Source organism: Pempheris klunzingeri, chromosome 19 (assembly GCF_042242105.1).
Source record: "Pempheris klunzingeri isolate RE-2024b chromosome 19, fPemKlu1.hap1, whole genome shotgun sequence".
Taxonomy (NCBI): Eukaryota; Metazoa; Chordata; class Actinopteri; order Acropomatiformes; family Pempheridae; genus Pempheris; species Pempheris klunzingeri.
The window spans coordinates 7865018-7995000 of record NC_092030.1 but is presented as its reverse complement, the minus strand read 5'-3'; the positions used below and the strand labels follow the sequence as shown (position 1 = coordinate 7995000).

The following is a 129983-nucleotide window of genomic DNA, read 5'->3' as shown; positions in this document are numbered from 1 at the left end:
TAGTGAGTCTGCGTGACACGCTGTGGGCATGAGAGCGAGTTTTTCACAAAATCTTCAGACGATTTTTCTGCTCCTCTCCACTCTAGCGATGACATCACCCACTCTAGCCCCGAACATTCCACCACACACACACTAATGTTAAATCTGAAAACGGAGTCAAAAACTTTTTTTTTTTGAGATACGACCGTGGAGAAACGGTGAATGGCACGACCGGCGTTGAATGATGTCCTGAGAGAGGTCGAGATGATGAACGTTTTACAGGTTGAATGGAGTTTCTGGCTGAACGTATGAGGGAGCTGTGAGGGCTTGAAGTTTGATGAAGAAATGTGGCTCTTGAAAATTTTTCCCATTCATTTTCTATGGCAAATTTGGCACACGTTTTGCCGCGTTGCGCCAAAACGTGCTTTTCGATTGCTTGGAAAAGTCATAGCAACTCGACCGCCACCGAGCCGCACGTTTTGGTGCGTTTTTTATGTGTGTGGTGCGAAAGCTCTGGGAGGAGTAGCGCCGTGAAATTTTGCTACGGAAGAAGAATAATAAGTCAAATAAACGAACAGAATAACTAGAGAATGCAATTTCTGAAGAAATTGCGGTGTGAATGCTTTCTGCTGAATGGCTAACGCCACGCTGAAAAGCTGCCTTTTGAATTGAAAAAGCATTGAATACCTGAATTAATGAATAAACTATTAATTGGCTTACGCCACACTGAATAACTGCATGTTGAATTGAAAAATCATTGAATACCTGAATGAATGAATAAACTACTAATCTCCATAGGTGAAAGGGTGAAGCTGAATGGCTTACACCACAATGAATAGCTGCCTTTTGAATTATAAAAACATTGAATACCTGAATGAATGAAGAAACTACTAATCTGAATAGGTGCAAAGTTGAAAGATGTACAGAATCCATGTAGGAATAGTTTGAGTGGTGAAAAATCAGCTGATTTCCTCTAAAGTGCACTAATGTACCATCTGAGGCATTTTATTTTGAAAATCTGGCTGGCTGTCATTGTGTGTGTGTGTGTGTGTGTGTGTGTGTGTCTCTGTGGGTCAAAGGTCACAAATCAGCTGATGTCCTCCAATTGAGCATCTTGCTGTGAGTCAACACGTGTAGTTGTGTGTTTGTCTGTATGCATGTCTCTGTGTGTGACAGTTGACTGATCAGCTGATTTCTGTCTGTGTGTGTGTGTGTGTGTGTGTGTGAGTGACAGTTGACTGATCAGCTGATTTCTGTCTGTGTGTGTGTGTGTGTGTGTGTGTGCTGATTTCCTCCAGCTGTCCGGTTGCCGTGATGACGTGCCAGCTGGTCCACACACAGCTGTTTTCATTGAGATTTCAGCTGTGACATGCCTCTGAAAGTGCAGGTTTTGCATGGGCACCGTAAGTGTCAGAGCTTTGGCGTGTGGACCAGTGGACAGAGGAGGGTCTGCTGAACACACACGTAGAGTTTGAGGTCTCTAACTTGTGAGATGAGAGCTCTGGAGCAGGTTACAAAAGTGGTTGCGTCTGCCTCCCTCCTCAGCTTTGTGCATCAGCTAACATGGCAGTTTTCATAGATGTCTCTGTGGGTCAAAGGTCACAAATCAGCTGATGTCCTCCAATTGAGCATCTTGCTGTGAGTCAACACGTGTAGTTGTGTGTTTGTCTGTATGCATGTCTCTGTGTGTGACAGTTGACTGATCAGCTGATTTCTGTCTGTGTGTGTGTGTGTGTGTGTGTGTGTGAGTGACAGTTGACTGATCAGCTGATTTCTGTCTGTGTGTGTGTGTGTGTGTGTGTGTGCTGATTTCCTCCAGCTGTCCGGTTGCCGTGATGACGTGCCAGCTGGTCCACACACAGCTGTTTTCATTGAGATTTCAGCTGTGACATGCCTCTGAAAGTGCAGGTTTTGCATGGGCACCGTAAGTGTCAGAGCTTTGGCGTGTGGACCAGTGGACAGAGGAGGGTCTGCTGAACACACACGTAGAGTTTGAGGTCTCTAACTTGTGAGATGAGAGCTCTGGAGCAGGTTACAAAAGTGGTTGCGTCTGCCTCCCTCCTCAGCTTTGTGCATCAGCTAACATGGCAGTTTTCATCGATGTCTCTGTGGGTCAAAGGTCACAAATCAGCTGATGTCCTCCAATTGAGCATCTTGCTGTGAGTCAACACGTGTAGTTGTGTGTTTGTCTGTATGCATGTCTCTGTGTGTGACAGTTGACTGATCAGCTGATTTCTGTCTGTGTGTGTGTGTGTGTGTGTGTGTGTGTGTGTGTGTGTGTGTGTGAGTGACAGTTGACTGATCAGCTGATTTCTGTCTGTGTGTGTGTGTGTGTGTGTGTGCTGATTTCCTCCAGCTGTCCGGTTGCCGTGATGACGTGCCAGCTGGTCCACACACAGCTGTTTTCATTGAGATTTCAGCTGTGACATGCCTCTGAAAGTGCAGGTTTTGCATGGGCACCGTAAGTGTCAGAGCTTTGGCGTGTGGACCAGTGGACAGAGGAGGGTCTGCTGAACACACACGTGTAGTTTGAGGTCTCTAACTTGTGAGATGAGAGCTCTGGAGCAGGTTACAAAAGTGGTTGCGTCTGCCTCCCTCCTCAGCTTTGTGCATCAGCTAACATGGCAGTTTTCATCGATGTCTCTGTGGGTCAAAGGTCACAAATCAGCTGATGTCCTCCAATTGAGCATTTTGCTGTGAGTCAACACGTGTAGTTGTGTGTTTGTCTGTATGCATGTCTCTGTGTGTGAGTGAGTGACAGTTGACTGATCAGCTGATTTCTGTGTGTGTGTGTGTGTGTGTGTGACAGTTCACTGATCAGCCGATTTCCTCCAAACTGCACCAATTTACCATCTGAGGCATTTTATTTTGAAAATCTGGCTGGCTGTCATTGTGTGTGTGTGTGTGTGTGTGTGTGTGTGTGTGTGTCTCTGTGGGTCAAAGGTCACAAATCAGCTGATGTCCTCCAATTGAGCATCTTGCTGAGTCAACACTTGTAGTTGTTTGTTTGTCTGTATGCATGTCTCTGTGTGTGAGTGAGTGACAGTTGACCGATCAGCTGATTTCTGTGTGTGTGTGTGTGTGTGTGTGTGTGTGTGAGTGTCTGTGTGTGTGTGTGTGTGTGTGTGTGTGTGTGTGTGTGTGTGTGTGTGTGTGTGAGTGAGTGAGTGACAGTTCACACTGATCAGTTGATTTTCCCCAAACTGCACCAATTTGCCATCTGAGGCATTTCACTTTGAAAATCTGTGTCTCTCTTTGGGTCAAAGGTCACAAAACAGCTGATTTCCTCCAGCTGTCCGGTTGCCGTGGTGACGGACCAACTGCCTCCCTCCTCAGCTTTGTGCATCAGTTAACATGGCAGTTTTTGCGGCAGTTGGTCTCACTTCCCGTCGCTTGGAGGCTCGTAGCGCGGGTTGCGTGCGTTTCTGTGTGCCCGAAGTCACATCGTTGCGACCGGGCTGAGCAGGCCTACGTTTTGATGTATGAATCGTGAGTCTGAGTGACACCCTGTGGGCGTGAGAGCGAGCTAAACACGATGTTTTCAGACGATTTTTCTGCTCCTCTCCACTCTAGCTATGCTGGCCCCGCACTCTAGGCCTGAACATTCCACCACACACACACTAATGTTAAATCTGAAAAAGGGGTGGAAAACTTTTTTTTTTTGAAAGGTGAATGTGGTGAAAGGGTGAATGGGATGAAGTGGGTTGAATGATGTGCTGAATGAGGAGAAGATGTTGAATTTTTTGAAGTTTGAATGGAGTTTGTGGCTGAATGTATGAGGAAGCTGTGAAGGCTTGAAGTTGGTTGAAGTTGGTTGAAGAAATGGGAATTTTTGAAATTTTTCCCATTCATTCCTATGGGGAAATTTCCGGGGAAAACGTTGAATATTTCGGAAGTTTTGAATGTCATGGACGTGAAAAGTCATACCCCTCGATTCCCGAATAGGTTGAATGTTTTGAAGTTTGAATGGTTTTGAAATTTTGAATGCTGTGGAAGAAGAAGCGCGGCGAAAAACGCGGCGGAAGAATAAGAATAAGAACTAGAGAATGCAATTTCTGAAGAAATTGCGGTGTGAATGCTTTCTGCTGAATGGCTAACGCCACGCTGAAAAGCTGCCTTTTGAATTGAAAAAGCATTGAATACCTGAATTAATGAATAAACTATTAATTGGCTTACGCCACACTGAATAACTGCATGTTGAATTGAAAAATCATTGAATACCTGAATGAATGAATAAACTACTAATCTCCATAGGTGAAAGGGTGAAGCTGAATGGCTTACACCACAATGAATAGCTGCCTTTTGAATTATAAAAACATTGAATACCTGAATGAATGAAGAAACTACTAATCTGAATAGGTGCAAAGTTGAAAGATGTACAGAATCCATGTAGGAATAGTTTGAGTGGTGAAAAATCAGCTGATTTCCTCTAAAGTGCACTAATGTACCATCTGAGGCATTTTATGTTGAAAATCTGGCTGGCTGTCATTGTGTGTGTGTGTGTGTGTGTGTGTGTGTGTGTGTGTGTGTGTGTGTGTGTGTGTCTCTGTGGGTCAAAGGTCACAAATCAGCTGATGTCCTCCAATTGAGCATCTTGCTGTGAGTCAACACGTGTAGTTGTGTGTTTATCTGTATGCATGTCTCTGTGTGTGACAGTTGACTGATCAGCTGATTTCTGTCTGTGTGTGTGTGTGTGTGTGTGTGTGAGTGACAGTTGACTGATCAGCTGATTTCTGTCTGTGTGTGTGTGTGTGTGTGTGTGTGTGTGTGTGTGTGTGTGTGTGTGTGTGTGAGTGACAGTTGACTGATCAGCTGATTTCTGTCTGTGTGTGTGTGTGTGTGTGTGTGTGTGTGCTGATTTCCTCCAGCTGTCCGGTTGCCGTGATGACGTGCCAGCTGGTCCACACACAGCTGTTTTCATTGAGATTTCAGCTGTGACATGCCTCTGAAAGTGCAGGTTTTGCATGGGCACCGTAAGTGTCAGAGCTTTGGCGTGTGGACCAGTGGACAGAGGAGGGTCTGCTGAACACACACGTGTAGTTTGAGGTCTCTAACTTGTGAGATGAGAGCTCTGGAGCAGGTTACAAAAGTGGTTGCGTCTGCCTCCCTCCTCAGCTTTGTGCATCAGCTAACATGGCAGTTTTCATCGATGTCTCTGTGGGTCAAAGGTCACAAATCAGCTGATGTCCTCCAATTGAGCATTTTGCTGTGAGTCAACACGTGTAGTTGTGTGTTTGTCTGTATGCATGTCTCTGTGTGTGAGTGAGTGACAGTTGACTGATCAGCTGATTTCTGTGTGTGTGTGTGTGTGTGTGTGTGACAGTTCACTGATCAGCCGATTTCCTCCAAACTGCACCAATTTACCATCTGAGGCATTTTATTTTGAAAATCTGGCTGGCTGTCATTGTGTGTGTGTGTGTGTGTGTGTGTGTGTGTGTGTGTCTCTGTGGGTCAAAGGTCACAAATCAGCTGATGTCCTCCAATTGAGCATCTTGCTGAGTCAACACTTGTAGTTGTTTGTTTGTCTGTATGCATGTCTCTGTGTGTGAGTGAGTGACAGTTGACCGATCAGCTGATTTCTGTGTGTGTGTGTGTGTGTGTGTGTGTGTGTGTGTGAGTGTGTGTGTGTGTGTGTGTGTGTGTGTGTGTGTGTGTGTGTGTGTGTGTGTGTGTGAGTGAGTGAGTGACAGTTCACACTGATCAGTTGATTTTCCCCAAACTGCACCAATTTGCCATCTGAGGCATTTCACTTTGAAAATCTGTGTCTCTCTTTGGGTCAAAGGTCACAAAACAGCTGATTTCCTCCAGCTGTCCGGTTGCCGTGGTGACGGACCAACTGCCTCCCTCCTCAGCTTTGTGCATCAGTTAACATGGCAGTTTTTGCGGCAGTTGGTCTCACTTCCCGTCGCTTGGAGGCTCGTAGCGCGGGTTGCGTGCGTTTCTGTGTGCCCGAAGTCACATCGTTGCGACCGGGCTGAGCAGGCCTACGTTTTGATGTATGAATCGTGAGTCTGAGTGACACCCTGTGGGCGTGAGAGCGAGCTAAACACGATGTTTTCAGACGATTTTTCTGCTCCTCTCCACTCTAGCTATGCTGGCCCCCACTCTAGGCCTGAACATTCCACCACACACACACTAATGTTAAATCTGAAAAAGGGGTGGAAAACTTTTTTTTTTTGAAAGGTGAATGTGGTGAAAGGGTGAATGGGATGAAGTGGGTTGAATGATGTGCTGAATGAGGAGAAGATGTTGAATTTTTTGAAGTTTGAATGGAGTTTGTGGCTGAATGTATGAGGAAGCTGTGAAGGCTTGAAGTTGGTTGAAGTTGGTTGAAGAAATGGGAATTTTTGAAATTTTTCCCATTCATTCCTATGGGGAAATTTCCGGGGAAAACGTTGAATATTTCGGAAGTTTTGAATGTCATGGACGTGAAAAGTCATACCCCTCGATTCCCGAATAGGTTGAATGTTTTGAAGTTTGAATGGTTTTGAAATTTTGAATGCTGTGGAAGAAGAAGCGCGGCGAAAAACGCGGCGGAAGAATAAGAATAAGAATAATAAAGTCGAAGAACATATGTTGTGAATGCTTTCAGCATTCACACCAATAATAAAGTCGAAGAACATATGTTGTGAATGCTTTCAGCATTCACACCAATAATAGTGGGCCTTGCTTCGCAAGGCCCACTATTGTGCCCTATGCTTTGCATAGCTGGCACAATAGTGGGCCTTGCTTGCAAGCGGCCCCCTAATAAACGAACAGAATAATAATAGTGGGCCTTGCTTCGCAAGGCCCACTATTGTGCCCTATGCTTTGCATAGCTGGCACAATAGTGGGCCTTGCTTGCAAGCGGCCCCCTAATAAAGTAGAAGAACATATAGTGTGAATGCTTGAGCATTCACACCAATAAAGTAGAAGAACATATGTTGTGAATGCTTGAGCATTCACACCAATAAGTATGGAGAATAATAATAGTGGGCCTTGCTTGCAAGCGGCCCCCTAATGAGTGGGACATTTTTTTTTGTCATATAGTATATTATTATTATTACTATACCAGTAGTTATGGTTGATGGTAGTACTGTACTTGCACATATTTATCCATTCCATATTATGCCATACTGCAACACATCATGCCTTCACATTTGCACTATTCTCATACCTGCTGCTAATTATATATGACGTCACTATCATAAATTGACACTTTCTTTTTAATTTTGTACTTTAATGTTGTACATTGGGCTGTTGCAACACTTGAATTTCCCCCATGGGGATCAATAAAGGATTATTATTATTATTATTAAAATGTAGCAGCCGTTCACACGTTAGCATGTTAACTAGCATTAGCCAATTAGCTAACTACCATGTGTTTGTTCGTGTATATGTGGCCATTCAGCCTCAGACTGACCTCATTAACCAAAGCCAACTCCGCGTCTTCATGATGTTTTCCTCTGGTAGTTTTCCAGTTTTCCTCTGGTCCTCCAAACATCTTTTTGAAGCAGAAAACGAGCCGCAGAAAACAGGAGGTGATATGTTCTATTTTCTGAGTGCACTGTCCGAAATACATGAAAATTCTGAGCTTGGCATGGAAGGGTCGGAGTCTGGCTACAGGATGAAGCCGCCGCCCTGCGTGCACGAAGGTGCGAGGGCCCTCCAACGCTGCTTGCAGCTTTAATTGAGGATATTTTCTGAATATCTTTCACTGTTTTAATCGTTCATATTTTCATACTTTCATTGTGCACCACCACCTTCAGGTTTCCAACCGATTCGCCCCACTCAGCGACACACCCGCTGAGAACCAGACTCTGGTCATTGGAAGCTCCATAGTCAGGAACGTGAAGCTAGCGGCATCAGCGACCATAGTTAAGTGCATCCCGGGGGCCAGAGCGGGCGACATAAAGTCAAACTTAAAACTGCTGGCGAAGGCTAATTGTAAATTTGGTAAGATTGTAATTCACGTCGGCGTTAATGACACCCGATTACGCCAATTGGAGGTCACTAAAATTAATGTGGAGTCAGTGTGTAACTTTGCTAAAACAATGTCGGACTCCGTAGTTTTCTCTGGTCCCCTGCCCAACCTGACCAGTGATGACATGTACAGCCGCATGTCATCATTTAACCACTGGCTGTCGAGGTGGTGCCCAGCTAACAATGTGGGCTTCATAGACAATTGGCAGTCTTTCTGGGGAAAACCTGGTCTCATTCGAAGAGACGGCATCCATCCCACTTTGGACGGAGCTGCTCTCTTATCTAGAAATATGGCGAAGTTTATTAGTCCTAAAACTTGACAATCCAGAGTCGAGACCAGGAAGCAGAGCTGCAGTCTTACACACTTCTCTGCTCCTCCATTAGAACAGTCACCCACCCAACATCCTACAGAGACCTCCTTTGAAAGCCTTGTTCTTAGTTTTTCACACCCAACCTGGAAAACTCTAAAACCAGTGTTGGTTGTCACAGTGTAAAGGCTTGGTCTGTCTTCGTCCAACGTCAGTTCAGTTCATTCATTCATCTTTGGCAACATCGTAACACTTCATGCCAATAAAGCGTATTATTTGATATGAGGCACACAGACACAGTAGAGTTATGTAACTGAACAGACACCACAGGTCTAACCAGCTTCTTCAGAATGTATGCAGTGGACCTGCCGAGCTTGTTCAAACAAATACTCCACACAAACTTGTACTTCTAAACGTGATCTCGATAACATAATTCACACAAGTACAAGAGCACACACACACACACACACACAGTCATGAGCAAACATGTCCTTCAGCCTGCAGTGTTTCTCCACACAGACTGAACATGTTGCTACCAGTCTGATACAGTGGTAGAACTGCTGGGTGGGTCCACAGAGCACAACTGTTAACTGAACTAATAAAACAATACTTCACTGAGGGGGTGTTCATGTGTTTGTATCTCCAGTACAGAAACCATTCCTGCACAGTCCCCAGATTTGTCTGTCAGGTTAAACACCATTTTATTTTGGAATATGCACCATAGTAGTACAGTATAACTTCAAATAATAAAACTCATCTTAAAACTAGATCTCGACATAAAACTACCTCTGTACAAGACAAGGTTCCAAGTTCTCAGGCACCGTGCCTGATTTCAGGAGCCGTTTTTAAATTCATATAATTGTATTATGAATTAAACTTTTCATTTGTTATAGGAAAATTTATTTCCCCTGTCAAGTGTCACATAGTCTCACTTTAAAAGAATTTCAGAATTATTTCCACTTCTATCATGACATTGTGAACACCACATCAGCAGATGGTTCAAGTGGACACTAATCCCAACCAGGGATGTATTAAAAACACCATAACAGATAAAAGTAGCCAATCCTCACTTTGGAAGAGCACATACCAAACATGGCATCGCCCACATAGAAACATCAAATAAAAATAAAACCTCAGTACTGATGGATGGTGAAGCTGTAAAGGCCCAGAATTGACAAAAAGGCAGTAAAATAATAAATAATACTGTTAAATAATCAAAATGAGGAGCAAAATAACAGTGACATGGATAACTTTATACTTCCTCGTTAACATCTAATTTTGTGGGGAAAAACAAGTTGAAAACATAATGTAGTAAGAGAGCAAAATAATTACAATTTTATTTACCAAGTGACCGGAGGTTCAAGGGAAATCTAAAGTTTTCTTTTTGCACTTAATTTCATCATTGAAGTTTTCAGATATATTTCAGTTGTGCTTTTTGCCGTTAATGGAGCCCAAAAAAAGAAAATAGTCTGATGAGAATCCTAGAAAAGAGACTACAGTGTTTAAAGATGTCAAATACGTTCCATAAATACCATTCTATAACAACAAGATGCCACCAACTGTGAAACATTTAATTCTCAGCATAAACATCAACCAGTGGTGTGGAAAATACTGTCAATTTCCATGTGGGCTTTTCCTGGTGGTGTGTGTTTAACACAATATTAGGATTTTTACATGTTTCATACTATACTCTACAAATCCTGTCTGATTCATTCCTGCTGATTTTCTAAATGCTCCATTAGACAGAAGACGGTAGATAACATCACAGTCAACATCATGTCTGCACATTCTACTAAACGACCACACGAATAAACCAATCTGATGGTCTGATATGTTCAAGTGTTGCTGAGACACTCCAGGGGCTGCTGCTGAAACGGGCTGCAAAGATAAGCCATGTTGAACAATTACACCCGGTGGACAAATACTCGAAGGAAACAGGAGAACTATGGGGTCCTTTTCTGCCTTTACTTTGCTGTTTAACCACAGAGTCTCAGACGTCCAAGCAGCGCTTGAATGCAACGCACTACCCTGTAGGGATAACGTAACTAAAGAAAAAGCCAAAGAAGAATGTGACAAACAATGTCTCTGTGCATAAAAGGGGAACGACAAAGTGCAGCCGAGCACAACAACATCACAAAGGGTCAGTCGTACTCACCAAGTTAAAGCAATAGTTTGACATTTTGGGACACACGCTTATTAACACTCTTACCGAGACTTAAATGAGAAGATTGACACTACTGTCCTATCAGTAGGAGACAGTGACAGACAGGAGACTGTTAGCTTAGCACAATGACTGGAAACAGCACTGCACCGCACTCTAATGATTATCGTTTGGTATAATTTTCTTACCTGGGGGGTTTGTTGACTGACTTTCTAAGTGATGTGACTGCTGTTCCCAGATCTCAGCTGGTGAGTTACACGTCATTACTGATAGAAGTGACGACTAAAATAAGAACCAAGTTGTAACAAGAATGACATTAAATTACACCACCAACTTAAAACACCTCTGATTCAGTGCCAGTAAAAACTGAAGCTTTACAAAAGTAGTGCCTTTTGCAAACTTTTGATTGATTTACTTTATAAGTATGTTTCTTGTCTTGTCTAATGATGACCTACACTCCAAAGCGCTACATGTTCATTAGACTAAATGTTCATGAGACTAAAGGCTGCCAGGAGGGACGAAGACCAGTCTACACACTGATGGGTCATTTAGGAGCAATATGAGGAATTAAAAGATAATCAGATGTGTTAAAAAGCTGCAGTATTATCTCAGTATTCTATCTGTCTATGAACACATCGCCTGTGAGTGAATCACAGCTTCAGACTGAAACTGGAGCTCATGTTGCCTTGCGGCTCAGAGACTTCAACTTCCTGCTTAAATTATTTCCCCTCATAACAATGACATCAGACAATCGCACTGACAACAGATCCACTCTGCCAAGTGCTTTCAATTGTCGCTTTAAGCCAACACATGATTCAATCCAGCATCATCCTCTGTGATAAAATATTTTCTTTGACATTCCAGTGAAACTGAAAGCTCAGGCACTGAAACTAGTGCTGCCTGTTGTTGGGCTAAATGGACTCAATCCCTTTTTTAGTCATTTCTACGTCAGAATGCCACACACTTGCAGTTTTAGAGGCTTTGAACAGTGTGGAGACTCTGCTGATCCACAGCAGGAACGAGCAACAGATCCTAACTGAAGCTGACAACCTACCAAGAGCTGAAGTTCATATGACTGCTGTCACAAAGTGTCTGTGAGAAACTCTTTAAACTCATGGCTGTAGCTCCTGAAATGTAATCTTTGGGTGTTTTGTTGGGTTCCTGTTGGGTTCATGCATCAAACAGAGCAGAAAGGACATGTTCAGGTCGAGTAAAAACTAGAAAATCCACAGTGAACTGTAGCTTTGAGAGAAGCTGCAGTGTGGAACAGGATTAACAGAATGATGAGCAAATAGTTCATCCTGCTCCACATGTTCATACCGACAGAAAGAATGGTTAATGGTAGACCACTATTGTTTAAGTAGCACATGATGATCCTTAATGGTATGCTGCACTAATAAACAGTACCTCGTATGCAGAATATTCCACCAGTGCCATATCATGAACCACTTTTTGATCTCGGCCATGCTGTGGTTAGGCCCAACTCAGGCTGTTTGTGCTTAAAACCAGCTGGCCAGCAAACAGTTGCTCAGTAGTCTAGTGGTCATTCACCACTAGATCAGGTTGCAGAACTGGCCAAACAAAATCTGACTTAATCCATCAGTTGAGGTTTTTAAACAGAAGAGTCAGACTGATGTCCATGAAATCGAAGCAGCGATTTGTGTTTGAGGAACGCAGCGATGGACGATGACCTTTTGACCCTAGTAGTGCCTGAAATGGTAAGCGGCCTCTCTCCTGAGGAAGCCGAAGAGAAGTAATGCCGCCGCCGCCGGCGCTGCTGCTGCTGCTGTTTCCCGCTGGGATCTACTCTCCCGACTCCCCCCTCTGCTCCTCCAGCAGCCCGCAATGGCGCTCCCAGCAGCTGGAAGACATCTGGTGGTGTGGTGCGGCTCAGGTACTGCCAGGGCTTCTTCCCCGTCGTGTCTCTCAGCTTCACATCAGCGTTGAACTTCTTAACCAGCAACCGCATGATGTTCCGGCTGCCATGGATGGCGGCGATGTGCAGAGGTGTGTGGCCACATGTTGACCTGGCGTTTATGTCAAAGGTCAAACCAGCCTTTTCAACTCCATACCTGAAAGAGAAGATCAGTGCCTGTATTAATTATCTTTCACTATATTTGATGTCCTCAGCTTAACAACTTCATTTGTGAAGCCCATTTATTTACGAGTTTTTGTTACACTGAACATTTTTAGCACTGAAAATGAGAAAACAAAGAACTTTTGGCAGAAATTCCCAGAAATTTTTTTAGCTACATTAGCCTGTTGATCTGAAGTTGAAATATCTCACCAGTCTGGATGGTTGGAATTTATCATGACATTAGGCACAGACATTCATGGTCCCCAGAGGATGAACCTGGTGACCTTCTGACTTTACCTCTGGAAAATGTCAGGGAAATTCACCCAGTAGCCTTGTAGCCATTTGCTGGAAAAACAGACTAAAGGGTCTGACACACCCCCGCATGTTAACTCACCGCCTCCACTGCAATGACGGGAAGCAGTCTTGATTTTTTTTTTTTAGTGTACCAGCTGGTGGTACACTGTTCACTTACCCACATTACACAGACTTGTTGAAACACTTAAAGTTTCAGCATCGTTTTGGGCCCAAAAACACAATTCCAAAATGAAAGCTCACCGTCTAGTCGTAGGTAGCCACTGTGGCACATCAGCTCCGCAGCAGGACTTATTTTATTTGGAATAAAACAGCCTACTTTTCCATAAAAACTCAAAAAATCTGCATGCCTTGATCGTGTGCATAGTTTGCTCATTCCCTAATTCTTGTCTACTTAAGTATCCCCATTGACTTTATATGTAATCACAACCACAACTAAAATTCAGTTCTGTCTGAACACAGCAGGTTCATCCTTTGGGGAGCAGGAATGTAATCAGAATACTGATTTTATTATTTGTGTACAAATGTAAATCTTGATCTACTGGTGATGCTAGAGGAGATATCAGGGGGTCAGAAAAGTCATTAGAGATCACACTCTGGGGACCATGAATATCCACAGCAGATCTCATGTAAATCTGACCGGCAGTGAAATGCAACAGACCTCATCATCCTCAGGATGCAGTTGGGCTGAAATCCCAGAATTCAGTTCTCCTTAAAACATCAGTAAACAATCACAAACATGATGGTGATCCATGGGCGGCTGTGGCTCAGTGGTAGAGTGGGTCGTCCCTCAATCAGAAGGTCGGGGGTTCGATCCCCAGCTCCTATGGGTCAACATGTCGAAGTGTCCTTGAGCAAGACACTGAACCCCAACTTGCTCCTGAAGCATGGCTTCAGAGTGTGAATGAGTATGAAAGAATAGTCTCCTCCAAATTACATTTCTCCTGTATGATTGATGTGTGAATGGGTGAATGAGGATGTCATGTAAAGCGCTTTGAGTAGTTGAAATAACTAGAAAGGCACTATACAAATACAGACCATTTACCATGTAAGCAGTTCAGATATCACTAATTACAGCCCACAAACTATTTAAACCATTTCTTTTTGGAATGAAACCAGTTTCAGGATGCAATGTAAACCAGACCTTCCAATTTAAACTAACTGACAAAGCTACTTGCTACCTACGTACCATAAGGTGTTGAGGACTCTGTGATCACCGTGTTTGGCAATCCAGTGCAGCACAGTGAAGCCGGAGATGAAGTCTCGTCTGTTGAGCAGGGACGAGTCCTCTCTGAACAGGGAGTAGATGTCAGGCCAGGCCCCCGCTGCACCCTTCACCAACCAGTCATGCTCTTTGGGCTCCAGAGGGACCAGTGACTAATGACAGAAACAAATACCAACTTAATCAGTCACCTTTCTTGGGAATCAAGTGTTACAATATTGCATAATTCATTTAAAAAAGTTGTTGTTTCAGGTTTGCTAGCAAGAAATGAGAGAAATGGTCAGAAATGGTCTCACCTGCCTACTGGGGCCTTCATGGTGAGCAGTGGAGGAGAAGGTGGCCGGGAGGCTCCTCCTCCCTCCTTTCCCCTCCCCTCCCTCGACTAGATCAGCAAGGCTGTGGCAGCGAGGCGGTGTGGAACAAGACGACATTGATGAGGATGACAGGTTGTAGCGAAGGCTGAGTGAGGAGGAGATGAGGTGGAGACGGTTTAGACGGGCAGCCTCACTTCCTCCTCCTCCTCCTCCTCCTCCTCCTCCCCTTGCCTTCTCCTGGAGGAGTTGGTCGAGGTCGGCTCCCAGGCTGCGGCACATCCTGCTCCTCAAATGGCTGCTGACCCGCCTGGCGACTGCCGGGCGCTGCCGCAGTGGCGATGAAGAAGTGGAGCCCTCGCTTGATTCTACATCCTCACGGTCGTCATGGAGATGACCTGTGTGTTGGAGTAAAGACTAGTTACAGAAGCTAAGGCCTAACACGTGTTACATCACCATGTGTTAAAACACAAGTGGTTCTAGCTGCTCCAAGTGGCCTAAAGCCCACTGTTCTAGGGACAGACTATACAGCTGCTGTACAACAGATGAAAATAACCGAATGGTTCTTTACTTTTCCCATGTACAATAGTAACTCACGTTCAGACATGCTAATGCTAACAAGATAACGCTATCATGTTTGCTGCATTTACAGCCATTACAATACAATGTAATGATAAGACGTTCAGATCACCTTGTTTAAAGCTCGTATTAATGTTATTGTGTCACGTTAACACGTTGGCAAACTATAGTGACACACTTGCACTTAGCCCATCATAACTCCACCATTCAAGTTAGCCATTCCAAACAAGATCATTTTAAGTGGGCAGGGAAGCTGTGGCAGTGGTTAATCCACCCTTGATGCCATAATTTCATCCATATATTGTATTAATGTGCCTCTGCAGAGACTTCAGCCATGCAGGGGAATCTCTTTAAATCCAGAGTTTATTACAGACTGAAGCACGCTGATACCACACAGAGATGTGACCTGGCAGATGTCATCTCTTCAACAAATAAAAGTGCATAGAATAACTCTCGGTTGACGGAATAACTTCAGTCCAACAAACTTTAGCTCTGACCTGTGGAGAGGTGCCATGGCAGCACACGGGCTGTGGAGCCCTGGTCGTCATGGAGATGGTCGGTGGAGTGATGGAATGGTGGCAAATGAGCTGTGGGCTCCAGGCCATCATTCAGACGGCCTGTAGAGTGATGCCAAGGCACCAGGGTTCTACTGTCGGCACGACTCGTCACAGACGGGCAATTGGCGTTTTGGTCTCGCTGGAGTACCTCCTGGATTTTAGACCCATCCACCATCTTACCTGTTGACAAGAAGGGTTAGAGACATTTTTTATACTGATTTTTGCTTTCTACAACTGTAACTCAGTGACTTGCCTACACAATTCATAGGAAATCATTAGACAATTCTCATGTAATTAATTTTTCCAAAACAAGTGAAGGTGATTTACTTATTTAATGAAAACAGAAATTAAAGGTGATTGCTTGTTTTCGAATATAAGAACGTTTGTGAGTTTATACTTTTAAGCACTTTAAGCATCTGCTATATAATGAAAACATACTAACTGTCCAGTCAGTCATAATCTTGTGTCCTTATTTTTTGATCAGATAGTTCTCAATTCCAATCTAAAAAAAAGTTCTTGTGTCATTGTTGGTCTTCAGACATGTATTACTTGAGATGTTTGAACAGCTGGGCACTGTGGTTTTTAAAGGAAAGTTACTCAAACAAGTGTAAATAGGTCATTTGTTTGGGACTATTTTCAGCAGCGGATTAATACACATTTAGTTCTCTAGGGAGTATTGGTGTTAGTGGAATGGTATATTGGGGATTAAGTCAAAATAAACTACAGTGTGTGTGTGCTGATAGTACTGACGGAACATGTCCCCCAGTTCTGTGGCACAGAGGAACAACATATATCAGGATACAGACACACACAGTACTTGTTGGAGGAGTCATTGTTTTTATCTTTGTTGACTATAACAAAAATATAGAATAACACCAAACTCATTCTTTACACTTAACACACAGAATGCTGCGGTACCTGTTCTGGCCCGAAGATCCTCATTGCTGCTGTTCCACCCCGATCCTCTGGGGGAGGCTGCGTCAGAGGAAGGGGAGAAGATGCTGCTCTGGCTAGACGACAGCCACGCCCTTTGGCTTCGATCCTGCCCTTTCCTGGGGTGCGGCTGGACACCCGCTGGCTGTGAGTATCGGTGGTCCTTGAGGTTATCACGGTGAGGCTCCACCCCTTCAGCTCGGTCTGGGGACTGCATGTGGCGCTCTGTCTCTAAAGGCAGGCTGCGTCTGGTGGACATCAGATCCCCCACACAAGACCCAGGTTCCAGACCTGGCCCCGCCCACTGCCCTCTCAGCCCCACCCCTGAATCCATGCTGCAACCTGGGCCAACGGGAGGCAGCCCTACCCCTTTGTGAATCTTGTGAATCTTCGGGAGCTTCTGTTCTGGTGGAGAGGAAGAGGAGGAGACAACAGAGAATGGTGCAGGTGGGTCGAGGATGCACGGTGAGGAGGCAGAGATGGCCCTCCCCGTGTCCCTAAGGGGAACGCTCAGGGGCCACGCTCCTCCTCCTGAACCTCGCCTCATCGGGAACTCCTTCTCCTCCTCATCATCATCATCATCATCATCATCATCATCATCATCATAAGAAACAGCAGACTTGTAGCTCTGCCTGTGTCTGACATGGCGTGGGGGAACCTGAGGATGAAGACTGACGTGATGAAGAGGAGGCTGCTGATGAAGGCCTCTTTCAGGCTGCAGACAGGCCTCCCTTCCTCTGAGGTTTTCAGGGACGGGGACCTGTTGGCTGGTTTCTCCATGATGTCTGACTGCTGCAACCACAGGTGTGATCCCTGGAGGTGGGCCAGCACCCACCCTAGTAAGCTGGTCCTGGGCAGGGGGGTCTGACAGACTGAGGGTCTTTGATCCTGTCTTCTCTGGGCTCTGACTCCCCACCGGTGCTGCTGCTGGTCTACCAGACCCTTCAGGTGTGCTCATCACTTGATGTTGTTTCTGTTTTAGATTCAAATTTGTCTCCATGTTGTTGTTGTTGTAGTTCAGCATGATCCCCGCCGCAGGCAGGACTGTTTTCCCGGTAGGTGCGGGTGTTGACACCTCCCTCAGCGGAAGTTTCTGCCGAGGTTTCTCTGAGCTCGCAGCCGCGTTCGGTTCGCTCCCCGCGGGGGGCTCGTCGCTCTTCCCGGCGGAGAGTCGCGGCGGCCCGCAGGATCCCCCGTCACGGCCCCCGGACACATGTCCTCTGAACTTCTTCCTGAGAACCACGTAAGAGACGCCGTCCACCTGTTGGACGGTGGCCACGGAGTTGACGAACTTCTTGAAGAGCTCCCGGTTCCGCTCCCGGTCCGCATGGTCCCGAATGAAGTCCCTGAAGTGCAGCAGCAGGTCGGAGTTTCTGACCGAGCCCCCGCTGCTCCGGAGGAAATGCAGCAGAGCGTCCTGAGTGAGATCTGCGGCCATCCTGCTCTCCACTTCCTCTGCTCTCCGCCTGTCTCTCCCTCCCTGCGGGGCTAAAGGTCGGAGAATTTGCTGTCAGGCAGATTAACGCTCCGCCCCCCCCCCCCCCCGCCCCCCCACAGGTATTTAAGGCCAGCCTCACCTGCTGCATTCCTGCAGGTAACCCGGATGTGTGCTGATCGATAGCATAGTGACACTTTGGCTGGTACTGGAAGTAAATGTGCAATATTCTAATTGGGTAAAGCTTCATAATAAGTATAAAAATCAAATATTTCAGTAGAGCTTCACTAATATATTACTCAGGTCACTATGACTTGAAGTGATAAAGTCACATTTAATAGATCATCAGTTATGGAATGTTAATTCAGAGTTACTTCATACTAAATTCATAAGTGACCAACTAGCTGGATTCTTCTATGATTTTGGTTTTATTGCATCTTTCTCTACCCTGCTACATCCCACTTCTCTAATGACAGCAGAGCAGTACCTCCTCGCATAGAAACATGAGCTGAGCAAATGTATTATGGTCATGATCAATTAATATATGAAATAAGTGTGATTTACCATTCTTTAACTGATGATCTATCGAAGGTCCCATAATATGCAGAGTACACTTATTCATGTTTACTCAACACAATATGTGTAGCCAGTACGCCTAGAGATCATGAATTGTACCCTTATTATAAAGTTATACCCATAATTATCCAATAATTAATTAATAAGAATACACCTACACAATAACAACCTGACAACGGCTTGTAACTGCTTGTTTATCCAACAGTATGAGTCGTAGTAGAAATAATATATTTGTGTGTGTGTGTGTGTGTGGGTGCAGGACAATTTGAAGAAGACACAAAGTAATTTACAAAATACATTTATTTAGCAAAAACTGGGAGCTGTTATTTATTGTTCTTCATTGAATTTCATTCAATGAAGAACCAAAACACATCAGAGATATTCTGTTGTGCCTTTGTGGATGACAACAATGAAGAAACAGGAACGAGCAGTAAAATCTGGGTTAAGGACGAGGACGTGAGGCGGATTGTGTGCTGTAATATTCAAAAGGTGCTCTAAAAACGAGTCAAATGAAACTTACGTAAAAACGTAAAAGCACCCACTGAGCAGTACTTGAACAATAAATATTGATTCCGTAGAAGTGATGCTCGTCGTGCCACTGGCAGTGTCCAGGTGCAGTGAACAGAAGGGAAGTAAATGGCACCTTCTGCATGTCAAAATGTATTAACATTTAAATATGTTTAAAACCACGTGACTCAGATATTAACCTGGTCCTTCACTGACTGATGGAAGAGTTGCTCCAAAGTGGAAGAATATGTTCTGTGGAAACTACGGGAGCCTAGAGAGGACAGTTATTATTTCAATGTTATTTTCTTGGCTGGCGAGTGTTAGTGTTAGTGATGTCATCAGGGTTATCTCTGATTGGCCTGGAGACTTCAACCTAGAACAGGAAGCCTATGTTATACACTGGGGGTGTGAAATTCAAAAGATGTGAGTATTTATGAGGCATTGTGGAAAATGTAGGATCCAACATTTTGGGGGCGAAACTCGCAAGAGGGACTAAAAAATGAAGAGATTTCAGCTTTGGATCATTCTTTTACAGTACTGCTCCTTTAAATCATGTTTTAGTGTTCATCTTCTGTAGGTTTCAAACATCACGCTGCCTTAGGAACTGCAAATGTGATGAGAAGTAAAGAAAACAGGCAGAGCTGACGAAGAGCCGACACTTTTACTGAACACAAATTCCAGGCAGAGATTAAATGGAAAATGTCAGCTTCTTCTTACATTTCTGAAACAGACAAGAGTTTTACAAAAGTAGTGCTGATTCAGTGTTACAGTGTGCTCCCTTCATCCCTCTGACTGCTGACAGTTTGAACAGAACTGGTGGGAAATTAGAAAACCAAACATTGTCTGATTTCACAGATGATCAATGACAGAACATTAGAATGTGTCTCCGTATCCTTGGATGGTTTCAGCAGTGGCTTGCAACGACCACAGTCTGAATATAATGAGAGTTTGAAATAGTTTGAGACAGCTTGTTACTGGGAACTGGGAAACCTGCGTCCACAACTGAGTGAAGCATTTAACCAGAACGAAAGAACATCTCAGTTTAACTGATTAGGTGATTGACACAACATTTATCAGCATTTTCTATGACTCATTTATTCATCAATTTTGTCTATATCATGATAAACAAACATCTTTAGGTAAATTGAGGCATGTGTTGTGATTCTTGACATTTTATGGACTTAATATCTGACAAATTCATTAAAAATTGACCTCTAAAGTTTAGGTAACAGCTGCAAATGAGACTTACTACAATAATTATCATTGTTTTGGAGCAACCAAATTTAATCCAAACTTAAATCAGGGTGATGTCTGCAAACATCTTATCCTGTAAAAATCTTTGGAATCTGGACTTTTCCATTTTTTGACATGAACTGTTTTGTCACATTGACTTTTACAGAGGTTTAAAATTGTCAGTGTAAATTCTGCTGCAAACAGTAGTCAAACTTCTAAAAAAGTGCTACAGCTTCAGACATACAGACAGCTGTGACAGTAGTAGTGTTACAGGATCATGTGACAGTGATCATAACAGTTATCCCTCAGGATCCGTGCGTTCTGTTTCTGATTATCTCAGAGTTTTAATTCTTTCTGTAGCAGTGAAATGACAAAATCCCTCAAATTTTGGTGTTAATTTTAAGCTGACTGTACATGTGCACAAGCAGAACAGGTCTTGTGAAAATCTCTGAAAAAAACTTCACATGATGGCAAAATTCTATTTGATTTTAAACACAATAGTATTCTTTTCTTTGGGAGATAACACACCTGCTCACCTGCTTTGTCTTGTCATTAGAAATAACGAGTTCCTGCAGGAACGTCAGAATATTAACGAGTTTCCTGAAAGCACCGTCAGGGTTGTTAAAGGACAATTTCAGTGTGGTTGGGACTTTTTTTCGCTCAATTAAACCGTCAGCTGAAGTGATCCCATGGTTTGGTGAATTCAGGGCCCCCACTGAGGGCATCAGTGGTAATATTTCTGGAAATGTGCGGGTGTCTAATTCATCTGGAAAATGTAAACATAACTGAACGCAAATGATTTACAGCTTTAAATCCCTGCTCTCATCTATATTGAGAGGAACATTGACGGACTGAAAGCAGACATATCGAGCCTTTAAAAGCTGGAAATTACCCAGAACACTGGAATTGTCCTTTGAAGTTTTGGACGATAAACTTCCAACCTGAAAAACACCTGCTTGGACGGTAAAAAATCAGCTTTCGGAGCAGAGAATATTTAGAGATGTTGGCAGCAGTCAGTTTAGTCCACACAGTGCACAGTAAAGGCTTTTCCTCGTCAGGCGTGAAGTCTGCATAGTTGTTTCAGTGTGAACAGAGCCTGGTTCAGGCCCACTCTTCCTTCATGTAAAGCTCCTTCAGTTTAGAGCATCACTTGAGCTCAGAGGGACTTTTTAGGAAGTCAATTGTCTCTCTTCATGTCTCTGTCCATGACATCACAGCGATGTCACAGTGGTGGACCTGACTGAGTGGGTGGAGCCTGGGACCACAGAGGGTGGAAGCAGCAGTTGAAAAGGGGAAGAGCATGTGGCCGGGCTTGATGACGAGAACAGACAGGCTCTCGACCAACCGTGAGCCTCCGCCAGGTCTTGCGGCATGCTCTCGGCCAATCGTGTCAGCTGCTCGTCCCCCTGCCGTATGAGATCATCCAGATGCCGCTGGCGAATCAGAAGGGAGGGTTTGGTGCTGACAAAGCGGCGGTAGTCCTGGAGCTGCAGATCTGTGAGGTAGCCGCACAGGATGGCGTGGACCACACGCTGCCGTCGGTCCAGGTTCTCCTTCAGCTCCCAGGCGTCTTCAGTTTGACGGAGGATCAGAGAGCGTTTGTGATGGAGCGAGTCCTGAAGAGGAGGCAGCAACAAAATATTCAGCTTACACAGAATCCTGTTTATTACTAAAAGTCAAGCTCTTCAATATCTAAATGGAAACCACACCTGGATTTTAGTGTTTGAAGTTACACCAGCAGTGTGGTTCTAAGATGGAGTGGCACAAAAACAGGCACTTTTCAGAGGAGACATTTAAAGACGGGGACAGGTGGAAGAGCACAGGTGAATAATAACAGTGAAGTCAGTGAAGGCTGAATACCATTTAGCTGCTTCAGGTTCAGAGTCCTGGCATTGGGGCTTAATGCCACACTGTCTGACATCTGAATAGAACAAAGCCATCGTTAATGTTATTATAACACCTGCTTTTCCAACTATTACAAGTCAGAATGTCTGCTGGGGACATTCGTGTTCCCCAGAGGATGAATCCTAACAATTTCTATAATTTAAATTTTTAATTGAGGGGCACCAATAGCTAAAAATGACACCTGTCAAAAATATGATTCAGTTCATGACAGGAAACCTAATGACTGAATTCCTGAGCATAATGCTGACAACAGGTGAAGGCAATGAGTTCAACATCTGTCACAGCTGAGCCTCTTCACATCTCACCCACCGCTCAGGGTTTATGTTTCATATGATGCTGGAACTCAACTGAGATGTTTATTTGTTAGACTGAGCGGTTGTACAGAAAGAGATGCTGGATCCTACTGGTTCTGAACACGCTGTATGTACAATCTTTAAAGTCACTGATCATGGACCAACTGCTATAAAACTCAGCACTCTGGACAACAATCAGTCCGACAGTCATTATTGGTGATGCTAACATCTACTTTCTTTATCATTACAACATATATTTATTTACTATTGCTTATTTTTCTACTGTTGTTTTCTTTATTCTTTCTTTTTTTTTCTATTACTTGTTGCTGCTGCAACATGTTGAATTTAAAGAAAAAAGTCTAAAAGTCTAAAGTCTGATTGTCTGGTGAACTTTAGCAAGTCGCTACCATGACAACCCTCCCCATCACTACTTTCCAAATCACAAACTGGCATTACACATGACACTACATTACACAGTGCAGCAGTGTAACCCAGGTGAGATGTAATAGGAACCATTTCACATTTGTTTTCCACACGTGTGACAGTAACAACTGATAAAAACTGATTAATATTGCAAATATTTTGAAATATTTAAACAGTTTTATAAAATATAATAAACTAAACTACAGTTTATATAAAAAAGCTATCCAAAAAAGAATTGACTGACAGCTTTATGAATAATATATGGTGTGAGGCATTTAGTGTGATTATCAAATCATCTGACATGAGTGCGGACAAAGCAGCAGTGCGAAGGTTAATGTTTAATCAGTGAGTTCAATAAAAAGCTTCAACACTGGGATTCTCACATACCACAGGACTAACATGTGAAACTTGGACTTAACTGTGATACTTTATATATTACAGACATGGCAGATCAACATTGGATCAAAACCACAAACAACCTCCATGTTCAGAAGCCACAGGAGAGCTCAAACCCACAAGCTAACAGGTAAAGTGAGTGTGGACAGGTGGAACCCATCCTGTCTCACCCTCTCCTCTGCTGTGTCCCCCTGCGTCAGCTCCTCTCGCTCCAGCGCCAGCAGAGATTTGTCAATCCTCGACAGCCGGCTGCACAGAGACAGCAGCAGGTTCACGATCCTCTCCAGGTCTCCTGCAAACACAGTCAGGTCATCATCTGCACCTACATCACCAAAGCCTGAAGCCAGCTGTAGGCGTTGAATATTTTACAGTCACAGTAAGATGTCACACCAATGAACATGCTGTACTTGTCCCTCTCATTGGTTTTGAGGCGTTCCTGCACCAGTGATTCCATGTTTGACCCCAGTGCCTGGTGACGTCTCTGCTCCTCACACAGCGCCTCCTTCTCCTGCCGTAGAGCTGCCACGCTGCGCCCTAGAGCCTCACACAGCTCCACCTGGGAGACAAGAATGCTCCGTGTCACCGATGTTACTGCTGTGATGTGACTCACACCCAAGGCTACACCCAAGATCCTACACTTTGTGTTTATTGTTCATAATATAACAATATATTTATGAGTTCATAGTAATGATGGTAATAATAATACAAGTAAGACCTTCATAAGAAAGATGTTTTTTACCTTCCTAGTATTAAGGTCTTTCTCATTGTCATCCAGATCGGTCTCCTTCCCTCGATGTGTCGCTGTGCTCCTAACAGGATCACAGATGCCATCTTGGATCCTAAAGGGAAACAACACTATTTTTAAAACTACATTTCATAATTTCATTTCATTCAAGTGCCATTTCCTCAAAATCTCTTAATTCCTGTAGAATATTACGCTGTTGATTGACAAGAGGAAAGAGCAAATTAAGCAGAAAAAAAGGTAATAAAAGGACCACTAGACTAGACCACAGATAAGGTATGTAATTCATACCTGTTTTGAATGTGTAACATCTTGTTTGATGCTATTCACTGTCCCATATTATTTAGCTTGGCTACTTTTATACACAATACATTTTAAAACTCATTCAGTTTCTTGCAAGTGCATCTTTGAACGTTTTGATAACAATTCAATGAAAAAATATGATTAAGAGCAAAAACAAACACTTCATAAGAACTTCACAATACAAGTTCACACTGATGGTGTATTCCACAGGGAAGGTCCATCCTGTTATACCAACTCTGGCCACTAGGTGTCACTGCTGTTCAAGTCTGTAGGCGGCAGAGGGCAGTCTCTTCGTAACAGGTGGAAATGAGACGATGAATAAACATTCGTCTGCTATGACAAGAGGGAAGCTCTGTAAAAGAGAAGTCTCATCTGTTCTCCTAACCAAAACTTCAGCCCCTAAGTCATGCAGACACTGAAACCCTCATCAGTCTGAACTGGTGTTGATCAATGATGAATGTTTCCCTTGTTGGAGAAGGATTGATGATGGGGACAGCCACATCTAAGGTTGAACCATATGGATCTGCTGCCACGGCCTGGCACAAAGTCATACAACTAAAACATATATTGTCTGATTTAATGTTTTTTGAACCAACCTTTTTTCCAACTTTAGAACTTGGAGAAAAAAAACTCCATTCAACATGGACATGAACATAACATTACAAAGAATGTAGCAGCAGAATAAGGTCAAAGGTCAAAGCAAAAAAAAAGTGCCCTCCCACGACTCCTGACTGAGCATGTATAACAAAGAAATGATGCCTCGATAATTAATGGCTGTTTGCTTTTTTCCAGTGAGGAAACATTCCTTCCCTAAATGTCATGTTCACCGGCAAACCCAAACACATTCAAGATGTCACTGACTTTAAAAGCCACAACATGCAGAGACAGCACAGGCCTCCTCTATGTCAGCATGAGCAGAGGAGGCTGTCAGCAAACACATCAAGAATGACAAACGCTGGTTTACAGGAAGCCTCTTTCCCCCAATGTTCATCTTATCCTTCAGTTACATAAATTTACCTTCTGCAGTTTTGGTCTTAAGGCTAAATAAACACACATGAAGGTCTTTATCCTTGTGTTACATAAAGCACTTCAAAGGAAATGTACAGTGGTCCTCCTCCAGCATTAAACTACTCCATCAGTCTGGGATGTTTGGTGCATTCCAGTGTTGTGATTCACTGCATGCATCCTGCATTTCCTGCTTCGCCCTGCTCTTCTTACTAACTCGGTGGGGAGAATGACAGCAGTAGTAGTCATCAGAGTTGTGTGATGCCAAGTGAAGTTGGGAAATTCACACATCACAAATAAAACAGCGCTGTTTTTATCTAAATTTTGTGTCTGAGTGGGCTCATTTTCTCAAAGACTTCCATACAATCTGACTTCTCTTCCGCATACAGTCTATGGGCAAAACACGTCATGTCAGAATTACCTGTCATCCACTCGGTTACTGCCCCTGCGTTGCCATGGTGATTTACCAACCAATCTGCTGTTTGGAAAGATCTCCTCCATAATCTCTACAGTGGATTTACTCCCCCATGTGTCCAGGAGGGGCGCTAGAGAGCCGTCCTGCAACACCTTCATACAATGAAAAAGGAAGAATCAGAACATACTCTGACTTTGGGAGTCTAAGGTAGAGTATGATGACTAAAATGAAGTTAGAACTGGATGAGTCAGATCTAGGTATGACAAAATTAGGTACAATGAAAACCAAAACCAGAACCAGACCAGTGTAAAACAATATAGTGGTAGAGTGACCGTTACATACACCGATCGAGGCAGAACTAGACACACAGAATCAGAACTAGGTCAGACGACAAAGGTAGTGTCAGGCAGAAGAAGGCACAGGCAGAAGTCGGTACAATGACAGTTTTAAAATTAGAACAAGGTGTGATAAAACTGAGTCTGAACTAGTCACAGTGACAAACATTAGAGTATAATACCAAAGGCACACTGACCGAAGTAGAGTCACAATCATACTTCAGACACCCACCAGCTGTCGGGCCAGCGCTTGCACTTGCAGCTCCTCGGATGTCTTCTCCCTCTTGGCCAGGGGCTGGTACTCAAGACCTAGGCTGTCCTCAGTTGTGGTGGATGTGGGGATGGAGGTGATGGTGGAGGGCTGTGGCTTCAGAGAAGGAAGGAGGCTGGGCAAATGTGAAGGAAAGATGGAGGAGGAAGGGGACATTGGAGGGGAGTGGAGTGATGACTTCCCAGTGTGGATGATGGAATTGTTTAACTCCATGTTTGGACTGAATCAAGGGAAGAAAACCGAAAGATAGAAAAAAATGGAGTGAGAAGAAAAACAAAAAAACAATCACATTGCTAATATTTCAATTCACGTATAAATATAAAAATATTGTGCAAGACACCTTTCCACTGTCTGGGGCCCCGCTTCCTGCTCAAATGCGAGGAGAGGAGGAGGAGGAGGAAGAGGAGGAAAGTCCTCCATGGTGCTGGTCTCTTTGATTTGTGGAGGAGGTGAGGGAGGAGCAGGATTTTGGAGAAAGACCTCGTCAAAGTCCTCCTGGGATAGGTCGGGCTCCAGTGGTTGGTGCTGCTCGGTGGGGCTGAAGAAGCTGGACTCGGAGATACGCAGTGAGGACAGGTGCTGGCGAATGGATGGATCGGAGGATGGGGGAGGAGAAGATGCGGCACCTCCACTGACCTTCCTGCTTAGTGGGGGGGCAGGCTGGAAATGGGCCAGGGGTGATGGGGTCACTGGTGAAACTCGTTGGGCGTCTCCTCTCATCTCTAAACTGAAGGCTCTCCCTCTGTACACGTCTGTTGGAGTATCTTCTAAAACACTGGCGTCACTCAGACTGTGTCTCATCTGTCTGTCGGTCACCACGGTTTCATTGTTGTCAGCAGCGTTGGCGTCATCACCTGTGCTGCCATGCAGGATACTTGGGAAAGTGATGGCATCCAGGTTGGCCTGACTCAGCCTCTCGCTAGCATGCCATTCAGTTCTGCCCCCATCCTGAGTCCCAGGTGGGGAAAAGGGGCAGGGAAGGCCAACAGAGGCCGCCAAGGTGGAGGTGCTGTTGGTTCGCTGCCGCTCGCTGTGTCTCTGTCGCTCTCTACGGGTGACAGGGGTGTGGGAGGAGCCTGGGTCTTGGATCAGAACACAAAGAGGGTCACATAGAGAATTAAAAGGGGGTCACATTGTTAATCACAGAATCAAAGACTCATTCAACAGTTGTAAAAAACTTGACCTGAGACCAATCCCAGGTAATGACAAATCTCATGTTATGCCATTTTATTACTTTGGAACTGTTGAATAACACTAAACATCAATATCTGCCAAAGTTGTGAACAGTACGGCAGGACGTTGCTTCAGTCAGCACATGCTGGGAAAAGAAAACTGTCTTATTGCTAAAGGAAAAAAAACGACACTTTCTGAACAAGACTACAAATTCATGTCATAAAATCCATCCTCGCATGTGCAAGGCCACAATTTGTAATATAATGGATGTGACCCATGCTGAGATGCTGAAGATACACAGAGGTACAGCTCCTGCTTTTAGTTACCTCTTGCTAAATTAAAGAGTTGTTCAAGCACTGTAACATCAGCAGCTTAAGCTTCGCTTTATTATCAGATATTAGATATTGAGCTGAATCTGGCATCCCTTTGACAACCAGCTACACTACAGTACGTGATGTCCAAAGACACAATTTATTCACAACCTCAACAGCCTCAACGGTTCAAATCGCTAGTAGCTTTACGCACTTTCTATCAAGGAGCTGACAGGAAGCCACAAGTTTCTAATTACGTGGTGCGGTGAACGTGTTGTTTCTTTTATTTTGCTCACCTGCTGACGGTCCTGCAGGCTGGATGGTGTTTAGACTGTTCTGGGCCAGTTGAGGAGAGACATGGTCCCCTGATATGTGGACATCTGCAGATCTGAGACACAGGTAGGATTAAAGAAAGGGAGGAACATGTCAACAGTTATAATGTTCAGCTGAAGTCATGTCTGTGTCAGTGAGGGCTTCATTTAACAGTGGTAATGTCCAAATGGAGTCCAAATTAAAGATATATTCTCTGATATCTCAGTTTACGCTGCTTTTGCTGACAGGTGAAGGACAATTTGACTTGTCATCCATGCAGGCGGGCAAAAAGCAGAAAACAAACTTTTAGGGGGCTCTGATAATAGTGTACAGTATCATACTGGTTTTTACATCACTGAGCAGCCTCCATAAACATGAACTCACTGACCATTGTAACAGTGAAATAATGGCCATGGCTGTGTAACACACATGCTAACTGGGGCGTCTAATGAGGGTTGTGGGTTCAAGTCCAGCTTGAACTGGTGGTTGGACTGGTAGCTGGAGAGGAGCCAGTTCACCTCCTGGGCACTGTCAGGGTGCCTTTGAGCAAGGCACCAAACCCAGATGGGAGCCCCATCACTCATCTCTCCACAACAATTAGTGCACGTCTATAGGTCCTCTGTATGCATGTGTGTGCGACCTTTGTGTGTATAAATGAAAAACAACATGTGGAAATGGAAAAGAGAAAAATGAGTTTTTCTTCTGATCTGATTTTTTAAGGTCAGCACTCAGTACCCAGTGGTGATGCATTCAGGTTCCTGGTTATGTTCAGACACTAGACAGATCTATGTGAACACACACAGAATTCCTGAGGTGACCTCTGACCTTTACATTTTGAGAGCGAACTCAAAAAATCCCTGCGGACTGGAGTTGGTATTTTGTTTATTTTTCTGTCTCTGTGCCAGGGAGTTTTCTCTGAGTCCTTAAATTCCTTGGTTCCTTTTTCTCCTCTCCTTCACTCCCCCTCCCATTAAACTCTTCTGAACTCTCTTAACTTCATTCCTTTCTTTCCTTCCTATCATCTGAACCCTTGAGTCCTTTGTCTCCCTTCTTACCTTCATCCCTTCTCCTCACCTCTCATCTATGTTTAACAGTGTTCATACCAGGGGACACTCCCCCCCTTCCTTCCCAGGAGCTCTCAGAAAGTCTGTCGTAAAGCTGCCTGGAATTTAATTTCAGACTGTTAAAAGAACAAAAATAATGAAAGTCAATCTGTGAAAACTCGAGTGCAGTTCATTTGTAAAAGTTATGAAACTGAACAAGACTGAAAGAAGACAGGAATTGGAGATGATTTCACCTCCAGGCTCCCTCCATCCTTCAACCTTCTCTCCTCTCACTCTCTCTTTCCTTCACTCTTCCTACTTTCTCTTTCGCTCATCTCCTTGTTTTCTTTGCTCCCTTCCTCCCGTCTATTCTCTCTACACTCCCGCTTTCCTCTTTTCACCTCCTTCCCCATTTTACCTCCCTTCATCTATCCCTCCCATACATCCATCCTACCCCTTCTCTTCTCTTCTTTCCTCCTGTGTTTCACCTCCTCTGTTCATCCCTTTCTTGCCCTCATTCCTTACTTTCTGCCTTCTTCATCCATCTCTGTCTCTTCCTGTGGAGCCAGCACCAGGGCACATGGACTCAGGCCACAGCTTTTTTCAAAAAAACAAAGAGCCTTGAGCACACATGCATATCCACACACACACACACACACACACACACACACACACACACACACACACACACACACACACTTATCCTTGTTATGACATGGCACTGACATCCAGTCATAGTGGACAGCCTAACCCAAAGCCATAACCTTTACCTAGCCTCAGTTCACACCTTACCCTTCACCTTAACCAGGACCAAGAGCCTGCTTCATTAGGACCTACTGTGGTCCCCACTGGGACTACTGGTCCCCATTAGGTCGGTGTTTATACTGAAAATGGTCCCAGTAAGGATAGAAACACACACACAGAGGCAGAGGCAGACTGGAAACAGCCTATTATGGAAGAGAGCTAAAATATCAGCGCAGAAATGATCTGAATTCCCATGATCCATCAGTTCTCCAGAAGGAAACTGTCTGACATTTTGCTCAAACTACTTTAAATGAGTTGTATTCATTTTTTTTTCAGAATGACATGAATAAATCATCAGACAGAAAACATCTGTGAGAAAAGATGATGCAGCACAGCTGAACCACCGCTCGGCCAGAGAGGTTTTCAGTGTTCATGTAATACTTCTTCTGTATTCAAATCTTTATTTTGTCTTATGTTCTGCAATCTGTCTTGTTTATGCATAACAAGACTAAAGAATAAAGTTCACTGAACTGATGTGAAATGACAAGGAAGGCAAGATGAAGGACTGTGAGAAACCACAAGGGAAAAAATAGCCTGGGATTTGAAGGGTCAGCTGTTTTATCACATGATCACATGGTCTGAATGCAGACGTGTCATACCTGTCCTCAGCCAGAGATCGCCGTCCATGTTCAGAGACAAAGACACCGAACACCCTGGCGTCACCTGGAGGGAAGTCCTGAAACACACACAGACAAAGTTAAGTCTTTTAGGAGGATAATTCATCTGCTTTTGTAGCTAAAAAGAGAGCTCACAAAGCTGCAGCCTGAAGTCAGTATCAATTTTCACACTTACTGCGGTAAAATGAGTCTGTTACTACAAATCACAGTGTGTACAGCAGTCATATCCTTACTTAAGTCTAAGGTCTTCCTCATGTTTAAAGGGGAGATTTTGGACAATAAAAATAAAATGAAGTTAACTTAATGAGGTATAAACACTGAGTATTCCAGTGTCTCTGACCTATTTCAAAAAATAAATCCAGACAACAGCACCAGCAATCACATGTCTGACCACAGGCCTTATCACACAATGAACACACACACAACAAAGGCCTGAGGCCTCCTGCTCTCCACTCCACCAGGAACTCTAACATGTCTGTGTGAGAGCCTCTGATCAAACGTTTTTTTAAATAAAATCCAACATCATAAAAGCAGGACTGTCACCCCCCTGCAGTGAAATCTATTGTTTAAAGGACACGGTGTCTGTTTGTCTGACTGAACTGTAATGATGTTTATGTGACACGGGCTGCTCTAATAACTCAACGAGATAAGGGCAAATTCATCATTTACTGCATTCCTTTAAGAACTCTGTAGATGTGTGCATGATGTATGTATATGTGTGTTATCTTTGCTATCATCCACATCGGACAGCGCCCTGCCACCATCTCCGGCTCTCTGGCACCTCACAGGAAACTTTTAGGATTCTGGGTATTTCCTGTGAGACTGACAAATGTCCCTTAGTGGCAAACCGTTGTTAAATAAATAATAATCTCAAGAGTATATAAGAGTACATACATAAGATTTCTTGCCAAGGTGGACAGCAGAATGATGCCAAATATAAAACTGATAAGATGAATGTTGAGCTGTTATTTTTACACCAGTGAGAGAATATTTTGCAAAACTTGTAGGGTTGGATTGTCCGTCCTTGATTTGGGACTCTGCTACTGATATTTTTTCTTACAAATGCATCATAATAGTTCTTTAAATCATTTTATCAGGTACTAATAGACAAGACAGATGGAATTCACATGACACTGTATATAAAGTTATAGTGCTTTTGGCAGCAAAGTAATGCATTACCATTATTGCAAATATTTGAAGTTGACAACTCTGCCACAATGTTGAATTGAGCTTTTACCTCTCAAAAGCCATAACTTCCACATTTAACTCTAATTGGAAAGTTACCTTCTCACATTACCACTATACTGGTCTAAAAACAACTATAAAAACAATAAAATGACTCCAGACTTCAACAAATTCTTGCTTCCTTGCTTATTCCCAGGCTGCTCTTTGTTTGATCCAGTTTGACTGACAGGGCCATAACGTAGAAATATAACATAACTGCAGTTACTTTATCTTCTGTTACAATGCTTTCAAGGTAAACAGTAGATATCACACTTTTATGTCACAAAGTAATCCACCACGAAGGTCAGGGTGAGATCTGAAGTAAATTCACTAATTTTGGACTGAAATAATAACAACTAAAATGTGAGCTACTAGTGGGAGTGCAGTGTTACCTGATTCAGCCTCTCTACAGCGGGGGAGGAGTGGGACCGGTAGTGCTGAGACGTTGTTTGTCTCTCCTCGGATCTCTCCAGGAGATCCTCAGCAGAAGCCGACTTCCCGGAGCCCCTAGCCAACCAGGCCTGCTGCAGAGCTCCGTTGAGCTGCTTGGACAGTCCCAGTTCGATTTGAGGTTCTGCGGCCAACTCCTGGTGGTCCAGACCTGGGTCTCTGCTGAGGACCGGAGCCTGAAGCTCAGGAGGGGAACCAGAGGGAGCACTGCGTATGATAGATAGATAGCTTTATTTCAGACACATTAGTCCATATCAGTATTACATTGTGATAACAAGTAATAAGTCAACTTCATATTAAAATGTAAATGTAATTGAAATTAATTTGGTCATGAATGTCTGAACCAAATATCATGGTGATTTATCCAATAGTCATCCAAAGACATTTCACTGGTGACCAATGTCATTAGGATTCATCCTCTGGGAACCACAAATATCTGTACAACATTTCATGGCAATCCATGTTGTTGTGATATTTCAGTCTGGACCAAAGTGGTGAAACGACCAATTGCCAGACCACCTCTGCCATCCCTAAAGCCATCTATTGGCAATGGTAGATGCAGCTAGTGTCTAGTTTTGGTCACCTTGGCAGTGGGTGTGCTGGAGGCCTTGGCATGGTCACCCTGCCTGGGTAGAATAAGTTGGACTCGAAGCTCCGCAGGTCGGCTCCAGGAGGGAGGGTAGAGCAGAGACGCCTCTCTCCAGAGGAGGAGCTGCGATCTGCGCTGGAGTCCTGGAGGGAGAGCAGGCTGGAGGTGGAGGAGAGGCTGAGGGTGTCTGAGTGACAAGAGGAGACTGGAGAGGAGGAAGAGAGAGGAGAGAAGGGGAGACGCAAAATTGCAGAAAGATGGATAAGATTCATCTATCTCTCAGTCTGTCATTTAGACATTTGCTCCTCCTATTATTGAGATCCACCCATCAAACCATCACCCCCACAAATCCTCCTCTCCACCCACCTGTGTGGCTTCTGTTCTCAGGCTGTAGATAAGCACTGCGTGGCCTTGGTACACTATTTTGTCCTCCCTTGTCTCTTTTCACGCCTCTCTTCCTCTCCACGTACTCGGCCAGAGCGTTGTGCTGAAGCTGCCGTAAGTCGGGCCTTGACTTTGCATTTTGCAGAGCCCCGTCCCCAACACGACTTGCCGCGAGCTCAAACATCTTCCTGCGGTCTGCCACACTGGTCTCTGACACACAGGGACATCACGGTCAAAGCCCATGGTCAGCATGCACACTCTATATGCTTCTGCTGTGTTATAATGGACACCCAACAATCACAATACTGACATACATATCAGGCTCATTTATTATGTAAGCAGCTTTCAGGCAGATGCTCAGTGGTGGCCGACCAGCAGCGTCAACAGTGCCTGGTGTTTGTGTGATGCAGAAGCCACAATTCACATTTCAGAAAAAGGCTTTAGTCCTCCTGAGGACTGGGGATTGCTGGACTGGCTGCAATTTTTTTAATACTGTTATCCAGAATTGAACCCCAGATTCAATACCAAACCTACTCTCTTTTTTTGATAACGTATTTTATGAAAACAACGATATTCTTCTACAATACTATTTTTGTTTAATAAAATAAACAAAGCACCTCTGCAATGTCTATCTAGCAAACACATCCAATAATAGCTCACCTAAAATAAACATGGAATTGCATGTTTAATTTGGATCTCTACCGAAATGTCTCTGTAATTTCTGGACACAAATGTTTGACTGTCATCCATCAATTTTGATTTTGTAAAGGCAGATTCTGCTCAACATCCCTTTCAGACTAAGAGTATGCGAGATTCACTACCACATAAATGATGAATGTTTTTTTTCAGGACTAGTAGACTTTTTCTTTCAGGACATTTACATTCACATAAAATTAATTTAAATTTTTTCATGCCATTACTAGTACAACATGAAATAACTAAGTGGGCAACATTGCAACAGATGTATCTCTATACCTGTGCTGTATTATTACTACATACAATATGATTAATGAGTTGTGTTTTAGGTGTTAATTTATTTATTGCATTTTGGATGTGATGTCTGTAGTCTTTATATGTTTTGTTTTTGCCTTCAATAACTTCTAACATTTCAAGACAAATAAGATTTTTCTTTAGTTGTGTGGCCCAAGTGATTTTAATCACTACATCGTTGTGACACACAATATTGTCTTGAGAGATCTTGTGGTAGGAAGAAGGTTCTACAATCGCAGCTGTTTTTTAACCTGCTTTTATGAAGTTTTTCATTTACCTCCTCCACGCCTGAAGAGAGCAGCAGTCTCAGCATCCGATACCCCAACCTCATTCATGCTCTCTGGCTCTGAGTATGAGCGTTTCTTCTGGTCTACCCCCAAACGCTTGCGGCCACAGATCCGCGTCAGAGCAGGAGGTCCAACTGGTGGGACACTGGGGAGGGCTGGGGGGCTTGGACCTCGAATCTCCGGACTAACCACGTGCCTCTCCTTTGGTGTGTGAGGGGAAGTGACCGGTGGTGGCGACTGTGGCATAATGATGATGCCCTGTGGTTTGGGCATGGTTTTTGGACCTTTCTTCTCCAGGGAATGGTGCTTGGCAGGGACAGGTGGAGGCTGATGGCTGCTAGAGGAGGAGAATGAGGGAGGAGCTGTAGGAGGCGGAGGGCTGATTGAGGAGCTGAAGTCTCTCCGTCTGAAGGAGGTCGATCGCAGGACCTTTGACTGGGCATCTTTCAATGAGTCCCTGTAAGATCTGATAAGAGACAAGCTTCCGAGGTCAGAATGGCTCAGAAGGACCTAGGACACTGACCTGTTAAAGCAATCTGACGTGTAGGATAACTCTATCTTGTTGGATGGTTCTAACCTGGGGGAGGACTCTGACCTGGGGGCGGATGTCTCCTGCATGGAGCCCTGCATCTCTTGGATGTCTTGTCTCCAGGGGAAGTCTTTGTTGCTGTCACCCTCCCTGGATTCCTCCAGCTGGTAGCTGCTTCTGCTCCTCTGGAGGACTGAGCTGGGATCTGCTGGGGTACTAAACAAAACACAGAAATCTCTTTTGACATGGAGTAAATGTGACTATAGCCAATCTGAGGTCAGACACAAAATCAAATGTCATAATACACGGGCCATACAGGTTGAAACTGTGATAAACCTGGTTAAAGACATTTACAGGATGATATAGATCTGGGACACTAGAAGCGTTCATTTACCCACAATCCCTCTACCTGTATTTCTGTGTTCTGTGTTCACTGCTGCCTCCTCGGTAGCTCTGAGTCCTGTGGGCTTTGGTCCCATTGGTGCTCCTCTCCAGCATGTCTCTCAGATCATCTGCTCCACAGCTAGAGTTGCAGCCTTTTTCTGTCATCTGATTCAATATCAGAAAACAGTGAAGCAAACAGTAAAGCAGTATCACAACTAAAAAGGAGCAAGATTTTAAACTTAGGAGGTAAATTTGGGATGTAGCAAATCTTGTCAAAGTATCCATATAAATGCATCTCTGTATTAAATGTTGCTTTTTACATACAAATGTGACTGACCCTCATTGTGTGCTTTGAAAACTTTCTTTTTTGAGTCAACATAGTGATAATAAATTTCAAATGTGGCTTGCGTTACCCTCAGATGGGTGGCTTTGTTGTGTGCGTTGGTGGTGCTGTGACTGCGCTGCTTTCCACTGTGTTCCCGACGCTCAAAACGACTGACCTTCTCCAGGACAGAGAGGCTGCGGGCAGGTTCCTGGGTGCCGTCAACAGAGGTATTGTTACCATGGCTACTGGTGGAGATGGCGCTGTTGGGACTGGTGCATCGTTGGACCTCAGCGAGGGCGATCTCCAGACGGGTTAGTGGATGTTCTTTGTCTTTGTCCTGCTCTCTATGGTCCCAGTGCTGGTATGGAAGAGCAGCTGAGTCACTGAGGTGACGGGGAGAATGCTGGGAGGAGGAAGGGGGTGGAGCCTGGGGCAGAGGTTGAGCAGGTAAGTGGGTAGGTGGCACCTGTCCCTGGGCGAGCCTGGAGGACGCCATTGGCTCTGAATGAATGCTGGTCTGGTCCATTGATCTGAAAGGAAAAGAAAGGTTAAGAAGACATCATCACTGACATCAACTGACTTCCAGCCACTGGATGAACTAACCAACCATTCATTGCCAAGAAGCTGCTTTTATAGACATTTGAGTTTATGTTCTGGAGCCGTCTGTCTGCTGGGCCTGGTAGAATCATTCTAATTTCATACCAGCATCCTCCCCAACCGTTTCAAATCTAAATGGCAATCAGGTAGCAGCAAAAGTCACAGCATGTTCTGGGAAAGGCATTGCTTTCAACTCTGCTCCAGCAGGAGTCTCAGCAGATGAGACCCACTGGAACTTCATTGGAGACTCCATGTCAAGCTTGTGTCATCCAAAATAAGAGACACGGCCGGTAACATCACATGAATGTAAAATGAAAAATGTTCTAATTTTTCAGTTGGTTCAACATTGAATTGGCAGTCAGAATGTTTTACTATGCCTGTCTGGAGTTATCTGATAATTGACTGACCTATGTAGGAAGCCAAAGGAGTGCCAATTCAGCAGTTGCTTTACTATGCCATGAGGTCAAATTAAGTAAAGTTCATTTGTATGGCCCTGTTTCACAAACAATACCTCAATGGTCATTACAGGCTGAAACAGCCCAAGCTCTCTATGAAGGAGAGGAAAAGTACTTTCTTTCTTCAGCTACTGATTAAGTTCAGCAGACTTGGGTGGAAAACAAACACAACACATTCATTCCATGTCAATCACAATTTTCTTAGATGTTTTTGTGGAGCTGCCGATTCCATCTCAGAGGAGGTCATCCCTCCATACTGTACCTGCTCCTGTCCCCCCTGGACTGAACAGGTGTGCAGGGCTCCTTCCACTCATGTGAGGATGGAGGCCTGAATCCATCAGTCGACGGGATGTGAGATACATGGAAATTCTGGTTCTGTTTCTGGAACACTTGGCTGTGGGGTCCCTGGCTTGTGTGAATATGGGACCCTTGGATGTTCTGACCATGAGGTGGAGGATGGTTTTGGAACCTTTGGGCCGCGGTCTGGCTCTCTGATCCCCCTCCAGCAGTTTTTGGGTGGTGTCTGTATTGTAAGTTAGAGTCTTCCTGTTGAGGCCTGAGAAAAGGAGAAGATAGAGTTAGGATGAGAGTAATCCCAAAACCAGATGTGCCATATCAGCCCCAATAACAGAACAAATATGAGCATCAGGCACAACAACTGCTAATTTTATCCTGTGTACTAATAAAACTCATAATGTAGGGCAACTGACTAGCTACAAGTTTTGTATTCAACCATATTTTGGCAAAAATAAAACTCTTAACCCTTTAACCTCCTCACCAAGAAAAAAGCAATGAAAAAATTTATTCTTTATATATTTTATTTCCTTGGGGCACTAATTACAAAAATCTATGTTTTTTTATGAACAGACCCCACATTTTTTGAAATATTGGCCTCTATCAAACGGTTGAGATGTCGTAAGTAAAACATGTTTTCAATAAGATATAGTGAGTCAAAATGTGCTCTACCATATGGTTGAGCAGAAGGTTAAAGGGTTAAGAACACACTCAAACTAACTGCTGCTGCAGACTTTTTACAGAGTGATGACACTCTAAGCACAGTTCTTAGTCGAAATATCAGTATATACCTGTCTGCCTCATGTGCTTGCGCCCTGAATTGTGTAGAGGCAGATGCAGAAGAAGAAGAAAGGGGGTATGGTGAAGAAGAAGTGTTATTTTGGTATCCGTTTTCTGCAGATGACATCCATCCATCCCTCAGTCCTTCTGTCGCTCCTTCATTTCTCTCTCTTTCTCTCTTCTCAACCTGCAGCCCGTGATGCGGCTGTCGACTGCTCTCCTTGGTCAGGGCAGGGTAGACTCCAGAGGACTCTGGCCCGGGGCTGGTGGTGGGCATCTGTGCATAGTGGGGCTCAGGCTGGGGGACGGGGTACATGCCCGTGGGCAGAATGAGCCAGCCCGACTGCGAAGTGTGGCCTGCAGTTCCGCAGGAGGGTCCTGTTGGGGAAGGAGGCTGAGCAAAGCCACCGCCCTGCCTGGGCTTTGTGGTGGGGCTGCTCTCTGGACTCTTCTCTATTACTGTGTGGAGCTGACCCTCAGCGCCATACGAACCTTTAGCTGGAGCCATAGTAATGGTGTCAGTGTTTGCAAGAGTAATACACACAATGATGATAGCAAAACGTGGCGATAAGATTAAAATATACCTGCTCCGGAGGCCACAGGACCACTGGAGTGATGCCAGGATCCTTTCTGCAGAGACCTGAGTAAAATTCATTGGATCAAATTAGATTACTTTAAAAGACATTTCATTTTAGATAAGTGCATTGGATGTCATAACAACATTTAAAATGTTTGTACCTGATTGCTATGAATCACATTGCATCATACTAAACTGTACTGTTTTGGAAAATATTGCATTGTACTGCACTGTACTATACTGAAATGTATCATCTAATATTGCACCTCACTGTGCATTGTGTTGTATTGTGTTGCGCCAGATTATGTTATACAGTAGTACAGTATTGTAGTGTAGTGCATTGTTTGCATCAATCTGAATTAAATGTGTATTGCACTTTATTTTATTGCATTTTTTATCCATTGTATCATCTCACAGCACAGCATATTTTAGCACAGCATATCATGTTGTTGCACGATGCAGTACATTGTGCCATATTGTGTCGTATCATATTGTTAATGTATTGTAGTGATTGTGCATATTGTGTAGTATCTTATTGTATCATAGCATCCTATATCTCTATGTATAATATCATAGGATAATGTATCACATTGTAGTGTATCACATCATATGATATTGTCTCTTCACACACTGTGGCTGAAAGGTAGAGTGGGATGTTCATTAATCAGAAGATTGGCAGTTAGATTCCCCAGCTTAAAGAGCCCCAGTTTCATATCTGATTGCCTTAAAGTTTAAAGGAAGGTGAAAATGAAAGAATGAATGTGGGGTGGACTTTGTGCTTGTGATCACCGTGGCATCACGGTCTATGTTTTGGATATGAATCAATATTCACCCCACTCACCGTAGTGATCGGGCGTGCTCCAGACTGGACCAGGAGTTTGGTCTCTCGTGGTTCCTGATGGCTGCGTAGCTGTCGCTGCGCCTCGGTGGAGCCGGCGCCCCCTTCAGGCTCTCATAGGAGCTGCGGCTAGCGGTTGGGCCCCATATTGGACCCACACTGTGTCTGTTTGTGGCCGGTACGCCACTGCCGCTGCTGCCACCACTGCTGCTGCTGCTGCCGCCACTGCTGCTGCTGCTGCCGCCACGATAACAGACCCCGCCCACTGAACCTGGAACCAATTGTACAAACAAAAACAATGATATTGTCACATCAAAATTACATCACCTGAAAACCATTCCTGAAACAGAAACTTTACCCTGCAGATCTCGGTTTAGACCCGCCCTTGCTCCTCCTCCGCCCCTGGAGTCATTGTTGCATAGCAACGCGGCAGAGGTGGAGCTTAGCTCGTGGTCTTGAGATAGGCCCTGCTGGGCGTCGTAAACTGTCCGGACATAACGTATGTCAGCCTGCTGCATCTCTTCACTCCCTCCTCCTCTCTGAGGGACGGTCTCCAGAGAATAGGAGCGTTCTGGGCTGAAGGATGGAGTGGAGGCAAGGTACTCTGGGATACTGGAGCTGGTGGAGAAGGAGGAGTAGGCAGAGTCGCGTTTGCTGTGGAGGTGGTCAATGCTGTTGGAGGACCTGAAACATTAAATGAGAAAGCAATTCTCAGTGATTATACTTGATACTACTACTACTACTACTACTTGATACTTTGACAGTCAAGCTGTACTTGACTGTGGTACTTTCAAAGGGACAACACATAGTGGCCAGTTCTTTATGCATGCACACTGTTTAAGTTTCACTAGTGCTACAGCAGAGAAGATTTCTATTTCTACAGCTGTTCAATAAACATATGGCAGCTTCTAAATCAAACAGCTTTGGAGTTGTTGGAAGGTGGACTTTTTCCTTTTGATGAAACTAGCTAGCAGTTTCCACCTGCTTTCAAACTTGCTACACTAGGTTAAACACATCCTGAACCTGACTCTGTACTTCACAAACTTTCAGACAGTAAACCGTTTGTTTGTATGTACCTGGCAAAGGACAGCTGGTGGCAGGAGGAGTAGGGAGGGTGGGGCCCACTGTGGGTGTGGTGGCCCAGTGGGTGGTGGTGCTGAGCTCCAGGGTGAAGCTGGGAGGACTGAGGAGGGTCCAGGCTCTCCATGCTGCCCCTAGAGCTGTACTGGTCTGGACTCTTCCTCAGTTTGCTGCCGCCAGAGTCAAAGCCGCCTGACAGGTCGGTGGTCGATGCACTGAGAAACAGAAACAGAGTTTACATTTTTATGCTGGAGAAACAGATTACTGCATTTGCAGATTATAGTAAGATTAGACATAGCGGTTCTTTGAGTTTAAAGCTAAGGTCAACATGTTAACATGCCCTCATTAGCACTAAACACAAAGTATAGCGGGGCTGATGGGGAAGTCATTAGTTTTGCAGGTTTGGTCATAAACCAAAGAACTAGAAAAAGTCAGATTTTGATAGCACTAGATGACGAATCATTTATAAGTGATTATACTTGATATCTTACATGGAAACAGGCTTATGTGTTTGCTTGAACTGTAAGTTGGTAATTTGGTGCTGAATCTGCTGTTACATCACTCTGATAACTGACTGGAATGTAAATGTGTGTGTGTGCGTATGTGTCTACGTCACAGTTTGACCCATCAAGTCCTTCAACCGAACACAATGCAATTACTGCTCTGGAAACGAGGACAGTCTCTGTCTGTCTTTTCTCTTCTATCTCAGAGCTGAGCCTAACTTTTGTTTCATTGTCCCCCTGTTCCTGTCAGCTGTTCTCTCCATCTCTGTTTGACTTTCTGTCGCTATCCTTTGCTTCTTAATTCCAGTTGTATATGTTATGACAAAGTTTTTATTCAGATGTCCACTTTACTATCAGGACACAACAGTGTGTGTGTGTGTTTGTGTTTGTGGGTGGGTGGGTGTAGGGGGTTGCCATGGGAGAGCCAGAGGTGAGGGGGATGGGCAACAGGAATGCCTCTTTCTGCAGGCTTCGACGTCAATGCCCCGTCCATCCAACTCTCACATGCACACACACACACACACACACACACACACACACACACACACACAGCCACATCATTATTTGTCCTTCAACCGTCTTCTGATTCATAAACCTGCTGACCAACAGCTCCATTCCTCATAAAACACAACAAGCACAAAAGTAAAAGCAATTATCTATTTACAAATTTGTGCAATTATGGCTCAATATATCACTGCAGACACTTTAGCTGAGAGCATTGATGTGCAAACTTTAATTATGATAAAGTCTGCTGCCATATCCCCCAGCAGCACCTCTGACAGGTATGACAGATGAGGTGTGGATCCTAAAAACGTTGACACGCACATGTCTAAGACACATTTGTACTGCACATGTATGAGGACACCCTCTTTGACATTATATATTACCATGTGCCTACCACTGACCTAACCTAACACTTCTGAAATGTCACTTCCCAAAAAATGCCCCCATTATCCAAAAAGGTTCCCACTGTCTCCACTTTGAAAATATGTCTTCACTTTCTAAAAATGTTTCTAAAACAACCATCACTAGGATCCTATCAACCACATTTGACACTTCAGAGCTGCACATCGCAGACGGACAGTTAATGATCACATTATATAACAGATAGCAGCTAACTGCAACTCCTGTGATGACCACTGTGTTTGTGTGGTATAATGTTATTATGTCAAACCACAACCATCCATTAATTCCTCAGGAAAACTGTGAGGCTGTAAATTGCACACTTATCATCATGTCAAGGGAGGGGGGCTTTAAAAACAAGTAAAAGGGTAAATTAAAAGCACATCAATCTCCACAGATACAAGTCAAGAAAAGTAATAACTTATGAAGTAATAAATTCATATGATTTTGACCTGGGATCTGGGATCTTGAAGCAGGTCATGTTTAATGTCAAGATTGAAGACTGGTGTCTGTTATTCAGAGACAAGATAAGACATGAGATGAAATATGTTTCTCTGAAGGCATGAACTTTAACCCTGTGCGTGACTGATTGATAGTGGAGTGCAGCAACTCCAAAATCCAGGATTCAAAACATGTCTTGTGACTGTTCTTGAGGACCGCACAGACATGTTCACATCATCCTAGGTAGCATAATAAAAGAGATCATCATGTTGGTTATTATGCTTGTGGTGTCTGTTATTACAGGTGTCCTCTGATTCTATGTAGATGAAGTCCTGTTATATTTAACTGCTAATCACTGGAGAAGTGTACAATGTACACGTTTTACAAAGACGAACAATGGGGGGCAGAACTAGTCAAGGAAAAGCTATAGGTATTTATTGTCATTGAACACTTATTGTTGATTGAACACTGACCTGGCGTGGTAGCTGTGCCATGCATTGCTCATCATGTCCATCCCTCCGTGGTTCATTTCCCGTTGACCTTCACCGAGCTTCGTTGAATGCCATGAGTGAGGACGAGACGCTGAATCAGTGCGTCTGTGGGATTGAAATACAAAGGAAGAGTTAGCGTATGTGCAGTATTTGACTCTTCAAGTAAAGCGTAAGGTTGATTATCTGTAGAGGAAGTAAAACTTAACAGGTCTGGTCAGCCACCATAAAACAGCTCTCTGTCATTTTTGTTACATCATCAACTAAATGACACTAACAGAGAGACAATTCTAGCGATTTTAAGACATGTCAGAATCAGATTTAAGGCTCAGCTCTAACTTGGCTCAACTGGTGCTTGTCAGGCTCAGCTGTACTTTGGGCTAAATGGATGTTTAGCTACAAACATTTGCATCTCAGCATTCTCACCATTAGTAAATGTCACCTTTGTCACCTTGCATAAAAGCAGGAATGTATTTTCAGTCAGTGTTCAGAATAAACAGCTGACAGTTATAAAACATTTGCTACAGTTAAATCTGAAACTTGCACAGAAATAATATTACAGGAAGATAAACAGTACGATCCACGTGACAGAGGATGTACAGCTGCTGCTGACCTGGGCAAAAGTGGAAAAGAAAATCTTACACATACAGCACAGCATGTATGTGCTGATTACCACTTACTGTGTGGCGTTTTACTCTACACGGATTTACCAGTAAAAAGCTGCCAGGGAATGTAAAAACAAGTGTGAATTCTGAATAAATGTGCCAGCCCATGTAGAGATAGCATGCAGCCTCACCTTGTCCCTTTTTCATAGAGATTTCTTGTTTTTGACTAAAGAAATGTGCAATTTCATGTTTTCTGTCCCATTAATTTTCTATGGTCAGTTATGTGGAGGACCTCCTCTAAGCTTTTAGCTACGGTGGAGGATCCTGAGGTAGAAAACTAGATAGACTCTATCTTTATCCTTCAAATGTACCATATTAATCATAATTGAACATTCTGGCAGTAATGGAACCAGGGTAGCTGCCTCCAGTCTAAAAGTTACGTTAATGGGCTGCTGACTCTGGCTACATAATCACTGTAGAGACTCATGCACGTCTCAGCAAGAATTCAAATAAGCGTTGAACTACTCCCTAAACAAAAGGGAGAAGTAGGTTGTACCGCAGAAGATAACACATTTAGCTATTTGAAGGTAATCAATGTAAACATTCAACCACATGGTTTCATTCATTGAATAATTCCTTATAACTCCTCCATGTTATGAATTAGTTATCATAATTATGTCGAAGAAACTTCAATCTTTGTGACACTGTCTCTCTCAAATGATTAACAGAAAGCTGCATGTCAATCCAGCACTCACACATACACTCATGTACTTGTCTCCTTTCATGCACAAACTGCTGAACTACTACTACTGAACACAATTAATCATCAGAGCTAGAACCAGAAAACATTAAATATTATCCTGCTGTGTCCTCCCCTGGTAAGAAAACACACACACACACACACACAGCTGCATGGTCTCATTCCACAGAGATCGGATTCTCTGCCTGTCTCTTCCCTCCCTAACTCAAGAAAAGCTGTACTAGTTCCAACTTAAAGCTCCTGCAAACTGCAAACTGATAGCTGCAACAGAATGCACAAAAACTACCAACTAGCTGCATCCATTTTAATGTGCTGTTGATGCTGTTAGCTGTTAACTCGACACTTACTCCATGAATGTACATAAATAATGTACATATCAACAGCACTAATAACTAACCATCTGATCCACTGAATATTTCCAGTCACTTCGACTTTGCTGTTTTTTTGATCAGTGTTAAGCTGCTGTCAGTGGAAAAACACTTCCTGTGTTTCACATTAAAAGCCTTCCAGTGGCACAAAGGGCATAATCCCTCCTTCCCCTGGCAGGCTGTTAATGTAAATCGAAAGTGTTGTGATTCATTGACGATAACTTATCAGTGATTTAAAAAGTGATTACTAATAACAAGAGTGGTGTTTATGACATGACTCTCTTCTGATTTTTGTTGCAGTTTTCCCCTACTTATATTACTTTAGGGATAAAATAATATGTTTTTGTTGGCAGTGATAATCTTTATGATATCAGCATCATTATTTTTGAGAGTGTTATCCAAGCAGTTATGATAACAGAGATGTCGAACAGCACGTCGGTTATAATAATCTTCCCTGATCCTCGTCATATTTGACATGTTCTGCTGGTCTGTATTTATCCACACAGATAAACAGGAAAAGATTGTATCTGAGTAAGTAGGAGACAGAGACATGAAAGCCTGCATGTCCCTGAACCGCAGGAACCTGGCTAATGACAGGACGTGACTGGAATACCTCAACACGTTATCATCGCTGTTACGTTGGTACAGATTGGTCACACACTTTTTTGGTCTTATTTGGCCCTTCTTTCATGATAAGACATTTCGTAGCACAAAAACAATGTACAATTCATGAAGTCCATGTCAGCGTCACTGTGGTTTTATGCTAGTTGCCACAATAACTTCAGGGTTAGTAAAGGTCATGTGCGAGTCACGCACAAGTCATCAAGGACACACGACGAAGCCACGTGTAAGTCACAAATGACACGTTCAAATCATAAATAAATGTTCAAATTATAGACTTCATGTTTGCCTTATAAATATCATACCAAAGTGAGTTTAGTATTCAGCCAATAAGAAACAAGTCAGTTGAAATTATGTTAGTCTTTAGTTGGCATTCTGTTGCATCATTTGACTTTTTGTTTTCAAGTTTTCAAGTTTTTTAACAACCAGGAGACACAATACATATTTAAGGATGTGGTATTAAAATCCTGAGTTTTCAGTGTACAAATTTGAGTTGAGTCATGATGAAAAAAGTAAGACTCCATTACTCCACCATTACATTACACATTACATTACAAGTTTGATCTACATTGGTGATTTTTGATTGAGTCACAAGAAGTACCTCAACATAAGAAGAATTGCTCAAATATTTTAACCAGTTAAACACCTAAACATCAAGTTTCAATGCTAAATGCATGAGGTTTATTTTCCTTTGAATATTTTTAGGGAAACAGAGATGGAAACAACCACAGTTCTCTTCTCTACATCCTGTCATGCCTCCCATCTTTCTGACTGATGAACTGGTTTACCTGGAGGTGAACCTGAGGACTTTGGAGATGAGGCCGGTCGCCATGCTGTTGACGCTGGCCTCTGACGGAGACCGACACAGAGCCCCGTCTGAGCGGCCCAGCTCTGCTTTCTTCTGCTTCTTGCGAAGCTTCCTGCGGTAGAACGCCTCCAGCAGCTCCATGGTCTCAATTCAAAGTCCACTTTACTCTAGTTTCTACTGTACTTCTTTTCCCTGAACTTTCTTTTCTAACTTTCTCCTCTTCTCTTAGGAAGTCTCAGACTCTTCATTCTTTTGAGCTGTTTGTTTGGTGTGTTCCCTTCTCGAAAGCCCCAAGAAAATCCATTTTCTGATTTCAACTGCACTCTACTCAACCGTTCCCTTACATGATCTCCTGTGCACAAGAGTACTTCCAAAGTACTTCAAAGTCTTCTAATGAAATTCACTCTGCTGCATTTTAGTATACTGCACTACACCTTTTGGACCTTTAGCTGTCTTCATATCTTTTCCTTTTTTTACCTTTAACCTAAAAACGTTCCTTCTCCCCTACCTGCATGTACTCTGCTTCTCCTCGAAACCAACACAAATCAACAAAGTCAGGTTCTGCTGTCCACTGTCTGCTGTGTCTCCTTTAGTAAGGCTGCAACTCAGACCGACACAACCACCCTATTCCTGCCTAGTCTACATTCACACACTCCACTATTCCATCAAAAGTCAACTGGAAACTACCGATCCCGTCTCTACCACTCTCTGATCTGTGTCTTTGCTCCTGTTCCCGTCTGGGGCAGCCTGGCCAGATCAAGTCGCCCTGAGTTGGTCCCTGGCCCCGTGCTCATTAAGCAAAAGAAGCAATTAAGTGCCATTAGGCCGCTGTATGATAAAAACATAAAGTAAACACCCTGCTGTGGTCTGGATGGCAACTGAGAGGCACTAAGAGTCTGAGGAGAGAGAGGGAGGGAGAGAGAGAGGGGGGGGTGAGAGACAGTGAAAGAAAATGAGCAGCAAGAAAGGGAGGGAAGATGGAGGGAGATAAGAGTCATTTGGGAGAAGAAACTGAGGAATGAAGCAACTGCAGACTGATAGAGAGATATTGGAAAGAGAGGAAATAGTGAGAGAGAAAAAGGGAGGGAGGATAAAAAAATGGTAGAAGGATGAGATACGAGGGGCAATATTGTCTTTCTTGTGTAAATGAACTGAAAATAACATAGACCAAATGCAAAGGTGAGAGAGGAAGAATGGAGGAGCAGAACAGTGAGGAGGAGGAGGAGGACAGAGGAGCAAGAAGAGGGAGGACGGGTAAACAAGGACAGAGAAAGTTGTTGAAAGAGCGGATTATTGAGCTCATTGCGTCAGAAATGGATTTTTAAGCCATGGGGGGAAAGACGTCCCATGATGCAGCATGTGGTTCTACAGTGAACAATGAACTGACTATTATTGACTGTTAGACTATCACTGTTTCAAGGACTGATGTCCAAAAACAAGCACACACATATTGACAAAGATTAGGAATCAGTGATCAGTTTTGGGCAAGTTACTTTGTTAAGCGACTAAGTTAAGCGTTAAGTGACATCAGGATAATTCCCATCAACTCTGGTGATCCCTTGACTTTTCCTGTAGCACCACACTGAGGTTAACATGTTTGGTTTTCAGTGAAATGGCTTGACAACTATTATAGAAATGAAGATTAAAATATAGGAATATGCTGCAATAATATGAATGGTCCATCAATTTGCGCTGTACTTTGGTTTATGCCTAAATAACTGCAAAACTAATACTATCTTAATCAGTCTCAGCTGTACTTTGTGTTCAGTCCTAATTAGCAAATGTATTTTTTAAACTTTTTATTTGTTGACTCATTTCATCTATGCATGCACTTAGTTCTCTATGATATACAGTTGAACTCAAAATCATTCAACCCCCAAATCAGGTGTATTGGCAAAATTTACAAACTTTCAGCTGTGTTCAATGAACAACTCAAAGAAGAACAATTGAAATAGCTCAACACAACTAATATTACAGGTGGTTTCTCCAAATTCAACGCAATATTACACTTTTAATGACTACTGCAGTCTCAAAACTATTCAACTTTGAATAGAATCCCTCATAAGAGACCCATTTGCAAATCCGATGTTGTCTCAAGCACACCTGATGCAACTGATCAAGAGCCACATCACACATCACATACTCAGACTGGCGAGAGGTTTGTTCACAGTGACGTTTGGTTGCATGTTAGAAATATGGGTAAGTCAAGAAAATTGTCCAGAAAGTTAGGAGGAGATCATTTTCTTGCACAAACAAGGAAAAGGATACAAAAAGATAGCAAAGGCTCTGAATGCTCCTAGAGATGCTGTTGGAAGCAAAGTTCACAAGTTCAAAGTTAAACTAGACAGCTTGCTGAAGGCCTCCATGCCCAAGACATCCACCACTGCTGACCCAGAAGCACAAGACAAGTCGGCTCCAATATGCCTGCAACCATATAAATAAGCCACAGAAGTTTTGAGATTCTGTTCTGTGGAGCGATGAAACAAAACTGGAACTTTTCAGGTCTGTGGATCAGCAGTATGTCTGGAGGAGGAAGAATGAGGCAGACGCTGAAAAGAACACCCTGCCTACAGTGAAGCATGGTGGTGGCTCAGTGATGCTCTGGGGCTGCTTTGCTTCTTCTGGCACTGGAAACCTGCAGCGTTTGGAGGGCAACATGGATTCAATCAAGTATCAGGAAATCTAAGGAGAAAACGTCAGGCCGTCTGTGAGGAAACTGAAGCTTTGGTGTCATTGGACCTTCCAACAGGACAATGATCCCAAGCATACCTCAAAGTCCATTTCATATGAACCCCATAGAAAATGTCTCATAGAAGGTGGTTGCAGTGAGCAACCCCAAACTGTAATAGAAAAAATCGGCTCTGCTGTATGTCATCATAATAGTACCCCTTATTCTGACATTAGCATTTAGCTCAAAGGCTGCCTAAGCACAGCCTGCTGCCAGCTTGGCTATAAACTAAGTCTCAGTCAAAATCAGGTGCCCTTTTGATTACAGTCCATTAATCAGCACAACGCTGCCAAGGCCTTCATTTTCTGCATTCAACACATGAAGAAACACAAAATGAGACACCACGGTTTAGCACGCAGTAGGCCAACAGTTTGTTAGGTATTTAGGACCACTGACTGCACTGAATAGTTAGCCAAGCCCCGCTGACTGCACACAGCTCTCCAGAAGTCCCTTTGTCACTGTGAAGTGATGACTTACATAAAAACCATACGACTCCTAACAAAACCAGCTGATTCCTGAATGTCAGAATGGTGGGTGCTCTGGATTTGAATGTTTTGAGTATGAAAATGAATGCTACAAAAAACACACCCACACAAAAACTCTGTGTGGGTGTGAGGGCCTTTAATCTGCAACTATAGCAGCAGTACTGATGCTACACAGTATGTGAGTACATACTCACTCTGTGACCTCTGTAACCCTGTCAGGGACCCCTCAAAGACTATTTGGACCTCCTCTGGGACCAATAGGACCTCCACTAAGGCCTACTGTAACCTCCTCCAGGACCCCTGGAACTTATTAGAGAACCATTTCAGCTAGTACCATCTCAAGGAGCCCTGGAACCCACTCAATCTTTTTATGCTTATTCAAAGGCCACTGTAATTGCTTCCTTGACCTTAGACCCTAAGTAATGATAATTTGAGCCCACTGGACCACTGGAACCACAGTAATCCCCTCTACAGTCGCTGAAACCCTCTCAAGGTTCATTTGAGGCTCCTCAAACATCTCTGGTGACTGGTACCTGCATTACATGTTCAGTTTTTATCTGTGTGTGTGTGTGTGTGTGTGTGTGTGTGTGTGTGTGTGTATGCGCATGTGCGAGAGACCACTTTTGCCATCTATACAGCAGAGAACACAGAGAAACACACACACGTTAGAAGAAGACATTGTGGTTGCACAGTAGCAACAGTAAGCACTGGAGCTATTTGTTGACCAGCCATGGCTGGTCAGTGACTGCATGTAGACTCTCCTATCCTAAAGTCCTATCCTCATTGCTGAGGTTCTAGGTTTGAGGTCTAGTGTAACTCTGCTGTCAACGAAACCCAGCTGATTACAGGATGAAATGGTAGCTTGTTAATATAGAGCACATAAAGAATAGGCAGCACTCAGAGACAATGCCTCTAAATGTGTTATAACAGGAAATGTTTAAGAAATGCAATTTGCATTTGGACCAAAACCCTGAAAAACTGGACTGAAAACAGAACCTGATTGGTGGAAAATATAATTTCAGCTTTCTGTGTGTGTGTGTGTGTGTGTGTGTGTGCAGGGTGTGTCTCTGAGCAGAAACCTTATCTGTTGCCGTGGGAAACTGTTCCTCCTGCCCATAATGATAATCTGTCTGATCTTCCCCGGAAACCAAAATTAGAGAGAGAAAGAGAGAGTGGGAGAGAGAGGTGGGTAAATAAGGATACTAATACACATTAACTGTGTGTGTGTGTGTGTGTGTGTGTGTGTGTGTGTGTGTGTGTGTGTGTGTGTGTGTGTGTGTTAAAATGTGTCACAATATTTTTGTAAGACTGAGTTAACAGCTTATGAGTGTGTTTGGAGTGAATATGTGTGAACCTTATTGGTATATACTACTTCTGTTAGTAGATCAAACACAATTTTTATCAAACTGCAGGTAATAATAGTAACTGATTGTCCACACTATATTACCAGCTAAGTGACTCAGCAACACAGGGTTTTGTTTGATTGTGAGGGTGACACGACAGGCAGCAAACAGTTTTGAGCAGGCATAATGTAGGACAGATAAAGGCAGGAAGGACTGGAAAATAAGAGTAGATCTAAGAAAACAGCTCACAATCCCTCAGGAGATAGCTATGACTAATCTGAGGCCAGGTCTTATGTTGTGGTCAGAAACTGAGCGGACAGCACCGGGGGGGGATTCAGTAGAGATGGCCGATGAGAGGAAAAGGCTTGCTGTTGATAAATGGAGTTGGCAGCAGAGGCAGAGGGGGGTGGATGGAAACTTAAGTTCCAACCAGTGAATGTTCTTCAGGAATGTGGCTGTAGGTGTTCTGTTTTGATTAGGGAGGCCCTCTTGGAGCCCATCAATGATCCGTGTAAACTCTAAGGAACACCCCGAGGACCACTGAAACCTCTCCCAGGACTACAGGTACCACCTTGGTACCACTCCAAGAACCCATGGGACCACTTCAAGGATCACTACAACCCCCTCAGCAACCTCTGGATCATTCTGAGGGACCTGTACAACCTAATCAAGGACATTCAAAGCATGCACACACTCATCAGACTAAATTAACAATTACAGCTACAGAGAATCTTGATTGGCTAACAGGTGTATGTTCACACGTATGTGCTGTAAGTTATATTGTCTATTATTGTGTTCTATCTGTCTACTAAACAGTTTAAATTACACCTTAAGGTATATGTGTTAAACTGCAGGTAACCTAATTGGTTAATACAGGGACAGTAGACTAGACAGAAGACAGCACTGTTTGTCTTTAATCTGTGTGTGTGTGTGTGTGTGTGTGTGTGTGTGTGTAAGGGAGTTTGTTTTGTGTGTGTATGTGTGTGTGTGTGTGTGTGTGTGTTTTGTGCAGTTACTTGATGATGTAGATTTAGAAAAATGTGGTGATTCAACTAAAGAAACATCTGAGGACGAAAGGAAAAGAAAGGAAAGCAAAGGAAAGGAAAGGAAAGGAGTCGGAGGCTGTGTGTGTTCAGCCTGTCTGTCCTCTCCAGATTAACACCCAGCCTCACGGGGCTCTGATGGCCCACTTCCTGTTTTTGGACCAATAACAGAGAAGCAATGCCCCCCCCCCCTACAATGACCCCCTCCTCTTTCCTCAGTGGTATCTGATAATCACCCAAAGCCCAGGGGATTGTGGGAGAATAAAGTCATTCTGCCTGTTTATCGGACTCTATGAGTAGAGTACATTTTAATGACTCTTGTTCCAGTCACCTGCACTTCAGCAGGACACTGAAACATGCAGGGAGTTCAGTGGAACTGCTCAGTCACCCCTCGAAAATAAAAGTGTTCTGCATGCGTATATACAATACATATACACAAAACCTGAAGCTGTGAGCTTTGGAGGAGACAAGAACCTTTTTTTGAAACTCCACGGTATTTGATAAAATAGTTTGTGAGTAACTATTATAGTGAAGAGTCCAACTCTTTATTTCCAGGCATCACACTTTAATGATTATGTTGTGCAACAGGACAGAGTAAATGTCTGTAGGCACACTAGCACCCCCTTGAGGCTGTAATGTTCATTACACACACGCACACGCACACGCACATGCACACGCTCACACGCTCACACACACACACACACACACACACACACACACATACACAGAGTGCTTCCAGGACTTGACCTCCATATTAGGATGAAATTGGCTGTAGCTGAGTTTCAGTATTTATAGACTGTTTGTCTGTACGGACTGAGTTTATACACACAACACTGTAAGGGAGACAGTCACACAAAGTCACACGAAGCTTAATTTGTCAATTCACAAGTTTGTAACTTCTTATGAAAGTGAATTACACCACAGCTCACAGTGAGATGTTGGACCAGTACAGTACAGACATTGTGCAAACTGAAACAAAAGAAATGCACAACACAACAATAGCTAACCCTGCTGCTAACCACCAATGAGGGCAGACTGAGGGGTGTTTCTAATATTCTGTCCGTTTAGGTTGACTAAATATTAAAAACATCTCTCAGTATAATGCAACTCAGCCAACTACAGCTTCCAAAGAGACTGGACTGGTATTATCCAGGTGGGCCTAATAAACTGAGCACACAGCTGGGTCAGTCAGATGGATACAGTGTCACGTTCTGGTTTGGCTGATTCCTTCATTTCATTTTCACTTAGTTATAAACTTATGTTACTTTGACCAATTATTGTTCAAACCCACAGAACTTCATTTTTACTTCTGGTGGAGATCCAAAGGACTTCAGGCTGAACTTTGGAAAAATGCCAACAAAAGCACACAACACGTCTTATGATGAGTGTTTGCTGCACAAAGATAGAAACCCGAAATAAAAATCTTTACAAAATCTGGATTTAAGATGCACAACATATGCCATCATACGCATTTTATCTCTCACAACAACCACATATTCTGACAAACAGCTGTACTGAGCTGTGCAAGACGCACACTGTGAAAGCACAGGAACACTGTGAGGGGGTTACCATGGCAACCTGAGCAGACGCTGTTTGTTTTCCTGTTGATCTGAGTTTGAACCCTGAGTCACAAACACACAACAGGGCACTCTAATAAATCCTCTGGCTGTAATAAACACACACACACACAGAGGAAGTTCAGACAGGACATCCTCACACCAGGGGTGATGATCTCCTCAGCTGACAGCAGTAAACCTGTCACTGATTTGACATCACTTCCTGTGCTAACCTGCAGGGTGCTTGACCGTCCAACACGGTTAGACAACACTGGAAGGAACTGTTATCATGAACCAGGCAGGAAGCCCCACTCAGCAACATAATGGCTGCAACCATTGGACTGCTGTGACTGGACATCGGAGAGAGGGGTTCAGTGAGCCTCGGCTCTTTCCTACCTGTTCTTGATGCGTAGTTGAACTCCTCCTGCGGAACACGGTCTGCTGTGGTGGGGTGATGGTGGAGTTTGTTGTTGTGGCGGTGGTGGTGGTGGTGGTGGGAGCAATTGAGAAGAAAGAGGAGGAGGAGAGGAAGAAGGAAGAGCAGGGAGGGAGGGACGGGAAGAGCCAAACTCCTCAATGAATCCTGGATCGAACTCCCTGAAAACAACAAAAAAAAAAACACAATTTTTAGGAGAAACTCTGTCTCCTCCTACATGAAACTTGCGTTGCTTTTAGAATATTGTTCTTTTCCGTACTTTCTTTCTGATTCTCTGGCCCACAGCAGATTGGCTCATCTATTGTGCACCTACAGAATCACCACGTGGCTGCCATAATAAACCAGGCCTGCTGCGTTTAGGGCAGTCTAAATGTCTGTTTTCTGTTCCTATGACATTGCCTTTTTTTTTAGTTATTTATTAAACACATTTCTGCATCTGTACTTAAAATAATAACTATCTGGGGGCAGTGGAAACAAGTTGTGAACACAGCATCACTGTTTAAGTTGATATGAGTTGAACTTGATTTACACATCCAGCAGTTACGGAGCAACGCTATCATTCATTTGGACTGTTTGTGTCCACATGATGAATGTGAATATCTCTTTTAGCTCTGTTTTTGATCTCCTCCAACTCCCGAGGGAAATATCTGTCTCTTCAGCAGCTATAAATGGTCTTCCACGTTCACTGGCTAGTCTCTACCTGTGCATGTCTGATGTATTGATCCTGTTAGAATAAATTCATCAGTGTTGCGGCACCTTATATTTTATAACCCTAAATACGTATGTGATTTAGGGCAGTTAGGTTCACAGATACCACATCCCCCTTGATTTTCAGGTGCTAAATGAAAATCAAACCCGTTCAAACATGCCATTAAAATCCATGACAATCAAGCACAATAAGAGCAAAGCCATGTGTGTGTGCTCATCTGTTTCTGTGTACAAAAATTAAAGCTGATATTAACGCCTTGATTATTCATGGTGGGTAATTATGCATTATGTCTCTGCCTTAGGTTCAATGACGCAGGAGAACACGGAGGAAACTTCTAATATCAGAATCTATTTACAATGAAAAAAAACTTTAGTCATCAAGTCACAAACACCTGAGTCTGTTTCCTCCCTCCACCCAGGAGAGCCATTCAGATTTACCCTCCTGTTAAACAGACACATGAATACAGCAGACAATACACAACCTACAAACAACACACACCCAGACTCATATCATTAAGTGAGGACATTCCACTGTTGAGTATTCTGAAAAGACTACAAACAGCACACACACACACACACACACACACACACACACACAGGTGCACAGATAAAGGCCCATTAAAGGGAAACCTGTCAAGCTGGTCAGAAGAATGTGCTCCAGCCACAACACCCTGAAATCATCTGAACAGGAGGGACCGTGCTGTCACATTCCTCTTTCCATCACGTTACACACACACACACACACACACACAAACACACACACACACACACACTCTCTCTCTCGACTTTTATCTGTACCTGGCACTGAGCTTACCTGAGTTCAACCGTTTTCAGGTAGCTTCTTTGAAATGGAGAGGATAAGAGTTGCGTTCAGGCGGAGAAAGTATGAACGAGACACCCTCTAACATCAAACCTAACATTTGCTGGTTGTTTAAAATCAAAACAGATCAGAGATCCAAATGTTTCTTTGATGAAATAGTGCTGAGAATTTATAATCACAGACAATCATGGGACACGTGCCGGAGCTCCTTCACCCCACTTGGTGCAAGAGTTCATGAGAAAACAGTGAAATGTTGAGCAAACAGAAAAAACAGAACCCGAGCTTCACAGTGTGAATGTGTGAATGAACAGTCTCCTCCACTCCAATTAGGTTCCTCTGATGTGAATGGGTGAATGTGAATGTGGTGTTAAAGCACTTTGAGTAGTTGTAAAGTCTAAAAAGGTTTACAGGACACTTTACACAGAATACTATCCATGGATACTACAGAACACCACAGGAACCCAGTGATGCTTTACGTAACAGGTGGGCAACATGGATTAGATATCTATCACAATAAATGCCGTCATGGAAATGTTTTAGTTGTTATCGCGTTATCATTTTCATTCATTTGATAACAGGCGGTTTCTATAACCTCCTCCTTGATCTTCTCCCAGCCATCCACTGACTCTTGGTTAACGACCTTTGACCCGACTGTCCCTCGAACCTGCTGCTCCTCCCTCTTCCTAGCCTCCACCTCACTGATAACATGTTCTGCTCTGTGTAGGAGGCTGCTGGTGAAGCCTGAACTGAACTTGATGTGTGAGTTGACCACCTGATCACATGAATAACATTCCATCCTTACACCACGTGATAACAACTAAATCATCTCCATCAAGTCCGATCAGTACAAATAAAATAACATGGAACGTTAGTTACTGAGCCATGTATGAAAACATCTACAGAAATACAGTAAACACAAATTGACATGTTAAATGAACTCATTAGGGACCCTGGTCGGCTTGGTGTTAAGGTGTGGACCATGAGGAACCACGAGACCATGGTCAGGGCCCCATCTCTCTCTCTGTCCACACATTTCCTGTTCTGTCTCTACTGTTGACTGTCCAATATATGTATTGTTCCTCGACCCACTTCAAGAAGGAAAGACAGACTGATGCTTGCTCTGATCAGAGATCGACAGGCCTCGGTTCCACATGCTGCAAACCTGATCTCAACAACAGGAAGTTAGTCAATAAGAGATAATAATAAGAGATTTACAGCATCTCAAATGATAGTGAAGAAGGTAGGAACAGGACAAGACAGACATGCCGTGTCCCATAATATTGTGGGGGATAGTTACAGAAACCCAACTTTTCGAGCAGTCTTAGTCTGCTTGTTCAGTCGGCACCAGTTTGATTTGAAATTGATTGAACTGCACTCAACAGGTTCGAGGTCAAAGCCCACATTTTAGGATCTCTTACACTTACACCTTCAGCTATTGCCTGTAGGTTTACCTTAACCTCACTGCCGCACTGCACATACTGCACTACCATATGACAGTGATGACAGACGAGTACCCACAAAGCCACTGTGTGAACACTTCTGTGTCCCCACAATGTTGTTAACACACCCACAAGACACACAGGCAGAGCAGTTGCCTGGGAAACGGTTTTGTTGCAGTTCGTCCCTGTAATGGCTTCTTCCTCTTCTTTTTTGAGCAGGGAAACTCAAACATTCATTAAGCTCGATTACGTCAACCAACAACAAAAGAGCACACAGGCAGAGAGTCACAGGAGAAGAATGGAAGAAGACAAAGAGAGGGAGAGAGAGAGAGAGACAGAGAGAGAAAGAGAGGAGAACACCTACACACACAACTGTAACTGAAATGAAATGTGCTATGAGACAAAGTGGTCATATTCCTCTTGGCCTCCATTTGTCACTGAGTGCATTTCCTATTTCATTTCCCCTGTTTTTATTAACACTTTGATTTGTTGAAAGGAAGAAAATCCAGGGAAAACCAACAATGGCACAAACTACACTTTATAACTCTGAAATACTCTGACAGGTGACGTCATGATGTTTGGCGCCCCGGAGAATATTCACGCAAATATAACTGATGGAAACAAACTCTGATGTAAATGTTCATTTGCTAAACTTTTCAATGGAAACTCATGTCACCCACAGTCAGCTTTTACGGATCAAAGGACCGAAACTCAGATCGAGCTTCAGACTTTAGATCACCACCCTTGCAACCACATCTCAGGAGGTCAAAGGTCATAGCACCGCGACAACTGGAGCAAATACTTCTGCTATCACAGACATGTCTGTTATTGTGACCAACAGCCATCATGTGTAACACAGTGCTGATAAGTGTGCTGGTATGCTACATAACCTCTGAGCAGACACTGACATCATGGCTCACCTCCTGCTCCTGCCTCTGTGCTCCTCTTTAACTCTCTCACCTCCCTGCAGTCTGATTCACTGTTTCCGTTCATATTTTTTCATGTTGTGCAGAAACTGTGTAGCAGCAAGTGCTTTACACAAAACAGACTTTTTAAAACCATAATACAGGAATAAAATAACATGATAGGATATTAGGGATGAAAATGTAAAACTTATCCAAAAGGCCAACCATTTGAAGTTAGTTTCAAGAAGTAACTTAAAGGAAAATTGTGATTTGGTGATCCTGAGCTGCTCAGACAGGTATTCATAATTGAATCTTGTAAAGTAACTGAAGTTTATTAACTTCACTTAATGTTGGTAAGCTACATTATTGTAAATGCTTTTCCTGTTAAATCCCTGGGTTCCAATTGAGGGAACTCCTAATGCTGTAGCACACAATGATATTTTAGAAAACTGTTCTTCCATCTCTGTGGCAGCGGTTTGAGGAAGGTCTGTTCCTATTTCAACATGACAATGCCGCTGTGCACAAAGCAAGGTTCATAAAGAAATCAAGCCCTGAGATGAACCCTGTCCAAAACCTTTGGGATGAACTAGAACACTGACTGTGAGCCAGGCCATCCCCACCCAACATCATCACGATTGACTGTTACAGTCCTACAAGCAGCACTGCGCTGTGTCCACAAACTGTGAAGAGTAAGGATATAGCCTAGATTTTATTATCTTGTATAGTGATTCATCTCTTTCATTCATCAGATCTTTGCCAGAACACAAGGGCTGAATAAGGAGGGACAGGTATTGTTTTCTGTGGTCAGTTTTGCATTCTGTCTGAGTCACACAGTCAAAGCAAAGCCCATGCAAATACGAAGTAAAGAACAGGAGAAGATGGCTGCCAACCAGTTTGACAAAATATTAACTACTAAATACTAACAGACAGGATAAACATCACCATGTTCACTGTAAAACCTCCAGACAGCTACATGGGCTCCACCACTACCCATTACATCCAGCTGTGGAATTATGGTGTATTTCTGCATGTGGAGCAGATGTTACATTTGGGTTCACTCCAAGTTAGGCTTTGTTGAAATAATAACAAAGATGGACAGCAGCAAATTATGCTAATATCATTTTGATGATTTTTGCAGAAATCAGACACTTGATGTGTCACTTTTAATGTGGAATATAATAAAGGACAATGAAAATTATAAACAGGTTGCAACCAGTGTTTTTGATATTTAATAAAGGGAATTTTGTAATTTTGTTTCCAATTTCTAAAGATTATTAACAACTGAGTCAGTTGGCCTTCTCTCATAAATTCTATGAAAAAATATTAAACCCGTTACAAAATACATGTTTACTTATGTCATTAGGCCATTTTACACAAGGGTCGATGTCACACAGCACAACCATGCTGTGTTTCAGTAAAATGAATGAATGAATGACGGCTGAATTCCATTTAGTGGATTCCGGTTCAGGTTCCTGGTATTGTTCATGGTGGCTCACCGACCCTCTGAGCCGCTGTTTTTAATTTTAAATTTAATTTTTAATGTTAATTTTAACACAATTTTACACAATGACCGAGCATTAAACTAAACGTCTTATGATATAATAACTTTGCACTTGAAACATTATGCCTGTTGCTTGCTCATGTGGGAATTCTTCAATCCTTAAATATAATTCTGGAATTGTTGGGTCTCTCTTAATTAAAGAGTTTGGTCTAGACCTGTGTCCTGAGATAACATTTGTTATGAATTAGTGCTATATAAATAAAGATTAAATTAGTACACATAACTATGGATCCTTACTGCTTTGTGGTCCATACTAGCCCATATATTTGGGCCAGATATGAGATAAAGCCTATTCAATAGCTTAACAAGGAGGTATTTTATTTGCTCTGTGATGATCACTGCTGCCTTCAGTGGGAATGCGACCCAATAGTGAGTTTAGATTTTCTGCTCTGACACACAACACTACCATTATGAAAAACACTAAAACTGATGCTTGCACTTTGACAAGCAGGTGTCTCCTGTCTGTAGTTTCCTTCTTGTGCCTCCAGGAAAACAAAAACTCTTCATGTGTAACGTAACACCAGTGCAATGCAGACTGCTGCTTACTGGGGATAAGAGGACAAAACACTTGAAAAACAGCTGCAAAGTGCAAGGCAAGTGATATAGGTAATGAACACACACACACACACACACACACAGACGCTCACAAACACACATACACAATAGAAGGAGCATTGCAAACTCTAAAAAGACTCTTCTTTAATTTCTTTTCTTTCTTTCTTTAAGATCTTTAATTTGCAGGTAAATAATGAACTAATAAATCATGACACACACTTTCACACATCCTAAATTAAAGACTGCAATACACACTTGGTCCACACACACACACTCAACACAAAGACACTCAGAGCTCAGGTGAAGGCTGATAATCTTACCTCACTCCCCAAGCCACAAGTGTCAAATATCAATTAAAAGACGGCAGACAAAAAAAAAAACCACTCGCGACATACATGCTCCACTGACACACACACCATCCACCCACTCCCACACACGTGCACAGTAAGGAAGTTCGTCAGTAAGGACAAACTTTAAGCAGTCAGCTGGGCTTCCTTTGCTCACCACCTTAAAAGATGGATGAGTCTGTACCACTTCCAAACTCGGGCAGCTGTGATGATAAAGATGCACAGAGAGTAGAATTCTCAACCATAACAGTCCCCTGACAGGTCCATGGTGGATCTTCAGCGGGTTCGTGCTTGGTACTTGGCTCAAATTAAATCCCCCTCGATGGTGCCCTTAACCCTAACGTGCCCTGGGGAAGGGGACTCCCAGTGGCTGGGTGTTGCCTTGGAACTTTTCCCCTGCCAGCTGGTGGCCGTGTCGCCTTCGGTTGGGAGCGGCAATTCTGAGCAGCTGCCATTGTATGGCCCTACATCAGCTACTTGGTCTACTGGACTTTAAAGGAACAGTTCAGCATTTTGGTAGACGCACTTACTCAGTTTCCTTCATAATGTGAAACATGCACCTATCAACAGCTCTAAATCAAACTAATAAACATATTGTATCTCATTTGTTAAAGTTGTGGTTTCTTGACAAACAGCATCGTATTCATTGGCCCAATAAGTCTGTACAACATTGCTGGTTGCCTGGCAACCTCAGGGTGACTCCAGGTAGTCACTGCACCCATCTGTGGTACTGCAAAGAAATAGTTACAGCAGATAACTCCCCCGAAAACTGCAACTGTCCAGAGAAGGCAGCCCGTATGGGCCAGAGCCAGATCACGTGTGGTCTGATTGACATTGTGATCGACACAATTGATTTCTGGGTCTTCTCCTTGAGGCTCAACATGTGCAGAGAAAAAAACCTGAATCTAAATTAAAAAGTCCTGTCGCTAAATCCAGCAGCTCAAAATATCATGTACTTCTTCACTGGTTTATCAAACAGAAATTTGAATCACCCTCACTTTAACTGAAAGAAAATCTAAACTACATGATGGGATATGATACTGTAGCTGTTGTGCCTTTCTCTGAAACAGTTTTTAGACATGAATGTCAATGCTTCAAGCCTCTGAGTCAGTGTTTCCCACAGCAGCCACTGACCAACACCTGAGAGATGCATTGCTGCGAGACATGTAGTCAACTTAAGAGCAGCACCACTGGCTGGAGCATGTCATGGGCTTTTATAGCCCCTGAACATTGACACAACATTCAAACAAAGACCAAGAATATACTGATGTTTAAGCAAAAATGAATTGTGATTTCAGTTGGACCAGTACAGCAGTGATTGGTATTTTATCTACACAGACGCTGCAGACAGCAGGTGTAGAGGAGAACAAGTCAGTAAAATGCTCAGAGATCTTATAGACAATCAAGGAAACATTTCTGCGAAATGTCTAAACAGAGCTAGAAAACACTTCAGCATTCTTACTGCCTGAGATGGGCGTGACCTGCTGAAGTCTGGCCAAAAACTGTTGAGTTGTCTCACCATCTCCAGAGCCCAGACTCACAACACCCGTCTACATTTGAAGACTCATTCAAACTTAAATCTGATTTGTTCTCGGCCCATATAACAAACACTCACAGGCAAACTAAAAGAAAACACCACTGAAACTTTGCAGACTCCAAACACAGAACACACGCATTTAAACAGACTTACAGCTCTGATGGGCAGCTTCTCAGAACTAATGTTGTGGTTCCCTCTCTCTCTCTCTCTCTCTCTCTCTCTCTCTCTCTCTCTCCCTCTCTCTCTCTGTCGCTTTACTACTCTGGTCACAGCCAGTCAGGGGGCTCACCTGAATGGACCAATGGGAGGGCATACAGCAAGTAAGGAGGAGAGAGAGTCAGATGGATAGACAGGCCGATGTGGTGAGCGAGTCAGTGCCTGACAGGTGTGTTTGGTGTCGACATCACACACACCTTTTGTCTAACTGACATGGAGGATGGAGGATATGCAAACACACACACACACACACAGAAACATAACCGCAAATAAAACCTGCTAGCACCTGCTTCAGATAATCAGTCTCACACACGCAGTACATCCAAACATCTGCCAAAGTCTCACACACACACACACACACTCTTGTTACACTTGCTGAATAGAGTACTACACACGACCTTGGTCTTGTGCAGCAATAACCATCAGTTCAAGTCAATAAACCTTTATTGTCCCTGAGAGGCCGTTACTTAACAGCTGCAGGAGAGCTGATGGAGGAGTGTGTGGACGAAGTGGGGAAAGAGAAGAGAGCGACAGAGAAAATACAGCTCACAAAACATGAAACCCTGTGAATTTCAGGATGTGGTTATCCTTTAAGAATGAGAGTGAAAACAGTGTAATACAAACAGGCTCTCTGTTTGACCTGCTGAACAGTCCACTGCACAGTGCCACAACATGCAAACCAAGGTACACTGTTTAAACCTCCTACTCTGCCTTGATACACGCCCAACAGAACAGAACAGAATACACATCAGCACATCAACAAAAAACAGACCTGAGAGCAATCCACTTCTCGTGGTTCATCACCATCAGACGCCTGCAGGAGGCTGATCAGACCAAAACACATGCTGCTTGCTCTCTGCTCGTCTGGAAAATTCTCACCCCTTCCCTCCTTGCCACGCCTTCCCATAATGCCATGTGCCCTTTACACATGTCCTAAAGTGTGTGTGTGTGTGTGTGTGTGTGTGTGCGTGCGCGTGTGGGTCTAAAGTCCTGTATTGTGTCATGCATCTCACACGTCTTCCAGTAAATAAAAGCTGCAGTAGCAACAGCAGCCTTGCTAGCAGTCACACCCCAAACCCAAATACATCTCTGGCTTTGTACCTGGAAAAGCATCAACCAGAATACTTGAGATGCTGCATAACACAACACACGCTCTGGCAGCCATGTCGTAGGTCTCCCTCTTTAACCTCTGACAGTGTTTTCAAACATCCAGTGACACACTAGTGCCTCATTTCTGTCCATTTCTGTCTGGAAACTCATCATTTCATCACTGACCCATCGGACTGACATAAAAACTGCATCCACCTGCATGCACAGATTTGTAGTCTTCGACAGTCAGGAGAGACTAAATACACCAGAGAACAAACGGAACCACAGGTCAGTAAAGACTGGAGCTCTGGCAGTGCACAAGCCTGAAAGAGTGCCAGAGTGGCAACAGTCAGGTGTTCTTGTATTAAAACAGGCTTGGATGGCAAACAGTATCTTGTACTGGTTACATGCAGTGCAATTTGTGCAGACAGGCCAAAAAAGCCTCACCACGAGCCTCACTGCTATGTAAAGACACAGCTGAATTTCAATACACCTGAGTTCACTCTTACTCTCTAATTGACTGCATAATGCTAATGTCTAACAGGTTATGAACAGTACCTCCCTTTGTGTGTGTGTTTATTCATGACCATCAGCTCTGATTTGGACTATGAACCAGGATGCACGACAGATTCCTGACCAGTTGCTGATTACACTGGCTGACTGGCAAGAAAGCAAAGACAGAATTTAAGAGGCAACTTCTTAAACTATCAACACATTTGAAAACAGTGGAAACCTATTTTAATATAGTCCTAATGGAACACTGGCATACTGCTCACATGTTGTAGTGTTTTTGTGCGAACACTAAGAGAAAACACTGGGCTCTGGGAACTATTGACGGACATTTGCCATCGTTTATGTTATTAATTTCAGCTGTCAATCATCATTAGTGTCTTCTAATCTTATTTTATCTTAACCCTTTCATGCATGAATTATGATAACCTAAGTCAGTTTTTTACTAAGTGTTTGTATTCATCTTTAGGCATGAAAAACAAGGTTTGAACTTTTTTTTTTTTGCAATTGCATGACTCCTTAGATTTTACTTGATGTCACCACAGGGTCTCTTTTTATAGAAGGTTTGAACAGAAGAAAATTAGCAACTTGGTGTTTCTGGCTGTCTGTCGACCATCTTGGTTTCACTCTTTTTTTTTTCACTTGCAATGGCTTCCCCCTGGGTAGCAGTGTATGAGATGATGCAGTAGCATCCACTGTAGTGACCTCTATGCATGAAAGGGTTAAGTATGAATTTAGTAAAATCCTAAAATTTTCTAAATATTTTACAACCAGAGGGATTTCCCCATAAATCTCTCTCTCTCCCTCTCTCTCTCTCTTTCACACTCACACACACACACACACACATAGACACTCACACACACAGAAGAGTTCTCAGCCTGATAGGGTTCAGGTTGGACTCAGGTCGTTAGTAGAACTGGTCAGTTTAACCTGGCAATCTTAAGGTCATTATTGGATTAAACAAAGCAAAAATATGGCACTAATCACTTAAGTTGTGTCTTACATACGTACATGCTGGGTTTGGATCTGAGTTTCGGGCCTGTGCAGAAGTCTAACACTTTAACACACATGCAGAGACACACCCACACAGTGTCTGTACCTGCGGACGGTGAGCTGCAGAGTCTTGTACGATCCTTTGACCAGAGCGATGGCCTCCTGTCGGAATCCACTCAGCTCTACTTCATTAATGGTGATGATCTCATCCCCCACCATCAGAGGCCGCTCCACAGTGTCTGCCTTACCGCCCTCCTCCACCTGCACAGACACAACCAGAAGTCAGATTCACCTTCAAGAAAATGGCGAATGTTTTGTGTCATCAATTTGCACATATGACTTCCTAATAAACCAGCTCATTACACAGTTTAATGCAGTGACGTCAGGTTTAGCTGTCTGCTCCTGCCTGGTGTCTTTATGCTAAGCTAGGCTACACACATTCTGGACTTATCTCTGTACTGGACACACAGCGATGAAACTTGTTGAGTCATACTTGCTGTGGCTGTTATCAGGGTTTCTATTGTTCTGTTAGGTGGTGTGTGTGTGTGTGTGTGTGCCATGCTAAGTGAGAGAGATTGACAGGATAGCAGCAGTAAGAGGAGTGAAGTGTTTCTTTTACTTTGTGATTGTTCAGTGAAGTTTAAAAAATGATTCACATTTCAGTTCAGTAAACTATGCAACAGACAGACACACATTTCCTGTAAGTTTCCCATTACTCCTACATTGTTACTGTCTAAAGTGATGATGATTCAACACTCAGTCCGCCACACACACACACACACACACACACACACAGAGACAGACAGACAGACAGACAGACACACACACACACACACACACACACACACACACACACACACACACACAGACACTTACATACTGTATATATATCAGCTTGACCCCACTGCATTATCAGGGCTGCCAATGATGCCTCTTTACAGCCTGTCAGTGTGTGCAGCAGTATCAAAATGTGTGTCTGTGTCTGTCTGTTTATCACTCTGTGTGTGTGGGTGTGTATATGTGTGTGTGTGTGTGTGTGTGTGTGTGTGTGTGTCCTCTTAAAGGTCACACTGTTCTGTGGTCTTGTCCTCCGTGAGATAAGCTCAATCAAATCCTAAGTTGGTCATCAAAATGTCTCTGCACAAACGTCACCAACTCAGATTCCTGGATGTTTGCTGTGTTTGGTGGATTCAAAACATGAAATAAAACACGTTTTGTGCTGTGGCTCTGATTCTCATGTACAGCAAAGACAGGTCAGCCAGAGGCTAAAAACAAGTACTCTGACTGTAAGTTGAGTTGGTGCAGGAGAAACCTTTAGTCCTTTATACTGTAGAGCTGCATGCGAGAAAGCCTTGGGCCACAATCGGTGGTTTGACAGAAGTCAAATTGTTTACTTTACTTGAGCCCTGAACATATGATGTGAATGCAGTATTAAGGCTCCATTTCCATGTGGTGTTACCATGTGATCTGCATCTGGATATCTTATCTGTGACAGGAAAAACTCATGTTAGTGCAGCTGTAAATGAACAAAGAGCACACTGCTGTCATCATGATCATCCAGACCACATCTGGCTCATGTTTTCATCAGATTTCAGCCAGGTGAGAATAAATGAAATCTGTGCAGTGATGGGCAACTTCTTTAAAAAAACAAGACAATGCACCGCCGTATTATAAGATGCCAGTGAAAAAGCTACACATGGGCCCTTTTGCAAAGGAAGAATAAGTAGGGCTGGCGCTGGGGGAGACTCTCCAGGGATCTCCAGGACATACAAGACAAGGGTCAAGCAGGTAGCTGAGCTACCACCAGTGCCAGTGAACTGTTTGACTGCCTATGACAGCCGTCTTACAGTATAAATAAGGTTAGCCAAGTTAACAAAGGTAGTAATTTGCAGCGTAAGGATACCTTCTGCTGTCTTTCGCCTTGTGGCCTCCCAAGAGTGATGTACATGCAAAGGCCATACAGATCAAGGGTTACAGGAATGAAATATACTCTAATGCAGGGGTGTCCAAACTACGGCCCGCAGGCCAACTGTGGCCCGTGGTCCAATTTTCATTGGCCCGCAGGAAATTCTAAAAATGTATTGTAATACGGCCCACACATGGAACTTGCGCTGGACTGTATTGTATTTCTTAGTCTCATAGCTAGGTGGAGTAACTGTCTTGAACGAGGCAGCTTCTCTATAAAATGAGTAATCGAAAAAGAAATTTGCTACAGGTGACCCAAAATGGCAGAATTAAGGAAACGTAAGAGAGCAAGTGAGTGTAGAAAGTTTCAGACACGGTGTGTGATGAGAGCACAGCTAATAACTAATGACGATCACTTTTGCATTACGGAGGAGCTGCTTGATCTTAGCAGTGTAAAGAGCACCAGGACGGGTGAGGATGTTTTTGAAGCTGTGCCAGATGCAGTTGGCATGATGGGACTTAAATGGGACGAGCTGTGTCAAGGTACGACGGATGGGGCTCCAGCTGGGACAGGTGAGCGCAAAGGAATGGCCTCTACAGTGTCCGCCGAGGGGCAAGAAAGTGGAGGTAAGGCTGTTAATTCGAGCACCAGGGCTCTAACACAGACTATTTCAAGCTTCCCTCTCTGATGCTGATGCTGATGCTGGTGCTGGTGGGGGGCTGCTCTACCATTCTCATGTGCGCTGGCTAAGTCGTGGCTCTGTGCTGCAGCGGTTTTATTCCCTGGGATCAGAAATCGACCAGTTTTGAAGAGAGAAGGACCTCTTCATGAGCTCAGTGACCCTCTCTGGTTGGCATGTTTAGTGGATCTCACTGATCACCTTAACACACTGAACAAAAGCGTACAAGGCAAAGACCAGCTTGTACAACCAATAAATGAAAGCCCACTAATGGAAAGGCTGTTTTTTTCTTGAATCATATTCAGTTATCAAGCAGAATTTACCTACATTGGATTGATTTTGCCAACTTTAATCCACTAGAGGTGAGGCGATATACATCACCTCTTGTGGATTAAAGTTAGCAATATAGCTCACTTCTAGTGAGTGGCCCAGCCCTTTGTATGTTTTTCTGTATGTGGCCCCCAGGGAAAAAAGTTTGGACACCCCTGCTCTAATGTTACAGGGAAGAATGCAGAATTTGCATTTAGCCCAAGAGGAAGGTCTGCCTGGAAAGCAAAAAAGTCCCCCCTTCCCTCAGCTAATGCTTGGAATTTCAATAGGAACTTTACATGTGGAAGATGCAGTTGCTGTCATGGCTCCAACTGTATTGAAATGAATGGGAAAACCCCCAACTTCTCTCTACAAATACAAATACAGTTTTTACGCAAGCTAAGTTAAGTTAAGCTCCCTGGAGATCATTTCACTTCTGATGAGTATTCTGACCTCCGGACGTGAAATGCCCATTTAGAAACGTGTAGATAACGCAGGTCAGTGGTGGGGTTCAGAAATACAGTAACTTATGACAGAAAGTGCTGTTTCTAATAGCTGTTTTCACAGGCATTCCTGTGATTGACAAAGGTAACTAGCACTGTTCTGGAACAATAAACCCCACCCATCAGGGACTCTTCGAATGCTAAAACAACTGCCAAGAATTTCTCGCAGGGTGTGTCTGACCCTCTTCTGAATTTCAACATGTGTTACTTTTTAGACAAAAGCATAATGTGCTCTTGCCCACACACTGCAGTTCCAACGTTTGAAGCATAGTGATCACGCTCCCATACTGTCTGTGATGTATCACTTTAATTACTTGTCTATGTACGGTGGCCCTGAGGGGGCAAAGCACAACAACATTGGACAAAACACACAAAAAAAGACTGAAAACACATTAACAAATGATGGGATTCATGTCAAGCAAAGGTCACTGACACACAAAGATGATGTATCTAGATTGCTGACATGCTAATATGACAAAACTATAAACTCAATAAAACACAAATGTGAGATGTGTCTAATGTGCTGTGCTAAATTAAACATCCTCTCTTTCCTCAGCTCCGTAGAACGCCGCACATGCCTGCACTGTTTGCCTTTTTCAGGAATAAATATACCCAAATAAGGCTCACAGAATCACTCAGTAACTCTGTGAGTGTGTGTGTCACTGACTTTGGTATTCCAGCTGAAATTCATTATCCTACATCTACCAAAATAGAGCAGCTCAGCCTGTTCGTACTGTGACTGAAAAAACATACCTCGTCTAATCAATATAGACTGTGTGATTTGGGAAAATATCCTCAGACAGCAGTGTGGGGGCTCTGCCGAGAAAAACCCTTTAACTCAACTGATTTTAAATAGTGCAGTTGTTCACAACCTTGTTGGCTTGTGACAACACCTTCAATTGCAAAAGTCAAAGCAGCAGGGGTGTCCTGGTGGCCCCAGGGACCGTTGCTTCATGTCACACTCCTGTCTCTGCCCCAGTGTTTCTGGTGTATCACTACACTGACACTGTTCAATAAAGGCAAGAATCAGGAAAGAAAATGTGCCGTTGGAGTGGTTGGGAATCACTGCAGTATGACATTGGTGGATTTTGTTATTTACTGTGAATACAGTGCATGGCATATGTCTGCAGCTTCTGCTTCACTTCTTATAAACAATTTAACTATTGGTATAGCTTCAGTTACGGTAGCTACACTGTCACATAGCTTTATCTAAGAGGTCTTCAATGCCTGACCCGCTGCAAATCCAAGGAGCCGGGTCTCAGATTCATTCTTTATTCTAGTCCACCTCAGTTTACGTCTGCTCCAGGTCTTTTGACTCATGCTGAAGTTTGATTGGACCTGACACAAGCACAAATGCATGCTACATCTTAAATACAGAAGTCTTCATAGGTCCATTTGGTTCCTTGTAACTGACAGTTACTCAATTCTGGACCACAGTCGGACTGGGTCCAATTAAGTGTACAGGATCTTGGCCAGTAGGTCTCACACAGGTCTGACTATCTCTGGGCTCCTTTCAGTTTGGGTTCATACACATCAGATTCTTAACGTCTACTGTGGTCAAGCAACCAAAACGCAGACTTGACTTAGTCATGTTACAGATTGTGTAAGTCCCTTAAAGAGAGTTACACTTTATCCCATTGGTCGAGCTGGCCCTTGAGCTGTTCAAACTAATTAGAGACATGTTTAGACATGTTTTCAGTTAAGATTGACAGAACTGTGATGGAGTTACTGGTTATTTCTAACATATACAACAGAGTAGATCAAAGCTGTAGATGTTCACAGTGGAGGCCTCGGTTAGAACTTTACCATTCACCTTCATTTTGAAGGTGTAAACCTTGCAGTGTTAGTGCACACGTCGAGTTTGATGCCAGTCATGAGACCCTCAGATTAAGACTCATTAAGACTCATTAACCTGACCTGAACTGCTTGGATTAATGGAAACCCTCACTGTGACCTCTGACCCCAGCCCAGAACTACAAGAAATATACTGAACTGATGATAAACAAGCTCAGGTCGCTAAATCTATTTGATTTTCTTCTTGCAGAAAAAAAAAAAACGCCTCCTTTTAACCAGTTTGGCAAATTTGAATCTGAACATCTGAGACAGTGGGTATATGCCAATTCCCTATATTTGATCATTCCTCACACACATAGTAGTGAGAACTACCAAACAGTACATCTGTATTTAAAACAGTGGAAAAAGAGATGGCCGGTCTCATAAATTATCATTGTATGCTGACGATCTCCTTCTACATATTTTGGACCCTGACGAATCCATCCCTTAACATTTCTGGCTAGAAACTGAACTGAACAAAAAGTTTGCCTTTTCCACTTCACCATTTGGCAATTGACAAATCAATGTGGAATCAATGTGCTTCACCTACCTTGGAATACACATTAAATGCACTTTCAAAGTATTTTATACACATCATTTTAAGCTCTTACCTTTTGATTAGACTAAACAAGATCTGATATGCAGGTCAACTTTCTCCATCTCTCTTACGAGCTGCGTCAATCAAAAATGGCAGAACTGCCAAAGGTCCAGTATTTATTTCAAATTATCCACGTTTTCCTGCATAAGTAGTTTTTAAGTCTTTTTTACTTGATAAATTGTTATCAGGAAAATTCAAAGTCATCTAGAAGTTTAGCTTTGCCATTTTTCTGGGCAGCAAACATTGTTAAACTGTCATGAAACATTATACTTCATTCCCAATTCTCCAACCCTACCAAGAAAAAGATGCCTGGGAACAACACATTACTGAGACTCTCTCTGATACCACTTGGGACCTTGTTATTGATCGTATTTACTCCTCATATGTTTGTGTTACTGCTTACTACAGCCTCATTGCCTGCCAGCTGCCCCAGATGTCCCCACTCACCAGCAACGATGAGGTGGAACAGAATAACTGAGTCTATATAACTGTCCTTGGGAAAGACGCCTAACCACAAATTGCCCCAATGATGACATGGTGAGACAGATAGTGAATGATTAGCTTCCATTAGTTCAATTAATTTCCAGTGTGTAACGGTGCGTGAATGTGAATGCAGAGTTAAACAAGCTATACAACCTCTATACAACCTCTATACTTCATATCTGTCTATTTACTGAATTGTTCACCGTTAATCCTCTTTAGGTTGAAGGCTGCTGGTCTTCCTGCTTTGGCACAATGCAACAAAGAAACTGAGATTCACTTTAAATGGATCAATTAGAAAATAGAATAGAGCCCCTTCATTGATAGAGGTTTCCCTTCAGTGATTATGTGGAGAATCTATCATTTCTGGCATCCTGATTGCTAAAAACTTTCACATGTAGATATTCTGACTTTTCTTGAGTGCTAATAACATGTGCATTCTCTTTTATACTGTTGTTTTGTTTTATTTCATTCTATTTATAAAAAAACACAACTACAAGCTAGTGTGGATGCATATAATAGTATGGCTAGAGACAAGCACAAGAGATGGATATTAAAAAAACTGCTATTAATACTTATGATTATGATAAAGTTTTAGCTTGTGCAGGTCGCTACAGATAAAAATCGCTAGCTTTGGCTAAGTTCTCTGACCAGCCAATCAGAGGACGTGAAAATACTTACGTCATCGTACGCCTGCTAGAAGGCCCTGGGGTCACCAACTCGAAATCTGATTGGTTAAAGCAACAGCTTCATTGCGATGTATTTTAAGCTACGGGCGCCTGCACTTTTGATTCTGAAGGCCTCAGGGCAGATTTCTTTGACCATGGCAACACATGATGGCTGAAATATGATTGGATAAAAGCTCTAATATGGACATACACTGCTGGAAGCACCCCAGCCCAGAAACACAGAGACACGCTATGAAATGAAGAGCATAGACTATTAGGAATAATCTAAAATGATTAATGGGAAAATATTAAAACGTAAATCAGTGATTCTGAGTTTAGGCCAGCAGAGAAGGCCTTGCTGGCCCTGACGGCCCACCACTGGCAGAAACATACACAGAGGCTGAGGAAGAGAGAGAGAGACAGACACTCAGACAGACAGGCACACATAAGGCAGTTGATTGGGTCAAACATGGAGAATGTTGCTAACACTGATCTAAGAACAGTACAAAATTAAAGAATGAGTGTGTTCGAAAGCACCCAGGAAAACACATAATTCACATTCTTGTCCTATTTTACAGCCGTTTGGCCTCAGTCCCAGAATAACCTCCACACACACACACACACACACACACACACACACACACACACAAGCACACACACAGCTGCACCAGCCTTGCTGATTTGCATTTTTATTAAATGAAGCCACAGTGGCTCTTAGGACAGAAAAAGATCATTAGTGGTAATTTTCCTCATTACTGTACTTCATCACTAATTACTTTCTGTACTTAGCTAACTAAACTATTATGACAAATCAACAGTCAGTGTAGCAGCGTCTACAATCAGGGCAAAGACGCCTTAAAAAGGTGAAACAGGTCATAATTATTCAGCAGTCTAAAATAACAACTTTTGCATTTTATTGTCTGTAATTATTTATCATTGTTAATTAATGCTGGTTAACTACAACACTGAAGTATCTGAATGCTGGTGTTGTGCTGAAGTGTCTTTCTGCTGTGAGTCTCCTACAGGTCTTAGGTTAGGTTACGGTGGGGCGACTGGTTGGGGTTGGGGATGAGGTTAAGATGAAGGAGAACAAATGAGTGGTGCAACAGTCCTGGACACAACACAGGTGTGATAGCCATGGTTCTAAAGTGATAACTTATTTTGAGCATTACATGTTTGCTAAGTTGATGACCCGGTGACCCTGATGATTATATTTTTTTACAACAAATGAGATGATGCTGTGGGCTGCACTACGGGACATGTTCCACTGCTTTTAGAGCTCGACACATAACTTAAAATCAGGATTTCCCTGCCTCTGCTGATTTCATATTGATCGTTGTTTTTAAAATCTGTCTCTTATGAATCACCCAACTTTATGGAAGTACAATACTATAATGGCAATCTCAAAACTGGTCTGATGGAAGTTATAAAGAATTTTCTTGAAAATAAGGACTTTTGGAAACACGATATCAAAGTGCATGACTTTAGTAGTAGTATCTGTTGTGGTGTTTCTACTATTACATCTTCCACCACTTACATTGTTTGTAAAATACAAACAGCTATTAGACCTGAAGATTTAAAAAGAGATAGATAATTGTGGATAATAGATCCTTTAAAAGAATTGATATCTAGACATCCCTGTGCTGATCCCAGACATGCACTGGGTAGACAGACCTGTCAGCAGCGACAGTGTCCCACATGACTCACAGTAATGCTTCCTGTCTCCTACCTTGGAGATGATGAGCGGTTCTCCGTGCTCCAGGCCGCCCTGCAGGGTGAAGCCCCACGGCGCTCCTCCCTGCAGCCGGGCCTCCACCAGCACCCAGCCGCCTCCCTGACGGAGCACCGCCCGGCCGCCGCTCTCCATGCCCCGGCCGGTCCGCGCCCCTCTGGCCTCAGCCCGGCTGTGGCCCGGCGGACCGAGGAGGGGGGAACCAGAGTGAAGAAAACGACCTCTCCTTCACACGCGCATTCCCTTCGATCATGTACAACTCCTCGTTCAGAGAAAGGAGAAAAAGTGAGAGCAGGGGGTGTCCGAGCACCGGGCTGCGTTTCCTGCAAAGTGCATTCCAGCAGCAGAGAGCGGCTGATCCTCCAGCTTCACCCCGAAACCACCGGCTGCAGGCTGGACAGAAGTTTACTGAGAGGAGAGAGTGGTAAAACTTCAAGATGAACGACAGACAGACAGATCAGAGCTGCTCAAACCTCAATACAAAGCCTCTCTCTCTCTCTCTCTCTCTCTCTCTCTGTCTCTCTCCCTGTCTCTCTCTCTCTCTTCCGAAAATCAGTTTAGCATCACAATAGGATTTACTGCGACTCACTGGGCGAAAAGAAAAGGGAGAGGCAGAGAGAGAGGTGGGGTGAGACACAGAGAGGGAGACAGAGAGGGGGAAGAGAGGAGAGGGAGAGGCAGGCAAGGGGGGGAGAAAAATATCAAAGAAAGACAGAAAAGGAATGAATGAAGAAAAATAGTAAGGAAGAAAGAAAGTAAGAAAAGCTGAAAGGAAGGACAAGAATGAAAAGATTGAAGAAAAAAGGAAGAAAGAAGAAATATAGGAAGGAAAAGGGAAGAAATGAGAAAAGAAAAGTCTTTACAAAGAATTTGTTAAAAAAAAAAAATAGAGAGAATGAAGAATAAAAGGCGGATAAGTGAGGGACACATGACTGGAAGCGGAGTGTTTCCTGTGTGTGCTGATGAGTTGTAATCCAATCCTCCACAGCAGAGCTGAACTCACGTCTGACACTGTTTCCATTCACGTTGGAGCCAGATAACTGTGGAGAACCACATCACACTCCTTGGTGGGTCGAATCGTTTTCACGGTTCACAATAAGACCAGACTTTACATCGGTTGTGTGATGATCAGGTTCCTGTGTGTCGGGACACGTCCCATCAGCAGCAGACACTTGTTCTGAATCCACACTCAAAGGCAAGGTGTAAAGCCTGCTGTCATCAACTCCTCCTGTTTCCACGAAAGTCCAAGAATTCTGTCTTTTATTTGTCTTTATATATATCTATATATATCTATATATGGATATATCTATATATATAACAGCAAAAAAGAAAAGGAGTCTACGGCCTTGGTAGCAGCTCTGTGAGTCGCTGATGGCGCTCGATGCAAACATGAAGGATGAGGGGAATAGAAATGTCCAGTTTTTGAGACATTTCCACCTACTCATACCTACAAACACAGGCCTCATGGTGAGACTAGGTTCACCAAAGTCATTAGAATCTATCACCAAGCCAATCAGCCCAGACTCATACAAGAAGCAGTCAAAGAAACGTGACAGTCCCTGAGATATTAGACATGAGGACATTCTGGCCTAGAGTAGGGGATGTTACGAGGGTGATCCTGGACAGACACCTTTCAGAATATTCCTCATGTGATCCTTCAGCTGATCTGATAAAAGCAGGAAAAGCTATATAAAGTGAGATACGAGGTGTTCACTCCGCAGAGACAGCAGTCACTTTACAAAAGTGAAATTCCAGTGAAGCAGCAGCCCTTTAAGCCTGAGCGGGGTGTGTCATCAAGTGTATCAGCTAACAGGGGTCAAAGGTCACAGGGGGTTTTAGAGTAGAGAGGATGAAAAAGGTTCAGGTGACACACATTTCAATGAACATCAGTCTGTCTCGCAGGCAAACAGCCCTTATTTACAGGGCACTTTTATGGTGTCTAATCTTCATTAGCAGAGGATTTCATGATGCCTACATTGTAAGACTACTGTGTGATAAGGTCAAAAGCTCCACAAGCAAGTGGACCTTGAGTTGAGATTTTGTCAGCCGCAGACCTGAGTCTGATGTATTTAAAGTAGTGTGTCCTCCGGAGACGAGGCGTGTGGAGAATGTGAGCAGAGATCGCCATCTGGAGGTATGAAAGAGAATCACATTCAACATTTCCTAACCACTCATTTAAAGCCAGGCGGTGGTGCTCCATTTATTTTGTACATTTGATTTAATATTACACATACAACTCTGAATTGAGACAAACACCTGCACTGTAACTAGAAACACAGTTGCTGTGATTCTGATAAGGCACTTAGTCCACTTTAAATAAATAAGTGCAAACACAATGATGGGTATAAATCGTTCTTATTTAAATGTGCAACTCAAAAGACATGTTTAAAATACACTTTCAATGATGGCCAGTCCTAAAAAAAAGAACCATTATTGCTTCAAAAGATTTGGATTTAACCCTAACTGTTTAACACTGAATTACAAAAGAATCTTAGAACATTAGAAAGTCTTACCATGCATAGATTTGTTTAAAAAGATGAGGCCTACAAACTGTGCAGCAGCTGATAATGGCATCACAATGATAAACTTACATTGTATTAAAACCTCAACAAGCTGATGATCAAAGAATGTAATGTCAGACTTTCATTAAAAAGAGGCAACAGTACTTATAATTAACATCACAGCATGTTAAATACTTCAGACAGTTAAAGATCAGAACGTTAAGTTTGATCACACTCAAGTCAGTGCAGGGCTTCCACATCAGCATGTTCAAAGATGCTTTAGTGGCGACGTAGATCTAAAATAAATCGAAGAGGGACATTACAGGTCACAGCTGCTGAGGATTATTTCCCATCCTCCGCTAGAAGCTGTAAGAAGACACTGATGGCCATGGCTTGTCATGTGATTTGTTCTGGGAGAAGAGGCGTGGCAACAGTTTTGGCAGCAATTATTCTAACCTTTAAAATCCTGTAGTGTTCTGAGACTACTTCAGTCTATTGCTTAAGTGGTCATCCCCAGACCTTGTTCTTCAAGCGGAGTCTCAGATGGCCATAATGATGAACTCACTCATTAACTTTGTCTTTCCTCCAATTATTGGAGGAAACATTACAATTTATTCTAAATTTATTTAGATTCAATTGAATTTAAGTTCAATTTGGAAAATGCAAAGTGAGCAAACAGAAGAAAAATTTTGCTGCCAGTTTTCTTGGCCGACCGCTGTGTCAACGGTCCTCAACGTTGCCCGTTTCTTCCAAAAGAACTTGAACAGCACATCCTGAAACCCCAGACTGCTCTGAAATGTTTGCCTGGCAGAGACCTTGCTGATGCAGTAGAACCACCTGGTGTCTCGTCGCTGTGCTCAGTCATGGTGTTTGACCTGTGACATGAAACTGTCTTCCACAGCCTCACCTTAGCAGCAGAGTTTGGCTGTTCCTCACCCAGTTAATCCTCCTACAGCTCTTTCTGTTTCAGTTAATGACTGCGTTTCAACCTACATATGAAACTGATGATCATCAGCACCTGTTTGGTATAACTGGTTAATCACACACCTGAATATGATCCCACAAAATCCCTGACTTTGTGCAAGTGGACCTGGAAGAACTGATGATGTTGTGAAGACAAAGGTTGGTCACACCAAATATTCATTTGATTTAGATTTTTCTTCTGTTCGCTCACTTTGCATTTTGTAAATCGATAAAAATAAACAATTCTTACTTTACAGCATTTCTTCACACCTGTACTGTATGTGAAGGCACATACGTCTACTGTACATTAAAGGGACACCTCCATGGTTGTCAGGTATTTTTTAAAAACTGAGCATATTTCATAAAATCTTTGATAAAAGGATATGATATTTAATATTCCTCTGTTACATTAATATTACATGACTGAACTGTTCTGCCAAACCTTTGGACAGAAATAACACTATTCAGGTTGAATCCATTATGTCATTAACTTTGGGGATTCACTGAGCTCTAAATTGTGCTTTGAGTTCGAGTTAAGTGTGCTGAGTGCTGGAACATTTCAAACAGGGGACACATCCCAGTGCAGGTGTTGGGCCAGACCCTTTTGTTTTATTTCGACCTAACCCATTTAATAATGTGATCATAATTGTTACGCCAAGAATGCGAACATGGCTGAAAGTCGTTTCAGTTTCAGTGAGCGCCAGAGATTGTGTGAAAGTGTTGTTTTTACAGCTCTGAGACAGAATGATCCTTTCATCTATGGCAGGTCACTTTCAGGTTACATCCAGGACAGACCATCATCTCATGGCAACTTCAAAACACACATAGTCAAGGAGAGTGTGGCTGTGAGGTGCAAAATGCAAGCTATGCACAACAATTAAGGTGGCGCTGCTGAAGGGTCTCTCTATGTCAACTACAGCATTTCCGCCATGGAGTTTGCGTAGTTTGCTTAATGATAACATTGTACTCACTAGGTGGATTGCACAGGCTTTGGAGACCGTTTAAATCGTCACACAGGTTTCTATAAGGTCCACTGTGGTATGAGATGACAGCTAATGAGTAGTATTATCACAGCTCAGCTTGAAAAAACAAAACAGAAGGCCGCTGAGGCAAATTGTGCAACACTAACCCTCCTCTGACACGCTGTGGATCGTCTCAATTATTTTCTTCTTCAGTTTCTTCACTTTGTCTGGCGGCGTCTCGTTCAGACACTCTTCCACATACTTCAGGAACCCTGCGTGTGGGGACACCGTCTGGCTGTGACAGAACGTCCTCATGAAGCCCAGCACCTCGCTGGTGGTGGGCGGCAGGCGGCGGCTCGCCCGCTTGCGTCCTGACACTCTGTTGTCAGTGTGAGAGGAGGATGTGGAGGGGGAGGAGGAGGGGGAGGAGTGCTGGGAGTCTGGAGGCGTAGGCGAGGGAGGGGCTGCGAGGCTCCGTGATGTGATGTTGAGTTTGGTAACAGTTTGGGTGCGGCCGTGGTAGTGCAGGGAGGATGGAGGGGCTTGGCCGTCCAGGTGGAGGAGGCTGGATTCCTGCGGCTCATGGAAGCGGAAGTCTTCAGGTTGCTCATCCTCGTCGCAGGAGTCGCAGAGGAACATCAACTCGCGGTAGTGTTTCCACTTTGGAAAGTAAAAGTCCTCCGACCCACACGTTTTGTTTGAACTCACTGCTTTGTGTTCACGCTGGAAGATGGTTCGCAAGTTCCTGAACTTTGTCTTTATGTCTTCCACTGAAGAATGAAGAATTACAGAACCTCAATACATAAAACAGCTTTGGGGAAATAAAGATCACCATCACAACAGCTCATAAAACCGGAAACACCTCAACTATCCTTCATTGTTACCTGTGAATGGGACTGGCTCACTGTCAGACAGGAGGCTGCTCAGCGTCTCCAACAGGCTTTGCCTCAGCAGTCGGTTCCTATAGCTCTCTGACTTGTGGTTCCACAGACAAATGTGCTCTAGAAAAAAGGAAAACCTTTTCTCAGATGAACAACATAAAAATACAGCTATAAAAGGAAATCTTCCTCCTCCATTATTCCTCTCATGGCACTTCACTTGACCTCTACATAACACTAGCAACTTTGGAAACCACCAACCACCAACTTACTCATCCCAGGCTCAACTGATCTGGGGCTGTATTGACAAAGGGGAACTCCACTAATTTTACACACCAAGATCTGTTTGCAGGTGTTTGGGGGTACCGCTGCACATGTGAAAAAAAATTGTATGAAGCCTTTTGTGTCTCCAGAGGGAGCTGTGAAATCTGATCAACGGCCTCGAGTGATGTCAGCATTGGCTGGGCCTGAGGACTACACAATTGAAAATGAAAACAATCTGGCAGTGTGGAGTTAAGAGGGACGCAGTTAACAGACCCCTGTAGCCTGCTCTCCATCTCTGCTGCAGGCCAGAGGCTCCAGGCTACACTAGCTGCTACTAACATAGCATAGTGTTGCTGGTTTGATGTCAACATGACTATGACAGCTCATTTTCTCTGTCTATTTTTGCTGTGATCATGCGTGTCTAGGAAAACATAGGCGAAACTCTGACTCGCCTATTTTGATGAGCGGCAGCCGAGTTGCACGTGAGCATTGACAGATAGGCAGTGTGTCCCCGTAGTGCCAGCTCCTAAGTGTGAGAGAAGTTGGAGGCAGTCCAGCTGACTACTAAGTCACAATCAGTCACCTGCTGCAGGTAAGTGTCTCATTGTGTTTTGTGTGTTTTTAGCCATTCTTTTGGAAAAATGCAACAATGAAAGCATATTTTGATAGATGGCAACTTAATAAGATGACGGTTTACACATCACCCTGCTACTGTGATGCCAAGTCAATATTTGAGTTTGATTAGTGGATGAAATCTGTGAAACAGTTTCTAGCATACCTAAGATCTATTCATTTAATTGAACGTGTTCCTTGTGGTCCAATGTATATTTATATTCATCTATCGCCTATAGTACATTAGATATAATATACAATGCTTTGACAATACAGCCCCTGATGCCCATAGGTGGATACATACGCTTGTTAACCCTGTATAAATATTCATTAGAACTAAAAAAAACAAAAACAAATAAGAACACATGCTGTCCCTTATTACAGCGTGTGTGCACCGTAAGTGATGTTACCAACCAGAGTAAAAAGATATGAGCTGCTGAACTTTGGCCTCGTTCCAGTGGCAGCGAGAGTCAGTGCTCAGCCTGCTGTCTGGCTGGACGGAACCAGATGCTGACAAACTTAGAGGGGAAGGGTTTGTACAAGATTTGGAGTCCGATCGTGAGGTGGATGGAGAGGCAGGGAGTGTGGGAGCTGTTGTTTGGCTCACTAGTTTGACTTTCTCCGGGGATGCAGACAGGAGGACTTGGTATGCAGCACTGGCGTTGGTTTTGGCGCTGCTGGAGGGAGCAGAGGGGTTGTTGAACCTGATGAAACTGTTGGGTTGGGTGGAGCTGGAGGACAGGCTGCTCAGGGTGGAAGAAGGTGTTTGGCTTCCATATTCCAGATCCTTGTCTTCCTGTGGCTCCAGTATCAGCAGGTCGTCTGGGCTGTCATCTTCGTCGCAGGACTCGCAGAGGAAGAGCAGCTGTTGGTAGTGTTTCCATTTGGACACGTAGAGTTTGTCTGAGGCCCTGCTAGCCTGGACCACCTTATATTCACGGTTGAAAACTGTCCGAAGGTTCTTAAACTTGCACTTTATATCCTCAACTGCAAAACAGCAACATAGGAGTCACTTTCCATAAGCTCATGAGTAAATGCTCACATCTCCTATTTGATTTGTTACATTTATCAAAATTATCACCAACTCTGCAGCTCTTTGGAGCTTTTTAGTCTCTTTTAGTTTAGAGTTTTGGTTTTATAGCACATTTGCTGAAGTCAATCAATCAATCAATCAATCTTTATTTATATAGCGCCAATTCATAACAGCGTTATCTCCGGGCGCTTTCATTTATTAAGAGACCCAATGATTCAGGAATTCAAAATTAAGGATTCAAGAATCCCCACATGAGCAGCATCATGAAGTGAGACATCTTGCAGTTAAAGGATCAGGTATTAATATCAGGTGGTAGTGGAGACCAAACCAGAGCTTAAAGGAGAGCAAATACTGCTAGGTGGACAGAAAGAAAAGTCCAATGGACTGACAATGTTCTGTGGCTGCTGGATGTGAAAGTAGGCGACTGATGTTAAAGCTGATGCTAAATGTTTGTCTCTCTGCCCTACAGTGGTCAGAAATGGCTTTATGCAGCTGTCGTGATTTTGCTTCAAAGGAAATGGATATTTTGAATTTTTCACTATTAAAATATGATAACAAGGGGAAACGTTTTCATATTTGTTTTAGCCGCATTTGGAAGTTTTGGTTTTCATTGCGTTTTGCTTCCTGTTGATACCATTTTATACTGAACAAGGGACAACAAGGGACTTTAACTATATGCTAACACTTTAGATGTATAACTCGGATGGGTTTAAAATTAACTATACATGTATACCAGTTAAGGTTACTTAAAGGAATAGTACCACATTTTGGGAAATATGTTCATTTGCTTTTTTTCCATGAATGAGTTGAAAAGATCAATATCACATCTGTGTATTATGCACAGAACTGGAGCCAAGACATGGTTTGCACAGTTTAGCATAAAGATTGGAAGCAGGGAGAAACAGCTAGCCTAGCTCACTGATTGACACGTTTTATCTTGTTTGTTTAATCTGCACAAAAACTTAAATGTAGAAAGGACAAGCTGTGGCTTTAGGTTACTTTTAGTTACATGCTGAAATTATTTTTTGATGTCCAGATCAAGAACTTCTGTTCCAAATCTCCAGCTATTACTTGGATTGCCCGATACTGTCAATGAGCACAGGTTTTGGTTTTGGTGTCTTAACAGTCACAATGGTACCAAACCTGGCAACCACACTCAGATGACGAGACTTCAAGAAGCTGTGAACAGCCATTGCACCTGACTGGCCACTAAAAAATGCTTCCAGAATTAACAAAAAAGAAGCACCGTGTTAATAAGTGAGCTGTTAGTAGGGTCATTTTTTTACTTTTATACAGAGCATGGCTAGCTGTTTCCTTCTGTTTCTAGGCTTTATACTAAGCTAGGCTATCCATGTCCTGACGCCATCTATAAGGGGCCCTGTAGAGTTTTCTTAAACCAACAAAACGTACATTTATATTCAGAGTTTCTCACAAATACGCATTTTCTGAATATTTAAAGTCAAACAAATATTAAGAATGTATTGCCTTTCTCATAAAACATTTGCAAAGCCTGGTTTCTCTTAAAAGTTTGAAACCTGTGCTGTTTACATGCATGTTTGCTAACCAGCAGTACCATGACAGCTGTGATATGACAGGAATGTGCATTATGTCATCTATGCACGTGTCCTTGTGAGTGTGCATGAGACAAGCAAAACAGATCTGACTCACAGCATAACAGCTCCATAGTGCAACCACAGGAAAAGAAAGTGAATCAGTGTATTGAAATGTTCAACAATTACTTTAAAACAATGGTTCTTTAATTGGGGGCCGCACCATGTCAGGGGGTCATGGGATGGTTTATGGGATAAGAATAAAAGTGATCCAAAATAAATTGCACCCCACTGGCCTAGAAGTCCTGGATGTGTAAGTAGTGCTGATATTGTACCGTCATTATGAGGTATATCCTAACCCTGACAATGATCACGCATTGGGCTGGAGCCTATAAAACAAGGAGGACCGTGTGATACTTACCTGTGAAAGACACCGAGTGGTCGGACAGTTGGCTCCTCAGAGCCTCCAGCAGTTTCAGTCTGAGCTGACGGTTGTTGTGGTTTTCAGACTTCTTGTTCCAGAGACAGTTATGTTCTGTGCACAACAACACACAACACCCATCACCTACAAAACATTATAATTCTAAAACTATCATGAGGTTTTGCCTTTGCATAGTAACAAATTGTGCTGAATCTCGAATCAAGTGTTTAGTTTACCGGAGTAAAAAGCTATCAGGGCACGCTCCCTCTCTTCAGTCCAGTAACATTTAACCATCGTGTTGGAGGGGACGCAGGAGGACGAGGAGGAAGATGGAGAGGAGGTGGACGGGGTGGGAAGGAAGGAGATATTCTGTCCCGGGGACATGAGGGTAGGCTGGCTCTCCTCCTGTGGAACAGTCAGCGGCGAGAGCGGCGGTTCATCTGGGCCATCGTCCTGGTCCCAGCAGCCCTGCAGGAACATGAGCTGCTGGTAGTGTTTCCACTGCGGCACAAACACGTCGTCCGACCTGCACACCTTGCTTGCTTTTACCATTTTGTACTGACGCTGAAAGGTGGTACGAAGATTCTTGAACTTGTTCTTAATGTCTTCCACTGGAAAGAAAAAACAGAACAATGAGGTTAGAAAGATTTTTTTCCCCTTTACAAAATGCATCTTTGAAAATCAACGAATTGGACCACAGCCTTACCTGTGAAATGAACAGGTGGGGGGTGGGCTGACAGGAGGATCCTCAGGTGTTCCAGGGTTTTCCATCGCAGCTGTCGGTTCTTGTAGCTCTCTGACTTATGGTTCCACAGGCAACTGTGCTCTGGGAAATGAAAACAAATAAGACACTCAATCAAAGCAGCTGTTAAGCATTTCTTTTTTGGGGGGGGGGGCAAATTGGTTGATCATAAAAATTGGAGTTGTGTTAACTCCAATTCAGCAGGTTCTAACAGCCTGTAGTTCTGGCTGAAGGTCAACAAGAGTCTCCACAAGAGGAGAACTTCTGACCAGTCTACAAATAAGTAAACCTGTATGTAGACCAATCAAAATGACATGTTTTCAGGTTGCAGGCTATGACAGATTGTGTCTGATGCTGAGTATGATTTGAAGTGTTAGACATGCGCATAATTAGGTATTTGAATGTATAAAAGAGTATATCTACATAGTAATGTTGGTTTGCGATCAGAGAGGCTATGATGATCACAGTGGTTCTTAGTTGTTGTCGTTTCCTGTGGTGCTTTCTGGACTCTACTAAGTTGCCCTGAGTTGCTTTAGCCTGGTGCATGTGAGGGAAACCTGCAGGAGCATCAGCAGTCACTACTCATTCACTGTCAGAGGGCGGCTTCATTTACCGGATGTGCCCCTATGTGGAAATGTATAATGTGCATTAGGCTTTAGACAAAACTAAAACACGAAGAATAATATTCAACTAAAATATGGCTAAAAATAAGAAGTTGGCCAAATTTAGGACGCCAGCAAACTTCGTTAATTCAATCTATTTCTATTGAGACACACAGATAAACGCTTATAAAACGTAAACAAAAAATAAAGGGGCTTTGTTGAGGTATTTTTGGGAGGATTAAAGCTAACTTGATTTCAGTTGCTAGTCGCCATTGCTGTTAACTTGTCTGCATCGCCCATTGCTAAATGCCGTCGAGCAACGGTTGCCACAAAATATTGCAACTTACGACAACATGTCAATGAAAACTGTAACTTTTATGGAATGAACAGTTGCTGCTTTAAAGTGTTTGACTTACTGGAGAAAAACGCAATGAGCGCCCTCTCTTTCTCCTCCGTCCAGTACCTCTCCGGTGTGTAGCTGAACGGAGACGCCTCCATTTTTGTTATTGCCGTTCAATCCTTCCTCGACGCGCTGCGAGGTCACATGACCCCAAATCCGAGCTCCGATTGGCGGATTCCTGGATGTTCCTGCGCAGTGACCCGCATTGCCCAGTAGGGGTCGCCCTTTACCTTGGTGAGGAGGCCGTCTCCAGACACATTTTATTAGAATTAGACTTTACTTTTATTACTTTATTGATCCCCCATAGAGGGAAATTCACATATTATAGCAGCAACAGAGACAGGGACAAGATAAACAGTAATAGAGAAAAAAAAAAGAAATAAAATAAGCAACAGTAGAAAAAAAAGCAATAGTAAATAAACATATATTGTAATGATATATACACTATGTATATACATTATACATATAAGTATATACACTATGAACATAAATGTACAGTACGGAGAGGTATATGAAATTATGAGTGAAACAGTGCCAATTAGCTACCATGTAGTGACTATGGGCTGTTTCTCGGTGTGTTGACATCAGCCAGTGATGCTGCTGTTAAAGAGTCTGATGGCTGATGGGAGGAATGACCTGCGGTAGCGTTCCTTCTTGCAGTTTGGGTGCCTCAGCCTGCTGCTGAAGGAGCTGCTGAGGGCCCCCACAGTCTCATGCAGGGGGGGAGAGGGGTTGTCCATGATGGACTTGAGTTTCGTTAACGAATCTTATTCTGCATTTAGTTTTTTTAAATGATTTTTAAATCACTTTAAGTCATTCAGCTCAGTTGATGACATGGAGGGGAAATCCTAGGAGGCTCAGAACAATGTACATGTGTACAATTCTATGATTCTATGGCAACTCCTTCTGCTGAGGAAGATCAAGTTGTGCAGCCGAAAGGTCCAGCACATCCACCAATGGACATTAAGGTGAAATTGTTTCATCAAGCACGAACTTTCGATTTCAATATTAAGACTGAATGATATAGCATAATATAATGTTTTGTCGTATATTAATTAATAGTTAAATAATAGTACAGCAATGAAAGTTGTAATGATACTTATGTAAAATAATGATTAATTGTGCACAATTTTAATGTATTCAACCTTCCCTTGGTAAACAGAGTAACATTTCTCCATGGATTGATTGTTTGATCAAGTGTTACTTCACTAAAATGTGTGTACAGTTATGTAAATGCTTGCTGAATGTTATTTTCCAACAGTCCACTCGTTTTTTAAAAAAAGAAGATTAGTCATACCATAGTTGAAATAGGGTAACGAGGAACTTTTTTCTGGTTCCCAGGAGGATGCGCTGAACAATAACCAGCTGGAACTGAAAGAAAAAGTACTCGTCATATAGATGCTGTTTTAATTTCCAGTAACCAACAGCTGGCTGGTACACTTCCAGACAAGACAATAGACAGAGTGTATGTACATTTCATTTCTTCACATGAATAGACATCCAATCCATGTACAATATTTACACTGTGGAGTCAGTTTCTCTGCTGCTGAACTTACAGAGTGGGAGCAGTTGTCAATCAAATAACTTCAAGTGTTCACTTTCACACTGATATCCTATTTGATGATACTATGATCAGAGTTTTGGAGTATTTTCTCATACAAACATCATATTCTGGTTACAATCACTCGTAGAATACTGTGTGTGATTTGGGTTATTTGAAAAGAAAAGAAACTTACTAAAGCCTTAAATCTTACACAAAAATGGCAGCAAAAAACAGGCATCTTTGTCACTACAGGAATGAAGTGAATCTTAGTCTTTAATTTATGAAAGATCTAAAACAAATTGGATCACACTGGCAAGATAATTGAATTGCAGTTTTGTTAACATTTGTACAAGACTAATTTCAGATAAGCTGATCTGATCTAGCACCTTTCAAATGTTATAAAAAAGTAGATGGTTTACAAAGATAGGAATAACCAGTTTCTCTCTGTTTCATCATCATCACGCTCCAAATATGACCACAGACAGAATAAAAGTGACTTCCAGGATACTGGTGTGCATGTAAACATACATAGGTGTTAATAACAGAAGAAAAGGGGGAAATGATGTGTTTGTTTGTTCGTCTGATCAGAATGAACATGAAAAAACATAAAGCTGATGGTCTGCATGGTGGGAACTGAACCTTTAACCTAGACTGTGTTTGTGCCACTGAGCTACACATGACTGAAAACTGAAGGAAAACCTTCATGTCAACCACAATAAACAAGCCAATCCCACACTTCACTTACATTATATACAAACCATAGTATCATTCTCAATTACATTTACATTTAACTATGTACACGCTGTGCTAGTTATATACTCTTCAGAATTTGTTCCTTAATCTTCTCTAAAGCTCTCGTAAAATCTTTATCCGATACTTCAAGTATAAGTGTTCACAGGAATACCTCTGCTGTCAGGGAAAAACCTCATACCTGCGACATGTGAGAAAATCAAACAAATATCATTCCAGCTGACCTCCATGCGTTTTTAAAATCATACTGTGGGTTATGAGACACCCTTAGCACACAAATAACTATCTGATCTCACAGTTGAGGTGAAAGCTAGACTTCCAAGTAAAGCACACTGGGCTGCAAACACCCAGTGCAACTTGCAATCAAAGGCACACCTCGACCCTGGGCAGTCAAAGCATGCTACCAAATAGTGACATCTCCAAACCTACATTCTGGGGGGGGGGGGGGGCACTAGATGGCACCATGGCACCATGGAAGGCTGGGTAATGGTATATGTTTGTTTCAAAAAATCTAGGATGTCAGATTTTCTCCAGGTTTTGTATTACAGTACTGAGGGATGTGAAGGTTGCACAAAACCTCATTTGGTGACATTTAAACAACGATTTGTGGGGTTAAGAGCAACAGTGTGCCTCATGTTTGGTAAGGAAAATCTGGGGCACACAAAGGTGCATACCACATTTTTGTGTCAGAGAACCCAAAGGTGACCTGGATCTTAAATATCATCATTAAATATTCTGTGGCACTATGACACTGCTACCTATTGTTCAATTAACAACAAATGGATATACACTAATTGGTGATTGGTTAAAGAGTGTAATCCTGACATAATCTGAAAAAATGTGTTACAGAGCCAGTTCCACTTGGACTAAATCAGATTATCTATTGTTTGTGTTTGTTTGGTGTTGAACTTGTGAACTTTGGACAGTTTGGGCTGCAGAAGCACTTTTCACTGAAATTGAAAATGAAAATCAGAGCAACAGTGGAACCATAAAGTTGGACTGTTGAGAAACTTAACACCAGAGTTGCAGCTCTGAGGTTTTCCCACTGCCAGCAGCCAGCAGCACTTTCATAAAGTGACTTTGATATAAAAATAAAACAAACGTGACAGAGTAAATCCAGCTTGAATGCAATTTAAAAACACGCTGATTTGAGGTAGAGTGACAAACAGGGACACTGACTGGTGAAATCAAGAGTAAAAACTATCCAGTGAGGTGTTTGGTTATTTTATAAAAACTAATGCTTCATTCAGGATTCTTTTGTTTCTCATTATCTTCTAAAATATCTACAATAAATGATTTTTTGTGCCTGTTACCAATGACTTGCCTAAAACACTTCCCTCTTTCTGGTTCTGGATGAAATTTAAAGAAATTAAAATCGAAGAGGAAAAGTGGCCATGAGACTGACTGACTGTGAGATGAAAAGAACTATTGATATTTTGACATGTTGGATTTCAGGTGGCTGACTCTGCTCTCAGCTCATCACATTCATACCTTATTAGCACTAATAGCTCATAGCAGATAAGATACTGTACACTTAAAAAGAATAAAAATCCCTTAATCCTGCCAAAAAGAAAAAGAAACTATAACAAAAAATTGGTCTTCTTCAACATGTATAAATCAACACTGATGTTTTGGCTGCTGTAAATATGTTGCAGACACGTTTCTTTAGTACAATAACCATTAAGAAATAATCACAGCATCAAAATACGGCTTCAAAATCATACAGCTGAAGATAAAAACACCTTTTTTTTTGTTTATCACAAAAACAATCAACAACTTCAAGCTTAAAGAACAGTAATCCCTCCATTAAAACCTCAAAAATACGCATTTTATGTGGGCATGTCCCAAAAAAGGCCATTCCATGATAAACACGGCAGGTCCCTCCACTCCAATCAAACGATGGTTTCCATTTAGACTGTGTTGTCCCTGTTGGCCCCAGCGTCTTTCTATCAAATATTTTTTGTCTCTTCTGACAAACTGAATGATGACATCTTATTTGCAGCTCTTTGCTGTCGCTCCTCTGTGAAAGAAACATCCTCATTGGTCGCTCACAAGATGTTACTGCCTCTCCACCAGGTCAGTGAAGTAATATGCCGCCTTCTGACAAAAAAAACAATGCTATTGTGGCTTCTTGCTGTCAGTCACAATCTTCTGACAACTTTGCCCCGCCCGATGGCAAAGGAAACATGTCACTGGTTCTTTGCCTGTGTTACAAAATGTCAATCATTCAAACCATGATGAAAGCCCCACCCTCTGTGGTCCTTCCACCTGTCCATCAAACGATGCTGTCCTGTAGCAGCGGTTCAAAGTCCTCATCGCTGGCAGTGGGAGGGGTCTCCTCGTCGCTGCCAGGGAGGGGCGTGTTGATGTGGACACCGGCCAGAGAGGACATCGACTCTTTGCTGTCTGGGTGGGGCTTGTCGTTGAGCGACAGCTGCGGGGAAGAGGCGGAGCAGGAGGGTTTCTCAGGGATGAAGAGAGCGACGAGGAAGGCAACGACCACGGTACACGACCCCAACAGGAAGGGCGGACCGGGGATGAGGGCTCGCTGAATGGAAAAGACAAACAAAGTTTCCTTTCAAATGTTTTTCAGTCATTTAATCATCATTTGATTCATCCTGGGCACAACTAGAGCACATCTTACACTGAACAAAAATATAAACGCAACACTTTTGTTTTTGCTCCCATTTTTCATGAGCTGAACTCAAAGATCTAAAACATTTTCTATATACAAAAAAACCCCCATTTTTCAAATATTGTTCACAAATCTGTGTTAGTGAGCACTTCTCCTTTGCTGAGATAATCCATCCCACCTCACAGGTGTGGCATATCAAGATGCTGATTAGACAGCATGAAAAATGGGAGCAAAAACAAAAGTGTTGCGTTTATATTTTTGTTCAGTGTATGTAACTGTTGGAGGTAAACATGGCAGGACAGTTTCATTTATATTGCCCATCTAATTACAAGTAAAATCAATGTGCTTTACAATGAAAAAACAAGCGGCCAATGGTACTGACCCGAGCACAAACTATATTTATGCATCAATATAGCTGCAAGGGGCCACATGATAGTAAATGATGTCCACAACTGTGGGTCAAACATGCTAACTGCACGTGTGAACATGTCCGTGTATGAAGTCAATTAAACTGCATATAGTGCTGATTTTTAAGGTTATTAAGGAGGAAGGTAACACTGACACTGCTAACACCAATGTCACTAATGTAAAAGGTGTTTTAATGACAACAAGCTGGTAGGCCCGTGCTTTACTCCTCACTTAAGTTTAGGTTAAAAAAACAGATTTTATTGATTGATTGATTGATTTTTAAGCACTTTTTGTTTGGAGGAGTCATAAACATTGCAAGGGTGAAACAGATCTTTGTTGCACCCCTGTCATTTAGTGTGTACTGTACCTCAGTGGGACTGTGCAGAGGCAGGGGGTCGATGTTGAAGTCTCCCTGGATGGGGTCCATGGTGTTGAGCTCGACGTTGAAGAGGAAGAAGATGAATCCATACAGAGCTGGACCCAGACCATTACACAGACCTCTGATCCCTGTTATCATCCCCTGGACCACACCTGCAGGGGGAGGAGATGGGTCATGTTATTGCTGATACAGTGAACACTGTATATACGGATACATTTAGCTGCCAGTGGATTGATTTCATTTCCTGGTATATTAATGCAAACCTCCATCTGAAATATCCATTATAACACACTGACCTATTGATCTGAGGAGAGGAGAGGAGAGGAGAGGAGAGGAGAGGAGAGGAGAGGAGAGGAGAGGAGAGGAGAGGAGAGTGTCTTTGTCACCTTGTTTATCAGGATCAGCAGACTGTGACACCAGAGCAGAGACAGCTGGGAAGGTGATGGAGGACATTGCTGCTACAGCACCAGCCGCCCACATCATCCTGTTAAAACACACACACACACCAAGAGGGAAAAGTATTATTTAGTGATGATTCAGTGCAGCAATGTTCACCTCACTGACCACCTGCATCACAGCTGCTTTTTACTAACTAGAGCCACCAGTGTTGTATATGATCAACACATGATTGGACTTCAGTATGACACAAATGTTATTAAGTATTTCTTAATTGAATACATAATGATATCATATCAATCAACAAAAAGATATGAATGTCAGTGATAATCAATTGACAGTTTGACAACCCCTTGCCAAACAGCAATTGTCCAATCACAACTTAGCAACCACAAACAGGCACAGCGGGCTTGCCAAGCATTGGATTTGTCCATGTGCTAATGGCGTGTGCATGGTGCTGTAGTAAGAGAGATACTCGGCATTTAGAGTTGTCTGGAGTCTTTTTTTTAGCCTTTCCAAAATCAAAAGCACAGGAGCAAATTTGTGAGGATTAAAAATTGCATTTGTCTGTTTGCACATGAGCTACAGTCTTGGAATGTCTGGCTAACCAGACCTACAGCGGCCTACAGCACTGAACAGGTATTACTTCCAAAGCCAAGATTTAGGAAGTCATTAGCCAAAAACATTCAGCAGCCAAACAAGAGTTTGTTGCAACATGATCTGATTTTACATTTTTCCTTATTATACTGTTTACTTGAGGCATCTTAGCCTCAGCTGCTGTGACAGCAGTAACTGTAGAGTATGGTACAAGTCAACAGTAGGATCTTAGGCAATCATAGCTTCAGTGCTGGATTTGCTCCTTGATGCTGCCCACTAAAAACACAGAACACTGATGTATGGCGGACGGAGCAGTAACCGTTCTCTGTCTGGGAGCAGCTTTACACCAACAGAATGAATGTAGCTTTACACAAAAACAAAAGACACAGACACACAGACACACACAGACACACACACAGGTAGATCTCACCATGGCTCTGATCCGAAGCCGTACCAGGCCAGCTGGAGGATCTGGAAGCCCAAACCCAACAGAACCGTGTTTTTATTACCCAGAGTCCTCATCAGCAGAGTGAGAAAGAGGGTCTGATGAGAGAAAGAGAGAGAAAGGGGGGGGGGGGGTATTTACATTTACATAGTTATTTACATTTGTTATGATAAAAAATAGGGACAGTATGTAAAACTTGTACTAGTCTTGTATATTTGATCATTTGTGTCCATTTCCACTTTTAATTTCAGCTGTTAATACTTGGCCACATACTAGATTCTATGTTCTCTAACAGCTAGACAACAATTTGTTATTCTTCTGTCAGCAAATTAAAGACGCATATACTATACTATGTGTAGACAGCAACATGTGTGTGTGTATTAATTTAATCAGAATATGTGACACTTGAAATAACAAGTGTAAATGGGCCTTGGATGTGAACAGGTTATCCATATCACCTGGAGTGTGTGTGTGTGTGTGTGTGTGTGTGTGTGTGTGTGTGTGTGTGTGTGTGTGTGTGTGTGTGTGTGTGTGTGTGTGTGTGTGTGTGTGTGTGTGTGTGTGTTACCTGTGCTACAATAGACAGAATGCCCACCACTCCAATAAAAACAGCAATGGTAGTGGAGGAGAAATTTATGACCTGTAGGGAGAGACAGAAATCATTGTTGTTTTTATCATTGTTACATTTTCCCACAAATCATAATAACATAACAATCCATTTACTTTTGACATGTTACAACAGTAAGTCAGTGACAACATCGTATGAAAATAAAAGCATATATATATATATATATATATATATATATATATATATTTATTTTTGGTATTTTTGGCAAAATCAGAACAAAACCCCGTTAAATCCAATCAGCTGATTTAGGTTCACTGAGCTTCACTGAGATATGCAGACATACATCACAGCTGCCTGAACAAACTAGGTTGTGCTTTCTCTGACATCCTTCAGATAGTGCACACAGTGGACACAGTTGAACAGAGCTACAGTAATAATAGTAGTAATACTCTTAGTAATAATCTTAGTACAACTACAAATACTTTTATTTGCTGCAGTAGGCAGCGTTGTGTCTCACCTGTCTCAGGTAGAGGAAGAAGCTGGAGTACTGTCCAGCCTCCGGCAGGTAAGACAGGAACACAGTGATACAGATCAGTAAGACGGTTGGGTCCTGACCCACCTTCCTTAGAGACTGAAAAGGAGAGAGGCAGACAGAACATCAGATCATTTTCAGTTAACACCTGGTTCAGATATTGTACTCTAAATGATTGGTCACTGACAGTGAAGGGATCAGCCTGCTCCCAAGATATGGGCGCCCCCCAGGTGTTGAGCCTCATCTTGTCCGGCAGAGACTCGGGCACGGCCAGCAGGATGAAGCAGATGTCGGCCAAAGCGATCAGCGTGGCCACCAGAACCACCAGGTTGTCTCCGTACCAGGCCGACAGGTATGCACCGATGGCTGGGCTCGTCACCAGGCTGGCTGCAAAAGTAGCCGACACCTAGGAGTTCAGAGGAGAGAGGGACATGGAGACGACCCATTTAGAGGATGAAAAATCCTCTGAAAAAGGGCTAAAAATGATTTTGTAAATATAGAATGTTATTTTGTTGGTAACAAACAAGTCATCATTATATCCACAGTCCAGGCGACATATGGCTCTTAACTCTGTTATATGCACTCACTTTATGTATATAGATCTTTTATTTGCACACACACACTCTGCATGTTTGATGTTTTTATCTTGGTGCTTTCATGGTTTATACAACCAACAGATTAAACCTTCAAAAGGTATCACTTTGTCCTCATGGTGTATAAAGCCCTTGGCCCGGCGTAATATAAGTCATTTTGGAAGGAAACACAAACATGAAGATTGTTGTCTCCTCTGATATTTTCCTGTTCTGATGTTTGTACTCCGATTAAGCTGATCTGTCTGTTTCTGCTCTAAGGTCACAGACTCAGCATCAGTCTTTCCACACCGCCGTCTATCCGTCCATCTGTCTATCTGACAGTATGAGGCCATTGTGATGTTTATGGCACTGTCAGAGTAACTCTCTTTGATACTTTGCAGTTCTTGTATACTGTATATACAGTATCTGTTTATTCATAGTTTGAATCCAACACGGAGTACTTACCAGACCATATGCTGTACTCCTCTCTCTTTCATCCGTCACATCAGCAACATAGGCGAAGATGACCGAGAAGGTGACAGAGAAAGCTCCAGACATGGAGATCATGGCGAAGTACCACCTGCAAGCAACAGACAAGTTTTACAGAGCATAAAATAACTTGTGTACTACTGGAACTCTCTTGTGAATGACTGAAAACACCCTCTTAAGATTAATCATATGGCTTGTGTCTGATCCACTAGCTCATAATAATAACTTCATTACTACAATCACTCTACTATAATTACTGTTTGACCGAAGATTGTACAAACTCAAACACTAGAAAACGATGTGGAAGATTTGATGGCGTGTGGCATTCATGTGTATTTCATGTATGAACAGTGAGTCTTACCAGGGGCTCAGCCTCATCAGAGGGATCGGGGCACAGGTGAAGAAGACGGTGACCAACAGGAAGGACCGCCTACCCCACACATCCGACAACGCACCAATCAGAGGTGCAGACATGAATGACAGCAGACCCTTGACAGGAGGAGGCAGAGTCACTGACAGAAAATGTCTGCCACAGTGCAAGCTGTTTCTGTTATTTTGTCTTATACGTGTACGTAATATTAAAAAAGAATTCCATGTTGATTAATCATTTAAACATCATCAATTATCATCATGTTTGTATCTCTGAGCCTGTGAAAACCAATGATTAACTCTTGAGCAAATCATCCTAGTGAGGTCATAGTGGTTGAAAGACTTTGTGAAGAACTGCAGTGTTTTTGGAGCGTGGCCAATGCAGGGGACCTACAGACATGAGTCACAGAACTGACTTACCTTCACGCCCTGAATGAGTCCGTTCATCAGGAAGGTGTGCTGGGGAAACGTTTCATGTAAAACCTATAAAGACAGGCATAACACCAACATTTAGAAATCCTACAGAAATTTCACAGTTTCAACAAAAAACTGCAGCTTGTGAAAGATACACACTTTGTATCTTGCTCCACAAGATACAAACTATTTTTTGCAAACATAAACTTTGTACATACATTTTCTCTGCACTTATCAAACCAAGCCAAACTTATATATCAGTGTCTGATATACTCACTTGATTTATTAGCTCAGTAAACAAGTTCCTAATGAGTTTATGGACTCAATCACTAGTTTGTCTTCTTCAACACAACATGATGCTCATTTAATAAACGGTGGTCCCATTTGGAGTAAAACAGACCATAAAGCAGGGCATGCTTTAGGGCAGGGCCACCGTGTGACTAACCAATCAGAGGCAGTCTTTGTAGAGTGAACGTCACTCCTGGCACCAAAAACACAAGATGGCGTTGCCCACAGAGCAATGGGTGACGTCACGGTGGACGTACTTCATATATACAGCTACCGTTACACCCTGTCTACACTGGACATATTTCAGTCGTCTGTCTCAGTTTTAATCGGTGGCTATCTACACTGATTACAACATTTACAAAACGAATGTCATGCTGTTCTGAAAAGCGACTGACTGTACTGAGGTGACAAATCAAGTGAGAAGTAGGCTACTTTTCTCAGAGACGTCCATTTGAGTGCAACCAGTGGAGTCGCCTCCTGCTGGCCATAAGAAAGAATGCAGATTTAAGGCTCTTCCACATTGACTTCACGTTTCAGGCCTGCAAGTAACGTCCACTTGTTTTATGACTGTGACCCAACTACTGTCTGTCGCACACTCTTAAACTCTTGATTTCATTCCGAATTACTCCTCCAGACTAACGGCACCTATGTAAACTTGATTCTCTGAATTCTGGATGACTGCTGGAGACATTGTACTCTGATTTCCACCATCTGTGGCAGTAAGGAAGAATAGAAATGTCAACACCACAGAGTTCACGTGTTTTCTGTTGTCATGTCTTGATATAGGAGCGTGCCCCATACTGGAGTGAGCGTGACATTACTTTGTATATTGAAGGCGTAAGAGGCAACGTTTTTTTCTTTGAAAATGTTGTCTCCAAATGCTCTTGTATAGTTTCCATTTTATTTTTGGTGTTTTTCTTGTACTTTAGTTTATATATCTCTTATCGTTTATATTTTACACTCTACTTCTGTTTCTGTTCTGGTGCTGCTGCAACAACCACATTTCACACTATGTCTCAATTGGGGTTTATTTGATCTTATCTTAATAAAGTGACTTGTCTAATTTCCACTTTGCCTAAAAAAATACACTAAAGTAAACAAAATAATAGTTAAAGCGGGACATATCTGATCAACAACACTAATATCTGAACACACATTCAGTGTCAGCTCTTGGTATTTGACAGATTTACATCTTTCTGCCACAGACAGAGTTTGTGCTTGAGACGTTGATCAGGAAAACAGGACTTGTTTGGACATTGATGGCGTCACAGTGAGGTGTTTGATAGGTCTCTATGGTGATGATGCTGGCACGACGTGACCAGTCTAGAACTGTACTCAGATCACGTCATCTAGAGCACGGCCTTCTCCACATGGGAGCTGATCCCTGTCCAACACTGCTCTGTATGTCACCACCATCTTCCCATCCCCACACAGTGTTACTCACAGTGAGCATGGGCGTGGTGAGTAATCCCCAGGCGAAGAACTCCAGGAAGATCACCACCACAGCGTGGTACACACTGGGCCTGCCAATACCCTGCTGGAGCTGAAACACACACAAACACACGCATATTTTACAATCACTATAACATTTTAATGTGATTCTACAATTAAATGGCCACTTCGCCAATTTTACACGTAAAGAATATCTTATGATCATGGTTATGCATGCTGGTGGCATATCTGATATCCCAGCTGATGGTTTTCAAAATCACCCATCAGGTTTTAGATGGATTTACCTTCCATCCAGGCACCTACTGCTTTCAGATCACTCCTACACAAATCATCTGGCAGGGATGTGAAACGTCTTACTTGTTATTTTGGGTCAACGCTGCATTATCTTCATGAGGTGATGCAGTTGAGAGCAGGAATTATTTTCAAAACAGCCCGTTTGTTCACTCTGACATCTGAGACTTGTGTCTGAATTTGCATGCAAAATATGTACATGGATCTAAACAAAAACCCTCCTGTTGGACACAGACTGCTATCATGATTGGTCGACAGATCATCCTCAGGAATTGGAAGAAACCTGGAGAACCTTCGCTTAAGGACTGGATGACTGAATTGGGTAGAACTGCGTCTTATGAAAGAATGTCATATAGGATGCTGGACAGAACAGAAAAATATTGTCTAAAGTGGGGTATGTACCTCGACTATATCCAGATGTCACAGTAAAGATCAGGCAGATGCGCAAAGATGTCAATTAGCTGGTATTAGATGTGTTTTGTTTCAATTTTCTGATTTAATTTATTTATTTCAGTTTCTTTATTTTATTTTATTTTATTATATTTTGCTTGAGATGCCAGTCACTTCTGTGAGCGATTGACCCTTCTGGGGTAGGGGTGGGTGGGTGATGGGTGTTTGGGTGTGGAAAGTTCGTATGTTTATTAACATATTGTGTATGTTGATTTTAAACTCAGAAAATAAAAATTGCAAGTCATAAAAAAATTCTTGTGCTCCAAAGATGTAATTTCACACAATGCAAAAAACCTTTGGAGTTGGAGTGTCGGTTCTTCCAAAATGTTGCTGTCAGAAATGAGGATTTAACCAATGAAATCCTTGTCTGTTCAATGATGTTAAGCAAGACAGCAGTGTTAGCTTGTCATCATTTCTCACCCTACCTGGTACACATCTCATCTAGTGAATTATCTCAGCCACGATCACAAGCTGAGGGCACCGTTAAAACAAAAGCAGGTACAGGTGAGCAGCAGGAAGAGAAAAAAGCCTTTTCTGTACTCATACAAACCAAAGACTTTATGTCGCTGACTCACCAACCTCTCATTGTTTCACTAAGACTGGGTGAACTCAAAACTTTTGTCAAAAAGCTTGAAAAGCCAAACATCGTCATCACTGCTGGAGCTTGGACCATCGCTGGCCAGTGTGAAAATGACTCACCTGATGAGCATTATACCACGAGAAAATGTATGCGTGCACATTTTCCGCTGAGTGAATGTGTTCATTTAATAGTGTCTGAAACTTCTCATCTATGAATTTGAACTAAAATGCATCATTTGAACTACAGAGACTCTTTCCCTAACAAAGTCGAGCGTTATGGTTGATTAAAATAGAGTGAGTATTAAACTGGAGCACCTCACATGAAATCACTGTCGGCCTACTGACACAGATACACAGGGCAGGATTTAGGTGGTTATATGGACTACTTTCTATCTTTGGCTTAAATAATAACAGGTTCTACTAACACAGATTTAGACTGCTTAGATAATGAGTTATTCTTCGTGTCAGTAGATGGGGGGTCTGTGTGACATTAGAGGAAGACTCTAATAGTGACTCTTTTATTATAGTATATAATATAATATAATAATATAATATATATTTTATCCAGAAATATGAATGTAAACAGCCAAACTTCAACAACTTTTCCTCAATAAAATAAATAGAATTTTAAACAATTTTTTTTATTTTTTGTACTCTCCTGATGTTTTGTCTCATAGTGTCGTCTTATATTTATATTCTTTAATTATAGCCACATCAGCTCCACAAACAAGACACACAGGTTCACCTCCGACAGACAAACAGGTAAAACTCTGCCCCCCACCTGCTGAGAAAGTCTCTGTTTTCAAAGTCCACTTTTCATTTAGCCATTTATTTTGGGGGGGCTAGCTTAATGGCGCGTTTCCACTAGTACCGACTCCGTGCCGACTCCGAGTAGAGCTGAGTAGGTCCTAGTGGAAACGCGCCATAAGTGTTGCTATAACAGCGCTGATCGAGTTGGAGTCGGGTTTTTGACTGTTGGTCAAACAAAACAAGAGATTTCAGGAGATTTTGAGTCTAGGGATGGCAATGTTAGTCCACCATTTTGTCCCACAGAAATATCTAAGGAACAACAATAACTGCCAACTGGCTGGATTGCCAAATCTGGTGCACACAAGATAGACTTCTGTGATGCCCTGATGTTTCCTATAACACTTCCATAACGCTGGCATTTTTATTTTGTGAAATATCTCAACAACTATTCCATGGATTGCCATGAAATTTGGTGGAGATATTCATGGTTCCCAGAGGATGCGTCCCGTCTCTGGTGACACTCTGACTTTTCATGTAGCGTCACCAAATCACAACATTCATTTGTCTGGTTCTTTGGTTAATGACCGAATATTTGCTAGCTAATGACATTCCAACCAGCCTCAGCTATACTGTGTGTTTAGTGCTGATTTGCAGCAGCAAAATAATCTGCTGCTGTCCAATGGAGGCTGCAGAGCTCAGAACAACCACAACATTATATGTTGGGCAGAACAAACATCCTGATGAATATGCTAAGTTTTACCCATTGTGTAGCTAAGACTGTACAGCACTCAGGGTGGTGGATCATTAAAATGAATAGGATTCATCCAGCAGGAATATCCACACCAAGTTCTATGAACATTTGGCAAAAGTTAGACAGATGGACTGATTGATCTTCTCTGCTCTGTATTACAGGCACAGTGTTGAGAGTTGAAACTTAAAAACTAGTGCTTTAAATAGTGCTTATCTCAGACTACTGTATTATTACATATCATACATTCATTCACCTACACACCAGCGTGTTCTCATCTTTGTAGTTATTCTTAGTGCTTGTATTTTGGTGGTGAATGAAGTAACTTATCATACCAAAATGAAGTTTGTCACACATCAGAGCCAGAAGATTGAAATATTCATATTCAGGCCTGTAGCACACACTGGACATGGGACACTGCAAAAACTACAAGTAGTGAAGACACAGTAGTTGGGATGTGCTGATCCATTGATATGTGAATGTGATAAAATTGCCGCTTTTCTGGTGAGTTGCTGTACGTACATGCAGGGAAATAGGAGAGTGACGGCACCAACTTTCAGTAAGAAGAACGTAAACAGACAATGAAGCAGGGTGTGTGATCTTTGTTATCTTGTGGCCAGAAAAAGCCTAAAAAAAAAAAAAAAAGTATGAAAAATCATTTGTGACCTTTCCTTTATTTGACAATTCCTCCTCGCCGCACCGACAACACCGTCCCTCTCTCGTGTCACTATGTTTACATTCAAGCACAGAGGAGCTTTTGAAGGTGAAAACACTTTAGCGAAGTATCCCAGATGTGGCATCGGCTGTCGTTCACTATTTTTAACTACATGGGATAAAAGAATCTGTCCTGATACCCTACACCTGTTGGGTCGGGCCATCATTGGGCTGAGATCTGCTGAATCAGGCATTACTCACATCTAAAGTCATTTCCCATCAGACCCTCTGGTCACTGACTCCAGGTCTGTAATTGCTGTGTAAACACAGTTATAGTGGGGAGTATGATTAAAACACAGCATGACATATTATCAGGCCGTGTAAAACAAGCAGGGACACTATTTCACCAAACAAATGGCATTTAAGTCCGGAGTGTGGTAGAACATCTACCAAGTCTGTGATTAATCTAAGAGTCATCAATCATCAAACTTGCTGATTATTTCTTCCATTAATCTACTAAATGTTTCAGGCTATAGTCTCAGTTAATTCAGTGTGGCTAACGTCATGGTGATCATCTTCATGCTGTTTGAAGAGCTGCGACTAACATTTTTTTGGATCATCATTTATTTAATTTGTAAGTCCTTATTTTTCAACGGCCCCATCATTGTTCAGTGAATAAAACTCTCCTCACAGTTTCCCAGCAGACCTTTAAATGTCTGACCAACAGTCCACAAGCCCAAAGACAATTCAAGTTCACATGGAGCAAACCATAAAACAGCCGTAAACCCTCACAGAGACGTTTCTGTTTGATGCTGCAGCACAATCCCACATTTGAGATGAAGGCCATTTTAATAGCAGGTCTATGTTTCCCTGACATGTACTGACTCCTGGAGAGGAAGAGAGCACATCCTGCAGACTGCTCTGTGTAGCTGGAGCTGTGCTTCTCATGGAGGACGGTAAAATGGAGGCTGCGGGCTGACAGTGTGCACACAGCTGTTATGCAACAGAGCGGATCCGTCCTGACCGCGTCCTCCCCCCGCTGAGCCTCCCTGTGAGTCTGCGGCCACATCCAGCCTCCCTCTCAGCACAGCCATTTTGGACCAGAGCTGTTCTGTTCGGGCCCATCTTCTCTGTGCTCGCGCACTCACACACGCGCGCGCGCGCGCGCGCGCACACACACACACACACACACACACACACACACACACACACACACACACACACACACACACACACACACACACACACACACACACACACACGTCCTCCTGCTAGTCGATGGAGAACATTTGAAATATTTTATTTGTCAATTGATTGATTCCAATTATGCAAATTTTTTGATGCAAATTTGACATAAACGTCCGTTTTTAAAGCCCCGTGGACTTTAAGAAAGAGCCCTACGTCGTGTTTTAGTGTGTTATATCACACACACACACACACACACACACACACACACACGAAGGCTTACCTGTTGTTCTAAGAGCACATAAGACACCTGAGCTGCAGCCTTCACCTCCACTAACCGTGTAATTCACACTGAATGCTACATTAGAGACAACACCACATCTCCTGGGTTGAAGCAGGATAAACAGTTTGTTACACTAATGATAAAGAAATAAAATGGCGGGTCATCCACCCACCGCAGCTCCGTCCTTCATGACGATCTTCTTCACCAGCACCACCCGGCCGGTGCCCGCCGGCTGCTCCCCTGGCATCTCCTCACACCTGCCGCGGGTCACGAAGCATCCATGCCGCGTAGATATCCGCGGTTCTCCGGGTGCTTCCAGGATGCCTCCTTGTGTAGCCTCGAAGAGGCTAAGCCGAGCTAACGGATAATAATAATAACCACAACCGTAATGAGGTACCGTCCCCGGTAGATCCGCCGCCAGGTCAGCCCGACGGTCCGCTGCTCGCCTGCTACACTCTGATACCATCAAGCTAGCGGGACCGGGACAGAGCTTCCGGTTTGGGCAGTGGTTCTTTTCAGATTAAAAGCGCAAACGCAGCAAACGAATCAGCAAAACTTGGATCGTCTCCTCCAGCTAAGATTCCAAGATTCAAGATTCAAGACCTTTATTTGTCACATACACAGTTATACACAGTATAATGTGCAGTGAAATGTTCAGAGTGCCTAAAACAATAATAAAATTAATTAAATATAAAATAACACTCAAAGTGAAACAATAAGAGTAGAAAACACAAGATAAATATATATATATATATATATATATATATATATATAAAGATAGAATACACATATAAAGATAGAATAAATAAATAAATATTTACCATTAATCAAATGTTGCCCAGGGGCTTTCAGATTCACATTACTGCAGAATGTCTCTCTTCACTTAACTGTTAGAGCTGGTAACCAACAAATATGGCGAAGTTTAAATACTTTATATACACTGTTGTGTGGAGCGTTTGTGAATGTCCTGCTGGGATCATCTTATCCTCACTCTTCACTCACAGAATCCTCAGAGAAAATTGTAAAATACAATAGAATCTTTAATAGGTTTTCTGAATATGTAGGTTTAATTTTTTAAGGAGTAAAAATTGCTTGTGCCTTAAATAGACCAGTGTTTTTACTCTTAATACCCATTTGACATGTAGCATTAAATCTTTATTTTCATCTTTTTTTTCCCCTTTAGAGGTTATCTCATGCAGATAACCCTGAAATTAATCCATTAAAAAAAAATCATACAATTTCGTTGTTATTGAATATAAAGACAATAAAAGCTTCTTATCTTATCTCAACATATCTTCTCTCACATAATTGTTAAAGGGTAGGTTCATGTTTTTAAGGTGTAAAATGAAGGGATTTTGTCATATACGGTGATGTTTCAGATGTTATTTCTCACAAATGTGGCATATTCCTGAATTCACTTGTTAAAACCTTATCACCCGAAACAAAGCTTTATAACTTTCTTGTGATTATATTTGATATTTATTTTGAAAGTCAGGTTGCTGCACTTCCCGTCTCACTGACTGAATTTGCAGTAATTCGTTACGAGTTATCTGAGACACAGAACCGGTGTTGGACAGACTGGAAACCCAGAAAATGAGAAAAATACACAGACCACAAACCAATGGACACAATGTGGTGCCGTCACAATAAAATCACTCTCTGAGGACACAGTGTACAAATATATTTGTATTTGTATATATGTATATTTGAATTGTCTTTCCCCTTTTAAATCACGAGCCCAAACACGAAGACGAAGCAGCGCTGCTGTTAGTTTGACAGATCACGTGTCGGTAGCGATGGTGTGAGTGTGTGTGTGTATGTGTGTGTGTGTGAGAGTGTGTGTGCGTGTGTGTGTGCGTGTGCGTGTGTCTGAAAACATGATGAAGATGAGAGTGGTGACGGAGAGAAACGTGACCAGCGGACTTACATCATCAATGAGCAGAGAAGAGACGACGCGTCACCTCACGTTTGTTTGGTTTGATTGCAAAATGATGATCAATATGTTTCCTTCTATATGTTTTTGAGGTCATAGAGGAAGCAGGGAAAATGAATAATAATAATAATAATAATAATAATAATAATAATAATAATAAAAAGACTTTCTGTAGTGCCTCTGTCCTCATGACATGAGTAACTAAGTGCTCATAACACATTTCTCGGAGGAGACGATGGCTTCTCCGTAGAGTTTTTGTTTGTGTTTTGGTTTTTTAAAGGGATGATGGGGGAAATCAAAAACCTTCTGTTAAAGGTTTTCAATTAATAAGAAGAATCTAAACTCCCAGAATCAATGAATCACACGAATATCTGCACCTTTTGCATGGAAGATGTTGCACAAAGACTGGAAACTAACTAAGAGCTTGAGTTCTTGAGTACTTGTTTTTCACAATCTGCTCGTAAATTGTGTTTTAACAGTGTAATTTTGTGAGTGTGTTCTGTATTTGCTGCTGCCTCTCTTGGCCAGGACTCCCCTGAAAAAGAGGTTCTTAATCTCAATGGGATTCTCCCGGTTAAATAAAGGTTAAATAAAAAACATAATCATCATTTAGGCCTCTTGGACTGGACCTCCAGTCAGGTTTCATCAAAGGGCAGGATTGAGGATCTAGTGGCATCTAGTGGTGAGCTTGTAGATTGCAACCACCTGTGTATCCCTTATCTCAGCCCTCCCTCTCCAGGCTGTGCTCAGGTCAGTGGCAGCCATCACAAAGCTCTTGTGCAGCTCCTGATAACTTGTAGAAAGCTGCTGGCTGTAGAGCAACGAGAGTCATCAGTGCTAGTGCTGTCAGCCAGAGTTAGTGATGGGTATAAGGAGAGCACCAGACAACAAGACCACTGTGACCACAGGGAATCTGCAGCAAAAAGTTTGCAAGAGAAGTTACGCTGATGTAGTAACAAACTTATCACTGCTACTAATAATAATAATAATATTGTGTTATTATGTAACTGCCAGAGGTGAAAATCTCTCTCTTTTTCTCACTCCCTGCTGCTGGGGAAGCTTTTAATGTTTGATAAATACATTTCTAGTTTTGAAAATATTTGCTGTAATATGCTTTAATATTCTTCCTGTGCGGCTCTCATTCATATACTTTGAGAACCCCCAGTGTAGGAGGAGTTACGGTGACCAGCGAGAATGGTTGGGCAAACACAAAATGGCATTCCTCGTCTTTACGTTTCTTCATATTCACCAAAACATTCAAGCTGCTACTACAACGCAAAAATACAAAAAGCCCTATTTGTCCATCTGAGCTACTGTAGAACATGCAGGTATAAAGGAAACACAACAATTCTTAGTTTAAGATCATAAAAACATAAATATGCTCAACTTGGACTCATGAATTAATTGCCGTCTGCAATCTAAGAACACCTTGTTGTACATTATATCCACCAGGATGATGATGATGAGGATGGTGATGAGTTGGAGGAGATCCTGCACTGCCTTCTTGAATTTCAATCTGCAATAGATACAAAAAGTGCCAATATAATATCCCACATAATATCTATATATTACCATATATATAGATGTACGAAGAATAAAGCAGGAATTCCATCAAACTGCCCCAAATGTTAAATTCATGTAGGTGCTTTAGGCTGATTGCTTAAAGTAGGAAGGCGACAAAATTCAGGGCAATATGTGCAAACATGAGTACAGCAACAGGCCAACAGGTGTCAGCAAATCCACTTTTATGTCTGCTTGGAAATGTTCCTGTCTGTCTGCCCCCATGTGGAGATCTCTGATTTCAGAGGTTCTGACTCTGGAAAGACACTAAAACGACGAAAGGACAGAAATGGAAGAAACCATTGGAATTGAATCTAATCTGGGTTTAAGTGGATGATAACTGTGAACAACTGACTGAACTGGGGATGGTGGGCATGAATCAGATCCACATATACAATCAATATTTCACTTCATCATATTGTGCCTCTTGGGCTTCACAGCAAGAAGGTTCCACATTCGAAAACCCCTGGACGGCAAGTTTGCGGTTCGAACCCTGAAACCTTCTGTGTGGAGTTCTCATGTTCTCCTCGTGCTTGTGAGGGTTCTCTCCAGGTTCTCCGGCTTCCTCCCACAGTCCGAACACATGCAGGTTAATTGATGACTTTAAATTGCATGAGCATGAGTAGTTGTCTGTCTCTATGTGGATTGACTGTCAGATGAGGTAATACACATGTAAAAACATGTTTGTGAACTCCATTTGTCTTTCTATAACATCTTCTTATGACATCTTTAGTCACAGCAGGCAGTTCAGGTTAGTGGAATCACGTTGGTTAATGGTGAAAAGGACAACACTGATGAGATGTGACCTCTACTTTATTAACATTTAACCCAAACCACCATCTCTTCCTAACCTTAAACCCAATCCCATGCAGGGCTCAGTCAGCATTTACATTTCACAAGTAGGAGTTTTTGTGTGAAATTCATACATACATGATTTCTGTAACCTCAAAGTAAATATTGGGGTAAGCCTCGTGAAACAGTACTACTATACAATAGACTGATGTTCCTTTTTTCAGTGTCATCTCTCTGCTGTGCTGTTAGTTGCTGGCCTGCTGCAGTCGGCGGTGTGTTTGGAGGGACTGCTAAGCAACAGCGTACCTGCAGAGGAAAGTGGAGCTCAGTGGTAAGCTGAGACTCAGCAGACAGCTGTTGGACCGTGAGCTGAGAAGACTCATCTGTGGCTCCAGAGCAGCTCCAGAAAACCGACAGCAGAACTAGAAAATCAAGAAGTCACCATCCTGACACACACAAACCAAACCTCCACAGGTAGGTTTCATCCCGCCAGTGTTGTTTTTAGAAACTAGGAAACATTCATGCAGTCCTCTTCATTTGTGATGCTATTGACAAACTATGTGGAATTGATTCATGTGAACATGTATCATGCTGCTGTAGTGCCTGAAGGTGAAATGGCATCAATTTTTGAAGGTCTTCATTTAGTTACACCTACACAATGTGTTTAAGAGTTACGAGAGATTAAGTGAAACATGTCACACCCACAAGAATTCTTCAACCAGAATTCAATATGAAATTTAAGAATTCAATTCAAAAACCATAAAAAGAGATTCAAAGATTCATTGAAATACGGAGGATAGTGATGCTTCTTTGCTGCAGCAGATGTGAAGATGGCGCTAGCCAGCGGTCACTGGCTGGAGAAAGAGATGAGGGGAGAAGCTCCAAGTCCCAGGTGGGTCACATAGTTTCTACCCCCTGATTCAAAACGTGGAGTTATGCTGAGATGAAACTGGACCGTTGCATGTTTTTTGCGGAGTGGTTGCTCACACCTTCTTTTTGTCCACGTCGTCTTTGGCAGACATGGCCATGCCTCAGCTGTGGCAGGAAATGTGGCCTTTCTTTTTGGAGGAGCCTCCAACATCAACCAGGAGGTGACTTTTCTATTCTCTTCAAAGTCCCTTTCAATTCAGGGACATTTTTATTCATTTCATTCATTTTCTTCTCATTTACTTAGGAGGACAGCCTGTATTACTTCAATGACTTCTACATGCTGACAGGTACAAATTAAAGGTAGAATGTGGAGGATTTGTTGGTTGCAGTTTGGTTGCATCATTCAAAGTTGGTCCCTCCTCCCCCGCTCAATGACACCAGAAGCGTCCCCTGACCGTGGTTAGGGTGCTCACCAGGGGTTAAAGCCAACCATAAGCCCCTTTTCCACCATTCCACCATTTCCAGGAACTTTTATTACCAGGAATTTACTTACCTGGGTAAAAGAATTCCTGGTAATCTGTATGGTTTGCGTTTCCACCGCACCTCAAAGTTCAGGGTAATCTGAAAAGTTCCTCGCCACTAGGTACTTTTCGGGGGAAAGTTTGGGGTTGAGGGAAAGTTTTTTCCCCAGGTAATGTCGGTGGAAACGCACCGAGGTTTTTCAAAATCCTGGGTAAATGAGAAAAGTTCCTGCAGTGGAAAAGGGGCTATAGATTCACTCTTGTTTTGGATCAGCCTTTAAGCACTTGGTGTTTCACCTCACTATATTTGCGTTTGTTCACTGCTGTATCCGCCATTTTTATTTCCTCAAAGAGTTTCCTCTTTGTTGTGTGCTTTTGATCTGGCCTGTGTGCCGTTACTAGCTGGGGGCTACACCCCCACTGACCACAGGCTGATGCCCAGAGAATCATGACACTCCTAATAGTAATCATAGATGAAAATAATGTAGGATTTAAAATCAGTTTTGCAAATATTTTCTGAGGAAGAAAATGCAATGAACAGTTCTTAGGCAGCAAGGACACTTTGTTTTATATATTCTGAAAGGTACCAAAATCCCAACATACATTCATGTTTTTGCCATTCCCCATCACATTTGGTCCTTCATAGAGTGTCACAGATAGTTCAGTAGAATTTGAGAGAGATTTTGTTTTTGTCTGTAGTTTCTACTGACGATGCAACTTGGGAGGAGATTCCTCAGAGTGGAGAGGTTCCCTCGGCCAGAGAAGGACACACTCTTTGGTAAACTGACTGAGTTAGCTTGTAATTTCCCATGAATGATGATGATAATTGGGAAATAACTGAAGAAGTCAAGGATTCTCTCCATCACAGTAGAAGGTTACTCTACTGTTAGGTAGAAGGTCAATAATGGGAACAGCAGTACTAGCAGTGAGTGTAGAAAAGGCACTAATGCATGTGTAGTTTCCTCTGAAGTGTTGTGAAAGGGAAGCTGTATCTGTTCGGAGGAGCATCCAAGCCTGACGCCACAGAGTGTCTCCCAGGAGTCCACAGCTTCGATATAGGTGGGCAGAAGATGCTGTTGTAGCTGTCATTTTTGCTTTAGTGTTCCATGAAGACAGAGTCAAATGAAGCCCAACAGCTCTGTGATCACACTTCCTCTTTCTAACAGTGTCTCTGACCTGGGATTGCTTGGCAGTCGGGGGTGTGGCCCTCAGAACCCTGAAACACAGCTCTGTTGTCGTGGGAGACAACATCTATGTGTATGGAGGCATTCTGGGAGGGACTCCAACGGACGATCTCATGGTCTTCAACACAGGTCTTTGCGGCATCTTTGTGATTAAAGGATCACACCGTGCCTCTGGTTTTTAAACTGCAAATCCTGAGTACTCTCCACTCGCTGAAAATTCTCCAAACCTTCAATCAGATTTTGGATTGAATTCCTCTCCTCTTCATTTTTATAAAGATATAAAGATTCAGTGTGTCGTAACTTCCAGTCTTCTCTGTTTCAGTGTCCCTCATGTGGACGCCAGTTAAAACTAATGGATCGCTGCCTCCTGCCCTGTAAGTCACACACAGCTTCACGAAGGGCGGATCTATTACAGGAATGATGTATTAAAATTGTATGTACAAAGTATGTTCAAATGCACAGAGGCCCCTATCATTCTGACAACCCAGTGTGATATGAGTTTGGAATAATACACTGAAAAAGAAACACACGAAAACTAATTTTAGCATTTGTGTGTGTGTGTGTGTGTGTGTGTGTGTACAGATGTGGTCAGAATTTTGCTCTGGTTGGAGATCAGGTGTTTATGTTTGGAGGTTTTGAAGCAGGTGGAGACTTCTGTAAAGACCTCCACATTCTTAACACAGGTAACTGATTCAGATTATCTCTGAGAGAAGTGATTTCATGTGACACACACTGTAAATGTTAAACATTTACTTACGTAAATATATATATATATTTAACAATAGTAATGAAAATTAAATATAATATATAATACAATACATGATTTCAGTTTAATGTTGTCAAGTCTGGACTTCCATAAGAAAGAGTAGTTCTTTAAAAGTTTTACAAATGAAACAGGTCAAACTTCTAAGGTCTACAGATTACTCTTTGTTCTCTGACCTCTGACCTTTGTGTTTCCTCTGATTTTAGATAACTTTGTGTGGCAGAAATGGGAGGTGAAGGGGGAATCACCGGCAGCCTGCAGCGGACAAACACTGACTGCACACCATGATAAAGTACACACACACACACACATGCACACACACACACACAATATTTACATTCCCATTTGAAGACACTGAGGTGGTAATACATGAATGTAAAGGTGGTTTGAGACAGTGAACGACTGTCACGTCCACCTCCATTGTTTTCTATTCAAACACGACAGCAGTGAGAGGTACACGATACAGAAGGTGATTATACTGAGTGTCTACTGAATTATACATCTTCTCCAGCAGAGAACAGACAGAGGAACACTGGGAGCTTCATCAGCTTCAAAGTTTGATTATCCAGTCTGGGCCAGTCAAGAACATTTGTATGATACTATTTAGAAAAACTTTCTATTTTAAGGACTGGATCTGGTGTGTGAGAGCACCTGCATTATAACAAATGTGTATATGTCTCTCATAGACGAAAAGGAAGCCATTAAGATTATTTATTCAAACTTGTCCTGAAGATAATTTTTACTTCTACTACTTTTAATTACTATTTTTAGAAGAAGCTGTGATAAAAAAAAAAGTAAAGAAACTATCACATTAATTCACATTAGTTGTTTTTGTTGAATATTCCTTTTTAATCAGTTTTATTGCCCCCATCGATCATCTATCAAAACATATGAAAAACATCTGAATTAAACTGGCATCCTTTAGCCTCCATAGCATTCTATGACGTTCAAGTTTATCATTTTCTCAATTCAACCATGAAAATATAGCTGGATGACAAAGCATATAAACATCTCCGTTGTTCTTTGTTGATCTGATTATGCTAATTTCTCATCATTTTCCTCCTGTGCTGAGGATATCTACCTGTTTGGTGGGACGTGCACAAATGAGGACGGCACAGTGACGTCTTCCAACGAAATCCATAAGCTCAGTATTGGTGAGTGAGACACAGCAGATGAACTGATTAGGAATCATCCTAAAGGTAGTCAAAGGATTGAGTCACATTCTTCAAATATTCTACATTGTGTCTCTCCAGCTAAGATGAAGTGGAAGGTTCCTCTGTATGTTGGGATTCCTCCAGCCCGTCGTCATGCACACACCGCCTTCGTTCTCCACAGCCACGTTAGTGTGCCACTTAATAGTTTAAGATTCAATTGCTTTATATGTATGTTTGTGATTGTCATGTCTTTGTTTGGTTGACAGCTGTATATATTTGGAGGGAAGAATGAAGAGCAGGAGTTTAATGACCTGAAGGTGATGAAACTGATTAACCCCTCAGAGAGACAACCAGGTACATTATTCATGTCTATTTTATTCTAAGATAGCATCATTCATTACAGCAAACTGAACAACAACAACAATTCTGATGACTTAGCTAGGATCCATCCTCTGGGGAACAGGAATGTACTATGAAAGGAAAGATTTTCAGTTGTCTTACACTTAGTTGTAATCATGAAAAGTGTCAGAATTGGTTGTGGACAAATTTTTCTGTGCAGTGATGAAGGAGATTCTGTCAGAGTTTGGTCTGCAGGGAGTCAGCCACAGGTCAGCAGCTGCTGCACACACCTGTGTTTCTGTGTGTGTGGGCAGTGTGTGTGTGCAGTTTCACCTTCATGTCACGCTCTGTTTGAGCCTCATATCTCAGTTTTAACATTTTGGTTTCATTCTGGTTTTGATTGTTAACAGCTTCACTCCCACAAAGGTTCCCAACGTACGTTATGAGCTGAGCGACTCTGCTCCATCCAGCCAGCCCAGGAACACAGCAGCACATGCGCAGGTGGTGACAACACACACACACACACACACACACACACACAGAGTTGTTAGTACTCAGTAATGTGATGTCTCCTCCTGCAGTCGTTGGTCCACAGGGACTTCAGTGCAGTTCGGGATCAGGCCATGAAAATGATCCAGACAGCCTTCACTCTGCTGGACCAGGAGTTCCAGAAACTGGATCGGTACATGTTTGTTCACCTTTGCTTAGTTTGTTTGATATGTTAGAACATACATGTTGTTATTATATGTCACACAAGCGTGCCAGTCATTTGTGAAAATTAGAAGTAGAAAATGCATTTGGGGTCACTTTTAAGATATCATCTAATTTACTTGATTAGTAGATGGACTGTCAACTAAACTTGTATTGACCGAATTTCTTTTTTCCAGAGAGAAGTCAGACTTGTATAAAGCTGCAGCTGCACTGCAAAGAGACAAAGAGGCTCATGAAGCCCACAGACAACAACAGCAACAGGTTGCTGCTTTACTCACATCTAATCTGATCTAATCTCAACAAATCATATAGTCAATATACTGTAATGTGTGTGTGTGCGTGTGTGTGTGTGTGTGTGTGTGTGTCAGGAGCTGCAGGAGATGCTGGACAGACATCGCTCTCAAAACGAGGCGTGGCTCCGAGCGAGGGCCGAGGAGAACGACAGAGAGAGGAGGGAGCTCCGCAGACTCAGAGTCAGTAAACACAAAGACACTCACACACACACCTTCTGTGTGGTCACACACTAAGGTTCTTTCTTTACTGCTCTCTCCTCAGGAAGAGGCGCTGCAGGAGCAGGAGAGGCTGAAAGAAGAGCAGAGCAACATCCAGAAACGCAGTGAACATCTGCTGTCCATCATGCAGCAGTTCAAAGGAATGTGAGATAGATAGATAGATAGATAGATAGATAGATAGATAGATAGATAGATAGATAGATAGATAGATAGATAGATAGATAGATAGATAGATAGATAGATAGATAGATAGAAAAGGGGAAACATCCTTTAGGGTTCGTTCTTTATGCAATAAACTTTATTCAAATAAAATATGCTGCAAAAAGCAATGTTAAAGGTTTGTCTTGTGTGGTCGAGTGTGCGGCTGTTGATTACAACACTCCATGATACACAGAGCTCAGAGAGTGTACAGTAAGTGACTGTCGAAGCTGCCGTAGTGTTACAATACAACTGCAAGAGGAAAGGATATTAAAAGATAAAGGGCAATTACACTACAAAAACAGCAGGACTAAAGGCTTACAGCCACAGTAGCAGCTGTCTGACGTTGGGCACCACAGAGCTTTGTGATAAAAGGGAACGTCAGCATGAAAACATCCTAATGTTTAGTTTGTGTGAGAAGAAAAAGTTTCAACTTCAGTGAAAAAGTAGTGAGGTGCTGCGTTGAGGAGGCCAATCATGACTGATGTTATGTACTTGCTGGAGCCTAAAACCCCAGAATTAAAGGAGAGGGCTTGGAGAGAAGTGTGCAAAACCACAGGACTACATGGGAAGTTCTGAAAATATGCCTCATTCCAGCTATTGATTGTGCTTTTCTGAACAGGTCATGTTTACCTGTGTTCCCTGTCAAAGGACATACCAGTATGCTGCAAGAGGTGGAGGTACATGTTGTTACTATATGTCACACGAGCGTGCCAGTCAAAATTAGAAGTAGAAAATGCATTTGGGGTCACTTTTAAGATATCATCTAATTTACTTGATTAATAGATGGACTGTCAACCAAACAGCGGCCACTGGCTGTTCAAGGTGAATATATGGTTTGCAAAATATGCAAAAAAAATACTCTGACTGTTTTCACACGAGTTACTCATGGAGAAGACTTGCTTTGCATTTGGTCTGAACACCTGAAAAAAGGATTTCAGACCTTGATAACTGACACGTCCAGTTAAGATTGTAAATGTTTGCAGTGAACCATCGCAGGATAGAAGACAGATGATTGTTTCAATGGTTACAAGTGTGGTACCAATGTAGTATCGAGGTCAAAGTAACCGAAGAGCAGAGCATCACATGGGTTGTGTTGAGTTGTCTGAGAGCTTCTATACACTTCTGTTTCTCTCCGTGTTTTGTCGGCTTTTACAAGCAGATTCCTGGTGGAAGATGACAACAGGACGTTGCCCAGTTTGATATGTTTTTTGTTTTTGTCCACATTATCTTTAAGCAAACCACTAAACCGTGGAGAGCGTCAATAGTTAGTTATGTGTAAAGTGTGCCAGAGTGTGCTATGGACGTGAATATCTTTCACTAAAAAGAAAATACACGGAAGCCTTTTGCCGTATATGAGAGCTTTTGCAACATCTTTTCTAAAAATAAGTCACAATTATGAGATATAGAAGTAATAATTCAGAGATGAGGCTTCCAGCTTCTTATTCTGAGGTGAAAGAACTTCATGGAACATTTCCCTGGATTAAACTTGTTTATCCTTTTCATGCACAACTTGATGATTTCAGTGAACTCCACTAGGCGACATGGCAGCAGCGCAGCTCTGACAGGAGGGATTCACTAAGAAAATTGTAACAACAAGACAAGTCAAGACAGAAATGATCATCAATCCTTTTATCTATTGGTCAGCTGGCTTCAATATGACATCTGTCTGTCTGTCTGTCTGTCTGTCTGCCTGTCTGCTCTTCCTCTCTCTGTCGCATTCAACAGCAGGACGGATCACTATTAAGCAAGGGCAAACAGCGTACTGCGCCAGTCGATGTCCTTGTATCTCCTCTCGGTGGCACTATTTGGCAGAGCGAGCGAGGGGCGGAGAGAGAGAGGCAGTGAGAAGTGTCAAGCCCGCAGTGATATGGCCGGAAGTGTGATACTGTAGAAAAATAAGAATTATATTTGACTTCATGTTACAATCTCATTATTTCTCACCTCTTAGCTTATATTTATTGAAGAGTTTGCTTTCATTTCTTTCAGTTGGGAAATGTAAATTCACATGTAAAGCATTAGTTTGCATTTTAACATCACTGAAAAGCATTAAATAAACTGTGTTAATGATGAATAATGTAGGTGATTTTAATGGGAAGAAAATAAAGATAATTTCACAGTTCATAATTATACTGAAACGTTATAATTATTATGTCATTGTAGTCCTATTAGCAGAAGGCACTTCATACTTCATGGAGGCGAAACTGTGATCCATTGAATATAGAAAAATATTCCTCTTCCTTTGAAGAAACACTACAACATAAGATAACAATGGCTCCAGCTACTAAGTGGATATATTTTCTACCATGTACTTAAATCCCCGTCATCGTCTCGTGTCTGCCATTAGAACATTTATTGTGAAAGGACTTAGCGGATGTCTCCGGACCCGTCGTGTGTAGCTTCACTCTCTGTGGTGAGATGGCTGTGGAGCCTCTGCTTGTTCCTGTGAAGTCGAAACGGGCTCAGTGGAGAGACGGCAGGAGGCGAGAGACCCCGCCGCAGTCCCCTTGCTCCTCCATTTTTGAAAAATAACAACGGTAAGACAGAAAACAAGCATGCACCTGTCTGTTGTCTCGCCAGGCAGCCCGCAGGCAAACAGCCAGAAACACTCACTGAGCGCTCGTTTTGTCACTGGCGTCCTCCCGCCGACTGTTGGTCTGGCGGGGGAGGGGCGGGGGAAGCCAGAGACCTAACCCGAGTCTGTGCTGTCTTTCTGCCTGAGACATTTCAGCCTTTTCCGCAGAAACGCAGACAGACAGTCCCTCCGCAGTCTCCGTGTCTGAGGCCCCTGTCCGCTCCATTTCCCTCCTGGTCTGGGGCTCCAAGTTCCAGTTAAAATAGGCGAGCAACATGGCTGACGCTGGCCCTGCAGAACCTTCTTGGTCGTTTGTCAATGCAGATGATGACTGTATATTTATTATTACTTTAACCTAGCCAGTCAGCAAGGTGGTGCTCTAACCAGCAACCACATTGGCTGTGACCACAGGAGGAAAGGGGGAAGACAAAAGAAGAAACGTGGCCAAAATAGGTGTCAGAAGGCAGGCTGAAAGCAGTAAAAACCTTCCTTTTTTGCACAGGGTCTGGTGTGGCATAGGCTTTCACACATGCATGTTATACCTGTAATGCAGTCAGTAAAGTAGGTCTGGGGTTTTGCTGCTGAAGTTGTTGGAAGCTGAATTGAATGCTCCAGTCTGCTGATGGCTACGCCCCCTTCGCCAGTTTGCAACTAAATCAAAGCAAAGGTCACCTGGAGTCTAATCCTGCAGGTAGAACTACAACCACCTGCAGCAGACAGGCACGCTGAACGAGCACTACAGACCAGACCGGTACAAGATCACAGCAGTGTGTTTTTGTCTATGTGCGGTTCCCAGAACTGTGTTATTACAACACATCTCACTACATCCGTCTTCTCACATTGTGAACAGGACAATGTGCAACCCAAAGCTTTGCTTTCTTCAAAGGCACACTTCACCCAAATCACAATAAACTCGAGCTATCACGCTAACACTCAGCCACATCTGTCCATGCATGTTTAAGAAGATGTTTGCTGCCCCGGCTTAGCTTGTTGAAAAATGCAAAACTTCTGGAGTAACTTATCGTTGAAGTGTTTTTTTTCGTTGACAGCTTTTGAACACGTAATTCTCAGGACCTGACTGATCACAGACTCGCCATCTCTCCAAACTCCATTTCATGATGATGTCAACACTGTTGCTACCAGTCGTCCTCTTGGCTGACGCTTGAGGGGCCTCTACCATGTTTAAGGTGAGGGTCATGTGACAGACGGTGGGCAGCCAAAGGCATTCGTACGCTGTGTTTTGGTATTGATGACTTAAAGGTGCAGTTTGCAGGATTTAGTGGCACATAGCAGTGAGGCTGCAGATTGCAACCAACTGAATCCCTCGCCTCACCCCTCCCTTTCTACACATGTAGAGAAACCATGGTGGCCTACAAGGATTCACGCCCCCTTGCTTTTGATTTTCACTAGATAATAAGAATGATCCTCCATTTGTCACAACACGAAAAAGGTATTTCTCTGCTTTCTTTCTTCATCTTGCAAAGGTGCATTCGTGCCGCCACATTCAAGATGCCACTTCGACGTAAAGATGCAAAAGGCCCTAATTGTCTGTTCAGGGCTACTGTAGAAACACGGCAGCGCATGTGAATCCTTCATGTTGAATTCCTGAATCGTTGGGTCTCTCTCTTAATTAAAGAGTTTGGTCGAGACCTGCTCTTGATGGAAAGCGTATTGAGATAACATTTGTTATGAATTGGCGCTATATAAGTAAAGATTGATTGATTGATTGATGATTGGACCTTGCAGCCAAAGCGTGTGATGTCATTGGCCCTAAAAAGACTTTTATCCATAAACTCACATTGTGAAAGAGACTCCTGTAAATCAGCAGATACATTTCACAACCCCCTCGAAGTGACTCGTTGCACCATCAGAATTTGGCCCATTCATAGTTTCAGATGATTGTACATAGGGATTGGAAGTGATAAGACTTCACTGATACCAATACCATCATTGATTATGCTTATTTGTTCAATTCTTTAGTGATTCCCTTTCTCCTGCTGAATTTTTCTGTGCCAAGGCAACTATTTTTTTTCTATCACAGAGTTTGAACCCAGCAACTGTCATAATCTAAAATAATAATAATAATAATAATAATAATAATGCATTTTATTTGTAGTGCACTTTACACTTGCAATTCTCAAAGTACTACAAAAGACATACATAAAATAGCAGTAGCACATCAACAAGTGTGAAACAACAACAAAGAAAATCAGTCAGCATCATAAAAACTGCGAAAGAGAACAGTTTTTAGTCCTTTTTTAAATGGATGGATGGATGAAATGAGATCACTTTTGTTTTCATTTAGGTGGCTCTATTGTTATAGTAACGCCAGATATTCACCCACAGTAATGGACATGCTGCTTGGTTAGGAAGCAGTGGCCCTGATGTTTCAGCGTATTGCTGGTGTTTCCACTGTTATGGTGTGTTTCCACCAAACGTGAAGCCAATATTCGCCTTGTGTTACTTGCTCAGGTTTGATTGCAAGGTAATTTTTGTTTGCTGGGGGAGAGCTGCAGCTAGTGCTTGTGCTGCTTGTGCTAACAGAGGCTAGTGCTTGCTTCAAAGAAAAGTACCACCGAACACTAGACTCAAGTAACTGACACATATTTTCAGAATTTACTAGATAGTCCAACTTTCTCGCTTGCTTTTCCCCAGCCCGCTTCTCTTCTGTCCGTCTCGGTGGCATGGCGAGTGGTATCATCAAGCTCCGGTGCCGCAGGGTTGTTCCATGTTTGATTCACCGTCAGGACATCAGGACAGCCTGTCAGTGCTGATTCCCCTCGTGGGTGCATCCACAGCTCTCTGCCAGGAGAATATCTCACTCAAGTTGAATATTTTCAACTCGTACAACATGCAAATTCGCCTGATTTGCGTTGCATTTGGTGGAAACACAGCATTAGTCTTTTCTGATCAGGGCTAACCTCCTTAACTGTTCCTGCAGCTGACAGCAGAATAAGACACGGGAGCTTGACGCTGTTCTTGGCTACGTTGTTCTTAACAAACTGCACTTTCACTACTAAACTTTCCTTTGCTCTTCTTGTATTCGTCGTCACTTTGTCTACCGCTCGCTCTCTTCTCTCGCTCCACCCCTCACTGACCCTATTCTCCTTAGACACTGTCATATCCACTGCTTGAAACGATCATTTTACAAACCTTATAACTAGCATTATTACCATCTGTCTTTGTAAAATGAAGCCATGCTTCACACCTTTTTTTCTCTCCGCTCTGAAAGACATGACTTCTATTCCAGCGACATTGTTTTGTAAAGCTGCTGATAAAAGGATCTGATAAGCTTGGAAACAACGGTTTCCGAAGGATTGTTGGTTCTCACTTGGAACTGGTTCTCAATTCCCGTTCCTAATTATACCCTACTGGAAAAGGAATTATGAATATTGTATTCTATTTCCTCTAATAGATCCCCATAGATCCTACACACTGCACCTTTAAGTAGCCTACGGGTGCCTCCGCTTGTCATGTCACCCTCAGCGTTACAGCTCTGCTAGTGTGGCATGGATGCTAGCTGCAGATGTTTCCATACTTATGGCTCTGTCTGTTCCAAAACATTATGTCTACACATCTTGACGTGAGCAGTGACTGACTGTCCTAAAGGTTAAGTTCCTTTTGTTTCTGTCAAACGTGTTGCACTTTGTCCGTTGCTTTCCTCACAGACAGAAAGGTGTTATGATGATGTGTTTTGAGGCCGATGCAGCTACCATTTAGTCATGAAAAGTCTGTCAAGGTCAGGCAGCATCAGTGAAGCTAAGATGTCGATGTGGCCTGACCATAACTGAGATGAAACTATTGTACTGTAAGTCACAGGGCTGAAGTCTGAGTGAACTGTTTGGGCAGTGCTGCGACTTGATGTAATCCAGATGTTTCGGGGGAGAACAGAAACATTCTGTGTGTGTGTGTGTGTGTGTGTGTGTGTGTGTGTGTGTGTGTGTGTGTGTGTGTGTGTGTGTGTGTGTGTGTGTGTGTGTGTGTGTGTGTGTGTGTGTGTGTGTGTGTGTGTGTGTGTGTGTGTGTGTGTGTGTGTGTGTGTGTGTTTCAGTCTGAACTGTCTCTGGTTTCACTATGTTGAAGTTCAAGATGTTGAGTTGTTCCTGTCCAGTACCTCTCGGCCCCTCATGACAACAGATGACTAATGTGTTGCCCTGGGTAACGGGTAGGAAATCACCGCCAGCTGTAGTCAAATGCTGCAAAGTGCCTCTTGTGTTTAGTTGGTTTCTTCTGCAGGTAACCAGCAGAGAGCAGGAGTCTGTTTGAGCAAATGTCTGCTCTGACTTTGACTGATAAAACCATGAGAAACCCTGATGGACTCAGGTGTCATTTAGCTGTACAGGTGTGGGTTGGGAGATATGACCTTAAATTGATGATATGATGACAATGATATCACTGTATTACATTTTTTGAACTCTTTCGAGGAGTAGCCTGTCCTGTCCTCTTCAGTTATGAGATTATTATTTTGATAATATTTTGAATATAATAAATAAGTGGTGTGTGAGACATGTTAGAGTATTTTGCATTCTCAACTGTATTTATTTAGCAATAGCTCAATGTAAAGTAGTCAAATGCAGATGTGGTTTTTCTCATCAATCAATCACTCACTCAATCTTTATTTACACAGCGCCAATTCATAACAGCATTATCTCAAAATGCTTTCCATAAAGAGCAGGTGTAGACCAAACTCTGAAATTAAGAGAGAGACCCCACGATTCAGAATTAGGCATAAGGCGACAGTGGCAGGAAAAACTCCCCTTTAACGAGAAGAAACCTGGAACAGAACCAGGCTCAGGGCGGGGGTGGGGGGTGGTGCGGGGCTTTCTGTCGGGACACAGTGATGACTATAACACCGGTGGACCGCCTTCCCCTAGAGAGGTATGTCTGTTGATCCCCCAACAAAATAGTCGTGGCATAGTTAGTCCCATAGACTTTTACTGTTATTTTGAATTTGTATTTTTTCACTTTTAAATGAATAACTGGCTGGAAGATGGTTTTGGTCTTGAGTAGAGCAGCCTGTGTAGGGCACAGTGAGCAGTTAGAGGGTCAGATGTGTTACATAACACCCTGCCTGCAGATAAATAATACACCACAGGCCTTCCTCACAGGCACCACTCATCAATAATTGAGTTCACATGTTCAGGACATGAAACCTTTCTGGAGGCTGATCCACTGTGGGCTGAACTTACACTGCTCTGATTGTTCCTCACCAATTCACATTTCTATATGTTTCTGTGGAGTTCCTGATGTGTGGAGTGAAGCTTCAGTCCAAGCTCCAGATCCAGTCATTAATAAAACATGGTGGGTGTGATTCCTGCTGATGAATGATGCAGCCTGCAGTCAGAGTTCAGGGTGGAAGATGTGACCCAGAGACTAAAGAAACAACATTCATCAGACAGCGGTACGGTCTGAGCAGAGTGTGTGAGTGCAGCAGACACGGTCAGACAGGCGACATGCCACCCCCTGCTGTTTACAACCAGAAGCACTGATGGGACGATTTGAAAGATCAGGATCTTCTTCTCAGATTAATTATCCTCCAGTTTTCTCGAATTGCTAACACTGTTTTCCTGTCACAGGTTTGATCCTGGTGTTCTGCAGATGAGCAGCTGGAATCCTTAAAACCCAGAAAACTGCTCAACATCTTATCAACCCTGCTGAATTGAGCCCCTGGGTAAGAGGCTGGGTAAATACTGCTAAACCTGCATTTACTTTTACTTTCCTTAATTTGGTTTGAAGTTTAAATGATAAAGTGCATAGACAGAGAGAGACATTACATGTAATTCTGAGTTTCCAGCGTGCTGCCTCAGGCAAATAAACATTGTCATCAAGATGAAATGATCAATGAAATTTAGCGTCAGGCTGAATGTTTCATAGTGAACATTACTTAGAATGATCTCCGTCAGCCTTGGCAGCACTTTGTCAGACACGGTGTCTGCTCATGTTGTTGTAGGTCCTGCTTGTCACCAGATTCTGTTTTGTAACCCTGGACAGGTTTGTGTTGCAGCTGTGTGGCTCGGCAGCCTGGCTGCCTCTCTGCCTCCAGATGAATGAAGAGCACTCCGGGACACAGAGACACAGCTGATGCAGGTCAGAGATCGTCCTCACTGCCACACAGCTATTGACATGTAGCTAGAAAACACTCCATGGTTGGTGGTGCATGTTTTGTGACTTGTATATGTTGATTTGTATAAATATCAGCTGTCTGAGATTTGAAACTTGTTGCAAAGAGACAGTCCACCACAGTAATAGTAAATGGGCTAGAACATATAAAGCCACCTCTCATTTGCAGGGTTTCATGAATGTGCTGTGATTTGTTTTTCTCCTCAGGGCATGCGGGTGTTTCTGCAAATATGATGAAAAAAAAGAACCCCCATAAGTGAGTTAAGAAGCCTTGCAGGTCATTTATATTTTTGTTAGTGGACTCAAATGTCGTGTAGAAAGGAACAGGAGATCATAGTATGAGATAATGTTTCTGTTCCCTCAACTGAGAATTCAACAGATGCAATTCAAAGTGCAGTTAAACACAATCTCAAGCAGATAATGTTGACTGAGTTGTTTCATGTCCCCTGGAAGGAAACATAAGAGCAGTCTGGGTCCGACCACCAAAGTTTTGTCGCAGCCACGACGCAACATCGTCGGCTGCAGGATCCAACATGTCTGGAAGGAAGGAGGAGGACATGTGATCTGGAAAGGAACAGTACTCGACCAGGTGAGCAGAGGGAGTAATTACCGACTGAGTGAGGGATTAGTGGGGCTTTGCAGTAGTTTTATGGTCACATGATCCATAGACTGCCTAATAATGACATGGACCTCCACTATTTCTATGACTGTAGAGTCTGCATACACCACTGCTGCCCTCACTGTTTCACTTCTGCCTTATTGCAGCAAACTAAAATGTGTATTATTATTAATGTAAATGTCCTGACTTGAAAACGTATTGAAGGATGTGTGGAAAAAAACATGTTGTAAATGTATGTGTGTCCACCAGGTGCCAGTGAACCCATCTCTCTATCTGATAAAGTATGATGGCTTTGACTGTGTTTATGGTCTGGAGCTACATAAAGATGAGAGGGTTCAGGGGCTGGAAGTGCTCCCTGACAGACTGGGTAAGACTGAACTGAGAACAGGATCATACCAATTGAACACGGTGGTGATGGGGGGCTGCACAATTACTTTACTGGTTTTAGAATGAAAGTCATTTTCATGTGACTTAATAATAATAAATGTAAATCACATATACCTAACACAAACAAAACCTTAAGTCTTGGCAGAACATGTTAATATGCTAATATGCAACATGTCATTGTAACACTCTAGTATTTTCTACATTTGCATATTAGTATTTTACTTTTAGCAATTAGTTTGTGTAACATGGCAATGCTACTATGTTAGCATATTAATATTTAGCGTGTTAGTGTAACATAATGTGTGTTTTGTTAGTGCGTTAATGCTGGCAAAGCAAAATAACAGGCTAACATTTAGCAATTATTGTCCCATGATAATAGGAGGTACATTAGGTCATCATAACATATAATAGATGTTGACATGCATGATAATGTACTAGCTAGACATGTTAGCATAGTAATGGTAGCACTTTAGCGTGACAAGATTAGCATTTAGCTCAAAGTAAAGTCCAGCTTAGACTGGTGAAAGTAGCTAGATTGTGAAAACCTCATCTTTCAGGCATTCCTAAACCCAGTCTGTTGCTGAGCTGTGGCTGAAATTTTGGGCACACTTGTTCTGCCATTCTTCTTTTTGCAACTAGCTCGCATAAGAAAGAAAACGGAATTATTTCTTTATTTTGTCAAACTTAGTGATTGGTTGCTGTCGGGCTGTTATTTTTAAGTTAAAAAAAATGCCTCTAAAAAATAAGTTGCATACCCTGCCTTTAAATTAATTTTTTTATCCTTGCAGCCAAATCTCGTCTAACAGATGTGAACCTAGCGGACACTATGATCGGTAAAGCAGTGGAGCACATGTTTGAGACGGAGGAGGGTCCTAAGGAGGAGTGGAGGGGGATGGTGCTGGCTCGGGCTCCCATCATGACCACCTGGTTCTACATAACCTATGAGAAAGACCCTGTCCTCTACATGTACCAGCTGCTGGATGACTACAAAGAGGGAGACCTCCGCATCATGCCTGACTCCAGTGAGTCGATTCATCTTAGTCTGTATTCAAACTTGTGGACAGAGGAGAAAAATAATTTGATAATGAATTTATTGAAAATTCTGATCCTTAAATGTATTATTCCAAGCTAACTGTAATTAAAAGCAGGATGAGTTTATTTCTGATGTAATGTCCATCAATGGAACACACTTCATTGCACTAAACATTAGCACGGGCTATCTCGAAAGCCTTTACAACTTTTTCTAAATTTAGTTAATTTTGTGTGTTTGTGTTGGACACTTAAGTGTTTTGTTGGCTTATTTTATGTGACAGAAGGCTTATTTGTTTCTTATTTGTGTAAAATGGCAAACAATTATTTTCCAAAATTGCTCCTTAAAATCTGTCCGATTCATCCACCCATCTTTGTTTTTCTCATCTTTGTTCTCTCAGTTTTATCAGGCAGGACATGGAGAACATGTGAATACCAGTTAGTGGACATCATCTAACATCTTTTTCTGCCCCTCCGTAGATGACAGCGTCCCAGCGGAGAGGGAGCCTGGTGAGGTGGTTGACAGCCTGGTGGGTAAACAGGTTGAGTACGCCAAAGAGGACGGCGGCAAACGAACAGGCATGGTCATCCACCAGGTGGAGGCCAAGCCCTCCGTCTACTTCATCAAGTTTGACGATGACTTCCTCATTTACGTGTATGACCTGGTCAAAACATCGTAAGACTTTGTGGACGTCCTGAGCCCCTCCCACATGACAGAAACAAATTCAACACATGTTGAAACATGAAAGTGCTTGTTCCTCAGACCATCAAAGACGAAACATAAAGACTCAAAAAATAATTCTCACAGCAGGAAAAGACAGGATAAATGCTTGTTGAGATTCAGCTTGTTTTTGTGTTGTTCAAAACAGGACAAAAAGTGGCTTGTTGGAGACTCTCTTATAATCTTCTTAGACCCTTAGAGTAAAAAAATAGCCATGGTTTTATGTTACCCTTATAAACCAGGAACAGACAACACAGCTGATCCTCTTTTGTCTCATCCAGGAAGGACTGGCATCTCAGCTGTATGGAAGCTCATTTCTGCCACAAAAAGAAAAAAGTGATGGATAGTTAGTCATGATAAAAACAAAAATACTCGAGGCAAGTTGAAATTATGATGTGCTAAGTCAAACTTATGACTGTCTAAATCAAAATTATACCAGAATACCAAGTCAAAAGAATCTCAATTTACTATCTATTCTATACTATTTACCATAAGTTTGATAAGTTAAAGGTTTTATGTACAGTATGTCTCAATTTTGACAATTTTACTGTATCATCTTTTTGACCGAAAATGTTTTAAGTTCCAGTAAGTTGAATTATTTTGTTGGAATTTGGTCTTTAACAAAATTTTGACTTGGTCAACTATGAAATATCAAACCAAATTATGTGATTTGCCAAGTCCAAATCTTTTACTAGTGAAATTTTGCTCATAATTCTGGCTTTCTAAGAGAATTTAAATGTCTAACATTTCATTTTTTCTGGGTTGAAACGGGCGTCTATATCACTGATATCCAAAAGAAACAAACTGGTCCCTGTCTAACCTCAAAGGTGGACTTTGTGAAGTCTTGGAAACCTTATTTACCTGATTTATTGGGCTTCTTGTTTGGAATGAAGGTTAACTGAAGTGAGATATCTGTTGTGGCTGTTGTACAGAGCAAAACAAAACAGATTTCCTCATCACATAGTGTGATTCTTACATAGGCTCCATATCAGCAACTTCAACTCAATATTCATGAAAAGGGTCAACAAAATCCTCATCTTAAGGTGTCTGCAGTTAAGAACTGTGATTTAAAAAAACAGGGGGACTTTTTTTATTATTGCCAAAACCCCTTTCCTGTTGTGAAGTTGTTTAATGTTAACAGCGATCAGAAAGCTTTTTGTTGTGATTTCACTAAAGCCTTTGCATTTACTTACTTGTTGTCCATCAATGAAGGAATACAGGGATGGAGAAACAAAACTGAAACTTGGCCAAAGCCTTTTCTGTCCATGGCAGTCTGTTTGAATGTTAAACACAGATGGACAAACACCTGGATGTGTGTTTTCTTCTTCCTCCAACTGAACTTTGAACACAGTGACGGATTCTAAATGTCACACATCGTTGATTTAAGGAGCAGAAAACATGGCTTATTGCCCCTTGAAACCTAGCAGAGGACATCAGAGGAATATTCCCTGGACAGTTCATGAGTATGTTGGACTTAAATCGTCACCGGAATCTACAAGAAAAACAAATCCACTGTAGTGACATAGTGAAGTTTTCAGTTTCAGAAGCGATCTGCTCTACAGCATGTATGCAGTAAGAGACACACCCAGTTGTGTTTAGTATATGAGAGAGATTAACAAACAGTGAAGGTTCCTTATTCACAAATGTACATTTAACTTTAAATTTGGATTTACTCTAGACTGGAGGTTCTGCATAAATGCGTGTTCTCTGCTGATTTGGACTTGTAATAAGTATTTGAGCGACATTTTCAATTTGAGTACACTGCAAAGTTAGAATCAAGCTGTTTATACTGGCCAACAAATGCAAATAAAGGAGGCACTTTCAGTGGTTTGTCAGCCAACTACACTTTTAGACTAAAAAAGGATCCACTTGTTGTGTAGGGTCACTTTATTTTTCCTACACAAACAGTGAACACAGGAGTGAAAACTGAGAGAAGAAACTAGTACACATACCTGACTGATCAGATGGCTCATCTGAGTCCATGTAGAGAACAGAGTGATGCATGTAAAACCTTCAGTCTAGGTACTTCCTGTGATGTAGTTAGTTGCGGAGGCAGAATACAGCTCTTATTGTAACCGCACTACAAAAAAACCCCAGACAGATTCTCCCAGAGGTCTGTAGGTTTCTGCACTTGTATATCTGTTTTGTTTTTCATGAAGAGAAGTATGATTGTGATCATCTCAACAGGCACTGTTTTAATTAGGCTAGTTAATGAGCTAACGCGTTGTTACTATGACTTGATTCGCAGCGAGGTTATGTCTAGTTCAGTCAACGCATTTAGTTATAACAGATTTTTGTTCACGTTGGAATGACTTGGGCCTTCTATCATCCTTCTGCCTTGTATTGTTTGTTTTTGTATGTTTTAAAATGTATGTTAATAATTTTTATTGTTAATGGAGATTCTGATATGGTGTCCGTTGTTTTTTTTCCAGCATAGTTCACTTTTAGGTGTTTGACATCTAGACTGCTGATGTCAGAAGGTAGGAGGAGTTTCTTTCTCAAGGCCACCGTAGAAACATTCAACAGGCGTGGAGTGAAACACGAAGCTCTTCAAGGAGTAGTTAGCATTTTGAGAAATAAGCTTATTTGTTGTTTTCCAAAGATATGACAAAAGACAAAAAAGCAGCGTCAACCCAACCCAACCCAACTGTTGATTTTGAAATGGCAATTGTCACTAGAAGATTTAGCTTTGGCTGACTAGGTAATTAAACAGAATGTAGGGTATTCACATCCAAGTCTTCCACAGGTGCTGGATCAAAAAACAAACCTGACAAAAGATCTGCACAGTGTACTGATTGCTCCCACAAACATAATCTAATGCTATCTTTCCATCTTACTAAGGTCTTTGTCAGGCATGGTCAAATCATCATCACAAGGCAGAGCCTTAAACACATTCATCGCTCAGGTGGTTGTGATCTGCATGACTGAGAGTCAGTGTACTCATGCTGGACCAATCAGAGCACAGCTGGACAACACTGACAAAACAGGAGACTAAACACACCTCTGTGGAAAGGACATCCTTTTAGACAACTAATAAGTTATGCCTGCAGCATCAAGTGTGGAGCTCCTGCTTAAATAACATCAAGTGTGTGTTGCACATGGAAAAAGAGACCCTTTCTAATAAATAAATAAGAATGTCGTATTGATAATTCTTTAATGGACACTTAATAATTCTAAATGGTACATTTTTATCTTGTCAAGAGTTATTTTATTGGTCTGAAAAAAATTTCTAGTTTTGAAGCATTGGATTTAAAATGTGCCTATACAATTAGGGCCCAAGCACCAAGCGGTGCGAGGACCCTATTGAAATGCAAGGAAATGCATCCGAAATAAATTGCAAGTTTGACGGCCTAAACATACACGGAAACTCATGAAACTTTACATCAGTCGTGGTGAAAAATTACATGTTTTAAGGGTCTTGCAAATGGGCGTGGGAAAATGGCTCCATAGCGCCTCCCAATTTCAAGCCCCGGAACTGTGTTTTATGTACATGTACAAAATTTGGTGGGTTCATGTATCTCTTCAAGATGTACAGAAGCGATCCACTTCAAACTTGGTCAGCTGATAGAAAAGACATCAACGATGAAAAGTTATGATAAGTCTCTACAAAACTGCAGTAACTCCACTCTACAAGGTCTTATCTTCACCACATTTATACTGTTTGATGACTGTTCGGCTCTGAAGACATGCACATGCTAATTTAGAACCATAGTCATAGCACCACCTAGTGGTGGGAGGAAGTGCATGTTTTATTCTCAGACGTCTCTCTCTCAGCAGGTTAGCCACAGACACCTCAAATTTGGTCCAAGCATTCCCAAGACATGGAAGATGCAAAGTTTTGAAGCTCTTGAGGTTTTGTCAAACGCTGTCACTGTGGCAACACTTCACAGATCCCTTCCCTCCTGTGGGCTCTCCTGTCATCTTTGACAAACTCCTGCACAACGGCAACCAGGACTACAATCCACGAACTGGCATTTTCACCTGTTACGTACCAGGGATCTACTATCTTGCTTACCATGCCCACTGCAAATGAGGTAATGTGTGGGTGGCCCTGATGAAGATCAATGAGCCACTAATGTACACATATGATGAACAGAAAAAGGGCTTTCTGGATCAGGCATCCGTTACGACAAGGAGACTCTGTGCATGTGCAGCTGCCATCTGACCAGGCTGCAGGACTTTATGCTGGTCCATATATCCACTCCACATTTTCTGGATATTTATTGTAGCCAATGTAAGAAATGTGTACAAGGAAATGTGATAGTAATGAATGGTAAATGTTACTATTCATGGTAAAAGCAGTCTCAAAGGTACAATGTAGGTCAAGTAAACTGGTTTACAATGAGTGGTGGAAGAATAATATCTTTATTTATAGTAGCAACATACTTCATTGAATTATTCTTTCCATTACATACATCACATCTCTATTTACATACATCAATGGAGTCTCAGAAAGTTGTGTGATAATGTGCAGAGTATGAACATTGTATTAATATATGTGGTCATTGGCAGTGATATGTAAGACGCAAAGATCCTTGTGAGGTGTCTGGAGAGCAGAGGTCGAATAATACTACCAAATATCTCAGTTGTCATAATTCTTGTATGTTTACATTGTGCATTTATTCTTATGTCCATCAACATACAATATATCAGGGTTTATGACATGGCTGGAATGATTCCTGGAACAATGAGAACAATTTCGTTACAAAAAAAGATACACAGTTACTATTGTTTAATATTTGAATCAAACCTTTGAATGATCAACTGAACATAGAACCACAGCAAACAAATGAAATAAATCAATAAAGGCCAGATGCTGCTTTTACGGTTTTCGCTCATTTCTTGACCTAAAAGTCAAGTGTTCATTCTTTCCCGACCCGCTTGAATTTAAATCTTCTGTACCTGGACTGTACCACCTCACTAGCTGTCTTCAGAGCGTCTCCCTTCCTACTTTCACATAATGGTATGATCCTACTCTGTTCTCGCACGTGATTGGCCGCATGGTGTGCCCATCACAATAAAATCTGAAGATGCGGTGCTCCGGACAGCAGTCGGCTTTTCTCCTTCAGCTACAAGGAGTTGGACACTTTGCTTCTGCTTCATAAAGTCTTTGGAGGGCGAGAGGAGGAAAACATCATGGAGACACAGAGTTGGCTTTGGTTAATGAAGTCAGTCTGAGGCTGAATGGCTGAACAATCACAAACAAATCAGTGGTCTGTTGTTAGCTAATTAGCTAATGCTAGCTAACGTGTACAGCTGCTAGATTTTACTGCTGTTTGAGGCGGATATATGCTAATATACACAGGCGTGGTAGTGGGGGGAAAAGTGGACCTGACTACCCAGGGCCCGAGTAGGGAGAGGGGCCCATGAAAATCCTGATATTTTTTATTTATTTTTTTTTTGTGATGTTTTCATTTCGAATGAATTGGGCCCTCCAATTAATTGGTGTCATAATTTATTTCAAATATATTGATAACATCAACTGAGAGAATGAACTTTATGTCAAAGTCCTCCCAACATATTGGACATTCTGGGGGCCTCCTCTTGGAGGCGCAAAATGGTTTAGTCCGCTGAACAGCAAGGATGGACTTAAGTTATCAGACATCAAGTGGCAGAAAATGTATAGAAAGTTCCCAGAACATGAGACACACACTCCCCATAAGCAGTGCTATGTAAAATGGAAAAGCCTTCAGCACTCATTATTGGTAGCCACAGGAGTTGATGGGCACCTTCAAACAGTTCCAGACAGAAGCAGAGAAGCATACCAAGATCTTAGAGAGGCTTTTGGATGTAACTCTTCATTTGGCTTCAAAAAATCTTGCATTCAGAGGCAAAACCTCAAATTTGGATGATGTCCATAATTGCAATTTTCTTGGAACTCTTGAGTTGTTGGCCCATTATGATCCCCTCTTACACGAGCACTTAGAAAAAGTAAGACAAAAGAAGAAAGGGTCACGTTTAACTCACTACCTAAGTCCAGATACGCAGAACGAGTTCATTGAGCTCTGTGGCAAGAGAGTGCTCAACACTATCCTGAAAGAAAGAGAAGATGCAATATATTACTATATATTACAATATATTACTATATTGTCATGCGTGACTCAACACCAGACATATCTCATACAGGACAGAACGTGCTATTGGTAAGATATGTACATCACGACAAAGAAGACAGCGGTGTTTGGAAGATAGTTGAGAGGTTTATCGAATTCAAAGATTTTCACAAAAAGACAGGCCAGGAAATTTCCGAAATGATTCTAGAAGCGTTACAGTCCACTGGCATACCTTTACGAGACTGTAGAGGACAAGGATATGATAATGGAGCCAACATGTCTGGGAAGGTGAAAGGAGTACAAGCTCAGATTTTAAAAGTCAATCCACTTGCTACATTCTCCCCCTGTGCTTCCCACACCCTCAATCTGGTTGGTGTCCATGCGGCTGAGTCATGTCCAGAGGTCGCAACATTTTTTGGCTCTGTAAAACGTCTTTATAATCTCTTCAGTGCTAGCCCAGAGCGATGGGCAGTCTTGAAAGAAAAGACGGGATGCTCTCTTCATCGTCTCTCTGACACTTGATGGAGTGCCCGCATTGCTGCAGTACGAGTTGTGGCAGCTCACTTGCCCTCCATCCTTGAGGCATTAGAATGTGTCTTAGCCACCTGCAGTCTGACAAGTGAAGCCAAGTCCGAGGCAAATGGTTTGATCAGTTATTTCAAGACCTTTGATGCCATCGTCCTTCTTACTGTGTGGGTAAAGATTCTATTCTGAAGCTGACTGATATGACTGAAGCGCAGATAAAAACAACATGCCAGGCACTGGCAGGAATATATCACACGGATCTCTCACAAGAATTTGAAAATGAAGTGCTACACTTCCGCACCATATATGATGCTACATTTCCAAAAAATCTGTCCTCTCTTGAGCTCCTTAATGCCATCTGGAAGATGCAGCTACAGAGCGTTTTTGGAGAACTTTGTATTGCTTTGAGAATTTTCTGCACACTTCCTGTCACAGTTGTAGGGGGTGAACGGGCTTTCAGCAAGTTGAAGCTGGTTAAGAACTACCTGAGATCAACAATGGGCCAAGATAGACTGAACAGCCTCGCCATTCTGTCGATTGAAAGCCAATTAGCCAAACAATTGGACTTTACAGATCTTATTAGTGACTTTGCAAACAAAAAGACCCATCAGTGGGCATTCACTAGGATGTAAATTACATCTTTACATCTCGTGTCAGCAAGGCTTTATTTCTTTTTCTGCAAACTGAAGAACAATTTGACAGTCGACATTTTGTACTATCGCAGGCTCTATTGATAAGATGACATCTTATGCCTTTGATGTAAAAAGCAGAAACCAGTCACAACTTTTTTTCATTTTTCTGTTCATTTCTACTGTACCTTCTCATTACAAAAGTAATGTAGCTTGATTTGATTCTGAGTGTACAGTTGTCTCCTGTTCAAGAATAAATGTTTTGAAATCAAAATTTGCACGAGTGTCATGGATCAAAACGTTAGTACAAAAACCAGATGTAGC

The 129983-nt window shown here is 42.5% G+C and overlaps 6 protein-coding genes across 8 annotated transcripts; 2 read left to right on the top strand and 4 right to left on the bottom strand.

Moving 5' to 3' along the window:
• Positions 1-9576: 9576 nt before the first annotated feature.
• LOC139219219 (ankyrin repeat domain-containing protein SOWAHB-like) lies at positions 9577-17859 on the bottom strand. The gene is made up of 6 exons (XM_070851025.1): positions 16387-17859; positions 15409-15648; positions 14318-14730; positions 13989-14176; positions 10948-12482; positions 9577-10840 (listed from the first exon to the last, which is right to left on the bottom strand). Exons 1-5 carry the CDS (start codon positions 17837-17839, stop codon positions 12023-12025), a joined length of 2754 nt encoding a protein of 917 aa, XP_070707126.1. The 5' UTR covers positions 17840-17859; the 3' UTR covers positions 9577-10840; positions 10948-12022.
• A 1214-nt stretch (positions 17860-19073) lies between these two features.
• Positions 19074-73100, bottom strand: shroom3 (shroom family member 3). The gene is made up of 26 exons (XM_070850270.1): positions 72757-73100; positions 64158-64312; positions 53332-53532; positions 42604-42726; positions 40280-40498; positions 39562-39887; positions 39207-39474; positions 38373-38428; positions 37800-38286; positions 36977-37270; positions 35751-36192; positions 35363-35502; positions 35020-35169; positions 34415-34890; positions 33130-33357; positions 32758-32968; positions 32117-32381; positions 30483-30559; positions 28021-28112; positions 26581-27322; positions 26202-26460; positions 25641-25786; positions 23909-24008; positions 23560-23725; positions 23340-23461; positions 19074-21768 (listed from the first exon to the last, which is right to left on the bottom strand). Exons 1-26 carry the CDS (start codon positions 72892-72894, stop codon positions 21364-21366), a joined length of 6288 nt encoding a protein of 2095 aa, XP_070706371.1. The 5' UTR covers positions 72895-73100; the 3' UTR covers positions 19074-21363.
• A 3513-nt stretch (positions 73101-76613) lies between these two features.
• Positions 76614-83785, bottom strand: LOC139218425 (serine-rich adhesin for platelets-like). The gene is made up of 7 exons (XM_070849962.1): positions 83704-83785; positions 82650-82769; positions 82180-82554; positions 81944-82057; positions 79354-79926; positions 78070-78186; positions 76614-77955 (listed from the first exon to the last, which is right to left on the bottom strand). Exons 1-7 carry the CDS (start codon positions 83783-83785, stop codon positions 77348-77350), a joined length of 1989 nt encoding a protein of 662 aa, XP_070706063.1. The 3' UTR covers positions 76614-77347.
• A 3646-nt stretch (positions 83786-87431) lies between these two features.
• On the bottom strand, positions 87432-100789 carry mfsd14ba (major facilitator superfamily domain containing 14Ba). The gene is made up of 12 exons (XM_070850361.1): positions 100637-100789; positions 95517-95615; positions 93791-93853; positions 93363-93490; positions 92978-93092; positions 92128-92346; positions 91926-92039; positions 91409-91480; positions 90826-90938; positions 89789-89886; positions 89391-89554; positions 87432-88528 (listed from the first exon to the last, which is right to left on the bottom strand). Exons 1-12 carry the CDS (start codon positions 100709-100711, stop codon positions 88256-88258), a joined length of 1533 nt encoding a protein of 510 aa, XP_070706462.1. The 5' UTR covers positions 100712-100789; the 3' UTR covers positions 87432-88255.
• Positions 100790-105579: 4790 nt separating this feature from the next.
• On the top strand, positions 105580-111027 carry LOC139219321 (rab9 effector protein with kelch motifs). Its single transcript, XM_070851146.1, has 18 exons — positions 105580-105641; positions 105768-105840; positions 105924-105966; positions 106840-106918; positions 107111-107199; positions 107307-107453; positions 107647-107698; positions 107907-108007; positions 108294-108379; positions 109160-109241; positions 109341-109426; positions 109508-109595; positions 109801-109849; positions 109991-110081; positions 110162-110262; positions 110468-110552; positions 110660-110764; positions 110847-111027. Exons 1-18 carry the CDS (start codon positions 105580-105582, stop codon positions 110949-110951), a joined length of 1524 nt encoding a protein of 507 aa, XP_070707247.1. The 3' UTR covers positions 110952-111027.
• An 8158-nt stretch (positions 111028-119185) lies between these two features.
• On the top strand, positions 119186-122854 carry LOC139218827 (spindlin-1-like). Of its 3 annotated transcripts, none has more exons than XM_070850532.1 (7): positions 119186-119247; positions 119568-119663; positions 119904-119952; positions 120150-120285; positions 120565-120682; positions 121491-121724; positions 122212-122854. In XM_070850532.1, the coding sequence occupies exons 2-7, from the start codon at positions 119624-119626 to the stop codon at positions 122409-122411; spliced, it is 777 nt and encodes a 258-aa protein (XP_070706633.1). In that variant the 5' UTR covers positions 119186-119247; positions 119568-119623; the 3' UTR covers positions 122412-122854. The 3 variants fall into 3 exon arrangements, with proteins under 3 accessions (XP_070706633.1, XP_070706634.1, XP_070706635.1); XM_070850533.1 differs by having other exon boundaries at positions 119187-119259; XM_070850534.1 differs by having other exon boundaries at positions 119220-119247; positions 119581-119663.
• Positions 122855-129983: the final 7129 nt, after the last annotated feature.

Coding starts and splice junctions, on each gene's coding strand:
- LOC139219219 (XM_070851025.1), bottom strand. CDS start 17,839: ATGGCCGCAGATCTCACTCAGGACGCTCTGCTGCATTTCCTCCGGAGC. Junction 15,649..16,386: donor GGATCTTCGGGCCAGAACAG/GTACCGCAGCAT, acceptor TCTTGTCAACAG/GTAAGATGGTGGATGGGTCT. Junction 14,177..14,317: donor ATGAAGGCCCCAGTAGGCAG/GTGAGACCATTT, acceptor TTCTGTCATTAG/TCACTGGTCCCTCTGGAGCC.
- shroom3 (XM_070850270.1), bottom strand. CDS start 72,894: ATGGAGAGCGGCGGCCGGGCGGTGCTCCGTCAGGGAGGCGGCTGGGTG. Junction 39,475..39,561: donor TCTAAACCGAGATCTGCAGG/GTAAAGTTTCTG, acceptor AATTGGTTCCAG/GTTCAGTGGGCGGGGTCTGT. Junction 24,009..25,640: donor AGTAACCGAGTGGATGACAG/GTAATTCTGACA, acceptor GTTTCCCTTTAG/GATCCAAGATGGCATCTGTG.
- LOC139218425 (XM_070849962.1), bottom strand. CDS start 83,785: ATGGAGGCGTCTCCGTTCAGCTACACACCGGAGAGGTACTGGACGGAG. Junction 82,770..83,703: donor GCTCATTGCGTTTTTCTCCA/GTAAGTCAAACA, acceptor TTCATTTCCCAG/AGCACAGTTGCCTGTGGAAC. Junction 78,187..79,353: donor GCTCATATCTTTTTACTCTG/GTTGGTAACATC, acceptor CCTTTTTTCTAG/AGCACATTTGTCTGTGGAAC.
- mfsd14ba (XM_070850361.1), bottom strand. CDS start 100,711: ATGCCAGGGGAGCAGCCGGCGGGCACCGGCCGGGTGGTGCTGGTGAAG. Junction 93,854..95,516: donor TCACCACGCCCATGCTCACT/GTGAGTAACACT, acceptor CTGTCTTTATAG/GTTTTACATGAAACGTTTCC. Junction 89,887..90,825: donor GGCTTCGGATCAGAGCCATG/GTGAGATCTACC, acceptor GTGTTTTAACAG/GATGATGTGGGCGGCTGGTG.
- LOC139219321 (XM_070851146.1), top strand. CDS start 105,580: ATGGCGCTAGCCAGCGGTCACTGGCTGGAGAAAGAGATGAGGGGAGAA. Junction 105,642..105,767: donor GGAGAAGCTCCAAGTCCCAG/GTGGGTCACATA, acceptor CGTCTTTGGCAG/ACATGGCCATGCCTCAGCTG. Junction 110,765..110,846: donor GGGAGCTCCGCAGACTCAGA/GTCAGTAAACAC, acceptor CTCTCTCCTCAG/GAAGAGGCGCTGCAGGAGCA.
- LOC139218827 (XM_070850532.1), top strand. CDS start 119,624: ATGAAGAGCACTCCGGGACACAGAGACACAGCTGATGCAG. Junction 120,683..121,490: donor AGTGCTCCCTGACAGACTGG/GTAAGACTGAAC, acceptor TTATCCTTGCAG/CCAAATCTCGTCTAACAGAT. Junction 121,725..122,211: donor CCGCATCATGCCTGACTCCA/GTGAGTCGATTC, acceptor GCCCCTCCGTAG/ATGACAGCGTCCCAGCGGAG.